This window comes from Physcomitrium patens, chromosome 3 (genome assembly GCF_059467195.1).
Source record: "Physcomitrium patens ecotype Gransden chromosome 3, ASM5946719v1, whole genome shotgun sequence".
In the NCBI taxonomy this organism is placed as follows: domain Eukaryota; kingdom Viridiplantae; phylum Streptophyta; class Bryopsida; order Funariales; family Funariaceae; genus Physcomitrium; species Physcomitrium patens.
The window spans coordinates 16,354,069-16,469,455 of NC_143412.1; the positions used below are offsets into that span (position 1 = coordinate 16,354,069).

A 115,387-nucleotide genomic window follows, 5' to 3' on the forward strand; every position below is an offset into this window, starting at 1 on the left:
GTGTTGTTGGCGGCTGGAAGTGCCACGTCGGCCGTGATCTGCAGCTGTTCCATGCAGCAATTCTAGGGCTTGGATTTGTGGGCGGGAGTTGTGTAAGGTGAGCAGGAGCAAGAGTACTGCGACCGGAGTTTAATTCTTCAGATCGTCGCATTTAACACGATATAGAGAAATGTGGGTCCATTACCCCTCACCGTCATATTTTTTTAACTTGATGGGGGATTTTAATTTAGCTTGTGTTAGAATTGGGTTACATTTTTGTTTTTTTTTTCTTTTCCAGGTTTGCCCAAACTTACATTAGGTATTATAACGGCTGATCAATTCTATACCATTTAATTGTGGATTCAATGAAATTGTGAATTTAATGCATTCATAATATTTTCAAACATTTAGTCTTTGAATGCACAACATGAACGACGTGAACAACATGAACAACATGAGTTGGTATTATAATGTACATGCAATGGTCAAAGTTAACTTTTACCTATTGTGTTTGCATCAATCTCATCAGTCTGTTCGCGTACTCTATCTTGTTTTGGATGTATATGTGAAGTTATTTTCGAGGTTTTTATCGGAGATTTGCATGTCTGAGAGCTGTTGAAGTTTTGGACAACAACTACATTGCGAAATTGCTTTTTCTACACGTATGGATGGGAGAAACCATGATCACAAGTCTCAGCAAGAGGTATCTCCTTATGAACTAGGGCCTGAATCACTCCTTTTCAGGTATTTTCGAAAGCTTTCAACAGTGGGCTTCTTTCGGTTCTCGTATCAGATTACTTCAAGTATTTAGATGTCTGGTAAGCACTGCAGACGTTGTGCTCGAAATTTCATTCTACGGTTTGCAAGTAAGACCATTAATTACATGGCATTTCTTGGTTTCCTGCTTGACTAACATCCTCAGTCCATGTATAAGTTATTTCGTTATGGGGTATTTTTGATGCGATGCTTTCTTCTTCGTTTTAGTTGATCACTGTATTAGCCTCTATGGTTTTCTTTTGGAACTTCTCAATGGTGCTTAATTTTTGCAGTTACTACACATATTCTAACATGGAGAAGATTATTGTGAGAATGCTTTCCCAAAAAGATACTGGTGAACGTCTCCTCTAACCCCACCACCAATTTTAAACTTCTATTCGAGATGCAAAGTTCACCAATCTTGCTACCAGCGAGCAGATTTCTGAATTGCTGGGCGTTGTTTTCCTTTTCGAAGATGACATTCAGCTGTTTTCATACGTGCAGGGCATGCGTCCTCTTGTGATGATGAAGACCATAACCTTCATAATTTCAGTAGGTAGTGCTCGATATTTTACGTTCTTTAGTGGTGGTCATACATTTTTGGTCGAGTTTGAAGGAATGCAGGTTCGTCAACATTGTTCAAATATTTGAAGTCTATGGTCAAATGGCATCGAGGGCATGGAAACAGAAGAAGTCTCCTGGGACGATCTATTAAGATGTCCCGGTTTTTAATACCATCTGTTTTGGGCTCGTTTCAGCGTGTATTGTATGGCGAGTAATGTTTACGACGTTTTAATCAACTTGCCAACATTTTCTCAGGAGGATTGTACTGGAGTCTGGAGTTTTTCTGCAGGTGGGTATTCGTGAACTGATTGCCATTTACTTCTATCTGAAATTTGGTCGAATTCCCAAAATGTGTATTTCTTAAAGGTGGTTTGAGAATTTGTCAGAGGAAGTATATTGTACCCTTAGTTATTATCCTTAAGGATATTTCGTCTGGTCTTGATCAAATTTTCTCTTGTAGGTTCTGTAGTTGGTGCCACCAACTTACGGGGAAAGTGTCTGGTGAAGTTTCTCAGGTGGGATTTTTGCACATTACCGTTTATTAGGAAAATGAAATGGATGTTATGCAGATTAGGTTTTTTGTTGTCAATAGCAGCTGGATGGTTTTCTGCCGCACAGTGTCTAATTGTCGGAAGGTGTTGAGCAGCACTACAAGGATCAGAAGAAGCAACGCACGCGAGTCAGTGAAGCTTGGCTTGCTTTCTTGAGGTTTCCGTTTGAAATTTGAAATCTACAAGGTGAGGACTTTTTCCTTGACCAGTATGCATCTATGTTTTCTCTCGGTGTGTTAATCGGCTAATTTTGTCAGAGTCTGTCAAGCAGTCGATATTCTGGCGGCATCGAGTAATTTGTTCCCTTCATTTATTTTCTTCTCTTTGCATAATTCGGTATTCAGTATGAAGCGGGTTATGCGTTCAATGATTTTTATAATCTATTGTTTTGATGATCTCCAGGATTTTTTTTTGTTTTAATTTGTGAATTTTGTGAATTTTGCGAAATTTGTGATTTTGAATATTCTTTGCATGCGGGATTAGCGGGAATTGTTTGTGTTTTGACCACCCATGGCTTAGAGCCCTGATTTTTACAATAAACTCTATGCTCTGCTTAAGCCATTTATATTGGTTGCCAAGCATCGAGCACGTTTTTTTAGGTTTGGTTCCAATCATATTTCTTTAGTATTGTAAATATGCATTGCCTGAATATATTAAGATTACTTTCTCATGTTTTTTATGTATTCAAGTAACCACGTGAATCTGACCTCGTAGTTGAAAATGCGGAGAATGTGGATAACTTGTGTATGTGTTGTATAGAATGATGATTTGCTGATGTCTTGCAGTTGATAGATACCTGTTTGAAATCAACTCACATTCCGGCTTAATGGCAGCTGTATTTGCCAAAAAGCTTGGTTGATTGGCATTGTCTGCTCCGGTGCTCTTGTAGTAATAGCTATGATCCACAATCTTTTGCGTCGACATTCCTCCATAAACCAGCTTGTTCATCGGATGAGTTGCTCCAAACGGATGATTAGAACGAGGTTTTCTTCATAGTATAGTATTCTCTTACCGAGGCAGCTTCGCAATTAGTTACTGGCTTTGATTTTTGGTCTTGTTTTTGGGTTCTCTTCTATTTAATCATGGCAAGTTCTGAAGGTGTGAAAACGTTGGCAAGCACAGATGATTGGAAGTCTCTCGATTCGTCTGTTGAGAATCTAGTTGGGTAGGTTTGTTTGGATACGATATTTGTTCAAGATGTGATTTTGACAGGCTTCTAGTGCCATTACCTCTTCAGATATAGACAATGCGTGGTGCTGATCCGTTTATGCCCTTTGGAGCAGACACTGCAAAGTCCAATGCCCTGGGTAAGAGCATATTCCTCAATGCCATAATATGTTTGTCTTATGGAAGCCATAGTTTACACGGCCATTATGTTTTTCTGCTTTTAGGGTTTCTTGGCATAGAATTGATCTGTTAGTTTCTCATTTGCAGAGAGTTCCCCGCGGGAGATAGAGACATTGTGGAACCATTATTGCTCAGCGGTTTCCAGGTGAATTACTGTTCCATCCTTTCCAGGTTAAGAGTTTGTTCACGTATCCGAGAGCCCTTTGAGTATTAGTATGTCTCGGGTCAGTAGTTGCCGTTGTATCTAGTAGACATGTACTTACGATAAAATGTGATGTAACTGGAGTTTTGTTGATTTTCGAAGATAGATAGGGATGTGATATCAGCCTACTTTAATAGGCATTGGGAATTGCATGATACATGCCGATAATTCCTGAAACCATATGTACTTGAGGTATTGCAGATTTGTGGTATCATTGCAAACAGATTTGACTGTAAGAGCGAAGACTACGGTAATTAGCATTTCAGTCACCACAATCTTTACAGAAGAAGTAAGACCCATGTTTTTCTTATTTTGCATCTTTTTTGGCCAGATTAGCATCAATGAGCAGTCCCAAACGTAGCCGTTTTGAACCTACTGTCACCCTCTATTGTCAGGTAGATATTCATTTTGCAATGAACCTTATGTGAATACTGACCATACCGACCGTCCATTTGTATCGTTTCAGGTGTCAAAAGACTTGAGGCTGTGCCATTGACGTTTTATCAAACTGTTCCTACCCTCTTTTCTCTGAGATGACGGATGACTTTGTCGGTTGGAAGTCCAGTCATACCCCCATTACATCACAGAAGTCTGAGGAAGATCCTAGCAAAGCCCCACCTAATGGGCTTAAGAACAAAGTAGGTGACGCAACTGCCCGTGTGAATGGCATTGATGGTGTGCCTAAAGAACAAAACTGTGTGTCCAAGAGGATGAGACCAATTGAGGAAGAGCAACCTAATGGAAGTGAACAGAATGGGGTTAATGAGGAAAAAGGACAAGTAATGATTGCTTAAGGCAGAGAAAAATCGAAGGTTGCGTCGGAGGGGAAAGTTGTCTTCTACCAAGAACAAAAAAAGTAGTATTCAAGTAACGAACAGAATTCTTTTCATTGCAAATCTATCCAAATTTCTGAAGCAGTTTCTGTTTGAGATGAGATATGTATTTTATCGTGAATAGTTATGTGGGAACTGGGGTAAGGAACAGGAGATGTTGAAGATGGTGTGCTTGTAACGAAAAAAATGATTATAGGAGTGATATTTCACTTGAATCTTCGATGGGGACATGGAAAGTAAGGAATGTTTTGTACAATGTGATCTGATTGAGGAGAACAGTACAAGCATCTAATTTCTAACCTACTGTTGCATTTGCTTACTGCAATGTACTTGTACTGCATGATGAATATGTCGTGTGTACTAAGATAATATTTCATGACGTCGGATATGTTAAAAGGATTCTTTCCATCTGTAACTGAAAATGATCCAGACACATTCAACAATACTAAATTGGCTTTATGATTTTCTCAGCGGCATATCTTAAAGGAAGTTTCACAAATTACAAGACCTCAATTGCACACTAGTTCTTGCTGAAGTCATTTTGAAATCAATTTTAGCTGAATGTTCAATCATAATGAATCACAACAGTGTTTTTACAATTTGGATATTTACAGATATCTATATTTTTATAATTTTTAAAAGAATGTTATCCAATAATAATAATAAAAATAATAATAAACTTTACTTTTTGTAAACAATAATGATAATGAATGGAAATTTATAAACATTATTTTTTTTCAAAAACTTACTCTTCATGCTTTTAAAAAACATCTATGTAAATAACTTGTTTGAAAGTGGAAGAATTGAACAAAGTTTTTGGTAATATAAAAATGGATAAGGTAGGGGTTGGATTTCAAAAGACTACTTTTTTATGTTGGATTTATTAATGTGCTATGTTTGACTTTGTTATATATAAAAGGTAATTTCTTATAGGAGATAAGCTTTCAAACAAAGTATAAGTTGTACAAAAGCATCTTCATGTAGATCTCTTAGTATGATCACATTATAGATAGTATGTAAGATGTAATCAAATGTAAAAAATAGTACTAATAAATTGAATTGAAACTAAAGAGAACATAAATTTGGTTTAAAGATTAAGATTTTGTAAGCATAGATCCATATATTGACAAAGTATGCCATGGAGTGACAATATTGAATGAGAGGACAGTAAGAAGTAGTATAGAAGTGGAAATAAGAGACCACCAAAAAATATATATTAATAGGAAAATATAAGAGTTAAAAACAAAGTCATATATTCCATATAACAAAGCACATATCAAAAAAAGAAATACTATAAAGATCCAAGTACAACTATATAGGTTTTTTTGATTTTTATTACATCCAAAATAATTGGGATAGACAAGACTATTATTTGTACCAAAAATAAATTCCTATCTACACATATTGATTGATAGGGGATATTTTCTTTTTAATTTTTTTTGTAGAATTTTCAATATTTTATAAAAAATTAATATAGAATAGAATCATCTTTAAAGAATATTCATAAAAATTTATAATAAAATTTATTAAAAAAAATGATCAATGTTATTTTAGATTATATAAAGATTGAAGAAGTCCATATGGAGTCTTTGCTCTAGAACAAGTGTCATAGAATTGAACAAATTCTTTGACCTCTATCCACATTTGAAGTTATTAAAAATGTCTTGAAATAATCATCAATGTTTTGTAATATCTAAAGTGTTAAGTTGTTGGAAAGTCATGCCATGCTTGTAGTATATATAATTCTGCTTGATCTTTGGAATATACAAATTTCTTCTACAGTGAAGAAGATTGTCTTCAACTTCAATTTTTTTGGAATCATCATAAAGGCTATTTTTAGTTTTAAAATAAAAATATTTATTAATACATTTAATCAAATTTTATTAAAAAAAGTAATATTAGTTAGAAGCTATTAATTTAATGGCTCAAAGATGTAATTGCTCTACTTTCAAAAGAATAGTTTGTTGTTAATTATATATGACATTTTTTTTTGAAAATATATATAATATTAAATAAAAATCATGACAAAGGTATTCTTCAATAAAATTTGCAAAAATTTAAGCCAGATATTGAAATAAAATATTCAAGATTCTTATGATTGATATAAATTTTAATTGAATAAATAATACTTTTAAGGTAGTAATACCATTTTTGGAATTAATCCACAATAACAAGTTCTTTGTTGTATATATCTTGTAATTAATCTTAGATACTAAGAATTTTCTTAAATGAGAGGCAATTGGATGAAATCTATTATTTACATTTATTTATAATAGAATTGCATCTAATGCAAAGTTTGGTGTATTTGTTTCAATGAAATATTGCTTTGAAAAATCATGACAACATAAAGTAGGAGTTGAGATAAAAATTATTTTTAAACCTTCAAATGTTGTTTTTATATCTTTACTTTATTTTAATTTGATTTTGGAAGTCAATGTTGTAAAAAAAACAACAACTTAAGAAAAGTTTTATAACAATGATGTGGAAATTTTAAAAATTATTAAACATCAAGTACAATTCTTAAGGTTGTAAAAATCTACAATAGTTTGTATGTTCAAAGGATTCAATTTTAAATTATTATTTAAAATAATAAATTCTAAAATATCCATTAAAATTATATAAAATATAAATTAATTAATATTGGTATATAATCTTGAGGAAAGAAAATCCTTAATACACTCTTGTATCACTAAAAGGAACTAGAAAGTCATTCAAAGATGATATAATATTGAATTAGAATGCCTATTGCCAAAAACAAAAAGAGTAGAAAGTCTTGGAACAAGACTAACGACTAGAAAGGCATTGACAAGACTAAAGAAGGCTTCACTCTTGCATCCATATATACTCTCTAATTAGGAGCTACATGGCAATATTCTATAGGACTTCCAACATGTGTTGATTTTGCTAGCCACATGTCTTAACTTGCATGGCAAGCTATCTATTTATGTACCACATAGTTAATTTGTTCTACAAGCTATTACATAGAGTTAACTTGTTCCACAAGCTACCAATATGTGGTTAACTTGTTGACCAAGTTTCTAACCTACAAACATATCTAAAATCAAAACTGCATCTATGAAGCTTCTGGAAAGCTTTTCTAAAAGTCTTTATGAAATTAATCTATATTTATCTACTTCTATCTAATCATATAAGTAACTATTGAGATAAATGTATATGTCTATGATATTATTCCCTCTTTTAGGGACAAGTTTCACGAGGAGCAATCATCATCTTTTATGGAACTTGTAATTCTTTATTTTGATTTTTATAGATATTATTAATGAAAGGCTTCAACATTCTTTGTTGTATTTGTAAGATTCTTTGTTGGCTCCTATGTGTATTCATTAATATCATATCTACACCAATGAATAAGATTTTTTAATATATATTAGCACTATCTTGAATCTAAGATTTCTTCTACCTCAAACTCTTGATCATTATCCTCTTTTGAGGTGGCATTTATCTTCTTCCTAAAATATTCACTATCTTATATAGCTCGAGAAGAGACATGTGAAATATAGGATGGATCTTCATATACTCTAGTAGATGTAATCGATAAGCAACATGATTGATTTGTTTATAAATAAGAAAAGGTTACAAGTTACAATAGTCCAACTTATCACAAAGACGAGTAGTCTTGATATTGCAACAAAGTAATCATACCTTTTCATCTACATTGAATTGTGGTTACTCTTTGCAATAGGCATCCACATTGGTCTTTTGTTGATGTTAAGCTTCTTTAAATGGGTCTTCATTATTATATGTAGCTCTGACAAAAAGCTTGCTAAATCTTCCGTCGAAGGATTATCAACTTTTAAAAAGTCAAAAGTATCAAATCATGGATGATAACTATAATTGACAAAGAAAGATATTTATTGAATAGAAGAATGTACTAAATTATTGTATGCAAACTTTATCAATGATAAAAGAGTTTTTTAATCATCTTGATGATACTTGATGGTACACGTCAAATACTACTCCAGAACTTGATTCATCTATTCCATTTGTCCATAAATTTGAAGATGAAAAGTCAAAGAGAGTTTAATATCCACCTTTAGAATCTTGAATAGGGTTCTTTAAAATCTTAATTCAAATTGAATCTTCCAATCTGATATAATATCCTTTGACAATCCATGATAGTGATAGATATTATTAATGAAAAGCTTGGTTCTTTCTTCACCTAAAATAGATTTTATACATGATACAAAATGTGCCATTTTAATGAAGCAATCTATAATTACGAATATAAAATCATATAAACTTAAACTTAAAAGATTTTTAATAAAATTGGTAGAAATAGAAGACCATGGTCGTTCGAATATAGGCAATGGTTGGAGAAGTTCATAAGATTGATGATGAGGAATTTTTGATCTTGAACAAATGTCACATGACTGAAAAAAGTCTATTATTACCTTCTACATTTGTAGCCACCAAAAATCTCTAGATATAAGCTCTAAAGTCTTATTATATCCAAAATATCTTGTTGCTTGAAAGTCATGACATGCTTTAAGAATACGTAAATGTACTTCTCACTCTGGAACATATAGACATTATTTGAAATAAAATAGTTTTTTTTTGAATTTGAACTTCAAAACATCATGAGACTTAAAAGAAAGATTCTTGATACAATGAGCAAGAGGATTAGAGGATATACTTGATTGAATTTATTTGAGAAATATTGAATCAATGGTCAATATTGATTTCATTGCTAAAAGATGAAAATGCTTTGGCTTGAAGAGAATTGTTCTTTGCTAATCAAAAGATACATCCTCTTCTTTTGGTGCAAGATAAGAGTGTCTAAAAAGAATATCTGATAAACCTTGTTGTTTTTCATGTTGATATATGATCTTGAAATCAAATCTTGATAATGACATGCTTCAATAGGATTGGTGATAATTTAAAATACATACCAATATGAAACACTTGAGGTTCTTATGATTTGTATTTATTAAGACTAGACTTGAAGTATTTTTTAGATAATGATGCCATTCTTGGATTAAATCTACAATTATAAGAAGTTCTTTGTCATAGATGTCATAGTTAATCTTGCCTACTAAAAATTTCTTAGAATAAAAAACTACTAGATGGAGTTTATCATCTATTTCTATTTGTGACAATATTATACTCAAGGTGAAGTTTGATGTATCTATTTCTATAAAAAGTTTCTTTGAAAAGTCAATACAATACAAAGTTGGTGTAGAAATAGATTCCTTCTTCAAAGCAACAAATAATACTTTGGCTTCTTTATTCCATTCAAGTTTGTCTTTACAAGTCAAACATATAAGAAGAGCTGCAACTTGAAAAAAGATCTTCATAAAGATTGATAATAATTGGCAAAGCCCAAAAAGCATTACATATCTCTTACTATTTTTGGGATCTTCCAATCTATGATAGTTTGAACCTTCTTTGGATCTATTATAAGGCCTTCATTGAAAATAATGTATTCCAAAGAGTCAACTTAAGTATTGTGGAATACACACTTTTCTATCTTTGTATATGATCTAGTACCTTTTAATTTTTGTAACACACGATAAATATGAACTTCATGCTTTTTGTATTCTTAGAATAGATAAATATGTTATCCAAATAATAAATGTAAAAATCATTAAGAAACTCACAAAAGGCATCATTTATTAGATGTTAAAAAGTAATTGGTGCATTCGTGAGTCCAAAAGACATGACATTATATTCAAAATGTGTCACGGACACAGAAATACAAGCTCGAGATCTAACAAGAAGTTCAAGAAGAACTAGCAAGAACTAGATTAATCAGATGAATACAAAAATAAGACCAGAGAGGTGAGCTAGAGCTCCAAGAGATGTATTGTCGAGACTGAAGAACTCTTCAGCCTCGATTCCAATATATACTCCTATTTAGGAAGCTTCTCAATTTCTACCAACTAGGAAGCTTCTAGAAGGTTTCAGAGACTTGCTTCTAGAAGGTTCTAGAAACTTGTTTCTATAAGGTTCTAAGGACTATGTCCCTAACATCACCCCCTCCTTAAACTTCGAGGTCTCTGAGAAGCAATGTTGTTGTTAATCAATACCAACGCAAGAAAATGAAGATCTATCATATAACGTCTGCTATGAACTCCAACTGTTGTTCACGAGGCAAGTGGTTCATCGGCTCTTGAAGCCAACGGTAGTGGCCCACACCTTCGACTTCTAACTAAGCATGAACTTCTGTGTCCTTATTGTAAAATTGTCCTGTAAACACGCCTTCTAGCTGACCATCGTAAGCAGACTCGACTCAAATACAATCACCAGTGATCGGTTATTCGGTATCCTCTATCGTCATCATAGTGTAGGTGGTTCTTTATCTCGGGATCACCTTCGTGAGCTAGTCGGTTGAGATAATCTGATTGACATAGTATCTATCTCTTGGCTATCCATATCAGAAGACCAAACTATGGCTACTGAAAAAATTCTACTTTATCTTGGAGAAAATAACTACATCAACTACAAATTTTGGTGGTGCTCTCCTCCTTTCTTATATTCTTGGATGAGCAAGCTTCAGAAGGAAGCTATTGTCGAACCGGCTTAGGTTTATAAGGATGTTGTTGATGAAACTCCTGTACCTTTTGAGGCGCATTGGCCAGATTTTCAGCTGGCTCCCACGTTCGCTCATTAATGTCAAAGCCGCACCAATAAACAAGATACTCCAACTTGTTCCACCTTTGCCATGAATCCAACACCTTTTCGACCTCGTATTCTTTGTGGTTCTTGATCTCAATACTAGGTGGCGGACATTGCACTCTTTCAGAAAAAGACGACTCTTGATAAGGCTCCAATAGAGAAACATGAAAGACTGGATGTACCTTCATAGAAGCCGGTAATTCCAAACAGTACACCACTGGATTGATTTGCTTCTGGATGATAAATGGTCCCAATCTTCGATAGTCCAACTTATCACATGGTTGCTTGGTCTTGATATTCCGTCGAAGAAGCCATGCTTTATCTCCAATTTTGAAAGTAAGTGCTTGATTCCAAAATCTATCTGCAAACGCCTTGTAGGATTCTTGAGCGGATTGTAATTGAAGCTTCAACGTAGTTTGAAGCTCTGATAGTTGTTTCACAAATCCTTCAGCTGCTGGATTGTTATTTGTTGACGAACTCAATAAATCAAGCTTCGGATGATACCCATAGTTGGAAAAGAATGATGTGTACTGAGTCGACGCATGGAGGGTGCTGTTATATGCAAACTCGACTAGCAACAGATATGCGGTCCAATCATCTTGCTGATAGTTGATGCTACATCGTAAGTATTGTTCCAAGATTTGGTTCACCAGTTCCGTTTGGCCATCAGTTTGAAGATGAAAAGCCGAAGAAAGCTTGATATCCACCTTCAGTATCTCAAAGAGAGATCTCCAAAACTTTGACACAAATTGGATTCCTTGATTTGATACGATATCATTTGGTAGTCCATAATATCGATATACATTATCAAGAAAGAGCCTTGCTGTGACTTCACTAGACAATGTCTTCTTGTAAGGGACAAAGTGTGCCATCTTTGTAAGCCGATTTATCACGACAAAGATGTTGTCAAATGAGTTTGATGATGGCAGGTCCGTGATAAAGTCCATGGAAACTAAAGACCATGGTTGACGTGGAATCAATAATGGCTATAGAAGTCCATAAGGGCGATATCGAGGATTCTTGGATCTTGAACAGATGTCGTAAGAGAGGACAAAATCTTTCACATCCTTCCACATTTAGGGCCACCAGAAATCTCGAGAGATAAGCTTTAAGGTCTTGTTGAATCCAAAATATCCCACGGCTGGAAAATCGTGGCGAGATTGAAGAACTTGGAGTCATGCTGGTCCTTTTGGAATATACAACTGCTCCTCAAAGTATAAAAGATCTCCCTCCACTTTGAACTTGTCGTCATTGGCACACTGCTTGATATCAATGGCTACTGAATCTTCAATGGTCACGGCACGTACCTGGTTCAGGAAGTCAGCATCAATTGGTACAATAGTAGCACAAATCTAAAATTGCTTTGGCTTTAATAACGTCGTACATTGTTGATCAAACGCTGCTTCTCTAGCCTTTGGTACAAGATACGATCTCCTCGATAAGGCATCGGATAGTCCTTGTTGCTTTCCAGGTTGATAAGTGATAACAAAATTGAACCTATGTAGCGACATATTTTTATCGAGCTTGACATCGATTTAGAACTCGAGCCGACATAAAATGCTCGAAATTCTTGTGATCCGTGTATACGATCATTGGGTGTGTAGCTCCTTCAAGAAAGTGACACCATTCTTGGAAAGAATCCACTATAGCAAGAAATTCCTTATCGTGGATCTCATAATTGATTTCAGCAACAGAGAACTTTCGAGAATAGAATGCAACTCAATGGAGCTTCTTGTCTTCTCCTATTTGTGAAAGTACAGCTCTCAAAGCAATATCCGAAGCATCAGTTTCTAAATAGAAGGCCTTTGTAAAGTCTGGATGTATCAAGATTGGAGCCGTAGTAAATGCCGTCTTCAGGTCTTGAAACGCCTTTTCCGCTAGAGGTTCCCATTTCAGCTTATCCTTGCATGTCAAATGAGTGAGAGGAGCAGCAACTTGAGAGTAATTCTTGATGAAGATCCGATAGAAGTTAGCAAAATCAAGAAAGCATTGTACGTCTCTAACTATCTTTGGAACTTCCTAGGATACGATTGCTTCCACCTTCTTGGGGTCCATCTTCAAGCCTTCCATAGTCGCAACGAATCCTAGAAACTCCATCTCTATTTAGTGAAATAAACACTTCTCCAACTTGGCATATAGTCCTCGTTCACGTAGTTTCTCCAAGACCAAACGAACGTATTTTTCATGCTCTTCCTCGTTTTTGGAGAATATCAGAATATCATCCAAGTAGATGACAATAAAATTATCAAGGTACTCCCGAAAAATGTCATTCATCATATGTTGAAAGACCGTTGGAGCATTGGTAAGACCAAAGGGCATGACATTATACTCAAAATAGCCATACCTTGTACAGAACGCTGTCTTCCACTCATCTCCTTCCTTGATTTGTACGAGGTTGTAAGCTCCCCTTAGATCAATTTTTGTAAAGATCCTTGCACGTCCAAGTTATTCTAAGAGACCAAAAATCAAGGGTAATGGGTAACGATTCTTCTTTGTTATCTTGTTGAGGCCTCGATAGTCCACGCACATCTGCAACGAGCCATCTTTCTTCTTCACAAATAAGATGGGTGCCCCAGTTGACGATTCTGAATAATGGATGAAGTTCTTGGCTAGATTCTCATCGATGTACTTCCACAACTCCACCAACTCCGTCTGTGATAGATTGTAGATTGGACCAAAAGGTGGTTGTGTTCCTTCTTGTAAGTCTATGGCACAATTATATGGTCTGTGTTTCGGTAGCATGTCGGCATTCTTCTTTTGAAAAACGTCTTTAAAATCCTTATATTGCTCCGGTATACTTGCTGTCAAGATTTTCTCTCCGGTAGTTGGAGCCTCATAAATGACAAACGGTGTGCCCTCCTTGGACAATCTTACAAACGCTCTTGCTCCAATGAATAAAGATTTTTCTATTCGGAGTTTTCTACTAGGCTTGTTCTCGGCTGGTTTTGTGGGAAAGGTCATCTTTTGCAACTTCCAATCTATAGATGGATTATGCTTTTTCAACCAGAAAAGACCAAGAATAATAAGATTTGATGGGGTTTTAATAATATTGAAAATAATATGACTACTATGGCCCTTAAACGTCACTTCTATAGGTTCTGATTCATGGATGACACTACTAGACAATAAAGGTCACCCATCTATGATCTCAACGTGAACAGGTTTGGATTTTTGTACTAAAGGGATCTTATGACGCTTCGTAAATTCTTCATCTAAGAAATAAGCAGATGCTCCTGAATCTAATAATGCTAAGGTTCTCAATTTTTGAGGGCCAATAAACAAAGGGATTATAAAATAAAGGGCAAGTTGAGCGAAAAGAAAGGAACCTGGTTGTTGTTGCGATATTTCACTATCCAGCCGCACGGTTCCTATTGTAGCTGGGCATCCTTGTTTTCCTGAATAAACGCGCCCTTGGTCTTGACAGTGCGTCGATTTTGCTTCTTGAGGTAGTTTCCAACTTTGTGGCGTTCTTCACCGCAATATAAGCATAGACCTTCCTCCATACGTCGCTTTTTTTCTTCTAGAGTAAGGCATTTGACACGTATCGCATCAATTTGCATGTCTTCTATCTCTAAATGTGAATTCATGCTGCTTGTCGACATAATTGGGGCGTGGCGAACCGTATGTTGTCTTGATCGTTGATCTTGGTGACGTTGGAATAGGCGATTATCGCACTTTACAGCTTGACTAATAGCTTTGTTGAACGTTGTCATATTACGTGCTTTCCTGCTCGAGAACACGGCGGGTGTCTAATTGTAGAAGGTAGTATGGAGATTCACCAATATTCAAGTAGTTTATCGATTTTTGACTGATGGAATATAAACGACTGCAAGAATACATCGTAAATCTATACGGATGCCCTTTGATTGCTCGCCAAAGTCCTTTTTGCCCCAGCCGGTAGGTCTCTAGACGTTAAAGAGAACCCCGAACAACCCAAACTGCTAATCTTTGATATTGCTTTATACTCACAATCTTGTATCCACTAACTGTCTTGTTAGATTAACCCAATAAATTTCATTCATTCCGCATACTCAATCCTATAGACACCCTTTTAACTCTTCATCACAGACGTAACTCGATTTCACAAAACAGTCAAAAGTAATCAAACCCACTTCATTAAAAATCCCGATTCACCATTACAACACTGACTTCAGCAACGATTGCCTCAGTCTTGTCAAAACCCTATGAAGAAAAAAAATCCATTTCTTTGTCTTTTTTCCCCGCCCGAAGCATGAAGCTAGCTCTCTCCTATCTTCAAAACCTCCCCCCAAAACTTATTCCTCTCCCCTAATCTTATCCTCTGAATTTCTTCAATCTTTCATCTTGGATCCGGAATTGGCTCCTACAGTCAGAGCTTGGATCCAAAATTGGCTCTCTTCATTAGAGATTTCTCCTCCGTTTTTACCTTTAAGAGATCTTTTTACCGAAAACAACGTTCCCTGAAATGGCACAGAGAACAAGAAAGCCTGAAACAAAATCGAAACCCTGTAATCGGGACCACATTGAGTCGCCCGACCAATTCAGGTCTCATATTGGCTAAGAGTCCAATAGTAAGACTCGGATGTCCCTGTAATTGAATCCAATTGGTCCTTCATATCAGATTGGCTGAGGCCCGTAGTAAGACCTGGATTTTCCCGTAATTAGACTGCATTGGGTTGTCCGACCAATTCAGGTCTCATATTGGGTAAGAGGACCCGGATTGGATTCTTGAAATTGGATCCAATTGGCTCTTCGAACCAGGCTCACCCGTATTGTGAATTGGTCCTTTCCCTTCCTGTTGACTCCCGTTATTGGAATCGAATGGAGCATTTCAATATGCCCCGGCTGACTGTAACGGGGTGACTAAACCTGGCCACTCAGTATTTGCACTGGAGTTGGTCGTTGCTCCTAATATTCGAGGTAACTGAACATTAATAAAAGTCCCCTTTCTTTATATTTTCACGGTATACTCGTATTACAACACGACATCCACCCCCTCTAAACCTGTGCATCCTCCGGTATGCACCAATTTATCCAATTGTTATTTGATTCAGAATATATCCTCTACATCTTTGTCCAGTTCGTCTTTGTTACCTTCATTATCCAAATCACTTTCATCTTCTTGCTGCAAAATCTCTATATCTTCATTAAGGTCTTCCATATTCATCTCCGCATGTCTTCGTTTAAATATTTTTACTCGCTTCCCTACAATTGGTATTTTCAATTTTGTACCATCTAACTCCCGTAATGAGTAAGTCGCATTATCATGAACAGTTGTTACTACATATGGTCTAAACCAACGTTTTGAAAATTTCCGCAAAGTACTATGTTGATTATCCAGACTATTATCATAAACAAGTACCCAGTCACCTTCTTCGATTGCTTTAGGTCTCAATCGATGTTGCTTATTGAATCGTGCCTTATTTTGTAACCTTGCTCTTTTTAACCTTTCCAATGCTATTTGCACATCTTCCGATCTTTGCTCCAATTGTCAAATCCTAATAGCCAGAAGTTCTTCTCTTGTCAATCCATCTTCCCATGGTAGCATACTCCAAGTAAGTACCTTTTCTTCAATCGGCATAATTGATTTTCGACCTGTCATAAGTTCTACTGGCATATATCCTATCACCGAACTATGTGTTGTTCGATCAGCCCATAATGCAAATGACAAAAATCGTGGCCACTCTTTAACTTTCCCATTACAAGCTTTAACTAATGCTTTCACAATCGGTGGGTGACCGCGTTCACTTTTTGCATTCCCTTCTGGATTATAAGCTGTAGTCAGTGATAGTTTAACTCCACATCTTTCAAAGAACTTACGAGCTTCTTGTGCATTTAATTCTCCACGATCTGCAGTGATTTTTTCTATACATCCGTAGCGGCAAATGACATCTTCAAGCAAAAACTTATAAATCTCCTCTGTAGATTTTGTCCTCAATGCTCTTCTTTCTACTTGATTTGATAAATCTTTATGAGCTAAAACCAAATATCTCATCTGCCATAACCCAACCGGCATAATAACCAAATCAACAACCCATTTAAAATGAATAGCCAAAGGATACGTAGGATGAAGACCATCTCGATGTCGGATAATAGAATATGATTGACAGATTTCACATGACTCTACAAATGAGAGCACATCTCGATACATATTTTTCCACCAATATTGTTCCTTGAGTTTAGAAAAAGTAGCCCAGATTTCTGTATGCCCTGCCCATAAACTATCATGAAACTCCTTTAATAATTTTAGTTTTTCTTCCCTTTTGCCTATCACTCGTCGTGGCATCTCAATTCCTTTCTTCGGTCTCTTCCATAAGAATCTATCTCGAAGTAAAAATCCATATGCTTTTTTTCTTATTTGTTTGAATTTTTTTGTAGACCAATTCCCCTGCTTAGTCAAGGTATTCAAGTAATGACCAATATCTAATAATTCTCCTTCATAAGATTCTTCAAGAAATAGCTTGTCTTCTCTGTTGAGATTTGATATTGAATAGAATTTCAATCCGATGTCATCAATGTCTTCAACCATTTCATCCTCCCTCTCGTATCTTGCTCGAGATAGCATGTCTGCTACTAAATTGTCCTTCCCAGTAATATGCTTAAATTCTGGATTTAGTGACTTAATATAAGCAATCCATCTCAACATTGCAATATCTGGCGTTGAACAGTTAGTAATCATTCCAAGCAATGGCAAGCAATCTGTTTCAATTACTACTACTGCCCCAATCAAATAGTCCTTTTCAGCTTTCATAGCCGAAATGACTCCCCAAAGTTCTCTTTTGACTTGCGAATATGCACGCTGACGAATACTTAAAACTTTAGCCCCAAATCAAACTGCAAATCTACTCCCATTTGAATCATCTTAATCCACAGCCCATACATTGGCAATTGGACTAGCGTCCACAGTAAGAATCATTGGTCTATTGCACTTATAATCAACCTTCCTCAATATTGGAGGTGACATCAATAATTTCTTCAATCTTTGCATTGCCTGAATTTGCCTTTCTTCCCATTTAAATCGGTAATCCTTGCGTAACAGTTCATATAATGGATCCGCTATGTGAGCAAAATGAGGGATCCAGATTCGATAAAATATACATGCACCCAAAAACCTGCGAACCTCTGTTAAAGAATCACAATCCTCTTTCATCCTTCCAATTGCATCAACTTTAGTCGGATCTGGTTTTCTTCCGTAAGATCCACATAAATGTCCAACAATTACAACCTCTCATACTCCAAATACGGACTTCATACCTGATAATGTAAGATGAACTTCTCCAAGCCGAGTTAAAATCTTTTCACAATCTTGTATATGATCAACAACATATTTGCGACACCCCCTCGTATCTAAAGTTTCATCCTTGTCTCCTTCTCTGCACCCTTTTATAGGAACATCATCCACAAAAGGCATAGTCTTTTCCGAAATAAAATCTCTCAATACCTTATTCATCCCATTCATTATATGCGCAACTGAGTTGGTCATGCCTTGAGAAAGAGTGCACATTCTAACCAATCCAAGTGGTGTCCTCATTGTTGTCATATCTCTACTTCCTTCGATAAGTTGAAATTGATCATAACCTGAATACAAGTCACCCATTGAATAGATCGCCCTTCCAGCAAACGCCTCAGCAAATTCATCCACAATAGGTCCAATTCCTGCATTCCTGACAGTTACTGCATTCACCGGTTGCATATCTTGAATAAACCGTAGTGACCCATTCTTCTTAGGTACCGTAAACCATCGACTAGAATACGGCGCAAATGAGGGTTCCAATATTTTCATCTTTATCTTTTCTTTTAACAGTTCCACCAATTTAGGTAAATGTGCCCTTGGTACTAGAATCGGTCTTAGATTCCAAGGTACATGCGGTACAATGAAGATAACCATAGGTGTTATAATATTTGGATCCACACACCCAATTTCATGAGATTTGAAAGCAAACAATCTACCTTGTTTAGCCAACATCTTTTTGAAGCAAGTAATTTCCTTTGGCAATAAAGAACCATCAGAACCAATCTTCAATTCTTCAAAAGTCTCTTTAGTAAACTGATGTCCAATACTCATTGGATCTCTTAAACTTGCTTTTTTTGATGCTTCTCCCATTTGTTCTTTAGAATCTTCTGGTAATGGTCCGGCAACAAGCTTTACCTTCTTATCTGCCGTTTTATATCTCGTCTCTACAGTGACTTCTGGTGCTTGAAAAGATTCAAGTATGGTATAAACCTCTCTTGAATGAATCTCAACAATCTTATTATTATCCCCTAACCCAATAGATGTAATCAATTCCAATGAATCTTCCAATCCATTTTCTTCATAAACACCTAAAATCCTCTCATCATCTTGCAATGTACCTAACTTGCGTAATTGTCCTTCAATATCATATAATCTTTTTCTTTCTTTTCTTTTAAAATCATTAACTTTCTTATACATAATATTTCCATTCTCCAATATACCAATAAAACTCGCATCAAAGGCACCTTCATCTCGCGAGAGTACCTCCTCTTTTGTACTTCCATAATCTCGCTTTACAGTGGTACCTCTCCAAAATCCTTAAATCCTTCAACAATCTTTGGCAATGGTTTCTCCCTCAACCTATCTCGATTCCGTTCATGGTTAGGAGGTACTGTTAGAAATTGTACAGCTTTCCTCCCATCCTCGCTACGTACCCTTGCATAAGCAGAACCATAGTCAAGTACTTTTGTTTCCATCCGTGTTGCCGTAATATAAGGTTGTCCTAAAATCAACAGATAAGACATTGTATCTTGAACAAAGAAATGTTGCTCCGTCGCAACATCCCCAATCCAAATTTTGACATCTGGACAAGCTTCATATAATTCGCCCCGTATGTTATTAGCTGCTCGAATTACCCATCTATGTTCCATATCAATTGGCCATTTTTGCTTCTTATAAAGATCTTTAGACATGATATTTATTTTAGAACCATGGTCGACTAAAGCAACTATTGGTTCTTCTATATCTCCTACTTTCACCAATACCTTAGTAGTTGCCCTTGTCCAATGCTTTCGAGTATAATGGCTCAAAGTTTCCATTTTCTTGTCACTAGAATCTTCGAAACATACTCGTTGATTATACCCATTCTTTTCATTTGTTGGTTGCTTGTAACCAATATCAACCTCTTCTTCATCTCTATATATTCTTGCATCAATAGCATGACTCATTCCAGTTTCGCCCATTAATTGCCTCTTTCGCTTAATGCTGTCAATGATAACATCATGAAACTCCTTCTTTGCAATTCCCAAGACTTCTTTCAATGTGAATTCCACCTTAGCGTTTAATATACGTTCTTCCAACACTCCTTTCAAATTTGTTGCCGCTTCAATGTCAGAAAGTAGCTTATAAGCAATTGATTTGCCTTTATCTTTTGTCTCCTTTGTTTTTTCTCCCAATGATGCTGAGGTATCCTTTATAGGTAATTCTTGTGAAGCTGCCTCCCGAGCCTTGTCTCCTCGAGTTTGCCTCTTAGAAGAATTTTCTTCTCTAGTATCATCAAAATTTCCTCATCTCTTTTCTTCCGTCAAAGCTTCATGTTAGCTCTTAGTAATATATACATGAATTGAAAGAGACTCAACAGGATCCTCCCAACCTGTTCTACCTCGTATTATAGCTACAGTCCTCAATAACGCTTCTCGAGGTAATTTCTCTTCTTGCATTGTAGAAATGGCAGAAGCCCAAAATTCACTAGTTTCCGTACTTCCACCAATTTCATCATCTACTCTAGCACCATAACTTGCACTTTCTCGTACTGCTGTTTCATGCTCTTTTAGGTAATCTTGAACCAATGCTCTCATTCCTCCCTTGCCAAAATTGGTTTGAAGAAGTTCCTCTCTATTTTTCAATGCTATCTTCCCATCTTTCCAGTAAATAATTCCCTGCCGTATCATATTATTAAATTCATTGCAATCTTTTCTAGTGTGTGAAGCGTCATCACACCAAATGCATCTTTGTACATATCCTTGTTTTGAAACATTCTTCGAATTATTTGTAGAAATATTCTCTTCAAGTCTTGCCAATTTGATTTGAAGATCTCGCATTCCTCGTATAATTTCTTCCATCTCCATATTTGCTTTCTTTGATAAGGATGTCGAAGGTTGAACTGTAGGCATTGTTGGTGGTGTTGTACGTACTGGAGCTTTGAGTGCTTGTACTGTTTTCGGAATATTGCTCCTATCCTTCTTCCTTTCTCTTTTTGTAAGCAACCCCACCGCATCTTCAACATTCTTCTACTTTGTTGTCAATCCTTCATCTTCTTCTTTGTCTTCAAGAAGGAGTTCTAATTTCCCTTGCAATTTTCCATCAGCAGCTTGAAGAAATAGATCAACTTTATTCGGCTCCAATGTCAATTTTTCTACCTTCGATAATTGAGAGTACTGCCTCTCAAATTCCCTTAGTAGCTCTGTTGCTTGTAAATTCTTATTGGGCCGTTTAGTCCATTCCAGAAACAGCTTCTTAGTAATGCGATCAGCATCTTCCAAGAAATATTTGTCTTTCAATGCATGTGAAAAAACCTCCCATGAATTCCCATAATGATCCATAATCGATGTAATGTAGTCTCTTATCTCCGGTATCATGGCAAGTCCAAATAATTCAACCATTTTCTTCTCAAAAACTCGATTTAATTCCATTTCACGAACATAACATCTTAAATACCTTGAAATATTCCTCCCATCAAATTGATCAATTTTATTGACCACTGCTTGCAATGCTTTGGTTGCCAAAGCTTTCTTTTGATCATTGCTTTGCTGTTGCTGCATTGATAATGAGAAGGCTTGAAACATACTAGCAATAGATGGATCCATGTGCATACCTTGTCCTTTAGAAGAATCTCCACTAGAAACTCCTCCCAAAAGTCTTTCAAAATTTTTATTTTCGTTTTCCATAAAATAAAGATAAAATCAACAAAAATCCAATACCTTCCACCTCAAGCTTTCACGTCGGCTTCACCACTTTTGTCGTATTACATGCTTTCCTGCTCAAGAACACGGCGGGCATCTAATTGTAGAAGGTAGTATGGAGATTCACCAATATTCAAGGAGTTTATCGATTTTTGACTGATGGAATATAAACGACTGCAAGAATACATCGTAAATCTATACGGATGCCCTTTGATTGCTCGCCGAAGTCCTTTTTGCCTCAACCGGTAGGTCTCTAGACGTTAAAGAGAACCCCGAACAACCCAAACTGCTAATCTTTGATATTGCTTTATACTCACAATCTTGTATCCACTAACTGTCTTGTTAGATTAACCCAATAAATTTCATTCATTCCGCATACTCAATCCTATAGACACCCTTTTAACTCTTCATCACAGACGTAACTCGATTTCACAAAACAGTCAAAAGTAATCAAACCCACTTCATTAAAAATCCCGATTCACCATTACAACACTGACTTCAGCAACGATTGCCTCAGTCTTCTCAAAACCCTATGAAGAAAAAAAACCCATTTCTTTGTCTTTTTTCCCCGCCCGAAGCATGAAGCTAGCTCTCTCCTATCTTCAAAACCTCCCCCCAAAACTTATTCCTCTCCCCTAATCTTATCCTCTGAATTTCTTCAATCTTCCGTCTTGGATCCGAAATTGGCTCTCTTCATCAGAGATTTCTCCTCCATTTTTACCTTTAAGAGATCCTTTTACCGAAAACAACGTTCCCTGAAATGGCACAGAGAACAAGAAAGCCTGAAACAAAATCGAAACCCTGTAATCGGGACCACATTGAGTCGCCCGACCAATTCAGGTCTCATATTGGCTAAGAGTCCAATAGTAAGACTCGGATGTCCCCGTAATTGGATCAAATTGGTCCTTCATATCAGATTGGCTGAGGCCCGTAGTAAGACCTGGATTTTCCAGTAATTAGACTGCATTGGGTTGCCCGACCAATTCAGGTCTCATATTGGGTAAGAGGACCCGGATTGGATTCTTGAAATTGGATCCAATTGGCTCTTCGAACCAGGCTCACCCGTCGTGTGAATTGGTCCTTTCTCTTCTTGTTGACTCCCATTATTGGAATCGAACAAAGCATTTCAATATGCCCCAGCTGACTGTAACAGGGTGACTGAACCTGGCCATTCAATATTTGCACTGGAGTTGGTCGTTGCTCCTAATATTCGAGGTAACTGAACATTAATAAAAGTCTCCTTTCTTTATATTTTCATGGTATACTTGTGTTACAACACGACAACGTTCGTAGATCAGGAAGAGTTAACAGCAAATCCTTCACATCATCTCTTAAACTCCAATAGAATTGACTCATCAATGCTTCTTTGTCCCAATTGATCTTGCATGCTAATTGCCTGAAATCCGATGCATAGATTGACGTGGAGCGCATCCCTTGTCGTAGTGACCGGATCTTTGTTGTAGCCCATCGAACCTTATCGTGTTCACTAAATCCTTCCGTAAATGCCTCCAAAAAGGTTTCAAAGTTGTTTAGTATGGATGATCATTTCTCAAACAAAGGAGCAAACCATAATAGAGCTTGTCCTGTAAGTAAGGTTCCAATAAGCTCAAGACATGACTCCTCTGTTGGATAGCGTTCGGGCTGTAAAACTGTTATCAACCTGATTTGATTGACGAATCTTCAAAACTTGGAATGCGTACCATCAAACTTGTCCAGAAGGCTAACTCGGGGCTTCTTATATTGTAGAACCAGCGGTGCTTGTTGAACTTGAGGCAAAGTTGCTTTTCCAAGTGCAGAAGTTTGAGGCTGGTGCAACCTAGATTGTGCCATCTCAGATGTTCCATCATTATGAAGCCTTGCCACGACTCCTTCAATCTTTGCAATTCTTTGTGATAATGTAGCGAGGGCATTCATGATAGCATCCAACTTAGACTCCGAACTTTCTGTCATACTAATGTCTTGGCCTCCGGCCATTCTAAAAGAAGGACAGAAATGACTCTACAAAAAGACAATATTGGTTTAGAGGAGGGTACTCCGCAACCTCTAAAATGCCTTAAGAGCTTCAAGAAAAGGAGTAATCTATTCTTTCCAAGAAGAATAAGACTCCAATATTATAACAAAAAAAGTATCAGTTTAGAGGAGGGTAATCCGCAACCTCTAAAACGCTAGTACACCTTCAAGCAGAGGGGTAATCCACACTCTAACGAGGAAGAAACTAGCTCTGATATTTGAGGTGAGTTCAGTCTCGATAAACTATCATGGACATAGAAATAGAGGCTTGAGATCTAACAAGAAGTTCAAGAAGAACTGATAAGAACTAGATTAATCAGATGAATACAAGAACAACACCAGAGAGGTGAGCTAGAGCTCCAAGAGATGTGTTGTCGAGACTGAAGAACTCTTTAGCCTTGATTCCAATATATACTCCTATTTAAGAAGCTTCTCAAGTAACTTCTACCAACTAGGAAGCTTCTAGAAGATTCCAGAGACTTGCTTCTAGAAGGTTCTAGAAACTTATCTCTAGAAGATTCTAAGGACTATGTTCCTAGCAAAATGTCCATACCTTGTTTAAAAAATAATATTTTATTTATATATTTTTTTAATGCGGACCAAGTTATATGCTCTTTGTAAATCTATTTTTGTATAGATCTCTCCTTGATTGACTTGATCAAGGAGTTTTGAAATCAAAGGTAGTGTGAGTCTTACCAATGCATCTTAATTTGTGGATTAGTTAAAATTATAGTTTTAAATTATTTAATTATATAAATATTAAGATTAAAAATTTTATTTTACTATTTAATTATTTATTAGAATTTAGAATTATTTATAAGTTATAAAAATCTTATTAAAAGAAAAATTATAAAAATAGAATCTTAATAAGTCTTGGAGGCAATTATATTAATTAATTTAGTATTTTTACTTATCATTAAGTATCAAAGATTAGTTATTCGGACCAATGTCTTCATTGGTCTCTTATTTATATTTTTTATTTATAAAAATTCTATCAATGATTAATTAGTAGTTAGAAGAAGCATGAAGAGAACTATATGTTTTTTTAGTAATTCTTTAGAAAATAGGATTTTTAATGGATGTAAATTAATTTTATTACTATAAAAGACCACCAAGGTAGAAAAATATAGCCTTAAATAGATATCATTATTATAAAAAAGTTATTTGATTTTTCAAAATTTATTTAGAATTTATTTAGAATTATTTAGGAATTTTTATAGAAGATTTCAAGACCTTGGAAAAATTGAGTTTTACCACCTTGAGAGCCATTATGAAGAAATGAAGTAAGATTCGAAGGCCATACAAGATTTTTAAGCTAATAGGATATTTTTAAATACTATGGTGAAGTCAAAAATGCAAAAAAATGAGTTTTACTAATAGAAAATAGGAGGACCAGCAGCTAGTCTAGTCCTTATAAGAAGACAGGTGTACAAGTTCTATATGGATTGTAGCACCTTGAGTATAGGTAGGAAGATAAGACTAAGGCCTCAAGGTCTCTTTAGACACACCTTATATATACTACTTAGAAATCTTGGTGAGGCTTGAACTCTTGATTTCTTAAGCAAGTTATCTTTGAAGTAAAGATTATTAACTTAACTTATCTATTATTTACATTCTATCTTTAATCTATCATAATTTATTCATAGTAACTTAGATTTATATTTTTTTAATATCATTAAAAAGATAAAAAAATTACCTATTAAAATATATTTTTTATTTTTTATTTTTATATTTTATTGAATAAAAATCTAATAAATAAACTAAGACTAGCTTAAAGTGTACAATTACTCGATTGCACTTGTTTTATTTCTTTTGAATTTTGCTTCTTTTGTTCTATATTCTTTCTACTTCCACTTTATACCACTAATATAAGCAACTCTTAATTAAGGCCATCTTGTAATTTGGATTGAAGAAAGAATATTACCTTCACAAATAGGTGATACTTATTTTTGATAGTAATCTTATTAAGTCCTTGATACTTCATACACATCTGCAAAGATCTATCTTTTTTTTTAGAAATAAGATAAGAGCCTTTGCTAGAGATTTATAATGGTGTATAAAGTTTTTAGCAAAGTTTTCATCAATTTATTCTTTGAATACAGCCAATTCATTTTGTTATAGGCTATATATTGGTCCAAATAGTGGTTGAGTTCGTTCTTGAAGATCAATAGAAGAATCATAAAGATGATACTTTAGAAGAATATTTGTATTCTTTTTTTCAAAAATATCCTCAAAATCTTAATATTGATTAGGAATACTACTTAATATCTTCTCACCATCAACAATGGACATAACATATTATGAAGGATATGAATCTTAAAAAAAAACAAAATCCTCAATACACTCTTGTGTCTTTGAAGAGAGTTAAAAAGTCATTCAAAAGGTGATGTAATATTAAACTAAAATGGCTATTGCCAAAAATAAGAAGATTAAAAAATCTTAAAACAAGACTAATGACTAAAAAAATATTGACAAGAATAAAGAAGACTTCACTCTTGCCTCTATATATACTCTCTAACTAAGAGTTACTTGGCAATATTCTATAGGACCTCCAATATGTGTTGACTTTGTTAGCCACATGTCTTAGCTTTCAAAGCAAGTTATCTATATATACGCTGTCATAATATAATATGACTATATAGTGAAATTATAATTAAAATTAAATTTCTAATTAATATTTAATTACTTTAGTTCAATTATAATTTGAGTTATCTTAACATGGCTTTTATAAGAACCTCTTAGGTTATTTTTTTATCTTTATAGTTAGTAGGTTGAAGGTTAGTTAGTAATTTTACCTTCTAGGTTGTAGAGACTCTTCTACTACCTTAGAAAGACCATAAATTAATAAAATCAGGATAGAAGAGGTAAATGGTTGATATGGTTGATACTAGGATCAAATTAAAGGTAGAATTGGGCTAAAAAGTCCTCAGGATAAGTTAGATTGATACTCGGGGGTCGACCATTTGTGAGATAGGATCGAAATCAAAGCTTTGGTTACTAAAATGATTGCCGAGGGCAAGTTAAGGAGTCATTCAAAGATCGGAGGTTAGGATTTGAGAGCTAGCTTGAAGTTCTTTTCAAAGAAGTAAGAATTGTTTTGAGAGGGTTTTGGAGCACTTAGCAATTATTGTTCAAAGTCAATGTTTATATGAGTGATTTGGATTTTTTATAATATAATAAAGGCTAGCAATTTTAGCTAGTTCATACAATTGGTGTAACATCTACGGTTGAAAACTTGAAATTATTTGGATTATTAGGTGTACTAAGTGTATACAAATTTTTGTGATAATCTAAAGGCGTAGTTTAGAGATATCTAGTTTTTAGCACAAGAGGGTTTTGAAAGGTGGCAATTTGAGGTTGGGTAGGATTTCTATGATATTTGAAGATTTATTAGTCACATTAAGGTGAAAATTGGCATGGTGTTGAAGGACTTGAAGATCAAGCTACACAACAATTTTGAGACAAAGATAATGGTTGGAAAGGGAGAAATCATTGCTGAGAATTTTGCTTCACTTTTCAAGTTGGTAGCCAAGTGACATTAGTGCAATTTTTGGAGGTTTTCTCACAATCTATAAGTTGGATTGGGCTAAAATTTCTTGAGCATATAGAAGACTTATATTGACAATTTTATGCAAAATTCTACATCAAGTGGACGGTCAGATTGGGTGTTATAGCTTGTTAAAGCTCACTAATTATGATTAGGACTTACAAGAAAAATCTAAATTGCTTAAATATGAAAGTAATAAGGTAATTGGAATTTATGTATAGTTAAGACTACTAAGAAGAATATTTTAAGCACTTTTGAATTGAAATTTAGATTATATTCTTCTCGTATGGGTGAAATCTATTAGGATTTTTTGGCTACTTGTGAAACACAATCTCACCTTCCATAGCTAGGTGCCCGATGCATTCCTAAGCAAAACAACATGTAATACAACAGCGCTATATAGTTAACTTGTTCTACAAGGTACTACACTGAATTAACTTGTTTTATAAGCTACCAATATGTGGTTAACTTATTGGCCAAATTTCTATCCTAGAAACACATCTAAAGTCAAAATTGCATCTATGTAGCTTCTAGGAGGCTTTTCTAAAAGACTTTATGAAATTAATCTATATTTACCTACTTCTATATAATCATATAAGTAGCTATTGGAGTAAATGTATATATCCATGATACATATATAGCAAAAGATGGCCCTTCATTTGCGGCATGTTTAAAAGCTCTAGTACCTACCTATAATAGTTTGGATGTACTAAACTTATGGATTTCTACTTACCTTTCAAGATCTTGGACTAAACTATGGAAAAAATCAAGATTACAAGATATCTAGTCTATTTGAAGGTTATATCTTTCTAACCATGATAATCCTAAAATAATTGAATTATGAGGAGATTTAATCACATTAAATACTACTAAACTATTGTGACCACTAATTGCTGCTTCTACAAGAATAGTTTCTTATGTAACTTCTCCAAAAGACAACAAACATCCATCTATTACTTCTACATGCATAAGTTTGATTTTCTTAACTAAAGATGTATCTTATTTTTTGATAAAATCTTCATCTGTAAAACAAATTGAGGCTCTTGAATCCAACAAGGCTAAGACTTTGTGATTTTTTGGTCCTAAATAAACTTCTACTATAAAACAAGGAGAAAAAATTGAAGAGAGAATATGATCTTTACTAGATGTTGCATATGGTTATAGCTACACAGTCCCTATTGTAAGTAGAATAACTTGTGTTTTGACACATTATCTTCTTTGGCAATCATGCTTCTCATTTTGTAATTATATTACTTCTTTGGACAATATTAAGTAGTGTACCTAGCTTTTCTACAATATAAGTAAAGATCTTCTTGACAACGTCAAATTTTTTCTTGCTCTATGAGGAATTTAAAACATATCATATCAATTTGTATTGGTTCCAATCTTAGTGAATAAGTTTCAAAAACTTAGGAGCTATTGCCATTACTTGACATGTTTTTTTCCAATCGAGTCTTTGTTCTTAACATCTTTTATATAATCTATTATTGCATGCAATGGCTTAAGCAATAAAATATTTCTAAAGATTTTGCCTTTGATATTATCAATAGCAAATTATTGACATTATTCTTCAACCCATACCAAAATTGATTAATAAAGGCTTTGTCATTTTAGTCCACGTCGCAACGTAGATTTTAAAATTCAGTAGTATATATAGTGGCTGATTATGATTCTTATCATAAAAATAAGAACTTGGTCTCTCATACTCTGTTTCAATCACTTTTTCTAAATATGGCCATAAATACTTCTAGAAATGTATTCAAATCATAAAGAAGTCCTCAATCTTTTTCTAACAAAGGTACAAACCAATTAAAAGCACTTTCAGATAGAAATGCACCTACAAACTTAACTTGAATAAATCCATCAAGGTATTGGAAGAGATGCAATCTTAGATAGAGCTTGACTTGTTATAAAAATCCTTGAAATTTTGATCTTGTTCCATCAAACTTCTAAGGCATACTAAACTTGGTTCTTGTCATACTTGTAAAAATAAAAATTCTTAGATTTGATTGTAAAATTGATCTACTTACTTCTTTCAATTGCACAACTTCTTGATGTAGACTTTGAACTTCTTCCATAGGTGTAGGAATAGTACCTCCGTGATTCACATTGGAAATACATGACATCTCTATTCTTAGAGTATTGATAAGCTTGTGAAGATCTATAATAGTTACAAATCTATTCTCACTTCTATTGAGAGTAGTATCCATAATCTTTCCTTCCATACACAATTCAAAAAAATTCAAAAATTTAAATTAGAAGATAGTAATCCACAACTTCTAATGTCAAATGAAAATTTCTATAAATAAGGGTAATCCACTTTTTTTTAAGAAAAAAATCAATGTTAAAAAATAAGATTATTTGTTAAAAGCTGGATAGTCCACAACCTTCAAAATACAATAATAGAAGTAGAATAATCCATTCACTTCTAAAACAAGATAAAAACAATAAAATAGGATCCTTGTCAAATTGTCAAGGATATGAATCTTGAAGAAAGAAAATCCTTAATATATTCTTGTATTGCTAAAAGAAACTAAAAAATCACTCAAAAATGATATAATATTGAATTAGAATGCCTATTGCCAAAAATAAGAAGATTAAAAAGTCTTGGAACAAGACTAAAGATTAGAAAGGCATTGACAAGAGTGAAGAAGGCTTCACTCTTGCCTCTATATAAACTCTCTAACTAGGAGCTATGTAGGGATATTCTATAGGACCTCCAACATGTATTGACTTTGTTAGCCACATATCTTAACTTGCATGGCAAATTACCTATGTATGTGCCACATAATTAGCTTGTTCTACAAGCTACTACATAGAGTTAATTTATTCTACAAGCTATAAAGATGTGATTAACTTTTTGGCCAAGTTTCTAACCTACAATCACATTTAAAATCAAAACCACATCTATGAAGCTTCTGAAAAGTTTTTGTAGAAGATTTTATGGAATTAATTTATATTTACCTACTTCTATCTAATTATATAAATAAATATTAGAATAAATGTATATATCTATGACATCTTGTAGGACAAAGTTTTCTATAGTATAAAAAAAAATGTTGTTCATATTCTTCTATATTCTTAGAATACATAAAAATATTGCTTATATAATACAAAATAAAAATATCTAGATATTTATAAAATATATAATTTATTAAATATTAAAAAAATAACTAATATATTTGTAAATCCAAAAGACATAACATCATATTTAAAATAAGCATGCTTGATTTTAAATGCAATTATTTATTTATTTATTTTTAATATATACTAAATTTTAGGCTTCTTATAGATCTATTTTTTTTTACAAATTTTAGATTTATTTATTCAATCAAAGAATTTATATATATATATATATTTATATATTTATATATTTATATATATATATATATATTTATATATTTTTATATATATATATATATATATTTATATATTTATATATATATATATTTATATATATATATATTTATATATTTACATATTTTTATATATATATATATATATATATTTATATATTTATATATATATATTTATATATTTATATATATATATATATATATTTATATATTTATATATTTACATATATATATATATATATATGTATTAATAATTAATGCATTGAATCTATAATAATCTACATACATTTGTAATGATCAATTTTTTTTCTACTTAAAAAAGATTGACATACTTACAAGAGATTTTAAATGTCTAATAAAGATTTTTGAAAGATTATTACTATTGAATTCCTTCAAATTAATTTTTTTATCATACAATAAGTTATAAATTGGTCCAAAAGATAGTCGAGGTTTTTTTCAAATATCTATTGTAGAATCACATGGCTACAATTTTGGCAATATATTAACAATTAATAAAGAAATCATGATATTCTTTATATTTTTATGAGATTCTATTACAACCTTTATTTGAATAAAAACTTAGTCCTACATAAATATATATATATATATATATATATATATATCATTTTTCTACTTACATAAATATGTTAAGTCTTACTAATAAAAGCCAAAATAATTTTTGAACTAAATCTTAAACTGATCTTTTATAAATTCTAATTAATATAAAGATTATGTAATTTATATTCAAGAAGACTAGGTACCATTAGATTTGAAGAACGTTTAATGATGTTAAATATTATATTAAATATTTTATCTTTAAATTCTACTTTAAATAACTTGATTTCTTTTGTAATAACTTCAAATGTAAGTGATTTTCAATTAATAAGTTTTATTTAACTTAGTTGAATTATCTTTGAGAATATTAATATTTGTTGCAATATAAAGTCTTTATTCACAAAATAAGTCGAAGTTTTGATGTGTAAAAGCACTCATGCTCAAAATTCATGATTTAAAGAAAGTGTAATCGGAATTTTGTCAAACATAGATAGTAAAAGTACAAAATAAGAACACTTTCAAGTATAGTGACTCAAAAAACTATTTCAATGTTGACATATTTTAGAAAGAATGGTATATTATAAATGAATTGTAATAAATAATAATATGTGGTTTATATAGCAAATAAAATAACCTTTTATAGCTATCAAATGAGCCTAGATTGAAAAGAATCCATTAAGTAATTGTGGAGCTATGACCAATTTAATTTGGAGTAGTATTATAATGTTTTTTTGAGTGTGGTGACTAATTTTTGGATTCTATTAATTACTCAATATTTCAACATTCTATCATCATCAGATTTACTATGATAATATTATTACTAATCTAAAGATATCATTAATGCTTACTAAAATCTATAAAAGTACCATTCTTAATCAAATTTTTTAGCAAGGATATATTCGAAATAATCACATTTTAGGATCTTTTAAAATCTTTTATAAATTTCTAAAATCTTCTAGATACTTATAGAATCTTCCACAATCTTTTAGAAAGTTCTTTCTAGAAATCTAAATAGGCTTCTAAAAGATTATTTAGTCTATTTAGACTTCTAGAAGCTTATTTAGACTTCTAAAAACTTCCATAGAAAGTACTATAGACTTCTGTAACCTTCATTATAGTATAAATAAGAGTCTTTAGAACCACTTTTGTTATCAATCTCATTCTTTGTCTTTAATCTTGATATATTTTTTTGTCAAATTCTTATATCTTTGATAATTCTTTGAACAACTATGAGACCCATTCTTTGCTCTCTCTAAGATAAAATCACCTTTGTTTTTTTTTTCATTCTCAAAAATTATATGGACAAATTACTTTTGAACTTAGCTACAATAAAGCTATTATCTCTAGGCTAGCAAAAAAGATCACTTTTAATAGAAAGAATCTTAAATTAGGTAAATCAAAGAAGCTCACTATAGTAAATGAAAGGACAATCATTTGCCAAATCAACATTAGAAAGGTTGATAATACTGTTGAGGTTGCTAAAAACCTTAATAATATTATCAATAATCTTAAGTTGATCCAAATCATTTAAAATGTTATCAAAAAATGCAATATGAAAGCTGTGGTGAAGAAAAAAAAAACCACTAATCGACCTCCTATTAGAAACTATGCTTGGATTTTACTGTGAAGTACAAAGAATGGACTATGGAAGATTAAAAGAGGGTTATTTGGTCAAATGAGAGAAAAATCAACAAATTTGGATCAGATGGCAGAAAGTAGGTGTGAAAAGAAAAAAATCAATCTTTGCTTGACAAGAAGATTCAAACAACAATTTAGCATGGGAGTAGAAATATAATAGTATGGGATTGTATGGGATGGAACATAGTTGAGAGGATGGCAAAGGTTGAGGTTACGATGATTACCAAGCAATTTGTAAAAATTCTAGAAAAAAACCTATTTTTTAGTATTAAAGAATTTGGTAATTTTAAAGAAGAGGTGATTTTTCAGCAAGATAAAAATCATAAGCATAACTCAAAACTAGCATAGAAGTGATTTGATTATCATGGAATTAAAGTAATGTATGAATATAAAATTGACTCCTTAGACCAAATAATAAGATGGTTTCAATTAAGAGTTGCTTGTAATTGGTAGTATGAAGTGGAAGTAGCAAGAAAAAGAAAAAAAGAAGCTCAATACAAAAACAAGTAAAACAAGTGCAATCAAGTAATTGTACACTATAAAACTAGTCACAATTTATTCAGTGAATTTTTACCTATTAAAAAATAAAAAATAAAAGTAAATAATATATTTTTAAAAAATTATTTTTTTATCTTTTTAATGGTATAAGAAACATATAAATCTAAATTACTTTGAATAAGTTATGAAGATTTAAAAATAATAAGTAAATAAATATAAAATTAAGTAAATAATTTTTACCTCAAAGATAACTTGCTTAAGAGATCACAAATTCGAACCTCATCAAGGCTCACAAGTAGTGTATATAGGTGTTTAAGAGAGACCACATGGCCTTAGTCTTATCTTCCTAACTACCTTCAAGGTGCTACAATCCATATGGAACTTGTGCACCTTCTTTCTTATAAGGACCATACTAGCTATTAGTCCTCCTATTTTCTATTAGTAAAACCAATATTTTTTCATTTTTAGCTTCATCATGGTGTTGATAAATACCTTATTAGCCTAGGAACTTCATATAGCCTTCAAATCTTGCTCCATTTCTTCATAATGGCCCCAGAAGTGATAAAACTCATTTTTACCAAAGTCTTAGAAATTGCTCTAAAAATTCCTAAAATATTCTAAATAAATTATAAATAAAAATTTAAAATTCCTATGATAATTCTATAATATTCATATAAATTTAAGGCTATAATTTCCTATCTTAATGATTTTTTATAATGATAAAATCAATTTAAATCCACAATAAATCCTACTTTTTATATAAATAACTAAAAAGATATGAGGTTATTTTTCATGCTTCTTCTAGCTACTAACTAATATTTATAGTTTTTTTTATAAATAATACAAATAGATAGAAGGCCATTATAAATAATTACCTTAATAAATAATCCTTAATACTCAATAATAAATAAAAAAATTAAACAAACTAAGATAATTGTCTCTAAGACTTACTAAAACTCTATTTCTACAACTAGCATTCTAATTTTCTATTTTTCTAAAGATTTCTATACTATTCACCATATATTTTTATTTTAAGTACTCTAAATGCATCTTGTTATCCTAAAATAACTAGTGAGTTAATTTGATGATTCATATAATGGATTGGCTTGCATAATCATCTGATTTTAATTCTATTGAATATCTTTGGGAGTACCTCAAACATCAACTCAAAACTTGGAAGATAAAACCAAAGGGAGTTTAAAAATCATTGGAAAGAATAGCTACAAAATGGAATAATATTGAAATATTTTTGTACCAAAAGTAAACAGAAAGTATGTTTAGGAGTTTGAAAGCAGTTATCAAGGCTAAAAGAAGTCCTACAAAATATTCATATGTAATTGGATACCACACTCAAAAAAATATTTTAATGCTGTATCAATTTAGATTGGTCATAGTTCTACAATTATTTAATAGATTCTTTTTAATCTTGACTCATTTGATAGCTGTAAAAGACGAGTTTATTTGCTATACAAACCATGTATCATTATTCACTACAATTCAACTATAATATACCATTCTTTCCAAAATATGTCAATATTAAAATAATTTTTTGAGTCACTGTATAAGTGTGCTTATAATTTTTTTTTCTAAGTAAATTTATTAGATTATTAAGAATGATATAACTTTATAAAAAGATTGACTTGTAGAATATTTTAAAATTTTAGTCTAATTTCTTCAAAATTCATGAATATATTAATATTTTTTGATATTAATAATAAAAATAATTGAATATTTATTTATAAATTTGATCTATTTATATTTTTTTAAGTGCACAACTTTTTAGTATAAAAATTAAATCTTATTTTTTTACTTCTTTTATAAAATAATAATAATTCTTCTATAATTAAGATTGCTCATACATGAATTTTTTGTCTAAAAAATATTATAAAGTTTTTAAAGATTTGTTATAGTTATAAATATATTTTTACTTATACTAAATATAGAATTTATTGCTTGTTATTTTTCTACATCAGTGATAAATAACTCTAATAAATCTAAAAGTTTTATTTAAATGAAAATAATTTTTAATTTTTAATATCAAATAATATTTTTTTACAATGATATATAATTTTTTACCTTTAAAAAATATCAATATTAGAAATTAAAAAGATAAATTTAAAGGTAGGTAAATTTATAATCTTTATATATATATATATATATATATATATATATTTCTTAAGTAAAAAAATTATAAATATCTCATTTTCTTATTAAACAAAAAAATAACATTAAGTTAATAATATTGTTAAACTGTCAAGAACATAAGTCACAAAAATATTCAAAAGATAATATATTTTTATGTCATTAAAGAAAAAAGAAAATAAAAAAAGAAAAAAAATCTATTTTTATATTATAAGGTGATTTTTGGATAAAAAATAAAAATAAAAATTTATTTTATAAAATATCTAAATTGATAACCTAATAGAAAATTTCTTTAAAAATATGAATTAAAAGATAGGAAGAAGTAAATAAATTATTATTTAAGTTTTTTTTTTTTATTAAAAGAATGTTTAATTATTTTATAGGGCTGTTGAAACAGGACTAATCTATTTCAAAAATCCAAGACCCTTTTTAATTTACAGCAACATTAAGCCTCATTACAAAATAGGATAAAACAAACTTGAATAAAATTAAACAAAACTAAATAGAATAGGATATGAAAGATAAAACTAAGCAAACATAAACAGAACATAATAGAACTAAACAAAAAGATGAAAAACCAAATTTTACTAGGAGAAAGGGTCCAAAGCCATCCCTCACCAGATGCCCCAAAAGGCTCTAGCCAATCCTATTTATACCTTGTCCTACCACCTTAAGCCTTTTTAAGAAGGTTTTATGGTGGATTCCACCTAAATAACTGCCTTAAATTCTTTCTAGAATGTTCTACAATGGATCCTACATGGTCTACTAACCTAACTCTAATTCTAAAAACTTCCATGATCCTAATTATCTATACAATTATCTTATCTATACCCTGTTACAGCCATAAACAAAAGAAGATAAGATAGATTGGAAAAAACATATTGTAAATATATATGAATAAAAATTAAAGATAATTTCTACCAAAAATTTTAAAATAATATTTAAATTAACATAAAGAAGATCATTAGTGAATCAAGTTTGAAATCAAAATTTGAGTCACTAAATTATATATCTATGGCAAATATAAGATTCATTTGTTAATTGAAAAATTAGATTAAAGACTTGACTTCAAGAAAATTCTACACATTTATTTTAAGTAGATGAAGATTTTGTAGACTTTATGAGGGATATGCAAAGTCAAGAAATTGATTTAGTGATATATTTTTAGAGAAAAAATAGGATTTATATTTTAGATAATTATATAATTTTTTTGATAGTTCTAAAAAAAAAATTGTGAATGTATGCACATACTTGAATCAAGTTTGTAGTATGAATTTAAACTTAGTTGATTGATAAAATTTAATTTATTAGAATTCAAATAGATTAAAGTATCAATAGTTGATTGCATAAATGCCATAAGGATTTTAAAATTTGTAATATATTACCAATTGGATTGAAGTAAAATTTAATAGAATTGTAGCTAATATTTATTATAAATTGTAAATTTAATCTTTTAAATTATTTTTAGAATTTAAATAAGAATATTTTAAGCTTTTTTTTTGGAATTACTTAAATTTTATTTGAATTTATTTGGAATTTGATTAGGATTTGATATGATGTATGTATAATTTTTTTAGGATTAATAGTATGTATTTAGGGTATCTTTGGACTTTTTTAGGAATCTGATTGGATTATTTATGATTTCATAGAATTACCAATTAAAATTAATAGAAGGTAGATATGATTGAGTTGACAATTTCACGACAATCAAAATTATCAAGACATGAGTTTCTAATTACATGATGAATTCATTTAGATTATAAGAACTTTAAGATTGGTTAGAACCTTTGCACAATTAGATGCTATGTGCATTGTCAAGTTGAACTTTATACAATACAATATTGTATTTAAAAAACTTTAAAGTTTTTTAAGGAAGATATTATCTTTAAAACATGTTTCACTAATTTCTACTTACTTTGATTTATTTCTATTCACTTAAATAATAAATGAATATATCAAATAATTTTTCACTTATATATATATATATATATATATATATATAGAAGCTAATATTATTTAATATAAAAATGATATAAAATAATATAAGGATTTAGTAAAAATACTTTTAATATTTTTAATTTTTAGTAAATAATGCAAATGTATTTATGAGAAGAAATGTATTATATCAATAATAATTAAAAAAATTGATGAAAATAATTTTTTTTAAAAAAAATTACAAAAAAAATTTTATATATATTCTTAAAAATATATCATTGAAAAATTAAAATTTTATTACATAATTTTTAAAAATACTATTAAATAAAAAACTATTTAAAGCTTAAAGCAATATCTAAAAATAATAATATTTTAGAAAAAAATAAGAACAAAAAAATACCTTTGAAAAAATACCAATTAGAAGGAAAAATTAAAATATAATTAATTATCTATAAATTATTATTTATTATTTAATTCAAAATTTATTAAGAATTTTAAAGAATATGATTAATTTCATAAATGATTTTTGTTTTGAAAATGCTCAAGCTTCAATATAAGTAATATAATTTATATATATATATATATATATATATATATATAAAATTAAGGTATTAATAAAGATAATAAATATATATATATATATATATAAAAATTTATAAATAATAATAATTATAACTATAAAAATTATAAAATAAGTTTAAATTTTTCAAAAAAAAATTATTAAAATTTGATATATTAAAAAAATTAAATAAAAAATATATTATTTATGTTTATTAAATACATAAGTTTTTTTTATTCATTTCTGATGTAAAGAAATAAGTATGTTAATTTTTTTCATACAATTAAAATAAAATAGTAAAAGTATAATAAAAAGGTTTAAATAAATATAAGAGCTTATTAAAATAATATTCCATTTTTTATAAAAGCCACATCCTCTAAACCATGTGATGATTGTTTTAGTCTATATTACTCTATCTCATGTGATAGATCATCATCTTCTATATGAGTGCAAAGTGCAACCTGCCGGTTTTGCCCAACTATCTCTTTAGTCTGAAATTCTACTTGAAATATTGCCAAAGACTAAAGAATGGTAGCTCCATTGAAATTGTCCAAGATTGCATGAGATTGAAGTGCTTTATTAAGCTGCTAAAACCTATTAGATTGAAGTAGAGAGATAGCTTGTTTTTTTTTGGTTTTAAGGAGGATTGGAAAGGGAATTTTAATTCTATAATGAAACTTTGTGCTTTTGACAGGAATTCTTGAGTTGGATTTTAGTAGCATGTGGAAATAAGATACATAATTTACCTTTCTATAATTTTTAATACATACTTGTTACACTTCCTATATTTTATAATTCTTTTAAGATTTTAACATTTTATGATTTTTGGTCAAAGAAAATTGAACAAGACTAAGAGTAGTTGTTGTAGGATAAATACTTATTTTGCCAAACCACTACAATTAAATTATATTTCAAGTGCTTTGATAAGCTCCACACAAGTTGGTAGTCATTTGAACCTACGATATTTAAGATTATTGTGAAAGATTAGAATTTTTATAGCTATTAAAAATTAATTCTATATTGCAAGGATTAATTTATTTTTATTTTTATATTTATTATTATTTAATATATGTATATATATTTTAAAAAATAATTAAAAAAAACTTTTATTGCAATAGAAGACCAAAAGATTACAACCAATCCAATTGCATGCAACTTGGGTAGGGAACTAACTTAACCAACCTTAGAATTAAAGACTTATTATTATACATACAACTATCTATGCTTTATAGTGACTAGAGATGTTTACTTACTTGAATTAAAAACCTTCTTTTCAACTCTATTATTTAGCTATAGAAATTGACAAATAAAACTTACTATTAAGCCAAACAATATCCATTGTAGACGATCGTCTATTATAGAATCAAAAACTCTATAATATTACTACAGCTTTTTAAATCAAAATGCAAGCTTATTTAGATTTATGGTGTTCATATAATATTGACCACTTAATTTAATTATAATCAAGGATTTAAAGATATACTTTCTAAGGTAGTTTAGTCAAGTGTGCCTAACAACATTATAAACAAGGTCATTTTGTTCCTTCAACAATATCTATAAAATGACGATTTTGAGTTGTGACCATATGACGATAAATTAAACAAGTTTTTGAAAGATCATTTCTAAAAATAATTCTTATTATTAGGAAAGATATTGCTATAGGCCTTGCATTCTTTCATCACAAATTAATGAGTTAATAATATTCATGCTCTATTACTAAGCTTTTTAGACAAAAATATATTTTCAAAATTAATAGAGAACAAGTTCTTTCACTTGTCATAGACAAATTAAACATCCAGTAGAAAGAAAGTGTTTGACATGTCTATTTTACATATTCATTGCTATAGTTTGGTGCCAAAGTAATTGAAATAATCATAATTCTTGGCTTGCACATTTTTTTACCTAAAGAATTTTTTATCTTAGACAATACAATGTCAAGCCAAGTTTTTACAATTAGATTGGAGATAAAATATTTCTTTTAAAGTAATTTTAACCCACTTTTATAATATATTGCATAAAAAAAATAGATCTATTTGAAAAAGCCATTGAGTTTTTTGAGGTTTCAAGATAGCTATGCAACTTTGCTGTAGAATATAAAAAAAAGCTTTTATTTTTGCTTCCTTCATGTTTGTGTCACTTGGATCCAATCATGAAAACTCCAAATTAAATGGCTAAAGTCTATAGATTCTTGCTGCAGCTACTACAAGAGAGAAAGAATAGAGAATCTAGATATGGTTGGAAGTAGGAAGGAGGCATACAATGGAGTCTTGCAAGCTTGTAAGTGTCTTTATTAAATTTGCAAGACCACCACAAAAAAAGAGGCAACTTTATACAAGAAGACTTCCACTCATTTACTGCTATTTGTTAAAGGAGACTCTTATAACAAAAATAAGTATTAGTAGCTTGTCAATCAAAGCATGGCAATATCTTAGACTCTAGCTTATTCTACTTTGAGTCCAAAGTCTGATACAACTTTTTGCAATGAAAGAAATCTGGAGTCTACCATCATATCATCTACGCATTTCAATCTTGTTTTGTAGAGTTGTGATGCTATAAGCTTTAAAAATCCATATCTAATAAGAAAAAAGGCTAGTGACTATTACAAGGATTTGCTAAGGACATCTACATAAAAATTTAGGAGGGACATGTTGTACTTCTTTATTCAAAAGCATCTATAATGACTCAATCCATGTCTAAGCCTTAGATCTATTCTTCACTTAGAAATGAACAAGTATAAAGTATTCTAACCTAAGAGTCCACCTTCTCTTAAATAAAATTAAAAGAATCTAAGTTTGAATTTGAAAAAAACATTGAGATTAAATGTATCAAATTTAGATATCTTAAAGATCCATTCTATAATATTAATAAAAAAAAGGCTAAAGCATCAAGTGGATTAATCATATCAATGCCTTTTTTATTCCTAAGTTGACAACATTAGAACAATGACACCTTTGAATATGATTGTTAAAGATTTCTAGACCACATAGAGCTTTGGACTTTAGATCTTATTTTAGATAGTTTTATCTTAGTTCTTCTCTAAATTATAGAAAAAAAAAAAATATAGAAGATAAAAGGATCCTATTAAACTATCATTACTTTTTTAGTAGAATTAATCTTAGTAGTGCTTCAATATTTTAGATTTCAATCAATCCAAGATATTAGAAAGTCATCAATTATCATAAAAGATAGATTCATATCAAAAGAAGTATTTAGAAGTTTGTTCATATTTCTATCATCTATCTATGTGATTCCTAAGTTGTTTATCTAAACGTGGTGAAGATATTTGATTTTCCAGTAATTATATGACTTAAGCCAATTAAGCATAAGTCTATAGCCACAATAGAAAGAGTTCAAGACTTGCAGCACGTTCTTTACAAGTTCTTTTTTTCTACTCAAAGTGAAGAAGGTATCATTTACAAATTAAAAAACAGTTTTTTATCTATCTTTGATAAAAAAAAATATTCTTTTTATTAGTATTTCTTCTATTTTTTATTTAATTATATAATTAAGAATCTCAGCTATAGTAAAAAAAAGAGAAAAAGCTAATAAACAATCTTGATGCTTTCTTCTTATAATGGTAAATAAAAAAGACTAAGAACCACTTATTTTTATTCTTATAGGTACTTTAATAAATAGTAGTCATACCATGGTCACAAATTCTTGAAAGAAGCCAAATCTCTCCATTACTTAAATGAAAAAAGTCCAATCTAACATATCATAAGCCTTCAAAAAATCGAGCTTGAAAAAAATAAAAAATTTTCTTAAGTGAACTGCTTATTATATTGTCTCATGTATGAGAAGGATATAATAAAGAATAAATTTTAGACTTAACAAAGATTTTATAAATAAATTAGCTCTCATATCATTAGTATGACAACAACCAAATTAATTTTTTGTTAAGTCTAAAATTTGTCAATAAAATAATAGCAAACAACAATTTTCTTAGTGTAGGAATAAAACTTTGTTGTATCCATTAATGCAATAATAGATTGATTATTGCAATGAATGATAATAGTAATTATTAAGATTTTATCTTATTAAAGATCATAGAAAAGGTAGTGAACTATATGGCTTCAAAAGTGATAGTAGCCATTGCCATATATTCTACTTTCATAGTAGAAAGAGCAATAGACCATTGCCTTCTTGAACACCAATTTATGGCCCAATACAAAATAAATAAATAAATAAATAAATATATCTAGAAGTTGAGTGGTGCTCATCTATTTTGTTGGCTCAATTAACATTGCTAAAGCCAAAGAAAAAGTAAGAAGATTATAAGGATTGTTCATAGTCAAAGGTATAGATAAGGATGCCATGGATGTAATAAAACAAGTATTTGTATGCTGGGACATCTTTCTCTCTCAGATTATGCATGTATAGTGCCAACATACTCATTGCAAATATAATATTAGGTTGAGTGCATATATTATCTCAATTAAGACTTCCAATAATATTTGCTTATAAAAACACAAGAGAAGTAGAAGTAGAATTTGATGTCAAGGAATAATTGACAATTGATAATTTAAGACCAAAAGTAAGTAAAATCAAAACAAGACCAGAATCAAAGAACCCAAATTCCACCAACTTTTGTTTTAGGTACAAATCTTATAAAATGCAGATCTAACCTTATAACATACTTTGAGTAACCTTGAGGTTTAGGATGTGTTGGACCTTATCAAAAATTGAAGTACATAAATATAGATTAAAATTAAATTTTTATTGATTAAAGAAAGAATAAGCTATTCTTTGCAATCATATTGTCATCCATGTATAGAGCAAATATTATAAAGTCAAAGCTATGACTAAGATAGTATAGCTTGTGATTGAAAGTAGAATTGATAAATTCAAATGTACTAAAAAAACATCAATAACATTAAATTATTTTTGTAGAAATTGCTTAAGACTATAAAGTGTCTTTTAAAGAGAATGCAAATGACCAAGATATGATAATCAAACACCATTAGAAAGAGCCATGTAGATCTCTTCTTAAAAGAATATATTAAGAAAAGGTATTTTTATATCTATTTATTGGATGTGAAGATTATATTGAATAATAATAGCTGATATGAGACAAATGAATTAAATGCATACTACTAAAAAGAAGATATCAATATAGTCAAGTCTATGGATTTGGTTGAAACCAAGAACTACAAGTTGAGCTTTAAATCTTTCAACTTTTCTAGTACTTTTGAGTTTTATTTTGAACACCCATTTGTAGGTGATTGGTTGATAATGAACAAATAAATTAGTAAATATCTAAGTACCTTTCGCAACATGAGAATTCAATTTATTGGCTGTGGCTTATTTTTATTGAGTGGTTTTAAAAGACACCAATGATTTTTTATATGATGTTGGTTCTAGTGGAATAATAATTAAGATAAATAAGATATACATACTTAAAAAAAATTTGGCATGGAGATAATTAATAACACATCAAATTTGAGTTATAATTTTCTATAGAACTTCTTGAAAGGACAACATTCTTCATAGTGTAGAAAGATATGTGTTGCAAAGTACAAGGCAATGACAACAATGAAAGTAAGTTAATACAATTGAAATAAAAAAGATAGCAATATGGTGGCAAAGGTAGGTCTAGCTAAAATAAGTGATTCAATAGGTAAGACTACAATGAGATTAGTAAGGCAGGTTGACAAGAATGAGCAAGAAGGTGCACCACAATGAGTGTGGTGGAGTGGGCCAATAGCAAAGGTGGTAAAAGAAGGCTAATTAAGACAAAAAAGTCTAACAAGAGAACCAAGTAGTAGGACAATGAGCTTAGCAAATCAAGATTGATTTGCTAGCAGAGATGATAAGAAGAGGGAGCAATGGACTTTGTTACTACTACACATAATAGTCTAAGTAATCCATGAGATTGATGCTTGAAAGAATATTCAAAATATAGTGACGATGGTTGGATAAACTAGCCAAAGAATTGAGATAGTATAGAAATGTTGGCTTGGACTTAAATTTAATTATAAACTTTGAAGGTTGCAAGGCTATTGATTAGAATTCATTGTATATTGGAACAAAAGAAGAAGCGAATAATAAGGCTTTGCACCACCAAATTTAGATTGTTGAAAAGAAACATAGGCAAGGATAAGTAATAAGGTGAGTATCTATATAAGAGTCAAACTATGATTGTATAAAAGTAGAGCCTCTAGTATAGTCGAAGAAGATTATATGTTTATTGAAGATAAAGTAATTAGAAGATCTTTAAAAAATATAACAACTTAATAAATAATTATAATTTTGGTAATGATATTTTAAAGTTTATATTCTTTATTAATAGAAATACAGCTCAAAAAGATGCCATCATTTATTTTAAGATCAAATTTTATCCAAAGTGCATCTAAGATTTTGACAAAGCATTTGCTACCAAACACTCAATGATAAAAATATATTTGATTTATAAATTGTGCCATAGCTCAAATAAAGACTTGTTGCAAAAGATAGCTTTTGTAAGACTTTGATTTTAGAAATAAGTGGCATATATGACTAATTCTCTAATATGGTTTGAAAATTGTACTTTGTAAAGCATACATTAGGCAATATTAAGTAATGTTTGATTTTTTTTTCTTTTTGCAACACTATTTTATCTTGAAATATAAAAAATTATTAATTTTTGTTATATTCCATGTAAAGATAGATATTAATTAAAGTCAAAAGAGAGGTTTTCTCCTCCTTGATTAAAAGACAATATTTGTAGAATATAACCTACTTGTTTTTCTATCCATGCATAGAAAATTTTTAAAAATTCTAAATATTTATTTTTGTATCAAAGAAGTCAAAAAATTATATAATATGAATAATTATTGATCAAAGTAATATATTCAAAACCAAAAAATATAAGTAAGAATATCCTTTCACTTAAATTTGAATGAATGAGGTCAAGAAGTAGAGTGAATCAAAAAATGGTGGCTTTAAAAAACTTTTGATTATTTGTTTGCCATGAAGATAAGTTGAATACATATGAAAAAAAACATGTTTGAGAGGCAAGCCTGTGATTCCCTTATATTAAGTGAGTTGTTTAAGATTTTAAAAAATTATCTCGCCTAGTCAATGATGCCAAAGATGGGCCAATTTTTCTTAGTTTAGTTGATTTTTGGACTTTGTAAGCATATCCACATCATGATTTGTAATTTGTTGATTGTAGTGGCAGAGCTTTTGTTGTTCAATATTTTTAAGACTTGCAATCAAAGTAAGTGATAAGGAGGCTACATGAAAAGAAGAAGTAGTTGATTTACTAAATAAATAGAGATTGTCTAAAAGAAGACAATTGGTACATAGAAAATAATGATGATCTAAGAAGTGGCAAGTTAAATTTTTAATAAGTTGTCCATTACCTTGTTGATTATATTTATAGATAGAAAATAATTTTTTGTAAAAATTAAGAATATATAGAGTGTTGGTAAGGCAAAGAAGAGTCTTATTAATTAAATCAATTTCAACCACTCCTTATCAAAAATTTGAAAGAATAGTATCATTATGAAGATGAATATTGTGCTTATGAGCTGAGAGTCATTTAAATTTGATAAAATTTTGTTTGGTATGTATTAAATGATGAATGAAACCTATATCCACAAACCATTGATTATCTATGATATCACCTTGTTTGATGAATTTTGTGGAATAAAAAGCTTAGATGATGTATACATGCACACAGAAGGAGAGTGGAATTTCTTCTACTTCTTTGGCCTTCCATATTGATTTTTGTTTTCTAGAAGTATATAAAATGATTGTAATATTTTCATTAATTTTTTATTTTTTTAAAAAACAATCAGATCTCAAATGTTCCATTTTTTTGCAATAAAGACAAGAAGATGTTGATTTTGGCTTGTTTTTGGAGTATAGAGGATCTCTTGTATATGGTTTTTGTGTGGATCTTGGTTGCCACTTGTCTTTATTTTTGCAGCCAGCAAAAAAGGCTTGTGATTTGAAAGAAGAGCCCCAATTTCTTTGCAGAATGTCTTCAATAAACCTCTTCGTCTTGAATTTGTTTATTATTACTTTTTTAGAATTTACACTAGCAGATTCTCAGAAAGATGCTCTGGTACCATATTAGAACTCAACAGTGATAAATGATACTAAGTATTCAACAGTGATAAATGATTCTAAGTACTCAACAGTGATAAATGATTCTAAGTACTCAACAGTGATAAGTGATTCTAAGTTCTAATAGCCTGAAGATAACTGTAAAATCACTCCAGTTGTTAGTCTTCAACCAACTTCATCCAAGGTCTTGTCGAGGATGCTTAGACCAAGGGTGCCAAGTTCCATCAGGCACGCTCCACATTCGGAATAGTTTTCCTTAGCAATTCATGAAGTTGGCATTTGGCAAGCAGCTTACTGCGGTGATATTTCTGCTCCTCCAATCCCCAATCTTACACCCCATGTTGCTCTGCAGGAGAGGAAGAGAGAAGGAAACTTGATCTGGCCACTTCTTATTGACAATGACACACCAGACATGAGAATCGCGTGGAAAGAGCCCTTCCGACCAGTGATCCCCGTCATCAGAATCAAGACCGTGGAGGAGGGCATTCACCACTGCTACACAAACAACTTTGCTCTTCAGGTGCGACCTATTCCCCACCCAGAAGGCAATCTCATCATTCGTGGGATTCATTTTTTAACTGACATTATGCCGAACGATCCTGCAGTGACACTTACCTAGCTCTTAAATTTGAAACACAGGGATGGGTCTTCATCAAAGACATCATCAAAGCAATTCTGGTCAGTGATGCTACGAAGTCCGGAACTATTCAAATCAATGCAGCAGCTGCTAGAGGACCAGATAACTTTCCCTTCCAGGCTCTTCGAGACAGTGAAATCGCCTCTCAAGGAATCACCAACAGCATCCAGATGATGACTAAGATCAAGAGCACGGTGATCAACCTGCCAACTGAGCCAAATACGATGGGTTAGATCGCTTGAGTCACTATCGGTGGCTACACGGCAGGGGCTAAACTGACCTTCCCCTAGTTTTCCTAGAGGGATAATAATATCACATCATTCCTGCTGCGGACTAGTTCACTCACTTGAGCACATCTGCTGACCGAAGAACATGACATGTTTTTGGGAGTTGTGTATTGGGATTGCGATCGAAGAGGGATTCATGGAACCCATGAGCTGGTGTTATCTTATAGATGGCTCCCCTTCTGTATACCTGGTCAGGTCGCATGCATCAGTCAGATTGTAGGATAGTTGGGTAGATATTTGGTGAGCATTTGTACATGGAGCTGAGGAGTGGCCAGACATTGACGACTAGCTCGGTGTTGTGGCAATAAATTTCAGTCAATATGAACTTGTACAACAGGATTCTACGTCCATCGTTGGAACAAGTATGAATCTTGCACAAGTAGAGGCTGCAACTTTGCAAAAACCCATTTGTGTCGTTTCAAACTTTTCTTGCTCTTTGTCCTGATCCGTGTCTCCGAACTGATGAATGTTGTGGTATTGCCCCAGAGCGATATGAATCCAAGTTAACTGTCAAAACAAACATGTGAAAATAGAGAAACGATTTCTTGGAGTTGGGTGAGTTTTTCAAATGAATTATTTTGATTGTTTGTTTAACTAATTTGATGCCAAAATGTACAGAAATATGCTATCTGTTCTATTCGGTAACGATTAGGTTGATCCTCTTCTTATTTCACAAGACATGTTCACACAATGAAATAAGAAGAGGATCAACCTAATCGTTACCGAATAGAACAGATCGCATATTTCTATAGATTTTGGCATCAAATTAGTTAAACAAACAATCAAAATAATTCATTTGAAAATTTCACCCAACTCCAAGAAATCGTTTCTCTATTTTCACATGTTTGTTTTGACAGTTAACTTGGATTCATATCGCTCTGGGGCAATACCACAACATTCATCAGTTCGGAGACACGGATCAGGACAAAGAGCAAGAAAAGTTCTATGTGGCATAGAGGTGTTTTATCTACTATTTTTTTAAAAAAAATTGTATATAAAATTCTTACTAAGATAATTATGTCTTTTTTCCAACAATGAAAATGCAATGCATTTTTTTGATATTGATTAAATGACATTGATAAAATCATTAATAGAATAATATTATATACATAATTATTTTTGGTTCTACTAGCTATCAAAGACATGAATCACAAAACAACCAAAAATTAGTACATTCTTATTTTATTAAAAAAGAATAAATATTTACTTAAAGATAATTATAATATTGAAACTAGAATGAATATTGCTATAGAAAAGAAGACTAGAGATTCTTAAAACAAGACTAAGAATAAGAAAGGCGTTGACAAGAGTAAAAAAAGTCCCACTCTTACCTCCATATATACTATCAAATCAAGGAGCTACATGACAATATTCTTTTGGTCATCTAATATGTATTCAATTAAGACATGTCTCTAATTTGCAAGGCAAGTTTTCAATTTGTGAGCCACATAATCAATTTATATAAGAAGTGACTAATATATACAACATTTGGCCAATTTATAAACAAATAGTCAACATAAGTAATAGAAGGATAATTTGTAAAATAAATGCTGAATATATGCAATATATAGCCAATTTGTTAGCCAAGTTATTAATCTACCAATTACCTACAAATACTTGTAAAATCATATATATATTTATAAAGCTTTTAAAAAAAATTATTTGATATTATTTAGATTATCTATTTTTATATAATTCTACTTCTTATTTTAATAATTATTAGTATTGAAAGATAAGTCAATGACATTACTTACTATTTGATATAAAATATCAAATAGAAAAATATAATTTTATATTTAATTGTTTATTTTTAATCTTTTTAATGATAAAAATATAAAATAATTATAAATAATGATAGAATATAAAATTTAATACTTAATGAATTTTTTTTATTTTATAGCAAAAAATTATTTTAGTTTTATTTTGATTTTAATAGATATTGTCAATGAAAAACATCAACCTTCTTTGTCACATTTGCAAGATTCTTAGATGGCTTCTATATATATTCACTAATATTATATTTATACAAATATTTAAGATATTTTAACCTATTGTATTGTTGCTTTAAATCTAAGACCTCTTCTACCTCAAATTCTTGATTATTATCTATTCTTAAAGAAAAATATTGCATCTGTCTTCTATTAGTATATCCATTAACTTATATGGCTTAAAAAAACTACATAAGACATAAAATGGATCTTCATAGATCTTTGTAGATAACATAAAAATATTCATTTAAAACCTAGATAAAATTGAGTATTTCAATTTGATATAAGATTCCTCAATAATCTATGATAGTATCATAGATATAAATATTTAATCCAACAATTACATATATGATTAAATAGAAGTAAGTAAATGTAGATTTATTCATAATATCTTTTAGAGTAGCTTCTTAGAGGATTTATAGACATAATTTTGACTTTATATGTGTTTGTAGTTGATTGATAGGTTAGAAATTTGGTCAATAAATTAAACATGTGCCACACATGTTGATAGCTTGTGGAACAGGCTAATTATGTAGAATACATATAAAAAATTTGCCTTGCAAATTGATACATGTGTCTAATAAAATCAACATGTGTTGGAGGTTCTATAAAACATTGCCACATAGCTCTTAATTAGATAATATATATGGAAGCAAGAATGAATTTTTTTTTAGTCTTTAGTTTTATTTCAAAACTTATTAAAAAAAATCTATTTGTTTCTTCATATGTAATAGTTTTTATATATAGTATAAATTAAATTATCTTAATAAAATGACCTATTATTATAAACATAGAATCATAAGAACTTAAAATATAAAGAATTGTAATAAAATCTATAAAAGTATATAACCATGGTTGTTTTGATATAGGTAATAATTGAAAAAGTTGATAAGATTGATAACAAGGAATTTTTTATCTTAAAAAAATATCACATAATTTCAAAATCCACAATTGCAAAAAATTCTTTATTATTGAACTTATAATTGATCTTTGTTACTGAAATTGTTTTTGAATAAAAAGCTATAAGAAGAAGCATACTATTTTCTTTTATTTTTTGCAATACTACATCTAAGGCAAAGTCCAATGCATCTATTTCCATAAAAAATATATTAAAAAAATCAACATGATACAAGATTGGTCCTATTTTAAAAACTATTGTTAAGCTTCAAATATTTTTTTAATTTCTTTATTCTACTTAAGATTGACTTTACAAGTCAAATTTATAAACAAAGCTACAGTTTGAGAATTATTTTTGATAAATATCTAATAGTAATTAATAAATTCTAAAAAATATTTGGTGTCTCTTATTAATTTTTGAAATCTTTTAATCTATGATAGTTTGAACTTTCTTAGGATCCATCATAAGATTATTATTTAAAATAAAAAAAAAAAATCCAAAGATGTTTATAAATTTTTTTAAAATATCAAGTATATTGCTCAATTCTTGATAATAAAAAAAAATATCTTTATATTTTGTAATAAATGCAAAAATAGCTTTTAGAATAATAATCTATATAATTACAATTTTTTTAAGTTTGAACTTAAGCTCAAAATTGTACTATTTTAAATTATCTACGTCCCTTACTAAATAAAAGCCCCCTTTTTCATTGCCTTTGTAGATTTTTTAGTATTGTTGATTTCTTATATTATTAGCTATATCAAGGCATTCATCTATTAAATCCAAAAATTAAAGTTGTAGAAGCTTTGCAATGTAGAAGCATAGGACTTTTTCAACAATAGTGTACTTGCAAATCTCTTCATCATTCATTTTTCTCAGGTTATAATTGAATCAATTAGCAATAGTAGCAAAAAATACTTGTAATTAGAAACCAACAAGACAAGTCATTTGTGCTTGACAATAAAACTATCCAAACAATCTATTAAATCCAAATCTTAAATATAGTAAAGTTTAAAAATGCTTCTACTTAGCTTAAATGAAGGCTAATGCCACAAAATTTATTTGTATATTTTAAGGCCCGTAGCTAGACAAAACATCTTTTTCATATCTCAAGTCCCAATAAAACTACTTCATCACAACTTTTTTATAACTAGGCTCAGAAAAAATAATACAAAGTTGGAAAAATATTTATTGCACATTTAACCTTTCTTATGTATTTAGAATAGTGTTTAATTATACTTGAAAACAAGTATGTGAATTTTTTGTAACAATTATATTAGTAATATTAGTAGTTTGACATAGAAATTATTATAAAAGAAATTCTTTGGTTAAAAATCTACTTGTAATTAATAGTAGTTTTAAGAAGAATACTGAACTTGCATTATATTAGACAAGTTTGGATTATAAAAAAGAAAAGAAAATTTGCCTATCCAACAAAAATGGTATAATTGAATGTCAAGAATTTAATTTCAAGAACTAATTGCTAAGCTGCTACTTTTGCAATAAGCTTGCATTGCACTACAACATCAATCACTTGAAAGATTGTAATTCTTTCTTGCACATAAACATGTGAAGATGAAATTTCAGCTCAATATATATATATATATATATATATATATAAAAGAATTCTAATTGATATTAAAAATGCAAGAACTTGAACTCAAAAGAAATCTATTTGCACTGTAGAAGGTCCTTGATAGTTTAGATGTTCAAACCTATCTAAACAACAAAAGTTTATTGTACTTTTGAGTAAAAATAGCTGGGATCAGGGATGAAAGCTTTGAATAAGATTAGTTTTTTTTTTATAACTACATCATTTGCCATTGTCTTTTCCTATAATAGCAATAGTTCTACAACCATGGACTTCAAAAAAAAAATAGCAAAATTTTATACAAGAGATTAAGGTTCAAAAGTTAGTTCTGAATATCTCTATTGGTAAGAGCGGAGATTGTCTTATTCAAGGCTTCAAATTGTTGGAACAACTTAGTGGCCAAAGTCTTCTCTTCTCTAAAGCAAGGTACATTATCTACTCTTTTGGAATCAAGTGTAATAAGAAGATTGCATGCTACATAATTGTTTGTGGCAAAAAAACTATGCAATTGTTAGAGAATAGTTTAAAGGTGAAGAAATACAAATTTCTATGTTGCAACTTCAATGAATTAGATTGCTTTGATTTTGGAATCTAAGAGCATATTGATCTTGGTATCAAGTACAATCCTTCTATTAATATCTACAAAATAGACTTTTATATTGTTCTTGAGCACCCAAGTTATAAAGTCAAAAGAAAATATAAAGCTAAATCTTGCATTGGTATTCAATACCACATTATCAAGAAAGATATCATGAAGTGGTTCTAGGTTAAATACAAGAGAGTGATTTTAAACAAGTCTCAAACCATAGCATAGAAGCCTACTTTAGATATATAAAAGAGACAATTTTTTTGTCAGTATTTGGTTATCACTAGCTTTTAATCCAAATTTGTTGAGTCTAGAACTTTTCAAAAAATCACCCATAAGTAAATACTTTGAAAAGTTGAGTCGATCTTTACATACAAATCATAGTCAATAGCAAAGACAATGGAAGAAGAAGCATTTATTTAGTGTTGGACCTAAGTAGTGTAGAAAGATGCCACTTTAGGCTCTAATTCAAACTAAAAAAATTGGATTTAAATAAATTATCATCTCAAAGGGAATTTTTGCAAAAATCACAAAATATAGGAATAGATTTGCTATTATCAAGAATTGAGGGATATATGTGATATTTTTTCTTTAAAATTATATATCTTAAAAAATCAATGTAAATTCTATGAAATATATACTTTTCCATCTTGTAATATAGTCTTGTATTTCTAAGTTTTTGTAATATATAATGAATAAAAAATTCATATTTTTTAGTATTATTAGAGTACATTAAAATATTATTTATATAATAAATGACTAAATTATCTTTTAAAAAAAATTAAAATATCATTCATATTAAAAAGTAGTTAGCACATTTGTGAGTCTAAAGGATAGAACATTGTATTGAAAAGATCCATATTTGATTCAAAATGCAAACTTCTATCCATTTCCTTTATTTGTGCATACCAAATTACAAATTGAACAAAAAAAGCTTCTTGTGGTAGTAAGTTGAATTAATGCATAACAAGTATTTACTTCTTTATTTGCTTTTACATTTGTACTATTAAAATTTCTATTTTAAGAAGATTTTTTATAATATCATAATAAAAAAAATTAAATATCATTGAAGACAAGTAGAAGAGAGAATTTAAAGACACAAAAAAAATTAAAAACAGTATCACTTAAAAAGTGGATAATCTACAATTTTGAATATGTTTATGTCTTATTGAAAAACAGAAGTAATCTAATTTTAATCAAAAAAGATAAGGATTTAAAATTAGAAGTATATTTTTGTTAATTTTTTAAAGTAATGAATTAAAAAATAACTAAAGAGTCAATATATTCTTGAATTATTAAAAAAGAATAAATATTCACTTACAAATAGTTATAATGTTGAAATTAGAATAACTATTGTTAAAGATAAGAAGACTAGAGACTCTTAAAAGAAAACTAAGCACAAAAAAAGTATTGACAAGAATGAAAAAAACCTCATTTTTGCCTCTATATATACTATTTAACAAAAGTAATTATGTAGCAACATTCTATGTGTCATCTAATACATGTCAAATTAGAGTATATGTCTATCATACAAGGAAAGTTTTTACTATATGTGTCACATGATCAACTTGTACTAAAAGTGGCTAACATGTACAATATGTGATTAATATGTATAATACATGGCCAACTTGTTGGCTAAGTATTTAATCTATTATCATCTACAAATAATTATAAAGTCAAATCCATGATTATGAAGCTTCTAAGAAGCTAGTCTATAAGATTTTATATACTACACAACTTTACAAAAGTGCCAATCAAAAGAAAATACTCAATAATATTTTAATAAAGAAATAAGAACTACTAATGAAGTAGTTATATATTAAAGACTATTCTAATGTAGAATATGCAACTTAGCAAAGATTTGGTACCAAAATTGATTACTTTATAATTGAAGTAGATAAATATTACTTATATTTAAATTAGATAATTAAAAAATCACATTATTATACACCTTTTCAAAATTTTAACTTTATTTATATATGCTAATTAATGATTCTATAAAATCTTTTATATATTCTAAAACTTGAATTCTAATGTCACTTTACGCACCACTACGCATGTTAAAAAAAAAAAGAAAAAAAGAAAAAAAAAAGAAAAAAAAAATGTAACAAAACTTCATAACACAAAATAACATAGCATTAGACATTTCATTCCGATGCGTAGTTCATTTTTCTATATTCACGCATAAATAGATATGTATTCGTATATACGTATAAACGTGAGCGTCTAAATAACGGAGGAGATACACCACAAGGACGTAAGCGGTAGAGATTACAGTAATGTTATTTCTGCACGCATTGCTCCGATGCACGTAGAACGTTCTTGCGCATGCTCAGCCCTTCGTGGTGGTGGACGTACACAATCTGGTTGTAGTGTTCATACTAATCACTACACACTGTCGGGTACAAAAACTGTAGATCCTGTTGTTTTACGCCCTTCAAGATCTTCATGCGCTTTGGCAGCTTGTGACAGGGGATAGATTGCGTGCACCCGGACTTTCAGTACTCCATTTGCAACATTTGCAAACAAATCACCTGCAATCTCCTCAAGTTCCTTTCGAGTCATGATGTAATGCATCAACGACGGCCTGCTGATAAACAGCGACTTTGACGCTATGGCAGTAACAGGGATAGGCTCTGGAGGGCCTGAGGCTTGCCCGTACAAAACAAGCATTCCTCGGTAAGCCAAGCATTCCAACGATGCCTGTACAAGTACAACAACAGACAACCCAGTTAGATGGGATAATATCATCCGATTCTCCACGTCTCTGTTGCAATATACGCAGACAAAGCGGACGCATGAATTCGAACGACTAGTTCAGGACACACTACCAACCACGCCAAATCACTAAGAATGTCCCATTTCCCAGTCCCCTGTGATGAAGCACTCAGATTCACGACTACGAACACGTTTTGTTACTCAAAACATCCCTCATTATCACAGCTTTACACCTCGCATTTCTGTGGCTTCATTTCATCTGACACCAACTCACGAACACGCTTGAACCTCCACATCTCCTTCATACATGTCGCGCACACGTTTCTTACACTCTGCATACGCCCAAAACCCTACATCCACACCACACTGGACCAGTCTCACAAGCGCGCGAGAAACCGAACTTCCAATTCAATGCTCCCGATGGTTTTCAGCGGGTGCTAAACCTGAAACGTATCCTTGCCGACCGAGTCGTATACAACGGGGACACCCACTCCTTTTGTAATTTCCTTCACTCTCTCCACAAGATTATTGTCGGAGTACACAATCACGTGCTGTGCGCCATCCGCCGTTGCTTGCTTTCCTTTCTCTTCATTGGACACGCATGCAATCACAGTTGCACCTATGCTGCTGGCCCACTGCACCATGAGTGATCCAACTCCACCAGCGGCTGCATGAACAACGATTGTGTGCCCGCTTTCAACCTGACCAATCAGTCCGCAAAATCCACCACGAGTCAATAGACAGACGATTTCAAACTTCACGAAACCCCGAAAACCATGCAGATCAACCACAGAAATACAAAACATTCACGAAACTGCATCCTCCTAACCAAGTGGACATCATTGTGAGTTGTCACAACCGCATCAGAAACTTAAGTTCATGTATTCTCCATTCAGCCCAAACACAGGACCTCGCCCATAGAAACTCCCCAAATATTGAGACCTTGAAAACTTTGCGGAGGAGAACTTGAGTTGTCATTCCTTTCAGGATAAGAGCAGCAGCAACGGTGAACTCAATTCCGTCAGGTATTTTCACCAGTTTCTCCGCATCGATCAACTTCTCTTCGACATACGACCCCATTACTCCTGTATGAATAGATATATCCACAAGTTCCAAACCCGCTAATCTTAAGTTGAGTGCACACAAACTCAATCAATCGTTACAACACAGCAATAGTGATTCACAACGGATTGATGCATCTGCTCGACAATGGTAAACAACTTCATGTGCAGCATGTTACGAGGCTGAACCCACTGCTGTACCTGCATAGCACACTCTGTCTCCGACTCCTACATCTGTGACCTCGGATCCAACTTCTTCCACCGTACCGGCACCCTCCATTCCTGGATGCGACAACCAACGGATCCGTTCAATCGTCGTCAATTTGTTGCACATTACGAAGAAGAGTAACAAGACGGGATATTTGATGGAACCACCAACAACAATGACCAAAGGTAACACTCAAGAGCAAAAATGATTCATACCTGGAACAAAGGGGAGATCCGCCTTGTACTGGCCTCTTCTAAAATACGTATCGATCATGTTCAAGCCTACTGCGGCATGCTTTACCCTTGCTTGTTTAGGGCCGGGTTTTCCAAGCTCCACATCCTCGAATTGGAGTTTCTGTTCACACACAGCCATGAAGGCCTTCAGAGAGAATGAACCTTGCATGCTACATAGCCCAATCGAGCTCTGCAAGAAACCCACGGCTACAATCTTCCATCGCTTCAAAGTGAAAAAGTTCAAGTAAAGTAGAACAAATGTGTACAGACGATTCAAGTTGCAACCAGGGGATGCAAACCTACCTCAGGTCCCCCAAATTCGTAAACCTTCACAACCTTCACCATGATTCCTCGGAGGCCAATCTCGTCGCCTGCTGCTCAAAGGCCAAGAACTGCGTGATTAAGCGCTCTCACGCCACAGTTCAATTTATGGACCCTAGCGAAGAGTTTCAGAAGCAGAAACGACGAGCTGCAGAGCAAAAGCCACAATCCTGAGTAATTACCGACTGATTACAGCATAGACCCCAGATACATGCGGCAACAGAGATGGGGATGGTTCTGGTAGCTGGTTCTGCATTGAATGGATTTGCAAGTTTAGATTCTGAGCGTTTTGACGCCACAGTTTATTCAATTCATGCACCTCGGGAATGTGCTACTTACGCAGCAGGTACGAGCTGCAGAGTATGAGCAACTTTCCTGCGTAATTATTAGCTTTTCTCGGCGTTTATCCCGAATACATGTGACGACAGTGATGACGATTGTTGATGCAGGTGGTTCTAAGGTAATGGGGTTCCGAGGAAGTCAATTGGTCCAGATTAAAGGTGAAGCAGATTATAAGGGCACTATGGATGACTGTAATGTTGTTTTTTAGATAGTTGCACTGTTTCTCTTCAGTCTTGTCAACTTCTGCAAGGATACTACTTGCGACGTGGAGGATGGAGGGCTCGTGTTCTGTTCCAACTACTGATGGCGAGTATAGTAAATTGGTGTTGTCTTAACACTCATGTCGGTATTGTCATTTCCCCTAGAAGTTCGTCGTGACCTTTCTGTTTCCTTGGAGGGTGTGGTGTGGGTTGCGTTGCAATTGGTAAGTGACTTTAGCTGCTTTACTGAGGAAGGACTTCATGAGCAGTGGTACATAATGCGGGCAGTAAAGTATGTTGAATCAAGTAAATACGGTCGACTAAACAAGGAAGAAATGATGATTCATAGCAGGAGTATCTGCTTTGTATCATGCGACTCATTGAGAAGGATGTCCTTGTGCGTTGTTACCAAATTTGAAAGGATCTGTAAGCCATTTAAGTGGGCTAATGTTGAACTTCTTTAGTTGGGCTCTGTGGTTTTTATTTATTTTCGTTACTGCTCCTATTTTTGAGGCTAAAAACTTGTAATACTAACAAGCTTCATTGACCAAAAGCACCAATTTCTCCCATTGGTGCTAGTCCTTGTTAAAATTCAAATTTGTGTGTTAATGTTTTTATGTAGCATGTTGCTTTTCTATTGTCCTAAGCTAGTAATTGTGTAGTGGATTTGATTGTGTAGTGGATTTGATTGTGTAGTGGCCATTGATGATATCTCATGATTTAATATTCATTTGCAATATCAATTTAGACAATGTCTTGAGCAATTGAAAAATTGTTATTTTTTTGAATTAGGGATTAATCATTAAAAAAATAATTAATGTTGTAAACTTCAAAAGATAAATAATGTACTTATTATTTCCATGTAGTGGTAGGATTTAATAAAATTAAAGTCATATTTATGTTGAATTCTTAAGGATTTTTTCTTCTCAAGTGGCCAACTCAATCTTTTGACCTCAATCTGATCAAACATTTGTGGGCAATTCTTAATTGTAGTTTGAACCAATAAATAACTTCTCCTAAAAAGAATGCTAGAATTACGGACTTGTATTGAAGATTGTTAGGCTTCAATCACTCCTCATGAATGCAATAGATTATACGGAAGAATTGCAATTAGGACTAATAGCAGACTGTAGTGATGATAACTGAACTTTGAGACCTAAATTCATGTTCATTTTCAATACAATTTACTTCGTTCATTGTGCAAATATAATTTTCCAATTTATGCTGTCATTTTTAGAAGATGCATTTTTCACTTAGACCAAACTGAATTCTTACTCAGTTATGACTGTCACTGTATATCGTGAAAGTCCACTTCGAAATTTGCTCAAGAGTTCGGAGTGACTACATGCACAATAGATTCTTCTGCAACTGTCAGCTCATCGCGGTCTTTGGATGATTTAATGTAAGTGCTAGCTCGTAGGTTCACAATTTCACTCTGTCGAGCAGAGTTTGTCGAGCAGTTTGGAGGTTCTTTCGTACTGAGCATGCAGAATACACACTTGATTACACTTGAACTGAAATTTCTGTAATGGGATTTGATAAGTTCCATGGTGAACATGTTTATTTTGTTGTGACTGACTGTTAGATTCTTGCTGAATATGGTGAGTGCACCCAAATAGAATTGGCAACCCTGATAAGTCGAATTGCGCAATACACATTTATTGGGCATGCATAGTTCAGAATGGTGTAACAGTTGTAGTGATAAGAAATCTTGCACCTTCCTAAATGCGCATTGTAAAATGAAGTTTGTAATGAACGTTGGGCACAAATAGCAGTTTGTATGCATGAGTCATAGAAACAGGTTAGCAAGAGCAGCTGCCATGCCATACCACAAATGTGGCGCAATTTAGCACTGACATGAGGAGAGATGTGGAAACTTAGTGAAACGCATTCTGTTACAAAAGTCTTTTCTTACCTGTTGGTTAGAATGAGTTCGTGGGATGTTCAGGTGTCAATAAACATAGGCAGCTTCAATGCAACGATCAGTAGCTGTAGTGCATCCATGAGATCCGTCGCCCTATCGTCTTGTCTCAACCGCATTCGTACGTCACGCATCATAAAATGGGGACACGATCATCCTGCACAGATTCTGCTGGGTCCCACAAACAAGGCAGTAACAGGTGGAAGAGGAGAGTTAAGCCCGAGCGTCCAAAAGCCGCCTGAACGATCCAGAGAAGTGACACAGCCGATTCCTGAGCAGGCAGCATCAAAACAGTGCAGGAAACAGCCGAGGAAGGAACAGATTCAGGCACCCTAGGAAATTGATCATTTAGGAAGGGAGGGCTCAGGAGACGGAAGGCGCTAGGGGTGCAGCTGCTCTGCCTTGCCTGCCTGCTTAGGGTTTCAATCTTCACCGCAGGCAGGCCCCTACTGCATCCCCTCTTGTGCGCGAAAGTACAATTTTGGAATTGTAGATGCAATTGAGAGTGATTGTGGAATTTTGCGACTTTTGGTCGAGGATTGAGGGTGGAATGCGAGTGGTGATTGGAAGGTGATTTGATGGAAGTGTGGGATGTTTGGCGTTTTGTGAGTGCGATATGAGATTGTGTGTTGGAGACGCTACAAGTGGAAATGGGATGGCGGGTGCTAGTGGTGATTGGATATTTTGGGTCTGAGTTGGTGAATTAAGGTAATGGGAGGGAGGATTGTATTTTGAGGTGTCTGGGGTTATGCGGAAGCGATGAGGACGGAGATTGGGGGATGGTTATGATAACTGATTTGTACAAATTAGGTGCAATTCGTGGTGGTGTGTAACAGGGGTTTAGGGGGGGGGGGGGATTGGGTGAAGGGCGAGGGGATGTCATGTCGGGTTTCGGCGAAGGGAGCAAGTGGGAAGGAGCAGGGCCGTCGACTTCAAGTTCTGAGCTACCGTTAAACTTCTCTATGGGAAATGGAATCGGAGAAGGTGAAATTTGCATAATTCCTGGCCTGCCGAACGACCTGGCTTGCCTATGTCTTGCATGCCTCCCCTTGTGGCAGCATAGTACGTTGAAAGCGGTGTGTAAGGCATGGAATGGGGTGTTCTCAGGGAAAGCCTTGTTCGAGATTAGAAAACGGTGGAATAAATGCGAAGAAATCATGTGTCTGTTTCGTGATGACCCCTCCATCACGCAAGGGGAATTGTTCGATCCTCGGTCGCAATTGTGGAGCCTCCTGCCTCCAATGCCGTCGGAACCCTTCACTTATGGGCTTACCAATTTCGAGTGTGTTTCGCTGGGAAATTCTCTCTTGGTGATTGGAGGGTCTCTCTATGATGCTCGAAGCTTCCCCATGGATCGACCATTACCATCTTCAGCCGTATATCGGTATGACCCCATAACTTCGAGGTGGGATCGTCTCACAGGTATGCGCACTCCTAGGGGAAGCTTCGCCTGCGGAGTCTGGGAAGACGCCGTGTTTGTGGCAGGAGGTGGTTCACGTCACGCTCAATTTGCAGCAGGAGGGAGTCGCCTCTCTTCCGTGGAAAGATATGATCTTTTGCACGATCGATGGTCTCCATTGCAGAGCTTGCAAAACATTCGAGCTGGGTGTGTAGGGTTTGTATTGGCGGATGAATTTTGGGTCATCGGAGGTTACGGTGGCTCCCGGACTATTGCTGGTATATTGCCTGTGGATGAGTATTATTCCGACGGTGAGATTATGGACTTGAAGACCGGGGAGTGGAGGGTGTTGAAGCCAATGTGGGAGGAAGGAGAGAGGAGGAGGTTGGGGAAGGTGGCTGTCCTGAGTGGTTCGAAGGGGGAGCCTGACAATGTGTTCATGTTGGATGGCTCTGCAATTTACAGGTTCTGCAATTTGATCCTTTTCTTTACTTTTGCAACCTATTTGTACGAAATTCGAATCCTGCCACAACATGCAAGATGTGAGTTGCACACATAGATTTCCGAGCTCGTGCCTAACACAGGGTATAAGCGTACTGAATTCTAATAACTAATTTCAAGGCATTGTTTTGTTCAGGTACGATGTTGCAGCGAATCGATGGATCCGCGAAGCACAATTACCAAGCACAGTTCTAGCAGAGGCATCGTGTCGGCTTGTCCCTCTGGGTGGAGAGTTGTATGTGATCCCTGGTGGCCCGGTGCTGGAATTTAACGACGCTAAGCGGACACCGAAGAAAAGAGGATCGATAGTGTTTCAAGTATATGACCCTAAGGATCGTGTTTGGCGGTTCGTGATGACTCGTCCTCTTCTGGCCAAAACCGCACGGCACAATATTTCTTGGGGAGTTGTGTGTATATTGAGGCTGTAAGCTAGAATTTAATGGCTCAAGGACCCAACGCACCAAGTTTCCAGGTTCGGTGGAATTTTAGGATCATGCAATTCAGGACCCAAAGGCTTATTGGTATCTTTGTTGTTCCTTAACTGTGGAGCGAGGTGGCATCGGTCTTGTACAGTGTACGATGCACATGGATTCCATTCATGAGATTATATTGTTGTACTGATTTCTGTACAGTTGTATGTCATTAGAAAGGTGTTCCAAGACTTGTGGGCGCGTAGTGCACATTTCTTAAAAGACAGTTACATCACTCAATTTCGGAGGGGATGTTTTTCATAATCTTTGTAAATTGTTGGGATTTATCGCTGAACTTATGAACGACACGTATGGGTCGAGTCTTAGAAGTGTGGAATTTATTGAGAGCACATTCTGTGATTTTATTTCTGCGTCTGATTTTTTAAAGTTTGTTATCCTCATATCAGGTATTGTATGAGTTGTTGTGGTTGCATATAAATGCTTAGGCATCGCAAGCGTTTGCTCGTAGGCTCTAACCATCTCTTGCATCAAACCAGCAGCCGTACTTGCAGCTCTCACAGCCCACACATCCCAAGACCCAAAACCATTCATTTCAACTAGACAGCCCTCTTGGTTTCTTTTAATTGCGACTCCTGCAGCCCAGAACTTATGTTGGTCTTTAGATTTTCAATTCTTTAATAGCTACATTTTTTATAAAAAATCTCAAGGATTTTGGACTCGTTGTTGCATCAAGTTGATGCATAAGCTGTTGATTTTGAACTATAGGCAACTTAAATATAGTGAAAACGAATTTGACTATCTGTTTCAAGTTTCTTAACAATGAAAATACAATAACTGATTGAGCATAATATTGGGGATGAGGCACAACAGGTTTCGGAAAATGTATGTGGGTTGATCAAAGAGGAGATGCCCCCTCACACACAAATTGAAGGCAGTTTAATGCATGCCTTGAGTGTTGGCAACTGGTGCCTTGACCAGTTTGGTGTGATCAAGCAGCAGCATCAACTGGTACACCTGAACGCTTGTTTCGTGTGAAGATTAAACAGTTGAGATGTATGGAGGGTTTATTTCAATACAAGCCAACTTCAGATCAAGTGGAAGTATTACTTAGACATTTGTGAGGTTCTTGGAATTAAATCGCGTTGGGTACGTTAACTAGGAGAATGTGCGGTATCAGAATGTACGACTCTATTGGCCAGCAAACTTGTGCTGAATAGCTAGGAAGTGTCTCAGTTGCGAAAATGGTCAACCAAGGAATTTGAGAGGGACGCTCATCAGTGGGTGTTGTGGAGAGTAGCCTCCCCCGCCCTTCCTTGGGGACGATCAGCGTTTGAAGACTTGGCTCCAGCTGAACAGATTGACGACGATAACGAATGGCTGAGAAAGTGTGGAGAGTGTGCACACGCGGACGCATCGGGGACGAGATAGTCCTCATTTATCAAACCTAAACCAGAAGAGCTTGACCAAACAAAGGATGAGCTACGAATGAGCAATCTAGAACATCACTCGAAGTGCTTCTAGATTAGAGAATGGAGTATCGCAAAAAAAAAAGTATTCCATGCATGCTTACCTTGCCATGTCCGAACCCATGTTCCATTACATGGCCGCTTAAAGGTCGCATCTATTAGTAACCGCTCACTAGTTCTGAGGTTTGCAATAGTATCTTGAGCTCACTTCAAATATAATTGACTGGAAAAGAAAAAGAAAAAAAAAGACATGACAATCTTGTTTCACACAGTATTTGCTTCTTCAATTCCTAGATCTACTTCACACAAAATGCAGAAAATCTGGAATGGTTGCCAGTTTGGAATCTTGTCCCTGGAACAGTATTTACATGTATGATCCTTGCACCTTGAGTCATATGACTGTTTTGTCTTGCGAGAAGAGACAAATCACTTGTATAGTGCAAAAGCACTGATAGCTATTGTTTAACAGTGAACTCCTTAGAATCTTCAATAGATGTTTTTAGCTCCAACTTTGCGAATATACGTTGCTGCAAAGATTTAACATCTGGTTGGGTCATTTCAAGTTTTACAGAATTTATCATGAGAGGACTTACAAAAATTACCACGTGCTCTGCTGCAATAGAACCTTCCCGTGACGCAAGTTTATGTGACGGACGTTACAGATGGACAATTCATAAGCTTTTAGGATCCAAGGCTGAAACAATACAACCCTGGGCCAGCGCATGACAGGACATAGCATATCACTTGCCTTGTGTTCGCACTGTGTAGTATAGTCGACACTCAAAAGAGCCTGGTTTTCTTGTGCGGATTTAATGGCGGATGCTGCTGCAGCCTCTTTCAGCTTCTCTGAGTTGTACAAATATACACCAAAAAAAGTTACCCACACGTAGAACAAACACAGAAAAGTTAAAGAACCGCGTCACAACAGTCAAGAATGACATGAAGCAGCATATTTTAATAGGGATTGAATACATGAAGAACGTTCTGTTCTTTTAATCCAGGATATGAGCAAGTCATAGAAATGACCGACCTGCTGGGGCTCACATAATATATCATAGTTACGGGGTCCACCTTGAGTCCTTTCCTCTTCAGAAATAGCTCAAATAAAACCTAGCGAAAAGCTTCCCCAGAAAATTCATGTACACAACACCAATCCAGTTGAAATAAACCTATCCATGCGAAGCGATCAGTACGCCAGCGCTTATTGTCGACATGGTACTCATCATTTTCACACTAAGCCCTTCCAAGCCGAATGATGCCCCAAGGAAAATAACGGCAACAGGCACTGCAAAGAACCCGGTTGTAAATGAACACCAAACTCTCAAGCAAGAAATACTGCAAGAAATGCTTTGTGCCAGCATAAACCTAATGAAAGATGGACTTACTAATGGCCTTCAGCATCTGAGCAAACGACACAGAGATATGCAAGTAGGAAGTGTTGCCAAGCCATAGCGTCAGAGCAAATTGATGCCCCAAACGGAATCAAAGAGGATATGTAACTGCAAATCCAGCGCCGCACTAACCAACAAACCCCGCCCGCCCCTGGATGCCACTGACCTTTGATAAGTCCAATTAAAATTAAAATTAAAAATGCGCTGCAAATTCTGTGGATATAGTTTCACTACTTCTATAATTTATATTCCTTGAAGTGTGTACACCAGAGTAAAGCATCCTGAAATATAAAAACTTAAGAACAGTTCTACAAGATAGTAACTCACCTGATGGTATTGGAAGACCCAGTCATGACATTAACAGATATTTGACTAAGTGAGAGAGAGTAGTCACTACCAGGTCCCAAAGCTTGATATCGTATATTTCCATGCTTTGTAATTGACTGATGTTAAGGTATAGACCACAAGAATAGCAAGCAGGCTGCCTTCAAAACAGGTAAAGATCAGAAAGTTAAGTAAGGCTCACAAGTCATAGGTCATGCTCTACTTCGGCTTCACCCACTGGTCCCATGTCACACCACCCAACTCTGTCAGCTACTGAGCCTGTCTCTTCCTCACATCCAAAGACTCACTGCAAGTTTTAGTAAATCACATTCTAGCTAGCTCGTAAGCACCATTACTGCTCAACGCAATCCAGATAAATCGGTGCCAAGATAACAGCCGATCTGATGCATTGAGAATAACTACAGTTACTTGCAACATGACGAAAGAGACCTTGGATGTTCAGTTCATGACAAAAGTCAAATTGAAGAAGCCTACACCTCGAACACCCTGTCCACCAGAGAGCAGAGCACCGTTGAAAAGATCATGTGCAGAAGCGTCAGTCCAACTGGATAAGGACGATTGGATTTACTGTCCAACAGCACCCAATGCAAATTCCACAAAATTTCAGTGAGAACAAGGACGTATAAATAATAAATAGGAGACAAGACGAACTGCGCGTAGCACACCTGACATCACACTTCCTCCGCACGTCAAAAACCAAACAATAATCCCAAACAAGGAAATGAGACACTACCCAAACTGGACTCACCTTGTTAAAGAAGATTTGGCCACTTGAAAGCAAAATGCACACGATCAAATATGAATACATACGCAACGCCTTCTTCTCCTCTGTAGAAGCCATGGCCACTACCACCACCACCACCACGCCAACTGCAACTCCAACAGCAACCTCGACCATGCGGTGCAGGGGGGTCCTGAATTGTCTACGATTTGTGTGTCCACCGTCGTGTCTACGATCGACGTGAGTAAACCACCATGTCCAGGACAAGATAGGATGCGACGCTGGTGTCATGGACGAGGGAGCCATCATGCAGAGAGATGCCGTGATCGGCGCCGTGGCTTCTTCGTTGAGCGTGAGAATTGCGTCGAGACGAGAGTGCCATTCCGTCTACGGGGAGTCGCTTCGGAGCTTGCCCATCTTCCTCCAAGCGACAATGTCCATGCACGTCATCTTTACTAAGCCCTAATTTCTTTACACACAAAAAAAAAAAAAAAAAAAATTACAACAAAAAAATTTATAAAAATTAAAAAAATAATTACTTTGAAGATTTGGCGCCATGAAAACGTAAATAAATAATCCCTTAACTTCACAAAATTTGAAATAAAAAATAAAAATATTTTTCTTAAATTGGTCATATATTGATTTTTAAGTGACCTGTTGAAAATTATAAATTTTGTATTAGATATTAAAATCTAATAAAAATTGAATTTTTTATTTGTAAAAACTAGATGAAATTTTAATCAAATTATTTATTTTTCATAATTTACTGTATTGTAAATATCAGTGATAAAAAATATAAACAAGAATGGAATTATAATTTTTTTTAATGAAGTAAAATACTTTATTTCTATAATAAAATTAATTTTGATGTATCATCAAATTCTCATCATCTATATACTATCTAAGAAAAAAATATATATTAAATGTTATAGATGCTAATATTATTTAAATAAATAGAAGAAAGTAAAAGTAGGTAGGAATGTGTTAGGTAGACAATGTCTTCCTCAAGAAACATTAAAGATGCTTTTTAAATGCCAATTAGGTCTTTAGATTCTTCTAATTATGAGACAATCAAAAGTTCTCCTATAATTTCTTTACTTTTAAGAAATTACCATAAAAGTAACTTTCAATTGACATGCTTAAACCACAAGCCTTGTGGTACTTAAAAAGCTTCTATATGGCTTTCTTGGTAACAAATATACATAAAAGTAAGATTAATGCCATCTTTTGTAGTATTCTAATCTTAGTTCAATATTTTTTTTGTATTTTGCATTAGTCATACTAAATCTTTTCTATCTTATTGATATATTTCTTCTTTGTTGAATCTCTTATTTTTTAAAAATATAAATAAGTACATTATTATTTCAAGGTTATGTTTAGACTCATATCCTTGATATTAGAATATCTATAATTCTAATGAATTTAATTTTCATACAAAGGTAAAAAAAAGAATGTAAAGAAAGAAAAAAAAAAAGAAAAAAGAAGAAAAAAGAAGTTGACAACAAATCAAAGTTAAAAAATAATAGAACATATCATATTAAATCCTAAATACTAAAATTTTAAAGTATGATAGATTAAAAACTATTAGTATTGTCATCAAGTAATTGCAACATACAGTATGATAAAATACATAATTAAAATAAAATAATCTTTAATTTAAGATATAAAAAAAATTAACACTAGATGAACAAAGAAAGTTATAAGTATAGATTTAATTATTGAAATTGCAAGCAAATCTACATCTAATTAGGATCTCTAAATTCAAAATCCATTACATATACAAATATATCCCAATTATTTGATACCTCTTAACTAATATTTCTTGGTTAATTACTGGATAATACTCAGTAATATATGCTGGAACAGAAATTGTTCATCAGTTGTAAACTAATATTCCTTGCATAACTTACAAAAATTTCCATCTATCAAGGTTATTAAATGACACATGCCAGAAAAAATTAAGAATAAATAAAAAAATTGATTGGTTTCAAAATAATAAAGTTGTATAAAAGACTAAGTTTTTTCAGACTCGACTTAATATATTTAATTTGGAAGAAAATATATAAATAAAAATAAGAAATTATTAATAAAATAAATTGCAGATAAAAAACTTTTCTAATAAGTACAAAACTCAAGACACAAAATAAAATAATTTTCATGGAAAAGCAATAAAATTAGGGTTAAATTTTTGAGACTTTCAAATATTTTTAAAGAGACACATTTTATGCAATCTGGCACATTAATTATAATATTATAAAACTTTTGAAATATATATATATATATATATATATATGTAATTTTTAAGAATTTTATTCATATACTAATGTATTACAATAATCAACTCTATTATCAAATTAATTTTTATATATGTGATTGTTTTACTAGACTATGTCTACCTTAACATACTTATTTTGATAAATACAAGAGATATTATTACTCCACACAAACAGTAAACAAATTCAATTTTGAATGCCATAGTGTAGATTTTTTTGTCAAATTCCTCCTGACAATGAAGAGTTTTTTAGCTAGTATAATTTTGAAAAAGAAAAAGAAAAAGTAATTCATTGAAATCTTTTCATTTCTGTAACTTATTTAAAATCGTATTTTAAATCCTTATCTTTTTTGATTAAAATTAGATTACTTCTGTTTTTCAATAAGACATAAACATATTCAAAATTGTAGATTATCCACTTTTTAAGTGATATTGTTTTTAATTTTTTTTTGTGTCTTTAAATCATCTCTTCTACTTGTCTTCAATGATATTTAATTTTTTTTATTATGATATTATAAAAAAGCTTCTTAAAATGGAAAGTTCAATAGTACAAATACAAAAGCAAATAAAGAAGTAAATGCTTGTTATGCATTAATTCAACTTACTACCACAAGAAGCTTTTTTTGTTCAATTTGAAATTTGGTATGCATAAATAAAGGAAATGGATAGAAGTTTGCATTTTGAATCAAATATGGATCTTTTGAATACAATGTTCTATCTTTTAGACTCACAAATGTGCTAACTACTTTTCAATATGAATGATATTTTAATTTTTTTAAAAGATAATTTAGTCATTTATTATATAAATAATATTTTAATGTACTCTAATAATACTAAAGAACATGAATTTTTTATTCATCATGTATTACAAAAACTTAGAAATGCAAGACTATCTCTCAAGATGGAGAAGTATATATTTTATACAATTTATGTTGATTTCTTAAGATATATAATTTTAAAGAAAAAATATCACATATAGCCCTCAATTCTTGATAATAGCAAATCTATCCCTATATTTTGTGATTTTTGCAAATATGCCCTTTGAGATGAAAATTTATTTAAACCCAATTTTTTTAGTTTGAATTGGAGCCTAAAGTGGCACCTTTCTGCATAACTTGGATCCAACACAAAATAAATGCTTCTTCTTCCATTGTCTTTGCTATTGACTATGATTTATATGTAAGGATCAACTCACCTTTTCAAAGTATTTACTTGTGGGTGATTTGTTGAAAAGTTCTGGACTTAACAAATTTGGATTAAAAGCTAGTGATAACCAAATACTGACAAAAAAATTGCCTCTTTTATATATCTAAAGTAGGCTTCTATGCTATAGTTTGAGACTTGTTTAAAATCACTCTCTTGTATTTAACCTAGAACCACGTCATGATATCTTTCTTGATAATGTGGTATTGAATACCAATGCAAGATTTAGCTTTATATTTTTTTTTGGCTTTATAACTTGGGTGCTCAAGAACAATATAAAAGTCTATTTTGTAGATATTAATAGAAGGATTGTACTTGATACCAAGATCAATATGCTCTTAGATTCCAAAACCAAAGCAATCTAATTCATTGAAGTTGCAACATAGAAATTTGTACTTCTTCACCTTTAAACTATTCTCTAACAATTGCATAGTTTTTTTGCCACAAACAATTATATGGCATGCAATCTTCTTATTACACCTGATTCCAAAACAGTAGATAATGTACCTTGCTTTAGAGAAGACAAGGCTTTGGCCACTAAGTTGTTCCAACAGTTTGAGTAAGACAATCTCCGCTCTTACCAATAGAGATATTCAGAACTAACTTTTGAACCTTAATCTCTTGCATAAAATTTTGCTATTTTAAAGTAATTTAATTCTGAATGTATTCATTTGCATGTCAAAACTACCTTAATTTTTTTGTTTTATTACTCATTCTATGTTTCAACGATCAACACCTCGTAAAGCAAGATTTTGCAATGGTTCATTAAAAACGCACATCATGATCCATAAGAAAGCTATACTGGAACCAGATTGCCAACAACTAATACCAAAGCTCCTGAAGTAAAAAGACTAAACTCGTCTCAACCAACAAAACCCAGCTTGAATAAATTACAAACAAAACTCTGCTTGCTTCTGTGGAAGATTCGTCAGAAACCTAATGAGGCCCTTGTTTACTTCCGAAGCTTCGACAAGACGAAGAAGGCCGCGAAGCAGATATAAAGGACATCGCAATCAATGCTTCACTATAGGTTTGAGGTCCATTCCCAAAGCTGCAGATGGTCAAGTTTCTAGAACCCAATAATACTTCAAAAAACAATATATAATAAATGAAGCTCATCCATTCAATGCAGAACCAGCTACCAGAACCATCCCCATCTCTGTTGCCGCATGTATCTGGGGTCTATGCTGTAATCAGTCGGTAATTACTCAGGATTGTGGCTTTTGCTCTGCAGCTCGTCGTTTCTGCTTCTGAAACTCTTCGCTAGGGTCCATAAATTGAACTGTGGCGTGAGAGCGCTCAATCACGCAGTTCTTGGCCTTTGAGCAGCAGGCGACGAGATTGGCCTCCGAGGAATCATGGTGAAGGTTGTGAAGGTTTACGAATTTGGGGGACCTGAGGTAGGTTTGCATCCCCTGGTTGCAACTTGAATCGTCTGTACACATTTGTTCTACTTTACTTGAACTTTTTCACTTTGAAGCGATGGAAGATTGTAGCCGTGGGTTTCTTGCAGAGCTCGATTGGGCTATGTAGCATGCAAGGTTCATTCTCTCTGAAGGCCTTCATGGCTGTGTGTGAACAGAAACTCCAATTCGAGGATGTGGAGCTTGGAAAACCCGGCCCTAAACAAGCAAGGGTAAAGCATGCCGCAGTAGGCTTGAACATGATCGATACGTATTTTAGAAGAGGCCAGTACAAGGCGGATCTCCCCTTTGTTCCAGGTATGAATCATTTTTGCTCTTGAGTGTTACCTTTGGTCATTGTTGTTGGTGGTTCCATCAAATATCCCGTCTTGTTACTCTTCTTCGTAATGTGCAACAAATTGACGACGATTGAACGGATCCGTTGGTTGTCGCATCCAGGAATGGAGGGTGCCGGTACGGTGGAAGAAGTTGGATCCGAGGTCACAGATGTAGGAGTCGGAGACAGAGTGTGCTATGCAGGTACAGCAGTGGGTTCAGCCTCGTAACATGCTGCACATGAAGTTGTTTACCATTGTCGAGCAGATGCATCAATCCGTTGTGAATCACTATTGCTGTGTTGTAACGATTGATTGAGTTTGTGTGCACTCAACTTAAGATTAGCGGGTTTGGAACTTGTGGATATATCTATTCATACAGGAGTAATGGGGTCGTATGTCGAAGAGAAGTTGATCGATGCGGAGAAACTGGTGAAAATACCTGACGGAATTGAGTTCACCGTTGCTGCTGCTCTTATCCTGAAAGGAATGACAACTCAAGTTCTCCTCCGCAAAGTTTTCAAGGTCTCAATATTTGGGGAGTTTCTATGGGCGAGGTCCTGTGTTTGGGCTGAATGGAGAATACATGAACTTAAGTTTCTGATGCGGTTGTGACAACTCACAATGATGTCCACTTGGTTAGGAGGATGCAGTTTCGTGAATGTTTTGTATTTCTGTGGTTGATCTGCATGGTTTTCGGGGTTTCGTGAAGTTTGAAATCGTCTGTCTATTGACTCGTGGTGGATTTTGCGGACTGATTGGTCAGGTTGAAAGCGGGCACACAATCGTTGTTCATGCAGCCGCTGGTGGAGTTGGATCACTCATGGTGCAGTGGGCCAGCAGCATAGGTGCAACTGTGATTGCATGCGTGTCCAATGAAGAGAAAGGAAAGCAAGCAACGGCGGATGGCGCACAGCACGTGATTGTGTACTCCGACAATAATCTTGTGGAGAGAGTGAAGGAAATTACAAAAGGAGTGGGTGTCCCCGTTGTATACGACTCGGTCGGCAAGGATACGTTTCAGGTTTAGCACCCGCTGAAAACCATCGGGAGCATTGAATTGGAAGTTCGGTTTCTCGCGCGCTTGTGAGACTGGTCCAGTGTGGTGTGGATGTAGGGTTTTGGGCGTATGCAGAGTGTAAGAAACGTGTGCGCGACATGTATGAAGGAGATGTGGAGGTTCAAGCGTGTTCGTGAGTTGGTGTCAGATGAAATGAAGCCACAGAAATGCGAGGTGTAAAGCTGTGATAATGAGGGATGTTTTGAGTAACAAAACGTGTTCGTAGTCGTGAATCTGAGTGCTTCATCACAGGGGACTGGGAAATGGGACATTCTTAGTGATTTGGCGTGGTTGGTAGTGTGTCCTGAACTAGTCGTTCGAATTCATGCGTCCGCTTTGTCTGCGTATATTGCAACAGAGACGTGGAGAATCGGATGATATTATCCCATCTAACTGGGTTGTCTGTTGTTGTACTTGTACAGGCATCGTTGGAATGCTTGGCTTACCGAGGAATGCTTGTTTTGTACGGGCAAGCCTCAGGCCCTCCAGAGCCTATCCCTGTTACTGCCATAGCGTCAAAGTCGCTGTTTATCAGCAGGCCGTCGTTGATGCATTACATCATGACTCGAAAGGAACTTGAGGAGATTGCAGGTGATTTGTTTGCAAATGTTGCAAATGGAGTACTGAAAGTCCGGGTGCACGCAATCTATCCCCTGTCACAAGCTGCCAAAGCGCATGAAGATCTTGAAGGGCGTAAAACAACAGGATCTACAGTTTTTGTACCCGACAGTGTGTAGTGATTAGTATGAACACTACAACCAGATTGTGTACGTCCACCACCACGAAGGGCTGAGCATGCGCAAGAACGTTCTACGTGCATCGGAGCAATGCGTGCAGAAATAACAGCCCAGCATATACATGTGAGGGATCTGGTCACCGCAAGTGTTTTTCCTACTGTTTGCATCTTTGTGGTGACCAGCATCAAATTGTAAATAACTGATGGAGTTTCCTGCAGATAGTTCGGCTTTTCCTGGGTATCCTGTGGAAGTGGCACTCTTCTTCGCACTCTTCGGTTATGTGCACATATACTTGTATGTACATACGTATGTATATATGGACATTGTTTCGTGAATTATGAAGTGAAACAACACAGCGGAATGAAAAGTCGAATTCTGCACTTTTTTGTGTCATGAAGCTTTGTTTCTGTGCATGTTCAGTAGATTACATTATACTTAGCTTTGTATGCGTCAACTTTACAACATAATCTATGTTCTCCAGCGTCATCGAAAAATTGCGCACCAGTTCTTTCATTGGTGAAGGAAACACCTGTTAGTTCCGAAAATTTAATTTATTCACCGTAGCTGATTTACTTGTATATTTCTGAACCTTTTTCGGTTTCCAGTTATTACTCTTCAATGAGCTCTTTCGTCTCAGGTCGTTCTTACCCACAGATCGTTCGATCGTGGCAAAAGCAGATGAATGTGTTTACTATTTTCACATATCATCTCATCTGATTCTTACCATTTTTTTTGCAAAAAAACCTATTACGTATAAATTCTCTTATTTCAGTGTTTAAAATTAGGAGATTGAAAAGGGGGATTGTAGAAACAAATGTCAAAAAATTATTCATTGAATCACGACGTAGTGGTCAGCACATTAACATAAAACATGCGAAACAGGTCACGATTGTTGTGCTGCACTCCAAAACCCGAATCCAGTATAAACTGAATTATTCTGCGACCAGAGCATGTAAGCAAGCAAAATAGGGGAATGAGGACAAAAGAAGCACGCCTAGGTCAGTAATTCTACATGATGAAGTCTAGTTGTTGAGGCAAGATTGAGAATTTTGCTGGAAGAAAACCCAAGTGTTCACCGTCGGCTTGCACATAGACCTCTCTCTGTTTTGACTTGTTTTCAGCAGCTTCTACCTCCAAGATTCGAACACTGCCAAGTTACGTGAAATTACAGTAAGTTGTCAGCCTTCACTCTTGTGCACTTGCCAAATGGAGTTAGAATTGAATGAAGCATAAAACTGGACAGCTAATCTTTTAACCGGGAACTCCGGGACAGGAAGAGTAATCTAGAGCTGGTCAAAGCTTACGAATCGAGTACCTAGTTGTCGTGACCTTGGCTAGATGCACGTGAGTCCCTAGGTACAAAGTGTGCATCTTCAAGATAAAGTCATACCACTTGAATCCATGAAGTGACACCACCTACAACAACCACAACCAAAGGAATGAATTGATTTGATGAGCAGTAACTTAATGCGAAGAGGCATTGATGTTGAGCCTTCGATTGTGTATACTCCACATCATTTACTGAGGAGAAATAACAGTTTCATGATTCTCTTGTACAAGAGTACAGTGCACGAGTGTGTAATCATAGTAATTGAAACCCTCAACTTCTGAAGGAATACCTCCAATCTACCATTAAAGGGGTCAGCAGTTGGTGTAATCTTCATTCCTCCGCCGAAGTACTTGGCATTTCCGATACAAGTAGCTGTGACTTTTGGAACCACAGTCCACTGGCTCCCATCTATCTGATAATAACCATACCAGAAGCCCCCCCGATAGAATGAAGAAATAACTGACGATAAATGCAGGTTTTTAGAAAATCATGAAATCATATAGAAAATTGGACCGGCGCTAGTTCCAAGATGACAAATGCTTCAGCCAAATTAGTGATCCGACGAATCATGACAATTGTTGGATACATAGCACCAAAGGACCAATTTATACTCAAATCAGTTAACAGAGAAGGGCGGCATTCAAACATATTTTGATATGCGGTAGGAATGTTTTCCTCACCCTAGTCCTTAAATCTCGATTCTCATGCGACCGAAAGGCTTTAAGTGCTCCAATGACGTAACAAAGGTTTCCGAATCTTTTGTACATAGACGCAATGTGACCTGCCTTCGCACTCCTGCAGCCATTTAAAAGAAAATACACATCTCATGTTCTACCCTCCATGTTAATAAATTAGGCAGTCATTCAATTAGCTGCATCAAAAGATAGACCATAGATTACCGACGTCATCAAGGATCTTAGAATCAGGGGAAAGCAATACATCGGTAGCATATTACTTGATATGCACCAACTCAAGCAACAGCAAATCCAGTCACGTTTAACTTACAAGTGAAGACTGGCTACATTGAGGAAGTATCGATCAACTTTGTCGTCAGGTAATTGCACTCGACCTACATCTATCCTCCGCCTGCGATCTGCACCAACATTATTATGCCCTACTATTAGTGTTGTATCAACTGTGACCAGGGGATATGTGCCAACTTCACTCGTCCTAAATTGGCAAGGATGTTGAGAAGCAAACCTTTCACAATGCGATGAATGGCTTCAAGTTTGTCATTTGACTTCCTAACCAGGTAAACCAGCCACGTGGGATAACCACATTAGTTCAACAATTGGAAACAAAATTCTATGATTGAAGTTAAGGGGATTACACACTAGAGTCATCTGAGTTTTACTCAACTTGAACAACACGGAATCTGATGATGCTAAAGAGTGGTACCTGCTACATAAATTATGCAGCAAAGCAATGGATGACCATTCAAGTCGAAACTACAGAATTTTCAAGTCCAGGATTCTAATAAGTTGTGACACTCACCAACCGAAACATCGTGCAAGATCGGATCCCGTACCCATGGGAATGAGCTGCCACAGAGTACCGACCAGCATTGAAATCTTTTGCAAAAATAAAGTTCAAACAACTTCACATAATTCCAAAAACCTCCAAATCAATGTTGAAGAGTGACACTGGAATGTTCGAACTTATGTGCATGAAAACCTAAGTGAGCGGTGACCCGACTGCATGAAAATCGAGTTACAGTACCCCGAGGGCCGTCCGCGGCCCCGAATAACCTTCACGAGATTGCACCGGCATTCCATCCTCAAAGAAACCATTGAGCACCTGCGCAATAATAGTACATGATGAGCTACTCACATGAAGACGATTGCATCATTTTTATATGTTCTACAGCTCACTCTCTATATTGACACAACGGCGTCGCAAAACGATGCGAGAGTGATCAGCTGTGACGCAAGAGAAGTTGGCATATTCGGCAAGACCTCGTGCAAAGTTCCGTCCCCTCCCACGGCAACCACAGCTGCAGCTCCATTCCGCACCGCCTGTTTGAGACAATACGATGATGCTGAAATATGGTCTACGTCTATGTCAATGAGAAGCAGTCGTCTCTACTGCCAATGCAAGATAACACAATGATTGGCTCTAACAGATATCTCAGAAAAAATTGGTGAAGAATGTAGAGAATGTGCACCTCCCTTGCAATTTCAACTGCATGTGTAGGGCCAGTCGTGAGCGCCTCACAAATCTGTCATTACAATGGACAAGTATGACGTGAACATCAAAATGTCACAATGGCAATGAATCAGCTGAGAGGGACCAAAAGTTTACAATAATAACAATCAAAATATCTGCACATCAAAAAACGTAAACCAACTCAAAGTTATATCCTCGAAGCATGTGCACAAGAATCAAGGCTAAACTCATAGCGAACAAATTTTACAGTAGAAATAATATTATAAAGTGAGAGAAGTCGAATAAAATGCAGTGGTGCGCACATTACAGTCTTTACCAAGGCGTAATTTCAGCTCTGGCAGCATTTTCTTCCATTGCTGCTCTGTGCGCCCATTTGCACCTAAATTCACACAGAAACACAAACTCTCTTTAACAACTGTTTCTTTCTACTATCTAAAACGGAAAGCAGCCCAGTCGGCGACGGTGAGTGCTTACCAGTGGGATTCACCACAAACACGTAGTCGCGCTGAGGGTTTGCAATCGCGTCAGGAGCCATTGGAAAGAGTTACCAATTATAGAGGCTTCCTCAATTCAGCTCAATCCCGAAGAAACTTCAGATTGTTTCTTGTTCGGTTCCACGGGTACCAGTCATTCCTTGTCATGTGCCAAGGTAATGATATTTGGATAATGCATCCAAGAACACAAATTTGCTGGACTGACACTGCTTTTAAACATTATTAAATTGGTGTCAGTTGATGGTGAAGCTAAACTGAATGCACGGGAAAGTGATGATTTTCAGTCCAATCACTATCCCTCCCCTCCATGGTGCAGACAAGGCGCGCGTCGTTCATCTGGATCTCCAGATTCTTAACTCAACCACGCTAATACTCAAGTTCTGAAATGGTTACAGTTTCTACCATAAATTCGTGCATGCATGCTCATACCTACAGGTTCATCTTAACTCTTTAACTGACATCTGCCTATCTTTCCAACTCGCAACGATCTCCCCGACATTCTTCAAACACGACGGCAGCTTGAACACGTGAAGTCTCTGGGATCATCTTTGAGAAAATGTCAATGAAATCCTACACCGAGGATAATAATTGGTATATGTCAACCCACGGATCGCTGCAAAAGAATAACTTTCATCCCTGCTGCATTCAGGGAATGTGCTTAAAATCACGGCTAGAGAGGTGCACAAGAATCACTCATGTCCGATCAGTTTTAGCTTGTGAGAATTAACACGTAATTATTCAATCTTGGCACGATAAAAATGTCACATTTCAGGAAAAATGTTCTTCGACACGATAGGTGAGGAAATTGTCAGAGTGGACATAAAGCCTTTCACATGAGGTTCGTAGTTTTTCAAATGATGAAATGAGTTGATAAATGTCTCTGTCAAGGACCAACCCAGTTGACTAGAACACCTTGTAATAAGAGGTCAGGATTCCATCCTTATAAAAGAAGAGAATATAGTTAGGACAACACGTCGGTGATGAATGGGTAGCTAAGGCAATTGCAACACATATCATACGCTGGGTTGAAAAAAATCAAACGTTTGTATATACATAGGATGATTTATTTTCCAGTAATACAACATGAAAAGCATAATTCAACATAAAGTATGCCTGAGACGCTCTCTTGAAGACTCGGGCTCAAAAAAATGTTGTCCTTCTCTGAAGGCAAATGGGGACGAGAGGATTTGAACATCCTACTCCTTGCCAAAATCTGTGCTATAATGAGCACTTGATTCCAACTTCTTTGCATCTGTAAGCTTTCGAACAGCCTAAAGAAACCACAAGTTGAGTAAGAACAGTATAATCGTAGCTAGAAACCTTTAAACATCAGAACCTCAACGCCGCTGAAGCTTACAACTGGAAGCAGTCATAAGCAAAGTCCAAGAATCTGTCAAACGGGGCAGATAAATAAACCTGGCATTCCTCACCCTCAATAACATCCCAAGTACTCCAAGTGTCGGCATACTAAAAAGACAATTTTCATTCCATCTCTATGAAATTCCACTTGCGATCAACTGAACAACCTTAAAATCTGTCTAATAAATTACAATTATTTCAACCCCCTAAACAAATCAACTGAGAGAATACCTTCATAAAGTCTTCTTGTACAACATAGTCCCGATCAGCCCGGATAGCAAACATGCCCGCTTCAGTGCACACGTTGCGAAGATCAGCTCCGTTGAAGCCCTGTGAACAACGATAGTTAGCTCTGAGCACACCATCCTCCCAAAATTAACCAGTTTATAATATGCAAAACAAAGTTGCAGATTTCAAACAAAAAAAAAAAAAAAAAAAAAAAAAAAAAGGCAATAGAGCTCAGGTGAAATGCACGGACAAATAAACCTTTAAGCAGTGAAAGCACATTCAATATAAGTGTAACAGTTCATATATCACTCGATTTCCCCATTCAGAATAAAATCCGAGAGCCTCAGGCGCACGAGCAGTGTGGAATAAGCAATAAACATTGTATGGCCCGTTGCCAGATAAGCAATTCCATTCGTTCACAACGGTACACAAACCAAGAGATGCGGACAAGAACAGGGACACTGTACCTCAGCAAGTTTAACAATAGCCTCATAATCAATCTCTCCATGCTTAGTAATGCCAGATGCATGGATTTTCAAAATCTCTGTGCGAGATTGCTCATTAGGCAGTGGAATTTCAATTTTTCGATCCAAACGGCCAGGCCGGAGCAAAGCAGGATCAAGAACATCAGGCCGATTAGTGGCCATTATCATCTTTACCTGCATCCATATTCCATGTAAACAAGGAGATAAAGAATCGGCTAGCACACACGTGATTCATATATACAACTTCTTGCAGATCAGCAGAAAAGCCAAAGCCAATGAATACCAGAATGGTTTCAAGAGTCAAGAGTACCTTTCCAAGCTGATCAAAACCATCAAGTTGATTCAATAACTCCATGAGTGTGCGTTGAATCTCTCGATCTGCACTTGTACCTTCGCTAAACCTACGTCCTCCAATTGCATCAATCTCATCCATAAATATTATGCACGGCTGCAAAAACGACAAGTGCCATATCAGCAAGACTCAGAACAGGATGCACCTTTGAAGAGTAATCAATGTTAAGACGGGAATACTCAATAATGAAAAGATCTAAGACGAATGCAGAAGAAAATTACTTGATGGTCGCGAGCATAACTAAACATCTCTCTAATGAGTCTCGCACTTTCTCCTATATACTTATCCACAATCGCACTAGACACCACCTGCACAAAGATACATCCGCATGTCAGACGTACAAGAATACGACAAAATGGAGACGAAATCTATTCTGAAGAGGATGATAAAATTGTGTTGCAACATCGCCTAAATTGTTGAAAAAATGCACAAAACCATAAAATTGCAGCACAAAAGCAAACACTTCGGATGTGTTGTGTCAGCCTTAACCTCACACAGCTAAGATATATTAGCAAAAAGTCAGCCAAAAAATAGATAGGTTATGCCAGCACAGAAAAATCCAAAACCCCTAATACCTTCAGAAAATTAGCATCAATGTTGCTGGCAATTGCTCGTGCTAAAAGAGTTTTACCAGTCCCAGGAGGCCCATATAACAACACACCCTGTGGATGGCAACAGGTAGTATCAAAACATTACGCATCGACCACCTCAAATCTGGTCATTAAACCTTTATGCGCGTCAAGTACATGAACCTGATTGACAAAACTATGACCTATTAAAAGAGATAGCAAGGACATGAAGACCTAGTCTGTACCAATCAATGTAAATACTATCAGACTCAACAGAGCCTTCATGGTGCTACGAATACACATCTTCATCATTCAGTTATTCAAATAATCACGAAGGGTAACTTCGAGTCGAATAATAAACAGTAAACTGGAGACCAAGGCCAAGGAAGCTGATCGAAAGTAAGTGTCAGTGAATACCTTTGGAGGTTTAATGCCAACTCGCAGAAAGAGTTCAGGATTCATTAACGGCAACTCAATCGACTCACGAAGTTCTCGAATTTGGTCACTTAGTCCTCCAACAGCTGAATAGCTGATATTTCCGGGGTCCTCATGAAGCATGTTGTACACTACGGGGTCAACCTAATCGCACACATTGTGACAGGCGTTAAGTCGGTACATCTATAATTTAGAAAACGGATGCGGAACAATGACAAGCGTCTTCTACATCACAAATTCGCAAATGTCCCAACAATTGTTCGGATTCTCCAACGGATTCATATTACACAACTACATCAAAAATCACAATGACCCCAACATGTAATGCATGAACTTCAAGACTACATTATGCTTACCTGCCTACTGGTCACGATGTTTCCAGCTGCACAGATCAATCCATAAGGTCACATGACAAGACTCACCTCTCGAGGAAGCGCTCGCATGATTGTGAGGGTGGTCATGTCTAGTGCAACTCGAGTACCAGCCACCAGCTTCTCTTTATCCACCTTGTTGCGGCATCCAACCACATACCGTGGGCCACTGCTCGCCTTCACAATTACTGCTCAGACAATCAAACTCTCAATGAAATGATGAGATACAGGCAGAGAAAAAAAATAAATATATGAACGAATCGCAAAACAAAACAGATAGCCACTACCACCTGTACCGTTCAATCTACCACATTCGGTTCATCGTACTAATCATCCTATGACCACAGAAAGAAGCTCCGAAGAATCTGCAAAAGAACATCTTCTCCATTTACGCAAACCTCTAGAAACTCCCTCTACCACTCCTTCAACCAATTCAAAGGCTCCGCACCATTACTTACAGCGTTCAGAATCCAGCTGCCTCAACACTTCTCCGATGATTTGACCCACGCTCTGCAACGCCTTCAAATCATCTTCTGTCTTGTCAAACTCTTTCCTCGCAGCCTTCACATTTTCACGCACTAATACCCACTCACACGAACAGCATCAGCGCCGATCATCCTAACCGACATCAATCAACCACAAGCCCAATCACCATAATCGCATGCACACACGTCCCCATTCCCCAGTCCAATTGATCAAACTCCAGGCACAGTGCTCACAATTTCGCAGCCTTGCATCGAGCTCTTTGTGCTGCAAAAGCTTGCGCCTATACTCAGCGCGCACCACTTCGGGGTCCGCCATGGCAATAGAGGGAGGGTTCCTATGCGCAGACACGTCCGGGTCCTCTTCCTCTTCCTCTCCACTTCCCGGCCGCCTGTAATTGCGATTACGATTGCGATAGCGATTCAAAAGGACAACGAAGACGCATCAACGGAGGCAGGCAAGCGCCTTACGTCGGGGATGGGAGATGGAAGCAGCAGAGGCAGCAGAAGCCACACCGAGGATTAGGGCTGGAGCTCCAACGTCACACACCTCCACTCTCTCTTTTCCTGCTGCTGCTGCTGCTCCTTCTCCTCCTCTTCTGCCCCTTTCATGCTTTCCCTTCGTCTTACTTGCCACCTACGTCTCCCTTTGCTGATAGATTGGTCCCCCCCTTTGTCATGCACATGTATTCACACTAAAATATTTTTAACAGTTTTTGACGTGGAAAAACAAAACAAAGATCATAAGGTGCTCGTTAATTAGGTCTTTTCAAAGCATGTGTGGTTGTAAACTCAAATTTGTTGCCCTTAGGAGTGGGGAAAGAAAAGATACAAGCCATGCTTAGCTTAGAATCATTCCAGTGGAAATAGATACAAACAATGGCATTTTTAATATATGATAATTATGTGCCTTGGTTTGTTGTTATTTATTTACACTCTTTTGTGTAAAAAATATTACCTTATACTTATATTGTTCAAATATATGCAATTTAAAAAACATAACTACATCCATTTCAATAATTTCAACAATTCTTTTCTTTTCTTTTTAGTCAATCAAAAGAGTAAAGATGTTAATCTTCTCTTGAAGTTCAATAATATTTTAAAAATATTCATATACATTATAAGTAAATATATAAGCAACAAAGATAAAAACATGTACATTAGGATAAGAATAAATAACAAACAAACAACACGTGAATCATTCTACAAACTAATAGCATTTAGATGGATAAAATTTGATTCAATTAATTTTCAATAATTTTTTAATTTTTTATGAAATTTTATTTTTTATGATTTCTAATCGGTATCAATCAATCCCATGAAATAAACTCTTTTATTCCATAATGAAGTTACTATTAGTTTTAATCATATTAATTCTTCTAAATCACACAACTTTAAATTTGTCAATATATATCACATATTATATTTTTTTCTTTCCTTGATATAACAATTGAAGGTTGAATCATAGATGTAAGATGGATAGTAGGCATTTTTATCTTAGATTCTTGCAATGGTTTTTGAATATCTACCTTGTCTTTTTTCATTTCTCTTTTTACAAGCAATTCTATTGCATCTTCTACTTCCTACTAATTTGTTATTAATTCCTTTTCTACTTTTTAATTTTCAAGCAAGATATCTAACTTTTCTTGCAATTCTTCATAAACTGTATGAAAAAAAAAGCTCTAATTTTGTCATGGACATATATATTTACCTAAATAAGAAGTGCTAGATATAAAATAAATATAGATAGATTTGATATTATCTTGTCATAAAGCTTCTTAGAAGCTTCATAGATACATATTTAAGTTTATACATGTTTATAGTTAATTGATAGGTTAAAAATTTGGCCAACAAGTTAGCCATATGTCGCATGTATAAGTAGCTTATGATATAAGCTAACAATGTGGCATGCATACAAAAAACTTGTTTTGTAAGTTAAGACATATGTCTTGCAAATTGGACACGTATTAGAGATCAAATAGTACATCACCACATAGCCCCTAGTTAGATAGTATATATGGAAGCAAGAGTGAAGCTTTCTTTAATCTAATTAATATCTTTTTAATTTTTAATCTTGTTTTAAGACTTTTGTCTTCTTTTCTTTGGCAATAATCATTTTAGTTTAAATTTATACCATCTTTGAGTGAATTATCAGTCTATTTGAGTGACACAAGAATTTGTTGATCTTTTAGTTTTTTGAAGCTCATGTCCTTAATAGTTTGACAAGAGTGCTAATTTATTATTTTTGTTTTGTATTAGAAGTGAGTGGATTATTCCACTTCTATTCTTGTATTTTGAAGGTTATAGACTATCCACTTTTAAACTAACTTTTAATTTTTTAAACATTGATTATTTATCTTAAAAAGAGTAAACTACCCCTCTTTGTAGAAATTTTCAATTGGTATTAGAGGTTGCAAATTACCTTCTTCTAATTTAACTTGTAAGTTTGTTTAAGTTGTCTATGGAAGAAAAGATTATGGATGCTATTCATGGTGGAAGTGGGAATAAATTTGCAACTATTCTAAATCTTCACAAGTTTTTTAACATTTATGGAATCAAAATTTCATGTATTTCAAATTTGAACCATGGAGGTATTATTTCTATACATATGGAAGAAATCAATGATAAGATTCAAACTCTATGCTAAGAAGTTGTGCAATTGAAAGAGGCAAGTAGATCAATTTTACACTTGAATGCAAAAAGCCTTGTTTTTACAAATATGAAGGAGGCAAGAATAAGTATATTAAAGAAATTTGACAAAATAAGATTAAAATTTTGAAGATTTTTACAATAAGTAAAGTTCTTTCTAAGGTTGCATCCATCTCAATATCTTAACAAATTTACTCAAAGTAAATTCTTAGATATATATCTATCCAAGAGTATTGTCTTTTGATTCATACCTTTGATGGAAAAAGATTCATGACTCTTTTATGTTTTAAATTCATTCTTAATAGAATTTATAACTATATTTAGAAAAAATTATTGAAAAAAGATAGTAGACATGAAACTCCTATCTTTATAATAAAGATCATATTTAACTACTATATATGCTACAGAATCCCAAAATCTTGCTAGCGATGTAGATTGGAATAATAAAACCTTTAACAATCAATTTTGATATGGGTTGAAAGACAATGTCAAAGATTTATTATTGACAATGCGAAGAATAAACTCATTGGAGCAATTAATTGCTTAAGCCATTGCATACAATAATTGACTCTTTGAAAAATGCCAAGAACAAAGATTTGGTTGGAGAAGTACAATTCAAATCATGGCCACAACTTCTAAGTTTTCAAAAGGTTATTTATCAAGGCCAGAACCTATGTAAATTGACATGGCACATTTCAAACATCTTATTGAGAAAAAAAAGACTTGACATTGTCAACAAGGATTATGATTATATTTTAAAGAACCTAAATACACTGCTCAATATTTTCCAAAAAAACAACATAATCACAAAATGAAGAGCATAGTTTCTAAAGAAGATAATGTCATAATTTGTGAAGTTTACTTGAGAATGCATAAGCTATTTGGTTGTGAAAGATAAAATAGAACTTGTAACAAAAAGATCCTTACAACTCTAATAGATTATCTATAAATTACATATAGATTAACTACACTCTTAGTTATACTTTTAGAAAAATTAAGATTATAAGAAATTCAATCTATTTTAGGATTATATTATTTTAATCGTGATAAACTTAAAATGACTAGATTAAAAAGAGATCTAATAATACTAAATATTACAAAGCTACTATGACCATTAGTTGTTACTTCTATAGGAAGGATTTCATGAATAAAATCTTCTAAAGAAAATGGATGACCATCTATGATTTCTACATGAATAGGTTTAGTTTTCTTTACTAAAGAAATACTATGTCTTTTAGCAAATTTTTCATCTAAGAAATGCATTAAGGCAAATTTAACAAAGTAGATGCTTTGTGATATTTAGGTCCTAAAATAACATTTATTATAAAACAAGAAAATTTTTATGAGAAAAAAATAGTACCTTAAATAGATGTTATATAAGGTTCTATCTGCATGGTCCTTATTGAAACTAGACAAACTTGTTTATCAATGCCGTCATGTAACACGACTAATAAGTGAAAGGAGTGAAGAATCTATTATATTATAGAAGATCTTACTTCAAATATTGTAGCAAATTATCTTAAAAAATACACAATAGTCCAAAAGAAAGTAGAACTAAATGTTTAAATGCTACTTTTTTACAAAGTAGGCTTCTACTTACTTTGTAAGGCCATAAATAAGGCAAAACAAGGTAGATTAGAAAAATAAAGAATATGATCATATGAAAAAAGAAGTTAGAATTTTATTGGAATAAAAATTAACTCAAAAGAACAAAATTTGATATCCAAAGAGGACCAATTATCAACCTAGATCAAAATCAGACCCTGAGGTACAAAGCAGAGCTTTTATAATAATTTGGAGGATTTTTGGTAGATCAAAGAGTAAGGTTTGAGAGTAGAATTAATAAGATTTCATTGAATATTTATTTTTAGGGAATTGAGTGTGTAATTATTTTGTAAGAACTTTGCAAAGTCACAGTTGTTTTAGATAACTGTAAAATTTGTGAAATAAAAAGGGTATTGCATTTTGGAGAATTTTGTGATTTTGGCACTAGATCTATATTTTAAAAATTTTATATTTTATGAGAATAGTTTTATGGAGTATTTTCTATAAGATTGAGCTTGATTAAATGATTGAACTAAAGGCTATCAAATTTCAAGTAGGTTGAGGTCTCAAAAATTGGACTTTGAAAGGTAGTTAGGATTTTTAAGATCTTTAGCAATCTACAAATTGGATTGAGATAAAATTTGTATTTGAAAGTAATAGACTTAATTTTCTATACACATGTAAAATTTGGGAATAATTGAATAGTTTTTTAGGAGATATTGGCACTAGAGGTACAACATTCAGATTGAAATAGGAGGCCAACCAATACCTAAGCAGATTTTAGGATTTTTCTTCCATTTGGTAAGTGCGATTATCTTCAAATTTTGTATGCTTGTATCCAATTTATTTGTTAAAAAGTGTATAAATTTTTAAGTAAGATTAATAATTCAATTGATAGATATTGAGGTTCTAAATTATCTAGGATTTAATTTAGGATTTAGTTTAGGATCTAGGATTTGATCTAGGGTTTGATTTAAAATTAAAGATTTATTTAGGATTTGATTTAGGATTTAGTTTAGGATTTAGTTTAGGATTTAAGGTTTTTTTAGGGTTTCATTGAAGATTTGATTTAGGATCTAGGGTTTGATTTAAGATTTGATTTAAAGTCTAAAGATTGATTTAGAATTTGGTATACAATTTAGGACTTGTTCTAAGATTTGGTTTAGGATTTAGGGCTTTTCTAGGATTTGATTTAGGATTTGATTTAGGATCTAAGGTTTGATCTAGGATTTGGTTTAGGATTTAGGATTTGTCTAGGATTTGATTGAAATCCATTAGGATTTTAAATAAGATTAAATTAGAACTTGGTTGAGATTTATCTAAGATATATTTGTGATTATTTTAATATTTTTTAAAACTTCTCAAGGATTCTTTTTAGATTTATTTTAGATTTTCTTTCAATTCTTTTATGATTTCTTATTTTTTCTTTTGTAATTTCTTAAAGGTTTCTTTTGAATTTGATTAAAGCTTATTTAATATTGTTAAGATTTAATTAGAGTTTATTTAGTATTCTATTAGAATTAAGATTTTGTTATTGGAATTTCCATTCTACCTTCTATAACTAGGTGCCAAGTGAACTCTGAAGCAACACTTCACGTAATACAACACTAACATACGATCTTCTTTTATAATCGTATTCCTCATTTTGTAGTTGCGTTTTTTCTTTAGACAACGTTGAGTAGTATTTTTAGGTTCTTCACAAAATAATCATAATCCTTTTTAATAGCAACAAATCTTTTCTTGCTTAGTAAGAGGTTTAAAACATATTGTATCAATTTACATAACTTTTACTTCCAAATGTATGTATTGAAGCGACGTTGATATTATTATTGGATTATAATAACATTGAGGCACACTTGTGCAACTCTTAGATCAAAATTCAAAAAGTCAATTGTCACACTCCATAAGAAAGTTAATTGCTTGACTCAATGTTTCAAGATCATATAAGTTGAGCATCAATTTTTTTACCTCACATTACTATTTGTAAAAAAATTGGCTTACAAATGCAATATTATCATATTTAATATCAATTGCAAGTTGTCAAAATTGTGAAGCATATACTATTATTGATTGATTGCCTTATTGTAAAATATGAATCTTATTGGTTGCAATACAAATTGCATTATGTTTTTTATACATGGATCAAAAATTGTGCCAAAAAATCCTCTAAATTATGTAATATTGGATTTTGTCATTTAAAAAAAGACTAAAATAATGATAATATTGAACTTGAAAAAATTGTATCAATGAATCTAACTTGTAATTCTGGAGTTAAATAACTTTGAGATTGAAGTTTAATTATAAGTTGTACTTTTTTGCTAAATCCTTAAAACTTGGATCTTGTGCCATTAAACTTCTTAAGTAATGTATCTCTTGGTTTTTTAACACTAGAAGGATGTTCTACTAAAAAAAAAAAAAAAAAAAAAAAAAAAAAGATTTATTACAAATGTTGAAGTAGCTCCAATTATCTCTATATCTTTACTTCCTATTATTATTATTTTTCTTTGTAGTTATAAATAGAGTTGATGTATCACAAGCATTAACTCCTTCAATTGTTCTTACATTTGTGCCATTGCACTCTTTGTTTCAAGAAGCTCTCCCATGATAATACTTAGAGAAGAAAAGATATCTAATATCACTCAAGAGAAATAGAAGAAAAGACTTGAGAACAAAGAAAATACTAAAGATAATATCAGTTTAGACCATGATAATTTGTAACTTTTAATATGCTTATGTCTTATCAAGAGAAAGGAATAATCTACTCTTAATCAAAAAAAGGTAAAACTCTAATATTATAAGTGTACTTTTTTCAATCTATCATGGACAAGAATTTGATGAAAGCAAATAATCAAATGAAACTTTTTTCAAAGAAGTATAACAAAATAAAAGTAAGAAAATATGAATATTACAAAGAAATCGGAATGGCTATTGCTAAAAGATAAGAAAATTAAAGATTCTTGAATTTACATTAGAAGAAGAAAAGAATTGGTAAGAATGAAGAAGGCCTAACTTTTACCTCTATATATACTATCCACTTAAGAGCTACATAACAACATTCTATAGGATCTTTCACATGTGTTGACTTTGCAAGCCACATGTCTTAACTTGCAAGGTAAATTTTCTATGTGTGTGCCATATAATTAACTTGTTCCATTAGCTATTTATATGTGCAATATGTGGCTAACTTATTGACCAAGTCTTTAACCTAAAAGTCAACTATAAATATATGTAAAGTCAAAAACATGTCTATGAAGCTTTTAAAAAGCTTTTCTATTAGATATTATGAAATTAATCAATTTTTATTTTTATTTTTATTTACTTCTATCTAATCATATAGATAATTACTAGAATAAATATGTATGTCTATAACATAACAAAGTTCTAAATAAATTTTAAATTTTAATTAAATTCTAAAATAAAACCTAATCAAATCTTAAATCCTAATAAAATCTTCAAACAAATTCTAATGAAATCCTAATCAATCCTAATGAAATCCTAAATAAACTTTGAATCCTATAGCAGATTAAAATATCAATTAATAATGATCAAACAATTAATTTTAATACAAATTTTTTAAACATATCACTAACTGAGTTTTTAATAAGCACAAAAAAATTTAAAAAGATCTAATATATCAAAAAATAGATAATTCCTAAAAGATGCTTTGATATTGGCCAATTTTAGAGTCAAAAGCTCTTAATTTTATCATTCAATAATTCTCAAATTTTATAAATTTTTTTGAAACTTAATTTTATTAATTATATATAAAATTTGGCTTTAATTCAAATGGTGAATTGACAGATATCTCAAAAATCTTTAGTGGTCACTTAAATTCTAATTATCAAGACTTCAATATGTTTGAACTTCAATAAATTTTGAATAAATTATTAAATCAAGCTCAAACTTGCAATAGAGATTATATACAATGGTAATTATTTAAATACAAAATTTTACTCATAGATTATCTATGAATTACATACAATTGTCTAAAGTATTAATTCTTTAAATTGTTAAAAATCCAAAGTTCCTTGAAAATAATCCTAACTTTACAAAGCCTTTACAAAGTTGTTTTGCAATCAAATCACCTCAAATTAGTGTTTAAAGAACTTTTCTCATTTTTGCTCTCAAATTATGTTTTTTGATCAATAAAAGAGCCATTGGGTTATTATAGGTGCATGGATTTGTGCATCAAGATCTGATTTCAATCTTGGTTTATAACTAATTTTCTCTAAGCATCAATTCTTCATATTTGAGGTAGTTTTTGCTAAAACTTATTTTAAATAATTTTTAAAATAAATTTATATTAATTACTTACCTTATTTACTTTGATTTGGCTCATTTATGCTCCTACAAAGACCAAAATATCACAAACTCTTTGTCTTGTTAGAATAAACCCCCATTAATTGGAAGCCTGTCTTAATTCACAACAATTTTAATTATCTAAATTTTCTATCAATTTTTTGTAAGTGTTTGATTCATGTCTTATAAATGTAATAATTTCTTATTTATAAGCCAAAATTTTCTCTTATTTAGGTGATTTATTTTAATTCACAATTATTAATTAAAATATAAATCGATTATATAAAATTTCTTCTTACTTCTTCATTAAAGAAATTAAATTAGTTAGCTAATTAAATTTACATTCAAACAACCATAAAACAATAATTTCAATACTTAAACAATTCAACTATACGACAATTGAAAAGATAAATTTTTATATGTTTTTAATTAAATTAAATTAAATTAAATTATTATTAATTATTATCTAAAATTAAAAAATCATCTAAATTTTTTTATCCTTAAATAAAATTTCATCCATATTTAATCAATTTTCATCCACAAATTTTTATCCATAAATTTTATCCAATCATCATATATGAATTTTTTCATCCAATTGTATTAGTTCATTTAAGATACATCCAAAAAAATGAAAAAAATTAAGAGCCATCACCTCTTACATCTTGGTAGTGACCCCTTTGCACAAAAATGATCACCACTTCTTTGTTGAGGATTGCCTTGGAGCAAACCTTAAATTTCTAAAAACTAAACTTGAAGTTATTCTTTTTTTAATAAATTTTGCCTTCAAATTTGGTTTTTAGCCTTCAATATTGTCTCTCAAAGTTGATGCTTCAATTTGATAAGGTAGGAGATCCCTTTTCACAAAATTGAATGTCATGTCATGGTCCTTGATTGCCCTTTGGTAATTCAAATTGTTTTAAAATCCTAACTTCAAATGGCACATTTTTTTAAAGTTTGAGCCTTTGAATTACCTCAAATCTCCTGATCTTGTCCTCCAAATTTGTGCCTTCACTTGGCTGCTTAAATTCAAAGGCAACAGTCCTCCTTTTACAAGAATAAATATTAATACTATTTTTTAGATCTAATATAGTTAATTCTTAGTGTTTTTGAAAATTGCTCTTCTTCAACTATCTAATGTAATAATCTTTATTACTTTCTAGCTTGTAAGCAATGAAAAAGAACCCTTTAAAATAGAACTATCAAATTAGGAAGGTAGAATACCACTCCTTATTAAATTTGAGGATTCTTCTTCATACAAATTTTAAATTTTAAGATTTTTATGTGTAAAAATCCACAACAAAATGTATAAATTTTATTTAAAAATTCAAGAATTGTTTCTAGAAATTAAAAGAAAAAAGTTGAAACAACCAATTGTTTGCAAATCTTAAGAAAAATTTGGCATGGCTTTGTCCATCAATAAAACAAAAAAAAAGAGAAAGCTTGGATAGTCAAGCCACTCTTATACAATTGAGTAGAAGCTCATAGAAAAGAAGACACATCTCCATTTTTCATCTCTAAGAACCCTAATCTAGATCTATGGCTTTCATTCATCCAAAAATAAAAATCCAAACTTGAGGATGATGGCCATCAAATTAGCCCTAAAATTGGCTTTTTGTCCAAGTTAACTTTACCATGTATTTAAAACATATTTTCTAATAAAGATTGACTATTTACATACCTTTATCCATAAGAGTTTGAAATACTTATGAAGATTAAAAATATAGAAATTAGGATTAAATTTAATTTATTCCTAATTTATTTCTAATTTAATTCTAAAATATTTATAATATTAATATCTATATAATTTAAATTAAAGAAATATTATAATTAATAATAGATAATAAAAAATAATAAAAATAAATATTAAATCAAATATTAATATATTATTTATTCTCATAGTTTTCCTTTAAAAATACAAGTTTGAATCTTGCATTAACACTAAATTTCCTTCATCTAAAGTCCTATAAACTAACATTTATCTAATAATTGTAATTTGGCACTCTTAATGCATCTTTTTATTTTAAAATAATCATTAAGTTGATTTAATAACTTACACACACTACAAAACTTAGAGATACAAGATTATATGTGAAGATAAAGAATATATTTTTTATACTATTTAAGTTGACTTCTCAAGATATATTATTTCAAATAATGGTCTTATGATGGATTCTAAGAAAGTCCAAACTATTATGGATTAGAAGATTCTAATAACAATAATAAATATTATCATATTGTAATTATTTATAGTATGTAAAAATTAACTAAAATATATAATATATTTATAAATATTGATGTGCATTAGAATGGTTAGTAGGTTAATTTAAAAAGATTTGATATAAGAAAATTTATTTTGAGGTTTATTTATATTGATTATGGTGTTTAAAGTATATAAGATTTAGATATTTAGTATAAAATTTAAAGAGAAGATTCAGACTCAAAGATGAAGATTCAAACATTTGAGAATCAAAAGTAAGAATTGTAAGGTTTATAATTTGGACTACAATTTGTATACAAATTTTAAAGAATCTGGAATTAGGGTAATGAATTTATAGCCATTTAAAATTAAGGTGTCTTTTTAAGACATATTATTGCTCTTTTAAGGATACAAGGAGTTTTATGATAGATTTTCGAGATAAGGAGGTGCAATTGAAAGATGATTTCAAAACCTATGTCTTTTGTAAAAGAATTTTTATATTTGAAGTTTGTATAAAAGAGTAATAGAGCATTAAAGACAATACATCTAATTCAAAGGCAGTAAATGAGTCCTTTTGTTAATAGTTATGGTTGGAACAATATCTTAAGATTTCAAATAAATTTTTGGCTCAAAAATTTCTAAAAAGTGTGTATTATAAGGTTAAAAAACTATATATCAAAATTTAATGATATTTGAGTACTTAATTTGTGAGATATGAAGAAAATTGCACATAAGTATATATAAGCAAGGATTTGAAGTTATTATTAGAATTTTGGCAATATCTCAAGATCTATAACAAATTTGCAGTTGAAATTTGTTGTGATATTTGTTGAAAGTATATCATTACTTCATGTAAATTTTTTGTTTGTTTGAATGGTTCAATCATGAGATATGAATACTTCAAATTTAGGAAGATTTCATCTTAAGGACATATAAAGTTTTATAATGTTTTTATCACATTTTTGGTGATCTTTATATTTACGGCTTATGTATTGATGTAATTACTTCTATAGGAACAATTTTATATATAAACTTGATTTTTTTTTTCAACCTTGAGACTTAGTTGAGTAATTAGTGACAGCTAGAAGTCCAACACTTTCTTAAGGCAAATTCTCTCTATCCTGACAATGTGCAATATTATTTGGGATGACTTTATTAGGATTTGGTTGTTGTTTTTTATACAACCATAAAAATTACCACTTTTAGCTTTTACCAAAAATTAAAACTTATATAAATAACAATAATATAGAAGAAATTTACATTGGATGCCCACAAAAATAATTACAAATTGAGGCACAAATTGAAAATAATTACAAAGAGTGGCATTGGTCATCCGCATGACTCCTCAAACACAATCCAACAAGCCAAAAGAGGTATCCTTGTGTTTTGATTTGCCCCACTGTTTGTCAAACACAATCCAACAAGCCAAAAGAGGTATCCTTGCGTTTTGATTTGCCCCACTGTTTGTCATTGCTCCTATTTGTAATTATTTTTTGGGTGTGCCCCATTTTTTGTGTAAATTTCCTGTTATTAATAGTAGAAATAGAAAAATATGTATATTTAACAGCAAAACTGGACATACAGTTTTTTCAGTCCTAGAATTTAGTTTTAAACATTTGAAAGTTATGAGAACATTTTAGATTTTATTTATTTATTTATTTATTTACAATTCAAGTCATGTATTGTATGATGATTTTGAGGAATTGAAGAACACGCTACCATAATTCAAATGTAGCAAAAAAGAAGAAGAAGAATATATATATATATATATATATATATGAAAACCACTCACAAATCACAAATAAGCTGTCTGAGAAACTTTAACACCATGCTTCGTACAAAATGTAGTCGGATTTATTGCAACCCGTAGATTCCGATTATTCAAAACGAATGCATGTGATTGGATCCAACATGGGCATGTTGTGGGGCTGAATCTCATTTATCCACTGAAATTTCAACTGACAGTACCAATTGAGTCATCAAGATTTAACGAGAAAATGAGAGAAAGCTTACTGCATTGCAGAAGCAATCGAAATGCCACCAGCTGGAAAATTCAGACCCGAGAGACTCGAACACAATGGCAGTAGCGATGTGTGCCCGGTGATTGGCACCAAGCACTCCCGAATTCCAACCATTGAACAAGTTCTGTAGCAAATCATATATTTGTAATCCAGAACTCGGCACCTGGTCAAGGGCTGAAGTTGTGCTTCAATTATTGTGTTGAACCCAACACAATAATTCTGGTAATCTTGCGAGGAAATTCACTTTCTCTTAAAGACTCACATCGTGATTGATGCAAGTATTGTCATAGGAGACTAAAATGGCTGAAGAACGCAGTCTCGATCGCATGCGGAACATACCGAAACAAAGTTGTTGAAACTGCACCGAAACTGGGATGCACAGACATCTTTTACGTCACGAGGCATTGAATTCGAAGGTTGGATGAGCGAAATTAAAGAGTCGAGAGCGTTGAAGATGAGGCAGCACGGAGGCTGGAAAGGAAGAAAGAAAGGAGCAGGAGGAGGCGAGTGGGAGGGCGTCGGGGAGGGGCAGGAAGACATGGGGAGGGAGAAACCGTCCACTACGAGGGACGAGCAGCAGCAATAAGACTTGAGCATGAAGATGATTCCTAAAAGTTCGTAGTGGAGATGCGGGGGTAACCACGTGCCGAGTCTGACGAGGGCTGAGAGTCAAGTCACGATTACCAATCACGAGGTGCAGACTCCCCTCAAAAGTGCCTGCATTCACGCTTGGGGTACAGCACCATAATCATGCGAAGAGCTGGCGTTGGCACGGCAGACGACCTGTAGGAATGTCCAGCACCACGACAGACTGGGGATTGGCCCACCCCGGAATCCGAGCGGACACCCCAGCCCCCGCCCCCCCTAAGATGGTGGTGACTTTATAATGCTAAAAACTCAGATGATTATGGAAGGCATGCGAAACCTCGGGGGCTCAGTCACCTCCTCCAAGCGCCCCCCTAAGATCGCAGCGAAGGGCATCTTGCGAATCTACCTACTATTATTTTCATACCTCAAGTGGATCATGCAGCGCCACTTCCCAACCCAACAACTTTTCAACCTTGGTAGCCTAATGGTGCTGTTCCAGGAGCACCCGCCCATAAGTGCCGTGAGTTTATGAACACTTCACTCCCAACTCTCTGCTTCTCTTACGGGTTGGAATCCGCTAACGCGATTATAGCAGATGTGCCTGATTGTCCGCCTGAGGTTTGTTGAACCTGAGTCAACGTTGAAGCTGGGAGCGCATTTCGAAAGCGATTCTTACGGTGCTGTATGATAAACTCGTGGAAAGCAAAATTATAAATTGACGAGCGAAACATGCCGAGTTTCGGGGATTTTTTCAGAGGATGGTACCACGCGGTATGCATGATTCGCTGACGAGAAGGGGTGGCAATGGTATTCGATGCAAAATCGCCAAAACAAAGGGCGAAGTGAAAGGTGGTATTGGGGGGAGGTGGCGGTGACGACGGCTCGATGAACGGCAGATTGCGATCGGTATCGGAAGTTGGGGGGGGGGGGGGGGGAAGGTCCGATGTTGATGGTTGGAACTTGGGGTGCGGTGGGGGAGCTGGTAATAATGAAGTTGATGGGAGGCTTTCGAAAGCGTAATGTAGTGCGGATGGCGGGGGAGGGAAGGAGGGGAGTGTGATACACCCACGGAGCTGCAGCTTTCAAGCTCGAGAATAGCAGGATCCGACGTGGGACCAAGGCAAACAACAAGCTAACGCTGCCTCTACTCGAATCGCCCCGCGGAAGGAAGGTCGCCCGGGGACCAGGATGTGGAATTGTAGTTTTCACGACCTCTGACCGGCGTTACATCCGAGTGATGGGATGGGACGGCTGGACTGACGACGCTGCCTCTTGTTCTGGTCCTTTCCGGTTGTGCTGCAGGAGTCATGCCATGGCATCACACCACCCACTCCTTTCACGCCAACCCACCGAGCACCCCGAGAAGCACCACTGAGGGCCATACCCTGTCGCTTTTCTCCCGCGAGTCACCCATTTTCTGTGAGGAGCCAACAACCATTCCTTTCGCGTTCTGTTTCGTGTAGTTCACGGGCCATCAGTAATATACACGACCTGTGGTTGTAGGTTGACGACATCATAGTACCTCCGCCCCTGCCCTTGTTATGAGGCCACGTTGTGGTTTTCGCATCCGTTTAGTACCGGTGATTTTCGCAGTTTTCTAGGCAGTGCGCTGATTTGTAACAAGGGCATTTCAGTTGTTGAAACCCCCTTCCCCAAACAGTGGGACGGTGATGCCATACACATCTATGGAAATGCGAGGCTATTATTGCAGGAGAGATCAATTTGGCAATTGTGTGCAGTGGTAGAGAGGTTCCTTCAGGTGTTCCAGTGGAGTTGGCTTTTCCCTCTTCGACGCTCTCCCTGTTACGGTACTGCCTCGGTGTCTCCAGTGTTTTTGTGATGTTGTGTCAGCTTTTGACATGTGGTCACGTGACCCCTTTTTAAGAAGGTCAACGAAGGACTATCGTACCAGCCTCAGTAAATTAGGGTTACGGGGTTAAGGGGGAAGAATAAGAACGCATCATCGACATAATATTCACGTTCTCAGGTCATGCACCCGATGGTTGCAGCTATCACTTGTCACCTGGCATTTTCTGCATTAGGGGTATTTTCTTTCTTTTTAGGAGTGAATTATTAACATTACTTTGAAGGATATTTAAGTCTCAACAATATAATTCCTCCCCTAGTGCCCCGCACCTTAGGGTTGTTACGATGCTGTTTGTTTTAACATGAGTTTGAATGACTGCTCTATGATACAGCTGGTAACCTCCTCTGTAAATTTTTACGGGTGGTCTAACGTCTGGGATTTTTCCTTCAATTGCGATCAAGTGAAACCTTTGAAAGAACCGGAGTCCTACAGTACAAAGATTAAAGATTAAAATTTCTTTCTTGTAAGCAAGGAGCTGTCCGACTAGCAAATTCTTTTATTGGAGAACTTAAAATGTACGGATGGTTAAAAGTTCGCTCCACGTTCATTTTGAGAGCACTGTCTCAATAACACGAGATTTTATGCTCTTGATTTTAAAGTGTCTCTCCCCGCATTGGAACATATTCAAGCATCTGTGATGCTTTTGTATGACTCAGGATCTTAACTACAGGTCCAGGATCAGCTAGTGCCGAAGAGGATTCTGCAAGGCTCATGAACTTTAATTAGAAGCTCATTGGCAGTGTTTTATAATGCTGAGATTTCCGAATATCAATTTTGATCGGGGAATTGAACGCATTTCGCCCAGGGAGTCAAGTGGTCTCAGGAACGGGATCTCATTTTCGCAAGTCTGCAATCTTAGAAGTCAGGTGCTTTCATGGCTGTATTGGGTGTTCAGAGGTGCCCTTAACGCTAGCTATGATTCTGGAATATGGAAGTTCTGGCAAGATCATGGTTTATCAGTGACGTGATAGGGGAGCACGGGCGCATCATACACATTGAAATAGTGGGTCAGCGTAGGATATATTTCTTTCATAGAAGGTGAGATAACATTCATGTTGGGGAAGGAGAAGAGCAACGGCCTAGATTTTATGTTAGTAAGTTTTGGTGAGACATCTGGGTTGAGACGGGGGCTCTTCAATGACGAGTCGAGGTCTGTCCACATGCTCTTTTAGTCTTCTAGAAAGTCCAGATTCACACGCCGAAAGGGCAATTTATTGAAGGCGATATTAGTATTGTCGTTTTTGACGTTATTGTAAATTCTTTGAAATTTTATCGTGTACCTGTAATGATATTTGATGACCTTTATTGATCAGCCTGTGACATCATGTGTGCTTTTGTAAGAGAAAATGATCACCTACTACTTATGTACCTTATATTGAGCGTTAGACCAAATCTTTACCAATTCATCTGCTCTATTATTTGACATAGAAATAATCGGGAAATACTTGAGGTCAAGTTGAAGCAAAATTTTCTGCAGGGTAGTGATAGTCAGGAACATTTCTAGGAGTTGAGGATATCCATAAGTTTTGATTTGGTGACAAAGTCCGATGTCTTTTGTTTCTGACAGAAGAAACAGAATTCTATTAGAAGTCGAAGTTGTGTGATGATCCGGAATTTTTAATTATAATGAAATGTAAAGTCTTTTTGGAATCTTCCCTTGTTCTTACCTCCGTCCTCATTCATTGCTAATTTTAGAGTATGTGTCGAACAGTTCTAGATACATATGGAGGCGCTGGAGATGCCAAAAGAAAGGCGGATGAAGCCAAGTGGTACAAGGTGCAAACCTTCAATGGTAGATCCTGCTGCTAGTCATCAACATGTAAGGCTACGCATCAACCTCCCTATCTCGCCTGCAAGATGTTTTCCTGGCTCTAAGAAACGAGCAAAGTCCACTGGTACATCTGTCAATACACACCATGAATCAGCCATTTCGGATCTTAGTGACCACAAGTCTGGTGATACCGAGTCTACTTCACCTGCTCCTGAACACCAAGACTTCTCAAATACATCTTTGAAAGAACTTCGGGTAACTTCGAATCGCTCTTTTTCCATGAAATCCCTTTGATAGGAGTTGACTCATTATTTTTGTGCATCTGAAAGTGTCAAAGAATGAGTTTCGACTCAAAGGTCCGGAGTTTTACCATTACAGGTAACATTGTATTGAGGATGAATCCGCATCGAGGATCTTATTTGCTATGGTTGATCGCAACCGATGATAGGATTTTTTCCGGCACATGGATATGTTATTTGTACCTTTGAGCAATGTTCCCAAGGACTCATTCAGTTCGTTGCATTTATTTGTTTGGATTTCTTTGTTGCAGTTTATTAGGTTGCTTTAATTCATGAATTGTTGTGTTCCTTTGGTCAGGAAGATCGACTTGTCATCTATCGTCACAATAGTTATTTTTTTTTATGTAAAACAGGTGTTGGAAATCGAGGCTTCACGCACAACTCATGTTTGACCCTCAGACAAGTTGCTACACCTTGTGCAACATAGGAACTTAAGGCATTTGTGTCACTTTTTCGGGTGCAGAGACGATATGAGTCCAAGTTTGGCACAGTTGCTTTGTCCAACAACAGCGACTACCTCAAAAGGAAGTTGTCTGGTCAATGTGGTGTGTACCATTACTTAGTTATGAAGTTATGTAGCTCATGATCTAATTATCTTTTCACTACATTGTACTGAAAATCACTGCAGTTGTAAGGAAGCATGAGTCTCAAGTGTGGAGTTTTGTGTCTATAGGTCCATCCCGCTTACGGAGAACAAACCTGGATCATGATGTGACAATTGACAAGTCTCCGAGGAGATCTCCCAAAAGATCCCCATCGTCCAGGAGACGGTATTGGTGCCTATCACGGTCACAAGTGTTTTCTTTTTCTTTTTCTTTTTCTTTTCCCTCATGAAACATGGATTTTGATCTTTGTTTCTATTGGCCTACTCCACTTAGGCAGTCTCTAATATTTCTTACGCTGCTTCTTCTTCGTCGACCGCGTATTTACATTGGACATATACGCTTTTCTGGGCGAGTTCATCTTAATCTTCATAGTGCTTGAAACCGGGGCACTATCTTTTGGCGTGATTGGTTGCAGAAAGGTGGAGAACGTTTTAGAACCAGTTGCTCGAAGAGTGGAAGCTGAGGGAGCGGTAGAATCAGAACTCGAGGTTGCCGATGCCGGAGATGATGATTCAGAACCAGATTATGATATGCAAGCTGGGGATGCCTTCACTCCTTTGAAAAAACAACGAAGTGGTCGGAAATATGGAGGCGCTACTCAATGGACTAATCAAGCTGAAGAGATCCGGCGAATCGTCCGAAAGAAGCGGCGCAATAGAGCGTTTCCTCCACAGACACTTGTTTGGGCTAAACTTGAGGACCGTCCATGGTGGCCTGCAAGAGTACGTTGATTGTGTAGCGTGTTTTGTAGTTTAAAACTGTGAGATAAGTACATGCTTCTAGTGCATTGTCTTGTCCTCAGCTCAATGAGGAGATGTGTTTGTATTACAATCATTGTTTTATTGGTTGCGCTTGTCTGCTTTTATCTTGTTTCATTCTTTGTTCAGATTTTATTTTTTCTTATTTTGATTTGGATCCTTGCATCTTGTTGCTATCTTCAGTGCCATCAAGATGGCAAGCTTAGTTATATGTTTTCTACTTTAATACGTTTTGAATGGTTGGCTACCACCTAGTCATAAGCTTGCACAGTATTTTGAGCTACATATCAACCTAGTGACATTTCTATTGGTGGACTTGATGTCTTTCCGATTTTGACTCAAATACATGTGAACACCGGAGTTTCTGTGCTCTTAACGGTGTCTTTTAGTTGATGTTTTTGTTGTTGCCGTGTCAATACTGAGTATGAATTCATAATAACCATTTATGAGACAGTGTATTGAAGTTTTTTGTCGCTGTGACGTACAGGTGGTTAACCTTGAGGAGCTGCCAGAATCTGTGCTAGAGTATGTTCATACCTCGGTTTTATTTGTTGAAGTCGCATCTGTTCTGCAGAACGTGTGCATTAGAAGCATTGTGAGGGTAGTTGGTTTGATCATAGATAACTTGCTTTTGCCCGAGTTGTATCCTCACTTTTTCTTAGTGTGGTGATTTGTAGGAAGAAACTTGTGGGATTGACATGCGTGGAACTTTTTTGTTTACCGACGACTGATAAGAAGCGATTGTATGTGACTTACTCCTCATTGAACAATCTATTTTTGGACTCTTTTTTTTATCTTGTAGGGCTTTGTGCAGGGAACGACTGATTCATTCTCGAATGCTTGGTTTTTTTTTATAGTGCATGGTTAGAAAGGGAGAACTTGACCTCGTACAAGAAGTTCCAGAAGGATTTCAATGAGCAGGTTGGATACCTTATTCTCGTTCCATCAACCTTGTCGGCTTTGTGTTAATTGGATACTTGTGTTTGATACATTGAAGTGACGTTTTGAAGCTAATCCTAGTAGAGATGTAGTGTTAATTTAAAAATGTTAAGTAGTTATTTTTAGATTGAGACGACCTTACTGAATTTGCCAATGGTTTTTCCACGCGTCTTCAGAAGTTCCCTGAGCGGTTTGAAGACAGAAATTTTCAGTTGGCACTGAAAGAAATCTTCGAGGAATCAAAACGCAGACGAACTGCAGACATCACAGCAGTAGAAACGAACTTCTTTAGCGACGAGAGTGATTCATCCATGGAGCTGCGTTCATCCAACACTTCTTCAAGTGATAAGGGTGGGTCGGAAGCTTTTGTACCCCTGGGTACAGAGAAGATTGATAGAGAGGGGAAGCACTTAAAATACAAGGCGGAGATTGATCAAGGGAAATTGAAGCAGATAGGAATAAATAAAGCGCAGATAATGAAGGCGGAAGACTTGAAGCCAGCAAGAACTGTTTGGCCAATCAAAGGGGACGAAGATCAAATACTCTGGAACTTAAAGAAGTCGAAAGGCAATGGTGGCGACATGAATCATAAGAGGAAGAGATTTCTCATGGATAAGCATCTGAAAGAAGATTCACAGTGTTCCTCCGACGAGGCTGAGGATGTAATGATGTCTGATTCTCTACCGAATAAAGCAGTTAGTGGCTCCAAGTTCAATCGGCAAAGCTATGGGAAGAAGCTGAGTAGAAGTCTCTCACTTGCTGGGGACTTGGTCAAAGTCGACAAGGATGGGTCTCGGAAACCCAAGAGGACTGGTGAAGACGGGGTGAGGAAAAATTATTTTCCGCCAACATTGGTATAAAAAGCAGGCAGTGCCTTATGGTTGATCACACCCGTGTTTTCAAACAGTTGGCATCCTTTTAATGCTAGTGTGGGGCGATTGCTAGTTTAGACGGAGCGTGATTATGAACATAATATGGAGAATCATACGTCTTGGTTATTGTTCAACGTTATAGTTTTTGATAGTGATAAAATGAGATCCTAGTGAATGAAGGGAGTACCTCTTATAAGTTTTGAGTGTCCTTTAAAAGTTTTGTGGGTACTTTGTGGACAGTATTACTATGACTGTGAGGTTTGCGGCATAGGTGGTGAATTGCTGTGCTGCGATCTTTGCCCTCGTGCTTATCATCTGGAGTGTTTGATGCCTCCTCTTAAGGTAGCTTCCGATTACTTCTTTCTATTTTTTTGCTGTACAGGTCAACCCTTGATTATGCTGCACCTGCTGATTCTAATGGACGTAACAAATGTGATACCACGGATGAATGTTGACTCAAACAAATGTTGTGCATGTGATTTGTGTGTGTGTGAAGCGCACTCCTCCAGGCAAGTGGGTATGTCCAACATGCCGCGACCGATCAGGGGTTATGAGATCAGTTGGCAGTTCCTTGGCTGACGTAAGGCAGCAAGCTAAAGTCAATTGTGTTAAGGATCCTTCAGCAAATGCTGACTACAAGGTACTTTGTATTTACAGGGTCTAAGCCTATCACATACTGTTCGTGAAGAGATTCGCATGAGCTCAAATTCCAATTTGAATTTTTAATGGATGTATGGTTTTTGTGATTATAGTTAGTTGGACGTAAAGCGAGCTTAGTATGAGTTTAACAGGTATGGCGAAAAGAGAAGCCCGTGGTGCCCCCGGTCATGTCACCAAACAGTCTTTCCAAGAGAACGAGAGAGGATTCGGATGCAAGGAGGCGGAGGAAGCGTGCGAAATCTAGGGGAGGAGAAGATGGTCAGAGGAGGCTCAACTGTGGCTATTGTGGGGTCGAGACTTCTGTGTTACGAAGTTCTGGTTTATGTGACAAGTGCCACTCTGAAATCAGGGTGGGTATTGTTAATGAGAGTCCTTCGAATATCGCCCCTGTGGAATGCGTGGAAACAAGGCTAAAAGAAAAGGATAACCAAGTAAGTTTCTTGACAGAGGTTTCACATTACTAGGGGCATTTACCTTGTAAATTAACAAGTATGTTGTTCTTGATTGTCCTCGCCTCAGGAGCACATGTAGTGTTATGATGAGGTGCGGCTCTGTCAAGCACAGCATATATTAATATCTTTTCTCCAACTCAATCATTTTGTTCAGAAATCTGGAAGATGCCGTACATGTGAAGAGCCAGGTGTTATAATTAGCTGTGAGAACTGTTCTTGTGCCTTCCACAAGGAATGCATCGTTCATGATCTGCGGGTGCAATGTGACTTTTGCAAAAAACACACACACAATATATATATATATATATATATATATATATATATATTGCTGCTTCTTTACTAGTTTTGGTTTAAAATCTTTGGTTAGTGTTCCCGCTACGGAGAGCGTTAGTCAGGTTTGTGCTCTTGATTAATGAATTGGGACGAGGGATACCGGTTGTGGCATATTTTGGAGACAGCAATGGAGGAGGATGGAAAGCTATCTTTTTCAAATTAGTGCAAAGTAAATGTTCATTTTGTTTACTTTGTGCAGAAGACCCCCAAAACCCCATGGTTTTGCTCTAATTGCATTTCAGAAGGCGATCATAAGCTTGGGGATGAGCAAACTTTTGATGCTTTATCTGCCGAGGTCAGCTTTTCATCTATACAATAATTAGGCTTCAGAAAGTATCACTAGGGTTACTAAAGTAAATGATCAGATCGAATTATTTATCTCAATTTTGCTTAAAATATATTTCAGAGAAGCGCATCCAACGTTAACGACCGACTGGTATGTCTCGAAATGATCTCAAGCAGGTACATTGTGTTCTTGGTTGTCGGTTTACAACCGGTCAGGGTTCGCCTTTACCCAGATGTATTACTGAGATGAAGAAAGATAGGCAACTGAAAGTTGACACTCAGGAGGTTGAAGAGGAGAATGCCAATGGCTCCGTGTCAAGCATACTTGAAAGACCTAGCGATGGTGCAGTGATAGAATGGAAGGTTGTGAAAAGAAAGCAGGCATCCGATGTGGATCCAATTGGTGCAGCTCAGGTGGCTGTGCCGATGGACATAGATTCTCTGTCAGGTATTTCTGCTGGAGCTGGTACAGTGGTAAATATGCAACGCAAATCAGCCGACTCGAAAGAAGAGGAACTGAACGCTAATATATTTGTGTCAGAGAGTGAAAGTATTCCAGAGAGAACATCTGCACGGGCTATCACTGAAGATAGATTATCCTCTAAATTGTCAAGTAACGGTGCAATTCAAGCCGTCGAGGGTCCTTCCTTTGTGATTGAGATTGGCGGCCATGATATGAATTTGAATATCCAGTTGCCGCTTGACAATGTTGCAAAGACTGATGGAAATGTCACAAGCAAGGACATTACATGTAGAAAGCTGTCGAATTTCGTATTAGGGCAAGACGAAGAAGTAACAACCAAGATCAAAAAAATTGAGAGTGGGAAAGACATAGCTGGAGATGTCGTTGTGGAGAAGAAAGGAAACACAGGACCTTTGTGTGACAGCAACACTTCTGGCACTGCTGAACAAAGGGGTCAATCTTCACGAGTGGAGTTTCTTGTGAAGTGGCGAGGTAGGTCCCACATACATAACGAATGGGTTAGTGAGAAGAGGCTGCAAATCATTGCAAAACGAAAACTGGAAAGGTTTACGACAAAAAATGGGAGAGCTCCCCAAATCATTCTGGATGAACAATGCTTAAAGCCGCAGCGAGTATTAGCACGCAAATCAGGCAAGAATGGCTGTTCTGAAGTATTAGTGAAGTGGCACAGCGTGCCGTACGATGAGTGCACTTGGGAAAAAGAAAAACATCCTGTTATTGCTGAGAAAATTGAGCTACTTAAAGTTTATGAGCATTTTGAAGCAGCAGCAGTCGCAAAAAAGACCAATGTGGTGGCAAATGATAGCCGTCCTTCAGAAATTAAAGAACTTACCGAACAGCCAGAGTGGTTTAAAAAGGGAGGTGTGCTGTACCCTCACCAGCTGGAAGGTTTGAACTGGTTGAGGAAAAGCTGGTACCAGCGCAAAAATGTGATACTGACAGATGAGATGGGCTTGGGCAGGACCAGATCGGCATGCGCATTTCTATCTTCCCTCCACCGTGAGTTTCATGTAAACGGTCCTTGTCTGGTTCTTGTGTCTCTTTCCACTATGCCGAATTGGTTGGCAGAATTTTCTATATGGGCTCCTTTCTTAAATGTCATCGAATATCATGGTTCCGCGGAGGCAAGGGCTGTGATCCGGGAGTATGAGTGGTATGCCACGCATACTGGAAAATCAGGTGATGAGGGAAAACATCCAGATTTCCAAGCATTCAAATTTAATGTCATGCTTACACCGTATGAGATAATGATTGCTGATTCAAGTCAGCTTCGTTCGGTTCCTTGGGAAGTCCTGATAGTTGACGAAGTTTCCATACTGAAAAAATTTGAAAGCAAGCTCTCTACACTCAACACATTTAAAATTGGCCACCGAATCCTCTTGAGGGGCACGCCTCTTCAGAATGATCTGGATGAGTTGTTCAGCCTTCTCAATTTTCTTCAATCCGAAATATCTCTTACTCGGGGTTCATTTGAGCAGAAATTCGGCCATTTGAGCACGTCTGAGCAAGTGGATAAGCTCAAGAAACTCGTTGTGCCTCACATGTGTGAGTTAAATGAAAACGACATGCAAGATAAACTCCCCCAAGCCGAGCGGGTTGTTGCTGTTGAGATGACGCCTGCGCAAGCAGAGTATTACCGTACTCTTTTAACCAAAAACTATCGGCTGCTAAGGCAAGCAGGTGGTGGCAGGCCAAGCGACCAGAATCAGACTTTGCTGAATATTATGATGCAACTTCAGAAAGTTTGCAACCATCCATACCTTCTTTCAGAAATGGAGCCAAAAGCAGGAGATGCCAAGCTTTTGCATGAGATGCGCATTAAGACATCTGCAAAGTTGACACTTTTGCACTCCATGTTGCATCATTTGAAGAAAGGAGGTCACCGTGTTCTGATTTTCTCGCAGGTGACAAAGCTTTTGGATATTCTGGAAGATTATTTGTCATTTGAGTACGGTCATCAAAGCTTCGAGCGAGTAGATGAGTCAGCTCCAATGACTGAGCTGCAGAAAGCTATCTTTCGGTTTAACCAGGATCAGTCCCAGTTTGTGTTTCTCTTGTCCACACGCTCATGTGGATTTGGCATTAATATGGCCACAATAGACACGGTCATAATTTATGATTCAGACTTCAACCCTCATGCAGACATCCAAGCCATGAACTGTGCGTGCCGGATTGGACAATCCAAGACTCTACAGATTTACCGTCTGGTCGTTCGTGCAAGTGTGGAGGAACGGATTCTTCATCTTGGAAGGAAACAGTTGACGCTAGAGTATCTGCGTGCAAGTACATCTGGCTCTCAGAAGGAAGTTGAAGATATTATCCGATGGGGTATTGAGGAGCTTTTCGCAGAAGATAAGTCTGAAGAGTCTTTTGCTGTGTTTAATGGGGAGAATAGTGCTCGTGATGAAGTTGGAATGAAGCGATCAGGTGAGAAATGTGAGAATTCAAGTGTCCTGGATTTAGGGAGTGAAGGCAAGTCTAAAGAAGGAATCGTTGTTCGAGATAAATTTCAAAAGAAAGTAAACGTTGACAAGGTGGTCTGGGATGACTTCGCAGTCTCCCGATTGCTAGGCAGGTCAGAGCCAGCAACTGCCAACGTAAAAGTGGCTGAAAGAGACCAAGACGGTGACTGGTTGGGTTCTATCAAGGTGGGTAGCGTCCCTCGGATAATTGCGACGCTATTAAGTGCATGTTGATGAGGAACTGCATAAGGCTAGAGGCCGCCCTGATGATATGTTGAGACTCCTCATTGGAGTATCGGGAAACGTTGTTTGAAGTTAAGATTGTGCTTCCTTAGATAGGAACGTTATAAAGGTTTTTTCGTAAGCTACTTATAACAAGTTTTCGTTTCGTCGATTTTGCAAAAGAATCTTACAATTATCTATACCGGCGGCGGATTTGCAGACCTGGACCTGGAACGTAGTGGATGGCGTGGTGCAAGTGGCCTGTGGGGAAAATGCTGCAAAGGATATTGAAATTGCTGAAAAGCCCATTGTTTCTGCTGTTGGGGAGCAGAACAAGTGGGAGAAATTTTTGCGAGCAAGGTACGAGGAATTCGGTGCCTTAACTTTTTCGAACGTGGAAAGTGAGCTGCAGTAAATTAGGGGGTACTATAAGTAGTGATTGAGTTATATAAACAGACACATTCTGTTATGCTCATTTTTTATTATTGGTATTGGCATTGCCGCAGATGGGAGAGGTTACAAATAAAAGAAGGTACACAAGGCCGTGGAAAGCGGGCACGGAAAGATGTTTTCCACAATGAGTCTATGGTTTTGAAATCGGTGCAGGATTCTTCTGATGTAAGTTTACATTTCAAGAATTCACCTTCTAGCATTCAACAAGAATGGCGGCATAATGTATATTTTGTAGATTTGAGTTAGGTTGACCAAGCTTTACTTTCATACTGTGTAAATAATATTCATGAAATTCAGATCGGTAAAAATTATTGCATGCAGAATTCGGAGGCAGAGTTGGATGGAGATCATTTATCTGAGTCTGTGTCTAAGTATGGTCCTCTCTTCGAGCAGCTGCGGTAATACTCCTTCTTTATTGTTCTTTTATTGTTCCGATTGTTTCATAACTTTCTGAATTAGACTTCTCCAATGTTCTAATTTGGAGCCTGCTTCTAGCACCTTTTGCTCTTTTCCAATATGTTTGAATTGTCTATATGTTTCTTTATTTACAGTGGAAAGTTTCGAGCCAATGATCAAGTTTCAAACTTAGGGGATGACTTTCAGCTAAACCCTGCAAATGATGGGAAACCTCTCAATACAACTTTTAAGGCTCCAGCTTCTGCATCTCCCAATCCACTTGCATCATCATTCTTTGAAGTTGCTACTCATGATGATCATCCGGAAAAATGGAAATCCAACTGTCATGATGACCTCTTGGACGGCTCGGCGAAATCCAGCGCCGCTCAAGTTCCTGTCACTATTGATCTTGAAGACAAATCAAGAACGATGCCTTCCATTTATATCATCAATGTAGAGCAGTCAAGAAATGGTAATGTGTCTTATCCACATAGGGTTTATACTGTTCCAGGAACACCAGTGGGGCCAGCAGGGGAGCAATTACCTTCCACTTCGAAGTATCTTGTTCCTTTTTCACTGCTTTCCAAAGAACAGATTGACCCTGATTTGAGTATACTAAGAAAACGATTAGGCCGATGTTCGCAAAGCAGCTCGAGTTCTCAAGCCATTCGACCGCTGTTATCACCAGCAATTACAGGAACTTGCGGCCAACATGGAATAGGCGGGCACACAACCATTAGATCTGTTTTGTTTGACGGAGTAGCTGGATCAAGGGCTCCTCGAGCAGGTAGTGAAAAGCGTGTCTCTGATAATCCTGGAAATAGAAAGCCTGATGGTGAAGTGCCACCACTCCAACCAGATCCCTTCCAACGGCCTCATATTAGAGAGGATCAAAATTCTGTTATGCTGGTACGTCACATCCAAAGTAAACATTGCTAGCTGCATAACATTAGTAGCTTTTGTGGACATATTTACCAAAGAAAAATAGGATCCATCATCACTGGTTCTTATGGACATAAAATTAACGAGTGGGGATTGGTACTAATATTTTGAGCCACTTGTGGATGTTGGTTCTGCATTTGGTGGGTCAATGTCAATCGTTATTGAGTAGTTTGTCTAATATTAGTGGTGTGTGTGTGTGTTGTAGTCGACTTCTGAGCTTCCTGACGTCCCTCACGCAAGTTCCATAAAGGACGCTCGGGCTGCAACGCGGTCGATGAATACGCCTGAATTACTCAGACGCATTCCCAATAAGAAAGGTGGGAACATATTACCTCCTGCGTCCACTGATGGAAGAAGTTCCTCTCAATTATTATCAAATGGTACCTTACCTAATGTTCTGAGATCAAAGCAATCGAGCCAGGGATCGCCAAATCTCTCTATGTCTCTTGGTTTGGGGGGCTTAAACCTAACTATCCATGACCAGGCTTTACTTGTAAGGGCACGAGCTAACCACGATTCCCGAAATTTCGCTCGGTTACACAACAAAATGGTTACTTCATTAGGGGGTCCCAGTTTTTCAGGTGGTTTTGGAGATGTCACTGGAGTTCACATGGGGGAGACCTCATTGGCTTCTGATACTGTTGGTCATCATGAGGGAAGATCCTTAGGTGGGGCTTTAAGTTTCCCAAGTTGCTCGCAAGATATTGTCGGCTTGCATAGTGTGCACAAGCATGAAATGGGAAAGGAGAGTCTACCTTTCGGAGAAAATGATGCCAGGTTGAAGCATGGTTCACAAGTTGAACCTTGGACTGAAGACGAGCTTGATTCTCTGTGGACAGGTACTATTCTCTTAGTTCCATTGTATAGGTTTTATTGGTTGGTTTCTTTTGAGTTTTCGTGCTCTTATGCTCATAAACATAATTTGAGATGTGGTAATGTTGGATCTTATCTGCTGACATTGAGACAAACAATTGTATTGTGTATAGGTGTACGTCGTATAGGCTGTGGCAACTGGGCAGCGATGCTACTGGATCAACGTCTGGTTTTCCACAAAAGCCGTACTTCCCACGATCTAGCAGAGCGTTGGAGAGAAGAACAATTAAAGTTGTTTGGAGCTCCACTCGCTGAGATTGAAAACAAGCCCGTAAAACAGGGTTACAGTCCTTTGTCTGGTAGAGAAGATGGAATTGGTCAGAGATACCGAGATCACGCTTCGGCTAGTAAGGAAGGTGCAGTGAAGGAAACGAAAGAATGTGCAGAGAGTTTATTTTCTAAGGAAACCACAGACTTGAGCGGTACTCTGACGGTCATTAATCCCGGCTTAGGAGCTACCTTGGGGGAGTTCGACAGGAAGCAAGTAGTGAAGGGTCTGCGGGCAGTAGGTTTGTCGCATTGTAGGTCATCTAACATGACGAGCAATCCAGCTATTGATAGTGTGGAGTATCCCAAGGTCCACGAGCCATCCTCTTCTCTGGAACTAATCAATTCTGTAAGATCCCAGGGTAGTTCTGCTCGCGAGGGCTGCAGTGCGACCAGATCTGAGTTGGCTATGGAGAGTCATACCAACGAATCTGAGAAGTGGGAAGGAACTACTAGTCGAAGACGTACTGATATCGCAAAAGAATTGTTGCGGCAGTCGCAGCCGCAGAAGACGAATTTGCCTGCCTCTTTTCTGTTAAATCTCTCATTCAATCAATCAACTGATGCTCTGGAAAAGCATTCGCAGGAGTTGTGGGACCAACATACTCTGCCATTGCTTCCACAGGTGTCAGCATCTGGCTTGGGGTTATTGGCGCAGAGCCCTAGTGGAGCGTTCCCTCAAAATGCTTCGTTTAGCCTGCAGATGCAGCAACCCAATTTTTCACCCAGGGGATTTCATGATTCAAGGGCTTCTCTATCATCTACTTTTGCGGAGCTAGATAAAAGGAGGTTGAAAATAGGACTTGGACCATCCAAAAATTCAGGCGCTATACGTTCAAATGAGGCCAACCAAAGCATGCCTCATGGGTTGCGTGAGGCTTTTAAACCTGATCAACCCCCTCCAAAAGCTGCAATAGATTCTCCCATGATCACCGCTGTTGCCCAGGCCACCTCGTTCTTGTACAAAGATTGTATTCCCTTTCTGCCGCCTGTTGTGCACCCTGGCCCCCTGCCCACACCTCCAAAAAGAGCGGAAAGGAACAGAAAAAGATCTGCTGCTGCGGAGGCTGAAAGTGGGCGTGGCACCGAAGCGCTTGCTGGAAGAAACGAGCTAAATTTTTTGATGTCTGGTGTTGATGCCACAAACCCCTCCCTTTCTTCATCCTTGCAACACTTTGCATCTAGTTTGAATGCGGGATACAATCCTGGAGGTCAAATCGCTAGTGTTCCTTCTATCTCATCATTCTCAAAACGCCATGTTGATTTCTCCGCTTTGCCCTCTTTAAACTCACCTGCCCAGCTTTCTTTCTCTAGATCCTCGCCTGCCTTGGAAGAGTGGATGTCTCTGCGCAATCCATCCTCATTGCCTCCATTAGCCCCGACTTTGAATGAGTCTGTTACGGGTGGATCGGTGCGGAACTTTCATGCACATAGCAATGCCCAGGTTCTGGACTTCAAATCCATTGGAACCAACATCGTCTTCTCAGCCAAGGATGCTAAAGACGGTCGCCCTCAAAATTCTAACTCATTCTCTGTTAACAAGCACTTGCCGTTACTCAGAAAAGGTGACAGTGGATCCAAAGAAGCTGCCCATTTTAGATGTAGAAAAGAAGCACTTACGGGGAGGCGCAAGGCATGCGGTTTGCGGCTTGCAGTAAACAAGATGCTCACCCACGAAGGGTCATCTGACTCCCCCCACAAGCATCAACAAGATGGCAGTCTGGGATTGCGGTTGCCCTGTTGGATGATAGCTGCTGACGTCAGTGCCAAGAGTCGGCAAAATGCATCTTCTAAAGCATCTTCAAAGCACATAAATGGCGACTCCTCTAGTGAGACAGAATCGGATCCCCGAATCCGTGGTGCAGGGATGGCAGGGGACGACGACGTATCATCAAACGAAACAGTGTCGGATGATCGGACGCAGTAGAAGGTAGGCAAGATTTAAATTTTGACTGAGAATTTAGGACCTTGTGTTTTAGGCATGTCACAAGTGAACACTCTTTTAAGAACTTCAAGGACAACCTTCATTCCAGTGCATATGCCTCACCTATTACTGTCACCTCTGATTTGACTGATCTCCAATGTGTGCTTGCTTCAGAGAGTAATAGGTAGTAAGTAGATCACCTTTCTCTTAACCTGGGAGATGACAGGAAGTATTTGTTCATGTAATTTGATAGTCGTTAATTGTAGTCCTAGCTCTTTCAAGTCTTTGAGAATGAGCTTGTACATATATGTTAAAATTGTGCACAAAGACGAAGCTACTATGTGCTGCTTGAAACTTTTCAGCAAGTTCGTCGAAGTTTGACGAACAATTTGTAGAAAGGGTAGTTTAGGAGATGACTTTACTGAAGTGTAAGGGGATAACTTTAGAACAATGGTTATCTAGTATGTGCATCAGCAACCCTGAAATCCTGTTCCCCTCTTAGTTGTGCTTGTAATTACTTCGTGTGGGAATTTTCTCAAAAATATCTTTGAAACAAATAACATATAAAAATTTATATAGATTATTATTTATTTTAGATACTAATAAATAAATAATATTAAAAATATATTTTCTTGGTCAATAATTTAAAATTTTCTAAAAATTATTAAATGAATTGTCATTCAATGTGAATATTATATAAAACAACTTATCATCATTTAATTAGCATAATCTTTTATCTACGATTTTATTTTTTGATTTTAATTAGTAATTGTAATTAGTATTTTAAATTTAATATAAATCCTACTGTGCTTAAATTAAAAAGACATAAATTCAAGAAATAAATAATAAATTAAAATATTATAAATAAATAAATAAATATGTCACATTTATCTCATCTATTTTCATCTAATTCTACCTACTTAGACAATATAGATCTGTATGGAATGTTATAAATAATAAATAAAAGATGTATTTTTAAAAAAATAATAAATCGATAGCTTTAGAAAATATATTTATATTTATATATATATATATATAAATATAATTAATATTTATATATATACATATAAATATAATTAATATTTATATATTAGTATCAAATATCTTTAAAAAATAATGATTTTTTTATATATATAAAATCAAAATATGCAAAAAATAATAATATTTGTACTCATTTTTTTTGCAAAACTACCATCTTCTTTTATAGGAGGAATGTAATTAGTATCAAGACCTTGAATCAAGCAAACCTTACATTTTAGTAGAGATGGGAGAAGGGTTGGGAGGAAGATAGTGGTTGAGAATGGAGTATGGAAATGGGAAATGAAGGACATAGGATAAGAATGGGATTGGGGACATGGGACTAGTATAATTTGAATCATTTAGTGAGAAGGAGAGTGTAGCTTTAACAAGTTCCTATTTTTATTATAAATTTCATTAAGACACATCAAAAATTTATGGCCCTCTATATATTACACTCATATTGATTAAATTTTTATTTTTTTTCTATTTCAAGAACCTTTAAAAGACTTACTTTCTTTTAAATAATTGAGATATATTAAAAATTGTTATTTTAAATAACTATACTACATACAAAATCTAAGCTATTATTTATACTTCTTTTTTATTTTATATAACTAAAAAAACCATAAAATCTTTTATTTATTAATACCAAAAATTTACTTGGTGAATATGTTAAAATAATGTTCTTTGTTCTCTTAAAATTAAAATATTTTTTAAAAGAGAGATGCAACATAATTTTCAAAGAGTCTTAGAATAATTAATTTAAATTAGTACTAAATGCTCAAATTTTAAATTCTATTCAAATACCTTTAAAAATCATAATAAAAAAAACTCAAATATATAAGATATATCTAAAAAAAATATAATAATATGTTATTTTAGATGTAGTCATTTTAAAAAATAATTCATAGAGATACTAAAAACTTGAATATAACAAAGTCATTTACTCTATCTAATAGAATTTTGAATCACTTAACCATGTTTTAAGAAATGTTATTAAGTTAACCAATAAATAGAGATTTTAAAATAATTTTTAAATCTTACAAAAATTTAATGATAATAAATACAAGATAGTATTTTTAATTTTAAAAGTTGAATTTCTTTTAATAAAAAAAATTAAAATTAAAATTAAAAAATTAAAAAATTAAAACTATGTAATATTACATTTGTGATAGGACTTAAATTAAAATCATCAAAAGTCTTAGATTCTTATAAGAGCATGATATATTCTTAAATTATTTAACCAATCAAATAAGAAATTTTTCTATTTTTAAAAATAATAAATACTTATAGATACAATTAAAATATATTTAAATTAATATTAATATTACATGATAAATATAATATTTTTTATGTTGTACATTTTAAAATATTATAATATTATAAAATATAAAAATATAAAAAATAGTATTTTTATTCATTTATCCATGTAATAAATCAAACTATGTTGAAAATCTTAGATTGTCTATAAACTATAAAGTTGTTTTATCACAAAGATTAATAATATCAAGAATATAAATAAAATATTTTTTCTTAGATAAAATTTAAATTCATTGAAAAAAATAACTTATAAATTGTAAAGAAAATGAGATAGAATATTAAAATATTCTATTGAATAATCAAAAACTAACATCCAAAGTATATCCTAAATTATTTTAAAGAAGTTTGTAAAGTTGTTTAGAAATAATTGAAAAGAATCTTATATAATCTAATCCATAATTTTAAAGTGTAGAATAAAAATTTATTAATCTTGAGAAAAAATTTTATATTCTTATTATATTATATTATATAAGATAAAAATAATAATAATATTAAAATCAATAAAATTTCAATAAAGTAATAACATTGTAGAATCTTAAATAAAAGGAAAAAAAAAAAAAAAAAAAAAAAAAAAAAATCTTAGAGCAAGCTAAATGAGGCTTTACATCACAAATACTTAAAGGACATGGTTGTAAGACATCATCTTTTAATATTGATAGCCTTTATATATAAAAGTACATAAAGAATTTATTTTCTTGTGAAATACAAATTTCATCTGCTAAATGAAATCCGTTACTCTTATCTAAACCTCTTTGAATTTCAATCTACAAAGCTAGTATCATTCCTTGGCGCTAGATTTTACACACCAAGATCAATTATTGGATTTTGCACACTTGCTAAAAAAGTTCTACAAATGAGGAACCTGCAAATATTGTAAGTAGCAATATAGTTACAGCCTCCTCTCTTTTTGTGCTTTGTATTATTATTCTTATCTAAAAATTTAATTTTAAAAAGTACTTTATACAATGAACTTCTAGAGGATTATCTATAAGTAAAGATTTGTATTGGATCAAAGATTTTGTCCACAACATCAAAATTCAAAGCAATAATTGCTTACTTCAAATTAACTTATTGATAAAGGAATAAGTTCTTTTGTCTTTCTAAAATTTTACTAAAAATATTTATAAATTCATGTTTGTAATTTTTTGTTGTTTTATTAAATAAAATATATATATATATATATATATATATATATAGCTACAAATTTATGTAAAACTTTGTCACTTGAAGCTTCCATTTTTCTCTACTAATTTGCTAATAAGCATGCATGCAAGGTTTGCTAAGCAATTTGAACAATACATTTGTGCACCAATCCATATCATCAAGAGATGAAGATTTTTTTTAGTATTTCTTGGATACTTATTAAAACAATATGGTGATTAAAATTTTACAATTTAATTAGAAATGCATAAATCTTAAAACTTCTTGGATAATAGAATTTTTTTATTTAGGATTTGGAAGTTTTAACATTTCTATACATGGCAAAAAGATACAATTTCAAGACCATCCGTACTTTACCTATTACATGCTCTATCTCAACACAAAATATTCATGTGGCTCAAATGAAAAATATTTTTTATTAAAGAATTTATAAATTTATCCTTGTCATTAAGTCACAAATTTTTCAAAAATTCCTATTATAGACATTCAAATTTAATCAAATAATTACTTAAATAATATGAATTATTAGAAATAAGTAAAAGTAAATAAATTTAATAAAATCTTACAGAGAAGCTTCTTAAAAGCTATATAGATGTGGCTTTGCCTTTATGCATATCTATAGGTGATTGATAGATTAAAAACTTGGCTAACAAATTGAACATGTGGCACTCATATAAGAAACTTGTCTTGCAAGTTAGACATGTGGCTTGTAAATTGGACATGTATTGGAGGTCCTATAGAATGCCACCATGTAGCTCATAGTTAGATAGTATATATAGATTCAAGAGTACAAAAGTCCTTTCTCTTGTCAATTCTTTTATTGCTTCTAGTCTAATTTTAAGAATCTCTAGTTTCTTAGTATCTGAATTTATTTATATTCTTTGAGTTCTTGTCCTTCACAATTTCCATACAATTAGTACCATTGATATTTTAATATCAGCTCAAATAGCTTTATTTTTTTTATTTGTCTTATTGTAGCATAGTATGAGCCACATCTTCATGAATTCATCAAATCAATCATTAGCTATGATAATAAGTTTTATATTTGCAAGAAAATTCTTTGGCATATGCTATCTACAAAGTAATTCTTTGGCATTTGGAAACATGCTTGGAATAGTAATTGTTAAGGATAGTTTTTAATTTA

At 34.1% G+C, this 115,387-nt stretch overlaps 9 protein-coding genes and 2 pseudogenes across 35 annotated transcripts in view; 6 read left to right on the forward strand and 5 right to left on the reverse strand.

Moving 5' to 3' along the window:
- Positions 1 to 1,814, forward strand: part of LOC112280650 (uncharacterized) — a 4,140-nt gene extending 2,326 nt beyond the window's left edge. The window contains exons 1-4 of one of the 3 annotated variants that reach the window (XM_090248984.1): positions 1 to 171; positions 724 to 1,090; positions 1,240 to 1,588; positions 1,760 to 1,814. The exon at positions 1 to 171 is cut by the window's left edge and continues 2,326 nt beyond it. The gene's annotated coding sequence lies outside the window, so the exon portion shown is untranslated. The other 2 variants (XM_024516365.3, XM_073532397.2) reach the window with 2 other exon arrangements.
- A 520-nt stretch (positions 1,815 to 2,334) lies between these two features.
- Positions 2,335 to 4,531, forward strand: LOC141045129 (protein NUCLEOLAR COMPLEX ASSOCIATED 4-like). Of its 3 annotated transcripts, none has more exons than XM_073532400.2 (5): positions 2,335 to 2,845; positions 3,088 to 3,157; positions 3,285 to 3,342; positions 3,601 to 3,688; positions 3,866 to 4,531. In XM_073532400.2, the coding sequence occupies exons 2-5, from the start codon at positions 3,097 to 3,099 to the stop codon at positions 3,893 to 3,895; spliced, it is 237 nt and encodes a 78-aa protein (XP_073388501.1). In that variant the 5' UTR covers positions 2,335 to 2,845; positions 3,088 to 3,096; the 3' UTR covers positions 3,896 to 4,531. The 3 variants fall into 3 exon arrangements, with proteins under 3 accessions (XP_073388501.1, XP_073388500.1, XP_073388499.1); XM_073532399.2 differs by having other exon boundaries at positions 2,335 to 2,833; XM_073532398.2 differs by lacking the exons at positions 2,335 to 2,845; positions 3,601 to 3,688 and having other exon boundaries at positions 3,082 to 3,157.
- Positions 4,532 to 43,575: 39,044 nt separating this feature from the next.
- On the forward strand, positions 43,576 to 52,533 carry LOC112279853 (large ribosomal subunit protein uL5-like; annotated as a pseudogene).
- Positions 52,534 to 54,158: 1,625 nt separating this feature from the next.
- LOC112279433 (uncharacterized) lies at positions 54,159 to 56,926 on the reverse strand. Its single transcript, XM_024513857.3, has 6 exons — positions 56,564 to 56,926; positions 56,243 to 56,381; positions 56,021 to 56,101; positions 55,701 to 55,843; positions 55,202 to 55,459; positions 54,159 to 54,743 (listed from the first exon to the last, which is right to left on the reverse strand). Exons 1-6 carry the CDS (start codon positions 56,603 to 56,605, stop codon positions 54,429 to 54,431), a joined length of 978 nt encoding a protein of 325 aa, XP_024369625.1. The 5' UTR covers positions 56,606 to 56,926; the 3' UTR covers positions 54,159 to 54,428.
- Positions 56,927 to 59,090: 2,164 nt separating this feature from the next.
- On the forward strand, positions 59,091 to 61,709 carry LOC112280542 (F-box/kelch-repeat protein OR23). Its single transcript, XM_024516139.3, has 2 exons — positions 59,091 to 60,908; positions 61,081 to 61,709. Exons 1-2 carry the CDS (start codon positions 59,926 to 59,928, stop codon positions 61,370 to 61,372), a joined length of 1,275 nt encoding a protein of 424 aa, XP_024371907.1. The 5' UTR covers positions 59,091 to 59,925; the 3' UTR covers positions 61,373 to 61,709.
- A 1,330-nt stretch (positions 61,710 to 63,039) lies between these two features.
- On the reverse strand, positions 63,040 to 66,920 carry LOC149989530 (uncharacterized). Of its 16 annotated transcripts, none has more exons than XR_016502190.1 (7): positions 65,326 to 66,015; positions 65,007 to 65,144; positions 64,759 to 64,793; positions 64,227 to 64,383; positions 63,872 to 64,126; positions 63,590 to 63,687; positions 63,040 to 63,368 (listed from the first exon to the last, which is right to left on the reverse strand). XR_016502190.1 is itself a non-coding variant. In XM_090249000.1 (7 exons), the coding sequence occupies exons 1-2, from the start codon at positions 65,605 to 65,607 to the stop codon at positions 65,016 to 65,018; spliced, it is 330 nt and encodes a 109-aa protein (XP_090105126.1). In that variant the 5' UTR covers positions 65,608 to 66,920; the 3' UTR covers positions 63,040 to 63,368; positions 63,590 to 63,687; positions 63,872 to 64,126; positions 64,227 to 64,383; positions 64,759 to 64,793; positions 65,007 to 65,015. The 16 variants fall into 16 exon arrangements, 10 of the variants coding, with proteins under 10 accessions (XP_090105126.1, XP_090105125.1, XP_090105124.1 ...); XR_016502192.1 differs by having other exon boundaries at positions 65,054 to 65,144; positions 65,326 to 66,014; XR_016502191.1 differs by having other exon boundaries at positions 64,227 to 64,393; positions 65,054 to 65,144; positions 65,326 to 66,014.
- Positions 66,921 to 68,848: 1,928 nt separating this feature from the next.
- On the reverse strand, positions 68,849 to 69,414 carry LOC112279960 (large ribosomal subunit protein uL5z pseudogene; annotated as a pseudogene).
- Positions 69,415 to 69,985: 571 nt separating this feature from the next.
- Positions 69,986 to 72,688, forward strand: LOC112279959 (uncharacterized). Of its 2 annotated transcripts, XR_002969167.3 has the most exons (7): positions 69,986 to 70,173; positions 70,356 to 70,494; positions 70,636 to 70,716; positions 70,894 to 71,036; positions 71,278 to 71,535; positions 71,994 to 72,431; positions 72,527 to 72,688. XR_002969167.3 is itself a non-coding variant. In XM_024514785.3 (6 exons), the coding sequence occupies exons 1-6, from the start codon at positions 70,132 to 70,134 to the stop codon at positions 72,306 to 72,308; spliced, it is 978 nt and encodes a 325-aa protein (XP_024370553.1). In that variant the 5' UTR covers positions 69,986 to 70,131; the 3' UTR covers positions 72,309 to 72,688. The 2 variants fall into 2 exon arrangements, 1 of the variants encoding a protein (XP_024370553.1); XM_024514785.3 differs by having other exon boundaries at positions 71,994 to 72,688.
- Positions 72,689 to 73,110: 422 nt separating this feature from the next.
- Positions 73,111 to 76,464, reverse strand: LOC112279958 (sphingoid long-chain bases kinase 2, mitochondrial). The gene is made up of 12 exons (XM_024514783.3): positions 76,279 to 76,464; positions 76,107 to 76,183; positions 75,803 to 75,856; positions 75,594 to 75,653; positions 75,358 to 75,435; positions 75,133 to 75,179; positions 74,839 to 74,882; positions 74,644 to 74,731; positions 74,319 to 74,433; positions 73,928 to 74,050; positions 73,624 to 73,724; positions 73,111 to 73,455 (listed from the first exon to the last, which is right to left on the reverse strand). The coding sequence occupies exons 1-12, from the start codon at positions 76,337 to 76,339 to the stop codon at positions 73,317 to 73,319; spliced, it is 987 nt and encodes a 328-aa protein (XP_024370551.1). The 5' UTR covers positions 76,340 to 76,464; the 3' UTR covers positions 73,111 to 73,316.
- An 859-nt stretch (positions 76,465 to 77,323) lies between these two features.
- Positions 77,324 to 80,953, reverse strand: LOC112279957 (26S proteasome regulatory subunit S10B homolog B). Its single transcript, XM_024514782.2, has 10 exons — positions 80,817 to 80,953; positions 80,556 to 80,675; positions 80,149 to 80,285; positions 79,709 to 79,870; positions 79,298 to 79,384; positions 78,944 to 79,030; positions 78,681 to 78,818; positions 78,353 to 78,544; positions 77,889 to 77,987; positions 77,324 to 77,569 (listed from the first exon to the last, which is right to left on the reverse strand). The coding sequence occupies exons 1-10, from the start codon at positions 80,896 to 80,898 to the stop codon at positions 77,495 to 77,497; spliced, it is 1,179 nt and encodes a 392-aa protein (XP_024370550.1). The 5' UTR covers positions 80,899 to 80,953; the 3' UTR covers positions 77,324 to 77,494.
- A 13,877-nt stretch (positions 80,954 to 94,830) lies between these two features.
- Positions 94,831 to 111,058, forward strand: LOC112279485 (protein CHROMATIN REMODELING 4). 7 transcript variants are annotated; one of them, XM_024513972.3, is made up of 21 exons: positions 94,831 to 95,686; positions 97,457 to 97,771; positions 98,279 to 98,360; positions 98,489 to 98,585; positions 98,836 to 99,142; positions 99,666 to 99,703; positions 99,841 to 99,921; positions 100,036 to 100,099; positions 100,294 to 100,941; positions 101,230 to 101,331; positions 101,486 to 101,629; positions 101,781 to 102,080; positions 102,634 to 102,729; positions 102,897 to 105,630; positions 105,760 to 105,851; positions 106,108 to 106,247; positions 106,394 to 106,505; positions 106,662 to 106,738; positions 106,892 to 107,645; positions 107,884 to 108,517; positions 108,665 to 111,058. In XM_024513972.3, exons 2-21 carry the CDS (start codon positions 97,469 to 97,471, stop codon positions 110,743 to 110,745), a joined length of 8,886 nt encoding a protein of 2,961 aa, XP_024369740.1. In that variant the 5' UTR covers positions 94,831 to 95,686; positions 97,457 to 97,468; the 3' UTR covers positions 110,746 to 111,058. The 7 variants fall into 7 exon arrangements, with proteins under 7 accessions (XP_024369740.1, XP_024369734.1, XP_024369737.1 ...); XM_024513966.3 differs by having other exon boundaries at positions 102,897 to 105,851; XM_024513969.3 differs by having other exon boundaries at positions 102,637 to 102,729; positions 102,897 to 105,851.
- The last annotated feature ends 4,329 nt before the right edge of the window (positions 111,059 to 115,387 follow it).

Coding starts and splice junctions, on each gene's coding strand:
- LOC112279485 (XM_024513966.3), top strand. CDS start 97,469: ATGGAGGCGCTGGAGATGCCAAAAGAAAGGCGGATGAAGCCAAGTGGT. Junction 98,586..98,835: donor TCCCCATCGTCCAGGAGACG/GTATTGGTGCCT, acceptor GATTGGTTGCAG/AAAGGTGGAGAACGTTTTAG. Junction 108,518..108,664: donor GCTTGATTCTCTGTGGACAG/GTACTATTCTCT, acceptor TATTGTGTATAG/GTGTACGTCGTATAGGCTGT.
- LOC141045129 (XM_073532398.2), top strand. CDS start 3,933: ATGACGGATGACTTTGTCGGTTGGAAGTCCAGTCATACCCCCATTACA.
- LOC112279433 (XM_024513857.3), bottom strand. CDS start 56,605: ATGGTGAAGGTTGTGAAGGTTTACGAATTTGGGGGACCTGAG. Junction 56,382..56,563: donor ACGAATTTGGGGGACCTGAG/GTAGGTTTGCAT, acceptor GTGTGTGAACAG/AAACTCCAATTCGAGGATGT. Junction 55,844..56,020: donor AGACAGAGTGTGCTATGCAG/GTACAGCAGTGG, acceptor CTATTCATACAG/GAGTAATGGGGTCGTATGTC.
- LOC112280542 (XM_024516139.3), top strand. CDS start 59,926: ATGTCGGGTTTCGGCGAAGGGAGCAAGTGGGAAGGAGCAGGGCCGTCG. Junction 60,909..61,080: donor GATGGCTCTGCAATTTACAG/GTTCTGCAATTT, acceptor TGTTTTGTTCAG/GTACGATGTTGCAGCGAATC.
- LOC112279959 (XM_024514785.3), top strand. CDS start 70,132: ATGGTGAAGGTTGTGAAGGTTTACGAATTTGGGGGACCTGAG. Junction 70,495..70,635: donor GGATCTCCCCTTTGTTCCAG/GTATGAATCATT, acceptor TGTCGCATCCAG/GAATGGAGGGTGCCGGTACG. Junction 70,717..70,893: donor AGACAGAGTGTGCTATGCAG/GTACAGCAGTGG, acceptor CTATTCATACAG/GAGTAATGGGGTCGTATGTC.
- LOC149989530 (XM_090248998.1), bottom strand. CDS start 65,607: ATGATGGCTCCCTCGTCCATGACACCAGCGTCGCATCCTATCTTGTCC. Junction 65,064..65,325: donor GCCAAATCTTCTTTAACAAG/GTGAGTCCAGTT, acceptor TCTGGTGGACAG/GGTGTTCGAGGTGTAGGCTT.
- LOC112279958 (XM_024514783.3), bottom strand. CDS start 76,339: ATGGCTCCTGACGCGATTGCAAACCCTCAGCGCGACTACGTGTTTGTG. Junction 75,180..75,357: donor GGCCGCGGACGGCCCTCGGG/GTACTGTAACTC, acceptor ACTCTGTGGCAG/CTCATTCCCATGGGTACGGG. Junction 74,051..74,318: donor ATCGAGATTTAAGGACTAGG/GTGAGGAAAACA, acceptor GGTTATTATCAG/ATAGATGGGAGCCAGTGGAC.
- LOC112279957 (XM_024514782.2), bottom strand. CDS start 80,898: ATGGCGGACCCCGAAGTGGTGCGCGCTGAGTATAGGCGCAAGCTTTTG. Junction 80,286..80,555: donor GCAGCTGGATTCTGAACGCT/GTAAGTAATGGT, acceptor TTGTCTGAGCAG/TAATTGTGAAGGCGAGCAGT. Junction 78,819..78,943: donor GTTATGCTCGCGACCATCAA/GTAATTTTCTTC, acceptor TCGTTTTTGCAG/CCGTGCATAATATTTATGGA.